The sequence below is a fragment of the Sapajus apella genome, unplaced genomic scaffold (genome assembly GCF_009761245.1).
Source record: "Sapajus apella isolate SASKATOON/1434 unplaced genomic scaffold, GSC_monkey_1.0 scaffold3, whole genome shotgun sequence".
Classification (NCBI taxonomy): Eukaryota; Metazoa; Chordata; class Mammalia; order Primates; family Cebidae; genus Sapajus; species Sapajus apella.
This window is the reverse complement of record NW_022436943.1, coordinates 46993014-47137192: the sequence shown is the minus strand read 5'-3', so window position 1 is coordinate 47137192 and position 144179 is coordinate 46993014. Positions and strand designations below refer to the sequence as shown.

The window sequence follows — 144179 nt, the reverse complement described above, 5'->3', positions numbered from 1 at the left end:
ACATATCAGCATCAGAGTGGCAAAAAACTGGAAATAATCTAAATAACCAGCAATACAAAATGGCTTAATAAATTGATACATCCATAAAGTGCAGCACAAAACAAGGCTCTGAATATTGGTTTACTCGGAGAAGAGGGTAAAAGAGGAAGGGAAAAGGAAATAGACAAAAGACCACAGAAACATGAAAAAATAATGCACCAGTATGTTAAGTGAAATGAGAACATACAATTGTATGGTATTGCCGAATACTACACACTGAACAAGGATTAAAAGGCAACACAAATGTATAAAAATATTGATTTGATTTGGGATTGTTAGAATTTTACCTTGGGTTGCTATCATTTTAATATACTGTGTACACCAAATACAAAACTGAGAATAAGGAATTTAAGTAAAACCATTGTACTGTGTTAAAATGTAAAGAAGAAAAATGTTTTTCTTGAAATATCCTAACATCTAAGATCCTAGAATGGATGATACACAGTGCTTAGCACCTGATACCCATTCAAAAAATAGTGAAAAATATTAGCACAGTCTTACCTGCTATACAACTGTCATCAGATATTGGTACATCCAGATATATAAATCCTTTGTTATATAAACCTAAAGAAGCAAAAGTACCTTGTTTTAGATGGAACACTACACAACAGTAATTTTAAAAAAAAAAAACTGATTCCTGGCTTTCTCTAAAGATTCTTACAAATGAATGCTATGTGACGAAAGAAAAAGTAAAATAGAAGAGAAAAAGAATTATAAATAAGTTTTTAAATCTCGGTTTCCTGCATATGTTCAGAAGTACAAAATTTTTCTTACCATTCAGTTGCATAAATTTCTAGGGTATGTGACTAATTATAGCCACACAGAAAAGCAAAAGACTAAGGTCACATTTGAAACAATAACATGCCTTAGAAAATAGCACTATTTGTACCTACTTGATAAGTAATTGCTAGTCATTACTGATGGTTTAAAACAAGTTTTTATGTTGACAAAAGATCATTTCTACTAACCACTTACTATGTACTACATTGTAATCTAGTGATCCAGAGAGCTGAGGGCCTGAATCGATGATCTTATCAATAGCGCATTTCTCAGGCAAAGTGCATATCTAAGAAAAGCAAAATATTTTTAATTAAGTTCTGTCCAAATTAACTAATTCATAAGTCTCCTGAAATTTGTTTATGTTGAAACCAGTGATTACATGTCATTAGCTCAATGAACTACATATTTATCACTCTAGAATTCAAACAAAACACTATGCACATAGCCATCAATTAAGGTTCCAAAATATGCAACATACCAACAGAACATAAAGAACAAACTTACTGTTAAGTACCAATGTTTGCTGATTAGTATATTTGTTGCTTGTCATTGAATTGGAATTAGATACATTTACTAATTCAGAGTCTCTCTAATCAGAAGTTTAGTCAAACTCCACATGAATATTGTCAGTAACAGGAAAGTTCATTAGCTTATTATAACACAGTTTGAGAGCTCCACTAGGAGGTACTTTAGACTGAAGTAAAATTTCTAAGCCTTCCACTCATCATATTTAATGTGTCCTCTGGAGAAAATTAAACGCAAACTAAAAAGAAGGCCACACACTCACACTGCTTCAGCTGCACATAAATACAACCTGGTCTCCAGGTCCCTTCATTACTCCACTCCTTTCCTCTAAATCAACATTCCTTCCAAGGTGTGGTCTGACCACTAGGAATATCAACTCTCTTGATCTTAACACTGTCGCCCATAAAAGCACCTATCATTTCAGTGCAACAGTTCTTTGCAGTGATTAAGAGTACAAGATTCCACAGCAAACTGCCAAAAAATCCTGGACCTTTACTACCGCTACGACTCGAGCTGTTACTCAATTGTTCTGTGCTAACTTTCCTCAGCTGTGAAATGGGGGTGCTAATGATACTATCTCTGGGGTTGTTATGAGAATTAAGTAAGACAAAGTAAAAAGCACTTCCAAAAGAGCATGGCACATCTAGCACACAGGTGTTTAAAAGTATTAGCCAATATTGGTGTTGTTGGCAGCTGTAGCATCATATGCTACTTTACATGAAGCTTCTATCTAATTAACACCCCCAGATAATTGAATTTGAACCAAGTCAAGTCTCCCTCACCATTACAGAGTATCTCAGAAACTCACCAATATTCTAGTCTACCAAGATCATTTTAAATTTTAAATTTAATTTTCTTCAGGAAAACAAAATGTTACCTTTTTTAAAATTATAAGCTATAATTAAAAATTATAAAATGAATTTAAAAAATAAAAATTCTATGTTTAACTTTTAAAGATTTCTACCTTGATGTCATCTTCTGTGATATAACCAGCCTGCACCACCCACCATGCCTCTATAGCAATTTCCACTGGCTTTATTGGTAGAAGATCACGGGCTGTTTTCCTTCTGAAGAATTTCTGCAATGGTACAAACACTTGAGAATTTGCAATCTAAAATTATCACTTTTTTCTTTCATCAATCATAAGATAGTTTCTAACAGATTAAATAACCTTAACCTTCATGTTTTAAAATCTTAACAATTCTAGACAATATGCTGAATGAAGACAGTCATTCTTAAATTGTCTCAAAATAAATTATTTCAAAACACTAATTGTTAAATCTAGATTTAATTCCAGAAACTCAACTGAAACCCAAACAATGGGAAATGCAATTGAAAATGTGAACTTATTTCACCTGTTAATTCTACAAGTAGAATGAGCAAATAAAAAGACCAAAACAACAAAAATAATTTTTTAAATGAATGTTTTATGCATTAAAATTTTTAAATAATCATTTAAGCTATAACCTAGAGAACACTGAGGAGTTATTTTGGTATTGTTTCTGTATTAAGTACATTTTATTTGGTCAAAGAAATACAATTCATTATTTCTACCGCTTGAAAAAACTAATCAAACTGTGTGATGAAGCCAAAACAATGAAACAGAAAGGGAAATTACTAACTTACTTTTGATGATCTACACTGATTCATAAGATCAATATACTGGTTTCTTCCTATGCCAAGAAGCCTTAGACCTGAAAAAGAGTCTTTCCTTTAAAAACATTTAATATATCTTGAAATGTCAATACGCTCACAAGTGATTTGAGGAAAAACCCTAGCTTATGTTCATCTTTTAATTACTAATCAAATATCAATAGCAAATTAAAAGGAAGTCTTCAAACAAAACATAAAAGAAAGATAAACTTTGGGAGAGTTGAATTCAAGCTGACACTTCTAACAAATAAAAACATTTTTGAAAAGCAGAAGTCCTGCCAATTTTAGGAAGTCAAAATGTAATTCTCAGTGAAAGCGTCTTAAACAACAGAATTATGACACATTCAAAATATATACTTTGTCAAAATAAGCATCATAAAACAGCAGCAAATTAAGTCAGTAAAAACTGTATGTCACAAAAATACTGTGCAGTTTTCCTCCCACATTTAATACACACACACCCCAAGTATCAGAAAGAACTTTATTCCCTGGAAATATACAGATTAGTCCTATTTTTTTGATTCTACCACTCTCAAATATTTCTCTCTTAGACATTTAATCTTACATTTGTGTCTTGTATCATCTGATAAAATTCCCACTAATGTTGCTTACTGTTCTAATTTTTACATATTTCAGGTTAAAAACATACCTTACAATATTAACAGATGACAGAATGCATGAACAAAGACACAACCTAAACATTACCTTCTTCAGCATAATTAAATACTTACAGTCAGCAGCAGTAAAGTTGGGCAATGAATCATAACTTTTCTCACTGTTCATAATGTCCTTTCAAAAAGAAAAATATTTAAAATTTGAAATCCAAAATGTCCTTAAACAAAAATGTGCATAAATATAATATTTCTATAGCCAATAAGAATAACAATAATTATTACAGGAAGCAGTGAGATCATAGCTTGGCAACTTAGAGCATGCATGCCATCCTGTGGCACTTCCCACATGTTCCTAACCTAGTAATTAAAGGGCAGATTTTCGGGTATGGGTTTCTCACAAGGCTCTCTACAACTCCCAGACAGCTGCCCTGTAACCTCTACCCTGTGGAACCAATGTAAGTAATGGCTCTATTAGAGCTCAGTGTTCCAGCCTCTCCACAATTCATACCTGATCCTAGATCCCCACCCTGAGAGAAAGCCAAATAATGTGCCACAGCTCCATCAACATGCATCCAAAGCACGTTGGATCCTACAAGTCTCAATCTGTAGAAGAGTCAAACTTCATATCCAGCTTTTTCTGCCCCCAAGCTGTTTCTCCAATAACAAACCCACTGCTTGCTGTGGGGATAAGGCCCGTTTTCAACCCAGGAGCTATACCCAATGACTTAAGAACAGGAACCAGAATGCAGCAACTATGTAGATATAACTGAAATGAAAGCTGGTAAATGAAACAAAAACTCCACCTATTTTAGCTCCCAAACTTGTGAACTACACTAGAAAAATAAACAGACAGCAGTAACTATTCTACTTCCTGATGAGCTGTCATCTTCATTATGTTACCTTGGTTCTTCATTATGCTACCTGGGCTATTAGGCCTCTTGCTTTTCTCTAGCATTGCCTCCAAAAGTGGAACATGGGAAGCATGGGACTGCAGAAGTGCCATGAAGGAGGGGCTTCTGGAGATAAGCAAAGGGAGTGAGCAGTAAGGGACACATCGTAACAGGGCAAAGCTCATGTTACCACAGGTTCCCAACTCCTTCAGTTCTAGGTTCCTCTCCGCTCTTCAAGTGGCTAGTGAGCCCCAAATAGGAGCACTCAAACACAATTAAGGAGCAAATGAACACCAAATGAATACTGCCAATCTTTCATAAAGCTCACTTGAAAATAGTATATAACTAATATTAAAGTTATCCGTACAAGTCTAAAAGCTGTCTTTGGAAAAAGGCTAACAACTAAAAGTTAATAATTATAGAAAGAGATTAACGGCCAAGACTAACAACACATTTCTCTTTTCTGGCACCCGTATTATGCAATGTTGGGTCTATGTCATTTATTCTTTAGACAGTTAGTGAATAACTACATTAAGTTTCTCAGAGCCTTATATTCAATTCTGTCACCCACATTTTCAACCTGTTTTAAAAGGCAATAAATTTTACACAGACTCTGCTAACATAAATGACTGATCGGTGCTACAACAGCACAAAGGGTCAAGAGCACCATCAACAACCAGAATAGAAATAGACACCTTCCCTATGTAAAAACATCGATAAGGATAAGTACTTGTATGGTGTGGCTCAAACAGTTAACTTGCCACCAACAGTCCCTTTTACATTGTAAGTTCAGAAGAGTGTTCACCGTAGATGAGAGCAGAATAGTCAACATCTGCAAAGTGTCCTGACTTGCAGTCCCACCCCAGTCCCAATGGCTCACCCACACTGTAAACTTACCTCCATAATCCCAGTATAATATGAAAATGGTGTTATCCTCAAGCCCTTCACCATAATATCCGATAAATGGTAAGGGTACAGCATGAGATGATCTCGGCTGTACTTTAGCAGTTCCTCATAGTATTTGCGTTCATCTTTCTTGACATGTTTAACTGCACAAAAGAGGGAAATTGTCTAGTTTTTTTTGGATTTCTTATAGTTACGTATTAACTATAAATGCAGTAAGAAATACTTCACAAACCAACAGTAATTTAAAAGAAAAGTATGTAAGTTGCAAGAGAACAAATAAAATATTCTAAGTTGGAACAAAGAAACAGTTGTATGACATGAAACAGACTTCAGAGTATATAAGTAAAATGTATAATAGGACAGATTAGTAGAGAATAATTCCTGCCAAATGAGAAAATAAGCATAGAACTACCAGCATGGCCCCAAAAAAGGTACAAAACAGAGGCTTATTACATTACTTTATAAGAGAGCCAAACTGAATGCTAGTTTTCAATGAAGTCAAATCTTTTTAATTATTTGCTGTTTTTTTAGTTTTTAAATGTAAAAAGCCCTCTGATTTCATGGAAAATGTTCATACAGAAAAACAATTATCAGAAACATTATGCTTAAAATAAGAGTAACAAACAGGAGGGAAACACTACCAGGGCATCAGCAGAACAGACTAACCAAAATAATCTAATAAAAAGCTAATTTTTTTTTTTTTTTTAGAAAGAAGAAAAATCATGGAATGAACTATGTTTAAAATGTGTCACAATTATTATAGAAAGAGTTTTTCATATTACTTGAAAAATTTATGGAGACAACCAAAGTCAAATTACTAAGAACTAATATATTTTTTCCTTTATGGCATATTTTCTAACCTCAGGCAAAAAGAGGACATTTGAATTAAGATTATTTTATAGGTAAAATGAGTCTAACAAACAGTACTCTAAAAAAATTTTTATCAGAATTAGAATGAAAAGTCTACTTGCTAATACAAATTGTTGTTAGGTGAAATGATCAGTGGTGAGTTTCTTAAAGGCTGTACATGGAATCATATCAGTACCATGAAATATGTATTGCAAAGACAGATTTATGAATATGATAAAGCAATGGTCAGTTCCATCCCAATATAAAAATGCCCCTACTTACCCAAGTTATTTCTGTATCGTAACTGATTGCGGATACTGTACAGGACAACCTGCTTTTCATATTCTCTCTGTGAATTTCCAAGACTCTAGAAGAAATTTCAAATAGAATTTAAACAACTTCCAAACTGAACAATAGTACTATTTTTTCCCAAAACATTTTAAAACCACGACTTCCAATTTTATCCTGGCATCTCTAATTTCCAGAATTAAATAAAAAATATTTTCTTAAATGTTATTATACTAACTTTCCTGCTACAGCATTCTGAGCAAAAATTTCAATGTATTTTCTGTCTACCTTTCCAAAAGAGTTTTCTAAAATTATCCAAAGTATTTAGTATCGAATAAAAGAGAAGAAGGAGAGTATAATTTCGCTTTAGTTAACAAAGAACTAAGTTCTGCTGATGTTTAGACAGATTTCCTTCCAGACTCTTATGTTAAGTGAATGGATAGATGGTTTCCTGCACCTACGTTTATTTAAATTTAAGAATGGCAACTAAGGACATACACATCCCTCTTTGATAATTATTTGTAGCTGAGGGTTATAATTATTAAAGATTAAGATTTCTGGAAATGTATACAAGACTTTCTTAAAAATGCAATCTCCTTCTGGCTTCACTGGAAAGCATTTAGACAATTTTAGAATTCTGATCTATTTTTAATAAGCTAAAATCTTTCTAGTTGTGCACTTAGTGTTTTGTTGCAGTGTCCATGAAAGTAAAGAACAAATTTGCCTGATTATGGTTAACATTATATTCACTGTAAGAACATAAACTTAATTTAATATATGACTGCTATCCCCCTTCTAATTTCTAGGGATGGTGTTTCCAATACACCATAAAGTGAAATTAGACATCTTAGGAAAGTAATGACAGAAAGATCAGAGGATTTAGTTTGTCATATTTCTTATTCGCATGTAAGCCAAAACTAAAGAAATGTCCATACATCTTTCACTTAAGGCAATCTTCACAATAAGACAGGTGAAACTCACATCTAAGTAAACTGATGCATAACTAGACCCATTGGTAGGTAATATTTTCAGAAACATGGAACATGATGTGTCCCATTTTAACTGTATAATTATGTGCGGTTGGCCCTTGACAACATGGGTTCAAACTGCATAGGTCCACTTACACTGGGATTTTCTTCCTCCTCTGCCACCCTGAACAGCAAGACCAAAAACTTCCTGTATTTCCCCCTCCTCAGCCTACTTGATGTGAAGACAAGGATGAACACCTCTAAGATGAGCCATCTCCACTTAATGACTATAAAAATACGATGAAATAGCACTTTCTTTTCTCTAGCTTATTTTATTGTAATATAGTATCTATTAATAATATACATGACATACAAAATATGCATTCATCAACTGTGTTTTGGACCAGGCTTCCAGTCAACAGTAGGCTACAAGTAGTTAAATTCTGGGGAAGTCAAAAGTTATACATGGATTTTCAACTGCACAGAGGTGCAGGCACCTCTAACCCCATGTTGTTCAAGGGTCAGCTTTCTTCCTGCATCTAGCTTAGTTTATCACAGGCCAAGCCAGAACTCACGGTACTACCAGAATGTATGTGCTTATATCATTCTCATCTGTCTTCACATTACAAGGGATTAAGAGTAGACCTCATTGTAAAGAAACTACTCTACCATCTTCTTGGTAGCATCAGTGCCAGGGTCACTGCACTGAAGAGACAATATTAGAGAATTCAAAATAGCACCCTTTTAAAGATTTTCTCTATCTTCACTGCTAAATAAGTCTTTTCCTCAGGGAATACAAATACGCCCATACTCACATAAGCACACAATTCTGTGAACATCTTAGCAACTTCCAAACTTGAGGTTTTGCTCTTCTGCTTCAAAATAAGTCTCTTCACCTACCAAATTTGTAAGCTTTGGCTCTCAGCATCAAGTAATGACTGGTCCTGAACATATTAATCAACACACATGAGTGCACACAAACTTCTAAAGCCCACGTTAAAAATTGGCTTTACTCTTCTATAGCCAAGTATGTAACATAAATTGCTTTATTCTGAGATTCTTGGGCTCCCCCCTACTCTTACCCCACCTTCTCCCATCATTCACATTTTAAAACACAGTTGCCACTAGAGAAGGTTAACTTTTTAAGAAGAAAAAGAAAAGCCGTTTTATCGGGAGACAACTCTAGCCCTGCAGAAATACTGACCAGGTCTGACAAATGAAGTTGAGTTGCATATAAAAGGAACTACATCAGATGAAACAATGACGTAATAATAAGACACTAGCTATAAAGCACCCATCACAGATTATGCTAAAAGCACAAAGATTTTCTGAAACTTTTGGTCCTACAGACTCCAATCCCGGCATATACATCCCCAAGTACATCCCTGTGCCCTGCCAAAAAACACATTTTTAAAATTGATCCTTCTTAGATGATACAGAACCTCATTATAAGATGCCCCTTAAAATAAAAGGACTATTAATTATTTTGAATAAAAAATATAAGATATTGGTAAACTACAGAAAAATCCTGAAATAATGACCCCATCCCCAATTTTTAATGTATTTTTTAAAAGTCTATCATGACCCATATCACATTTTTTAAAATGTCCTCTCATCCACATAAAAATGACTTAGCTTAAAATACATTTTGAAAAAATCTAAATCACCTGCCCCCAGCTTTCAGAACTGGAAAATGTGAGTCATTTCCGAGGAAACCCATCAAAACTTACTGGAAACAGCACCAAAGTATCTAAAAATCTATAATGCCAAAAGACAAATTCTTTCCATACAAGGAATATTCCCCACATTTAAACTGACTAAGCTTTAGGTGCTCAGCCATAAATATTTACTAAGCTAAGTCTGTGAAAGGTACTCAAGGTACAAAAGCAAAGCCAGTGTTGTAACCAGAAAATGCACCATAGTGGGGTAAGCTCTATGACAGGTGAGGAATACAATTAATGCAATGGTAAGACAGACTAGGGGCAACCACCACAGATTTAGGTCAGGGAAACCTCCCACGAGCAGTGAGTATCAGAGTGAGATTCAAAAAGAAGCTATTAAATACAAGCAATATAAAGGAGACAGGCAGTAATAAGGTTGGGTTTGCATTTCAGAAGCCTCACCCCTAGAGTAGCATGAAGAATGCAGGAGAAAGTCCTATTCTGAGAGCAAGAGACCAGACAGAACGCTGATGTAGTAATCTCAGATGGAGCTCGGCCTAGGGAAACAGTGATTAGGCTAAAGAAGGTCCTTGAAGTAAACGTGTACAGACGGGTTTTGCAACATATACAAATGGCCAACCTTATCCTAAGCTAAAATAGCCAGTTTCAAGTGATCTTAAAAGCAAAAACATACTTAATTTCACATTTAGACCTAATTTTAACTGTTCTGTGATTATTTTCAAATAGTCATGACTATGTTTTAGAAACTCTTTTGCCAGTACTAATTAAAGACAATTATTCATGTTGTATACAATCTCATCACTCATCTTTCTTTGAGTATGCTACCTTTATTCCGATGAAAAGAGTAGAGAAAAAATAGAAACAAAGAAAAGAATTGCTTCTTCCTGTGTCTTTGGATTTGCCACAAAACCCTAAAGTACAAAAGTGTCCTTTAAAGCCTTTATTCAAGATTAACAAAAGAAATTTATTCCCTTAGGTTTAGAGCTTTGTTCTCTCGGTTTAAGATAAATGTCACACGGACAGCCACTGACACCCAAGAGTTCATATCTTTTAAATTTATCTTTCCATTTTCTTGGGTTTGCTATATTAAAGTGAAAGCATTTTCTTGGCCACATGATGCATAACCAGAACCTTAATATTCACTTCCTGGCACTAAGTCCCAAGGGAGGAAGGGAGCAAAGTAAACTAAACTATTATAATCCTTATACCATCACCACTGCCATTCCAAATTCCCAAAAACACCACCGCCAAGTGCCAATAGAAAACCAAATTTCAGCCTCGACCACGTATAACGGGAGGAAGTGAACGTCAATCTATGACCAGAGCAGCAGTGCCTTATCTGTAGCCCTTATCACTACTTTCATAAGACTTAAAACCATCTGCTGTTATGTATTTATCAATTTATTTGTTTACTGTCTAACTTTCTTCAGTAAAATGGAAGCTCCATGAAGGCAATCTTTGTCTTGTTGACTGTTGCGAATTACCTGCATCTAAAACAACGCACGGCACCTAGTAAGTGCTCAATAAACATCTATTAAACAACTGAGTAAAACACACTAAAAAAATTGAGCATTAACTTTCAAAAACCTCATGTCACGCTTGTTGAAACATCTCTGATAAACTCATCTTCTCTAGAGAATAAAGTCCAACAAAACAAAGCATACAAGCTCCTTCAACATCTGGCCCTGACCACTTTTCCTGCCTCATCTGCTACCAGCCCCACACACTCAAAAAATTTCAACCCCGAACATATCAGTCCAAATTCTGGTGGCATTCAGTCACTTGCTACTCATGAGATATGTCCTTTCACTCATCCAAGCTTTGTAAAATGACTTTCCTTCCCCCTGGAAAGATCTTTATTCCCTCTTACTTAACTCTTATTCGTTCTCCAAGGCCCAATTTAAGTGCCTTCTCTACACATCCTTCCAACCAACCCTGTGCTCTCACGTATACTACAGTGGAGGTGTGTATGAGCTACCAACCTGTATTGTATTCGTTTGTTTCTCATCACTTTCCTACCATCCTGAAGTTCTGGAGGTCAAGGACCATGCTTAAAATCTCCATCGCAGGTGCCTGGCTAAAGGGAGGCTGGGGACAAAAGCGCCAGCCGGGTCCTGTGGACACCTTGTCATCCCATTTAGCAACGGCCCCGTCCTGGCCCTGTGGCCCCACTGCCGTCCCTCCCTCGCCCTGAGCTGAGGGTCTGTCGGCCACGGAGGGATAAAGGAAGGGAGTCAGCCGGGAGCAGCCCGCTCGGGCCCCGCGGGCGAAGCAAGCAGGTGACCGCCGGGCGGGCCGGACCCGTCAGGGGCCCGGTCCCAGCCAGATTCCAGCCGTACCTGTCTCACGTTGGCCGGCAACTTGCTCCAGGGGTAGTTGTGCCGGATGTGGAACTCCACGTCTATGTTCATGATGCCGTGTCCAGGGCCGGCGGCAGGGGCCGCGACCGCGACCCACACTACGCCTCCCGCCTGCCTGCCCGCGGCCTGTCAGGGAACCCCGCGGGAGGCCCCGCGTCTCACACTGCCGAAGGCCCGAGCTGCCCCATGGCCTGGGCTCCCGACAGCTCAGCGCGGCCCGGACCAACCGAGCACAGGCAGCAGCGATAGGAGGCTGGGTCGCCTTAACAGCTCCAAGTTTCTTCCTAGTTTCGACCCGCCGGAAATGGCTCTTTGCTTACGTCACTTCCGCCCGCTGGCGCGCGGCCGGAGGGGCGGGGCGCGGACTGGCCTGTGGCCACGCCCTCTACCAACTGCAGGGCGGGGCGACGATGAGGTGCCCTGAAGTACCCGGTTCAGCGCCCCTCGCCCGCGCGCCTCGTCTCCGTGTTTCTGTCTCTGAATTAATGGAAATTGTCACTTGGGTTTGTGTTGCCGTTGCTGACGACCCAGTTTCTTCAAAATGTGAAGCCAGGTGGTCCCAGAACAGGCGGTTACAGGCACTGGGGTCCGTTGTCGGAGAAAAGCGACCTGGGAGGCGGGCCGGCGGTGGCTGGCTTTGCAAGGAGTGCGGTGCGCTCGCCGGGGTTCTCCACAGGCCAGCCCCGAACCCCGGCCAGGGCGACGGGGGAACGGGTCAAGGTCCCTGGGGAAAGAAAGAGTCTCTGTCAGATCTTGCACCGGGTTGAGCGAGAAGCGAGGGCAGTGGGAGAGCAGAGGTCTGGTAAGCCCTCTCCCCATCCAAGGTATGATGCTCGCCATTGGGCTCCAGTTCCCAAGAAGATCCAAATTCTTACAATGCAAGGGATTTGGGGAGTTGAAATTTTAAACAGTGGTGCTGACAGATCGAAGCAGCCCACAGGCACCTAGGAGACAGACAGACCCTTGCCAACTTTTGGCATGTAGCCTTTCAATTTCTGCTTTCTTCTGTGCCACGTAAATGCCTCCAGTCACTTTTTAAAAGCAAAAATCCAGCATGTCTTATTTTCAGGTCGAGTGATAAGGTCCTTGGGAATAATTTCTTCCAGAATTTGTCGCACTGCCTTAGCAAACCCATGATCATTATTCCTCGAAGCAACCAGAGACAACTTCAGTGTTTTTGCAGCTTGTTGAATCACATGCACTGAATGAAGAGACCCCCCACAAACAGGCTTTGTGTGAGCAACATGGATGTTTATTCACCCTGGTGATGTTGGGCTGAATCGGAAAAGAGCCAGCCCAGGGCAGTGGGATAGGAGTTGGTTTTATAGGTTTGGGGTAGGTAGTGGAAAGTTACAGAAGTTACAGTTTAGGGTGGTTTTTGCAAGCTGGGAGGGGGTCATAGAGTCTGGAGTCACAGGTTGACTGAGGTCAGTTACAAAGTCCAATTGCCTTATCAGTTGAGGGGGGAATAAAGAACAATAGAAGAATGTCTCAAGTCATTCTTCCTTTTTATGGTTTTCCAGTTACTTCAGACTTTCTATTTCCAGGAACTCATCTGGAATATCCATACAGGTCACAGAGGTTGCCATGGCATAGTCTGTGGCACTGTCAGTCGGCCTAAAAGACCTTACACAACTGCTTTTCAGTTTTAAACAATGGTTTTAAATAATGTTTTATTATACACTGGGAGATGTAGACTTAGAACTTTTTGTAAGATGCCTAGCTCACACCTCGACAGCTGGCAAGTCTGATGCTTAGCAGAAACCCCATTATGTCTGATGAAACAAAGGTGACAAGTACACACTTCCCTTCATAGATGTTTTGGCCTCCTGTTATCCAACTATAATAGCCCAAAGCTAAGTGCCCTGAATCTTATGTTTACAGATCCTCATCAGCATAACTAAAGTTAACTCGCAGCCAGGTGCTGGGTGGCAAGCGGGGCCTGGTGGAGGAGTACGTGGAGAAGGTCCCTAACCCCAGCCTGAAGACCTTCAAGCCCATCGACCTGAGCGATCTGAAGCGTCAGAGCACTCAGGATGCCAAGAAGTCCTAGAGCACCCAGCGCCCCTCCACGGCCTCTGGAAGATCAGGGTGCCAGGATCAGGAGGGGAGAAGAATGAGCCTCTGCTGCCTCCCAGGCTGCTGAGACTGAACTGGTTTTGTCTTTGAAGTGGCCAGGACACAGGACAAGGGCAGCCCCACCTCATCCAGCTTGGGTACCCTGAAGACCCTTGCTGCTTCTGTGGCCTGGACATGCTGGGGAGCTTCTCGCCCCCACCCCCACCATCAAGCCTGGTCCCTTCCCTGACTTAGCTTCAAGATGGCACCAGCTCTCTGGGCCTAGGATGCTACTGGGCCCCCCAAAGGGGTCCCCAGCAACCAGGCCTGGCCTCCTGGTGTCTGCGGCCACAGTGGCGCCGTGGGCATGGGCACCCAGGCTGACCCTGAGGTGCTGCTGCTGGGTCTGTCCTGGCTTGGAGGTGTGCTGGGAGGGTCACCAGGGCCCCTTTTTCTTCCTGTGCCCTCTGAAAGCCAGGTGTCTGTGTGGCTGTGGAGCATGAGGGTCTGTGAATAAAGGCAGTGGCACTGGGGAAAAAAAAAAAAAAAGAGAGAGACATTTGATCAACAAATATTGCTTACCTGCCCGCCACGTATTAAGCCCTTGACTTGCAATAGATTGTTGTTCCTCACAACCCTGATATTCCTACAACAGTAACCACTGTTTCTATCCCAGTTTGACAGAGGAGGAGACTGAGGCTTGGCAGGGCTACATGACTTGCTCGCAAGATCAGATGGGTAGTAGTGCCGGAGCCAAATTGGAGCCCAAGGTGACCCTCACTCTAGAGCCATCCTTTCGGTTCCCCAACTCAGGCTTTCACTCACTGAACTACCTCCTGTTCCAATTTAGACAATGTTCATTCAAAGTCAACAACATAGTTGTCCTCTAAAATAATGTTTTACAGTTCTAAGTGTAGAGGAATCCATATTCTTCCAAAGTGTAACCTGGGTCTAATGCAGTATAAGTAACAATGAAAATTAAAGTCAACTTAGTTCAAAAATCAACTTAGCTAATGATAGCAGTTCGGCAGGTGAATACCTGATCAAAACACACTATATTGAGTTTAATGGATGCATCAAAAACTATAAAAGTGGACATGGGATAAGTGGAGGTGAACCTACATCCATTGAATCAATAAGGCAAACAGACCTTTGAAAATGTGACCCTATGGCTAAAGAGTCTCACTCGGCAAGTAGCTGACAAAAGCAGACACGTGAAGGAGGAAATGGGAATGAATCAAAGCTATGTGGACGGGAAGGATTCAAATAACAAGCTCTAAAGAATAGGAACCAGGTTTCGCTTGATACACAATCTTATTAGAGTACTGATCTGCCTCATTTCCCCCCAAGATGACCATTCTTTGAGAGGGTAGCAGTTCAAAGATGTAAGTTAACCCACAGGGCTCCATGACCCCCTCTGCGGGGAAGTTCAGGAACAGGACTTCTTCCCCAAGCTCCAGAAAGCTGAAACCAGCAGCTCATTGGACGCCACAGGTAGCACTCTTTACAGTGCCTCACCTTTTCGCTTATCAATAATGTCCTTCCTTAAGGTCCCTGACCGAGGCTCCTGCTAATTTTTACCATACTAGACCTTTGGCTTTTCAAATTCCAGAAAGTTCAGAAACTGCAGAGTATTAGAAGCTCCATCCTTGAAGCTGTCATTCAGATTAACTCTGTAGGTAACAAAAAAAAAAAAAAAAAAAGGAAAAAAAGTCTTCAAAAACGTAAACAAGTGTAGTGAAATTCGGCCTTATCTGGCTTTACCAGATCAGATTGAGGAAAACTGCCCAGCTGGGTTAGGCAATTTGCCCTTCATAAAGACTACAGAGCTATTTCATTCCCAGAATTCCAACAGAAATAACGAGCCATCTAGTGACCCCACTCAGAGACTCAAGAATGTCACACCCTGCGGTCGGAGTAATAATGGCCCCCAAAGATGTTCACATCCTAATTCCTAGAACTTGTGAGTTTGCCCCTTATATGGTAAAAGGGACTTTGCAGCTGCAGTTAAGGATCGTGACATGGTGAACTAATCCTGAATTATCCAAGTGAGTTCAAGGTAATCACCAGGTCCTTAGAGGGAGGTGGGGGGTCAGAGTTAGAGAAGGTGATGTGACAACAGAAGCAGAGGCCAGAGTGATATAGGGCCATAGGCCAAGGAATGTGGGCAGCTTCTAAGGACTGGAAGAAGAAATGGATTCTCCAAAAGGAGAATTTTGCTGAACCATTTTGAGCTTCTGATCTTCTGAAATGTAAGATAATAAATGTATGTCATTTTAAGGCACTAAATTTGTAGCAATTTGTTACATCAGCAACAGGAAATTAATATACTCCCCAACGATAAAATATTTCAGCAACCTAAATAGCTGGTGCATCAAATTTTATAATTAAAGTCATTGTGATTCAAATGTAAATGCCCTTAGGAGGAATAATTCCTTTTAAGCCTTATTATGTTTCAAGTATACATGAGCTGGCACATCCTTTTCTGAGAGTACATTTGAAAGAGAAAGAGCTCAGGGATGAAATGAGGCTGGGGAAACACCTGTAGGGGGGAAATGGTGTCCAGAAAGAAGAGAGGAAAGGAAGTCACTGTAAACATTTTTCTGTTTCACAATTTTGGCTGTCTCCCCCATCAGAGAGGAAGCTTCCAAAAGATAGAGGCTTTTGTCTGTTTTGTTCTCTGCTGTGTCCTTAGGCTTAGGTCAGCACATAGTAGGCACTCAGTAATATTGAATGAACCATGCATGTTGCATAGGAGCAGAATTTTCATAAAAGCCCAGATTTTTGAAAATGTGTAAAGTCCTACAGCATTGCCCCTCTTCATACCAGACAGACCATACTCATTACCTCTGAGTCTGATCTAAGCCTCAGGTTTCCATACCATATGTGCCTTGCTGTGTTCCATGAACCAGTTCATCTCCCCCATGCCAGACACCTTAGCCCTGCTTGTTCCCACCTCCCAGATTTTGCCCTTCCAAGCCCCTCCACCTTGAATGCTTTCCCCCAGACCTTTGCACAGCAGATTCCTTTCAGTCCACGCAGTGTCACTTAGAATGGCCTTCTCAAGCTGCCTTGGCCAACCTAGTCACTTCTCCCTTCACCCCCCTAACCTCATTACCTCTCTCATCACCTTATTCATGTCCTTGATTGCAAGGAATTAGTGTCCGACATTATCTTTTTTGGTTCCTTGTTCGTTATCTGTCTCTGCACAGAAAGAAGGACTTTGTCTTTCTTGTTCATCAGCTTATCTCTAGGACCTAAAATCATGTACCATATATAATAAGTGCTCAGTAAATACCACTGAGTGTATTGAATGAATGAACTGGTTATGTGATATCTGAGCTCTCAAGTGCTACTTCGCAGCTAAGCCTTCCCTGAACACCTTCTTCAAATGCATAACATATCCCCAACCCTCTACATCCTCTTCCCCTGCATTATTTTTCTCCATAAAGTGGAGATGGCACTTATTACCACTTCATATATTCAGTAAATGACTTAATCTTTAAAGTTGTCTGCCCATCAGAGAGGAAGCTTCCAAAAGACGGGGGCTTTTGCCTGTTTTGTTCTCTGCTGTGTCCTCAGGCTTAGGTCAGCACATAGTAGGCACTCAGTAATATTGAATGAACGATCAATGTTGCATAGGAGCAGAATTTTCACAAAAGCCCAGATTCCTGAAAATTTGGAAAGTCCTGCAGCATTGCCGCCCCTTCATACCAGACAGTGAAGCTGAGAAAAGGCTGCTTCACTTAGGACACAAGCTTTCCCGGGGGCCATATTCCCCATTACTCCCTACTGACTCCCTTTTATGGAAGCTGTCTATTATGCTTTCTTTATTTTGGAGTGAAAAAATTACTCTGTAGCCTTGTCTCTGTGGAAAGGGAAGAAAGCTTTTCAGCTAGACTGGAAAGTTCAGTTGTCCATCGTCTCTTGCTTCACACACTTCAGAAAGACCAAGACATTTGCAATCCCCCTAAACATGTCCTACTGTTAATTCCTTTATATCTCTGCATATAGAATACCAGTTTCTGGAAAGCTTATCCCTCCTTCTTTACCTGGAAAACTTTTCATCTGGACACTGCATGGAATTCCGAAGAATCAGGATGTGAGGCTGCAGAGGTGGGAAGGGGCAAGAAAATGCAGGAACATTTTTCTTTAAAGAGTTTCTAGAACTTTCTTTTGCAATTGATGGAAGACAACTGAAAAACTGCAAGCTTGTTTTAGAGAGTCCCTTGCCACAGAGCCTTTGAAAGATTAACATTCTGTATCCATGCGTACTATAGAGAATGTTACTTTTCTGCCATTTGAAGTCAGTTTGGGTTTAGGACATTTGTGATCTGAGGTGGAAGTGAGCATTCCAACATCAAGCTCCCTCAACACAAATGCCACACAATTGTAATAGTCAAGGTGACCACCAGGGGCTGATCTCACACAACAAATCTATATTTAAAACCTGCAAATTCTCCACTTTCCCATATCTAACTTATTGACTGTAACCCAAGCCATTTCCTCAGGCCCTAGGGTCCGTGAAATTCATTTTCTAATTTGTCTGCAGTTTCTAATAGCACTTGTACTTATGCCCACCAACCAGGAAGTGATCCAATTGAGGTTTGCACAATCTCAAAGTCACCATTTGTGCCTCTTGGTAGCTCAGGTAGAGAAGCTAAGTTGGTCAGCTACAGAGCATGATTTATCCTTAATTGAAAATATTGTCACAGTATCCATAGCAAGAAATAAAATCACATTTTGAGTGAATGGGAGGTATTCCACATGGGTGCTCAATTTTATTTTTTAGAAAACGTTGGACTAGCTGGAAAAACGAAGAGGCGAGAGACATCAGATGATGAAAGCCAGTGGAAGTGATGCCATCTGGAGAGTTCTTTTTTTTTTTTTTTTTTACATTTCTTCCTCAAATTAGTTAATTTAAGTATATGGGTAATCTTGAAGGGATAAGATACAGAATAAATAACTTGAATACCAGTTTTTTTTTTAAGGGTGGGAGGTAGTACTAGGAGCATAAGAATCACCTGAAAAGTTGTTTAAACTATCAACATCTAGGTCTCACACCAGATCAACTATGTCACAGATTCTGGGCTTAGAGTCTAGGTGCTGCAGAATTTTTTTTTTTTTTTTGGATTGCCGAAATTTGTTAAAATTGGGAGACATTGTTTAATTAATATTGTCTGCCATGAGACTCCTTCAGGCTGTCTACAAAGACCACTGGGAGGCTGACGAGCACTTGGGCTCAGGAGTTTGAGGCGGTAGTGAGCCTCAAAGGGCCACTGCACTCCAGTTTGGGTGACAGAGCAAAACCTTTCCAGGGGATAAGCTGGGTGCTGCATTTAAAAAAAATCCCCAGGTAATTCCAATGTACAACGAAAGCTGACCACCATTTTTCAGGCCTCTTTGGGCCTCAGGTACTCAATAAGCATTTGCTGAAATGAGGAGACTGAACAAGGATAACTTCTTTTTTTTTTTTTCTTCTGAGACAGAGTCTTAGTCTGTTGCCCAGGCTAGAGTGCAGCATCATGATCTCAGCTCACAGCAACCCCCACCTCCTGGGTTCAAATGATTCTCCTGCCTCAGCTTCCTGAGTAGCTGGGATTACAGGTGCCCACCACCGTATCCGGGTAATCTGTGTACTTTTAGTAGAGATGGGGTTTCACCATCTTGGCCAGGCAGGTCTCACACTCCTGACTTCAAGTGATCCGCCCACCTCAGCCTCCCAAAGTACTGGGATTACAAGCATGAGCCACCACACCCCACTGGATACTTCTAATGTCCAATTCTAACTCTACAACTCAATAATTCCATGATCGCATATAATAATTTTTGTATATGCAAAACAACTACCCAATCTAAGCCTTTAGTGTAAGAAATAAGCAGCCATCTATTCAACATTCATGTAGACCAAGGAAATAATTTCCCCACCCCTTGATAACAATCAGGGAAACCAGGAGATAAATAAAGAATGGCACACTATTGGGTCAATATGGAAATTATCTGATTATGTGTTACATATATGGCACTTGGCCACCTTAGGTCTTCTTAGCTTATTTGGGTATATTGTTGCAATGCCTTGGAACTTGGCAAAAGTGAAATTGTTTTTGTTTCCTTCTCCATTACATCATTCAAACTTTACACTTTTAGCAACACGTAATCTCTTAACTGTCTAACAAGAAAAACAAATTTGTCTACTAGTGTAAACTGTGATTAGGGATTAAGTTCTAGTATTGTGGGATTGTTTTGTGATCTCTATAAATGAGATGTGAATGAGACATAGGACACTTTCTTGGCGACAACTACAACTGATCCTGGAAAAATATAAATTGGCTATTTTTTGGCCAGATCTGTGTAAGGATTTGTTCTCTCTGAAGAACAGAAATGTTGAATTATCTTTCTTTTAGATTTAGTAAAGTTATTAATTACCACAGGTTTTTAGAAATGATATAGCCTTAATGCATAGTATTTTTTTTTCTTTTCTTTTTAAGTATATAGAAAGCTAGCTAAATTGTGCACCTGGTTAAAGTAGGCCCAGGGAAGCAAAAGTCAGAAAAAGATTAACCCAGAAGCTAGATACACCTATTTACTTTTGAGAAAATAAGGATTATTGCAAAGAAAGGCCAAGAGAAAGTCAAAGTTCAGCTTTTGAAATACAAACTAGGATTTTGGAGTCTGAGCGAGACAGTAGTCTTAAATGCCAGGCTTTCTTGAAAAAGGATTTTCTGAATTCTTTTAGCTTCCATGACATATCTCGGGGAGAAACAGGGGAGGAAGTTGAAATCTTCAAGAGAGAGCATCTCCCAGTAGAAACCATAGTCCTAGTGAGATGACTACATTTAAACGGAAAGAGGCCAAATAAGAGCCTTTCAATTGATAGGATTAAGCTTTCCCTCGACTCCCACCATTAGCCAGTGGAGCAAGAGTGTAAGAATGATTAGGTCCACCTTGGGAAAGAAACCAGTTGCATTTTCTTTGTGTCTGTGATTAGTCCCATATGAATATCTTCCACTCAAAACAACTACCAGCTTTAGCCTGAACCAAGACCTATTTTCTGCACGTGGGAGATAAGGAGCAAGACTGAGTTGGGGTGATAATCCCTCACTATCTGCCTGCTAAGATAGCATCAGTATCCACACATTAGCATCCCTGGCTATCACACAGCAGAGCCTGTCATGAGGTGAAGGAAAGCAGGTTTTCACAAATCACTCAGAAAGAGAAATAACCAAGAGGACCAAAACTATGACCTACTGAAGAGCCTGTCTCTGATGGGAACTGTGAATCTTTTAAAGGATCAAAGTTTTGGTGGGATTCTTTTAGGCAGATAATGCTGACCCAGACTACTAAGAGCACAGGGATCAAGATTGCTTCATGGACTCCACCACTGAAATGAATACCAAAGATTGAGATTAATTATCAAGTGTGAAAGAGACAGAAAGCAGTTAAATATTTAGGGCTAAAGAAAAATCCCAGAGGAAAATCTCTTACTCTATAAATAAGGAAAGAGGGGGAAAGGTTGACACCGAGCTCCCCCCACAACCCTGATTCTCAGAGTCCAGCAACACAAATCTTGTTTGCAACTGATTATACCTTGCTGCCAAACATCAATTTCTGATTTGAGAAATCTGAAATTAATCTGAGAAGGATTAATTTAACAAAAGGATACCTTATTTTAGGACTAAATGGTTTCTATGTGCCAGGAGCTATATTAAGCATTTGGGGACACAGAAATGAATAAGGCATGATCTTTACCTTTAAATAATTTACAGTGAATAGGGTTGAGAATCCAGGTACATAACCCAATGGAATGCAAAGTAGAAAGTAGTGACACATAAAAGATGCTAGTGGAAGGAAATGGAGCTTCTCATTAAGGATTCTGGAAGCAATCATGAAAGAGGTGGCTTTTATGCTGGGTTTTAACACTGGAATAGATTTAAAGGAATTAGAGAAGAAGGTGTTTTGGCTGCCAGAGACTATATGGAAGATGCAAGGTAAGAAAAGCGTAGATTAAAGTAAAAAGAATAAAATGACATTCTTGCTAGACTCTGGTATCAATGACCAGAAAGCCCCACCTAAGTGATAATTTGTCCTTTTTTTTGAGATGGAGTTTCCGCTCTTGTTGCCCAGGCTGGAGTGCAATTGCATGATCTCGGCTCACCACAACCTCCACCTTCCAGGTTCAAGCGATTCTCCTACCTCAGCCTCCCAAGTAGCTGCGATTACAGGCATACACCACCATGCCCAGCTAATATTTTGTATTTTTAGTAGAGATGGGGTTTCTCCATGTTGGTCAGGCTGGTCTCGAACTCTCAGCCTCAGGTGATTTGCCCGCATCGGCCTCCCAAAGTGCTGGGATTACAGGTTTGAGCCACTGCGCCCCGACCTGTCATTTTTTTTTCTTTGTAGCTCTTCAGTGGTTTATGATATATTATTATATCATGATCATTGTTTTCATTTTTATCTCTAAAATCCTGATGAACTTTGTCTTTAAAATCCTGATGAACATATTTAAATATGGAGAGTGTACCAAGTTTATAATCTGTCCTATGTTTACATAGAGCCAAAAAAAAAAAAAACTTCCCAAAATTACCAAACATAAAGTCAAGGAAAGAAATGTAGACTGGCTTAAATATTTAAAGAGATTGAGGATATTTAGAATTTCTTGCTCTGTGTGTGGCCACCTGGATTTAAGGGAAATAAAAAGCTTATTGTTCCATTTATAAGTAATCCATAAAGTTAAAGATTCACCACGCATTGCATAGAAAACCAATAGCTGGTACAAGCTGGTACCGTATGTTTATTTCTGATTTGAGAAGCTAAGAACACCTGTTATGAACAACTAATGACATGAAACTGAGAGAGAATACACAAGGAAACATACCAGAGCAACTTAGTCACACCATCGTGTCATGCTGGTGATTGTTAATGGGCTCTTCACCAAGACACTTCAGAACTCCCTAAACAGTGGTTCTCAACTGGGAGCAGTTTTGTCCCCCGGGGACATTTGGGTATGTCCAGAGATATTTTTGGTTGTTACAACTGGAGAAGATGCTACTGGCATCTAGTGGATAGGGGCCAGGGATGCTGTGCTACAGTGCATAGGACAGTCCCCCATAATCAAGAGTATTGGCCCAAAATGTCGGTAGAGTTAAGGATGAGAAGCCTGCTCTAGACAACAAACCACTTGTCGTGAAAGTGTATTGTAAAAACATTCACCTTATACTTCTGACCCCTAATCCCAACTAGTGCTGAAGATATTAGGTGCAATCATTGTACAGGAATCCATGTCCAATCTACTCATGTCATTGTCAAGTAGAAGGTAGTGGCCTGAATTCACCTCCCCATTTGTGTACTAAGCGATTTCTGGTTAATTGCTTTGCGCCTCAGGTTCCTTATCTGTAAAATGGGGATCATAATAGTAACTATCTCATAAGGTTGATGTGCTGTTTGAAAAAAGACCAAACTCATGTAAAGGGCTTTCGAGAGAGTCTGACTCACAACACTAAAAATTGGAAACTTTTGTTATCACTGTTGGCATCATCATTATTACTATTACTTGGCACACAAAGGAATTTAGAGGTTAGCATTTACCTAGACCAGTTTCCAAAGCCTCAGTCATTTGAAGAATAATATGATTTTTAAGTACCACCTAAACTCTCCTTTACTTAAGACTCTTCTTTAAATCGTCACACTGTATAAATCTTTTGTGTCATTCACAGGTTTGATATCTTAATTGTATTTTCCTAAAATACATGAAATAACGCAGTGCTATCAAAGTAAAGTTTTTTGTATGTTGCAACTAAAATCACCTCACATGTGCTTCACTGGCAGACATGCAGCAATTATTGAAGATCGGTGGCATGCAGAGCCTCAGATTTGGAAAGGAACTTAGATGTCCAACCCCTTTCTATTGTATTTTTGCCATTCATTTGGCTGAGCCCACCTCCCTATAAATGCCAAATATTCTCACTCCCAGCCACCTTTGCAACTAACACTCATGTGACCTCAGCTGCATCAGTCAGACATGCCCATGCTTGAGCCTGAATCCGAAGCTGGTGCTGAAAAGAAGCAGGGACTGTGTGAATCTTCCCAGTCCCAACAAGATGAGATCCTGGGGCTGCAGAGACATCCATCCCTGGGCAGCTGAGGTGGCAGTGATTTTTCTCACTTGTCCAATTTGGTGTACGGTTTTTGTGTTCCCGACTCTGAAGTTTCAGACCTGGTTCTATAGCCTTCCCAGAAGTTTGGTGAGAGATCCTATATTGCTTAATAAATCTTTTTCAAAAGTCCTTAATTCAGCCAGCATCAGTTCCTATTGTTTGCAAATGAAACCCCAGCAGATACACTCTTACTTTATAAATGAGGAAACTGAGATCCACAAAAGTTGTGTTCTACACAACATGCCATGGCTAGGTCAGGATTAGAACCCAGGTCAGTGCCTTTTTGACTTTAGCATACTGTATTTCTAGCTTGTTTATGCTGAATCAAACCTTGACAAAATTGAATCTGAAAAAAATTTTGGCTCTTGGAAAAAATACTTTCAATTAACACATAATAATTGTACATAATTTTAGGGTACAGCGTGTTGTTTCAATACATGTATACGTTGTGTCATGATCAATCAGGTAATAGCCATCATCTCAAACATTTGTCATTTCTTTGTGATGACAATATTCAAAATCCTTTTCTAGCTATTTTGAAATATGCATTGTTTGCCATAATCACCCTACTGTGCAATAGAACACCAGAACATATTCCTCCTATCTAGCTGTAACTTCATACCAGTCAGCCAATCTCTCCCCTCTCCCTTCTCCAGCCTCGGATAACCACCGGTCTACTCTTTACTTCTACAGGATGAACTTCTTTAGATCCCACATATAACTGAGGTCATCAGTATTTGTCCTTCTGTTCATGGCTTATTTCACTTAACATAATGTGGGTTCAGTTATGATATTGAAAATAACAGAATCTCATTCTTTTTTATGGCTGAATAGGATTCCATTGTGTATATTTTTTAAATGTATTTATCCATTGATATGGTTTGGCAGTGTCTCCACCCAAATCTTTAATTGTAGCTCCCATAATTCCCTCGTGTCATGGGAGAGACTGGGTAGGAGGTCACTGAATCATGAGGTCAGGTCTTTCCCATGCTGTCCTCATGATAGTGAACAAGTATCAAAAAATCCGACGGTTTTATAAGGAGAGTTCCCCTGAACAAGCTCTCTTGCCTGCCACCATGTACAAGGTGCCTTTCACCTGCTGCCATGATTGTGAGGCCTCCCCAGCCAAGTGGAACTGTGAGTCCATTAAATCTCTCTTTCTTTATAAATTACCCAGTCCTGGGTATGTGTTTATCAGCAGTGTGAGAACAGACTAATACATCCATTGATGGACACTTATGTTGATTTTATATCTTGCCTATTGTGAATAGTGCTGTAATAAACACAGGAGTGCAGATATCTTTTTGGCATACTGATTTCATTTCCTTTGGATATGTATCCACTAGTGGTATTGTTGAATTATATAGTAGTTTTATTTTTAACTTTTTGATGAACCTCCATACTGTTTTCCATAGTGGCTGTACTAATTGACATTCCCATCAACAGTATATAAGATTTTTCCTTTTTCCACATCCTTGCCAGCATTTAATTTTTGTCTTTTTGGTAATAGCTATTCTGACTTGGGTGAGGTTAATATCTCATTGTGGTTTTGACTTGCATTTCCCTGATGATGAATTATGTTGAGCAATTTTTCATATACCTGTTGGCCATTTCCTTTGAGATATGTCTACTCAGATCTTTTGCCCATTTTTTAATCTGATTGTTTTTTTTTGTTTTGCTATTGAGTTGAATTCATTGTGTATTCTAGATATTAACCATTCTGTAGATTGCTTCTTCACTATGTTGATTATTTCCTTTGCTGTGTGAAGCTTCTTAGCTTGATGTAATCTCATGCATCTATTTTTGCTTTTGTTCCCTGTGCTTTTGAGGTCTTATCCAAAAAATCCTTGCCCAGTCCAATGTCATAAAACTTTTCCCCTATGTTTTCTTCTAGTAGTTTATTAGTTTATCGTCTTACATTTAGTTCTTTAATCCATTTGAAGTTAATTTTTTCAGCAGTGAGAGATAGCAATCTAGTTTCATTCTCCTGCATATGGCTATTCAGTTTTCCCAGTAATGTTTATTAAAGAGACTGTCCTTTCCCCATGTGTACTCTTGGCAATGTGTGTGTTGGCTATAAAAATGTGGATTTCTTTTTTAATTTTAAATTTTTATTGATAATAATTGAACCTCTTTATAAGGCACATGTGATATTTTGTTACATGCATTTATTGTGTCATGATTGAATCAGGGTAATAAGGGATATCCATTGCCTCAAACATTTATCACTTCTTTGTGTTGGAAACATTTCAAATCTTCCCTTCTGGCTATTTTGAAGTATTATACAATGAATTATTGTTAATTACTGTCACCCTGCAGTGCTATCAAACACTAGAATTTATTCCCATTATCTAACTGTATTTTTGTACCCATTAGCCAACCTCTCTTGTATGAATTTACTTCTAGATTACCTATTCTGTTCTATTGATCCATGTGACTGTTTTTATGCCAGTGGCAGTGGCCTGTCTGTAGCAGCCGCTGAGGGGGTGCCAGCTGTCATAGGGGTGGCATGGCAGGGGCTATGCACAGAGCTTTGTGGGGCTAGCAGGGGTGGAACGGGGGGAGCCCCACCCCTTACTGAGCTAAAGGGATGGAAGTCCCATGCTCCCTGTCACAGCTGCAGCCATCCAACCAAAGCTTCAGACCTGGGCCTCCCTGTATTCTCAGGGGCCTGGGAAGACCCCCTGCCCCTGCAGGCTTGGAAGTACCTGCCCCCTTTCCCTGGCCTCCCCCAGCTCCCTATACCCACTCTGATTTCAAAGCAAAGTTATGGCCCGGCCTGGGCACTGTCACAACCTGGCTGGGTGTGCATGGACTCAGGGTGGTGCTAACACTCCGGCCTCCTGCTGCCTCAGCCCCCTCTGGACTTTGGGCACTGATGAGCACAGGACAGAGACTGAGGGGGGCTGAAGGCAGATTGGCATGGGGCTACAGGAGCCCCTCTGCATGAACAGCCTGGGTATCAGAGACAACCTGCAGATGGCAACAGGAGGCAGACAGGCTCCTAGGTGGAAAGGGGTGGGTCCCTGGTGAAGCTCCACCTTCAAGTCAGGGCCCACCTGAAGCCTGGGTGCTGGGCTATGAGTTCCAGGTGGAGTCCATGGCCTGGAGTGAGAACTTATGTGCTTTTCCAGGCCTGCCCATGGCTATCCATGGATCAATAAGCATGCACTTCCTCCCTTCTGAGCCCATAAAAACCCCAAACCCAGTCAGACTCTCACAGACAATGAGACAACCTGCCTGCAGAAAGGAGCTACCCACTGTGTGTCTCCTCTCCACCGAGAGCTAGACACTTATAGGGACAACCTGCCTGCAGAAAGGACCTACTGACTTTGGGTCTCCTGAGAGTTGTTCTGTCACTCAACAAAGCTCTTCTCTGCCTTGCTCACTCTCCAGTTGTTTGTGTACTCATTCTTCCTGGATATGGGACAATTAGGACCTGCCAAATAATGGAACTAGAAAGAGCTGTAACACAAACGGGTCTGAAACAGGCCCATGGCTTGCCATGTTGCAGTCACCAAGAAGGACAGAAGAGCTGTAACCCTTTGGGGAGCCCAGACCCAGGGGCTTCCAAGCCAGGGATGTAACACCCTCTTTGGGGCTCTGCAGTTCCTGGCATCTCCAAGCTTCTAGGCACCACATTTCCTGGTCCCCACAGTGGAACCCTTTTGCTGTACACCTGCTCCAGCCTCAGCCTAGCACAGAGACAATGCTTGTGCCAGCACATGGAGCTGCCTGCCCCACCGCAGCTAGCATACTTGCACTCACTCACAGTGGCTGGACCCTGCACTCACTCACACACCCCTTGCTGCTCCATACCTGGCCCACCCTTGAAAGGCATGGGATCCAGGCCAGTAGCAGTCCTGAGTGCAGCCTGCTGGGCCGAGTGAGTGAAACGACACCAGCAGGCCCAAGCAAAACTCAGGCAAAGGTGCACCAGCCACAGAGGTTTCCAGGTGGAAAAATGACATCCTACAGATCCTGTGACACCAATGCCATGCTATTTTGATTACTATTGCTTTGTAGTATATTTTAAAGTCTGATAGTATGAGGCCTCCCATACTTTGTTCTTTTTGTTCAGGATTGCTTTGGCTATTCAGGATCTTTTGTGGTTCCATATGAATTTCAGGATTGTTTTTTCTATTTCTGTGAAAAATGTCATTTGGTAATTTGATAGGATTTGCACTGAATCTGTAGGTCACTTTGGGTAGTATAGACATTTTAACATGTTAATTCTGTGAATTCATGAACACAGGATATCTTTCCATTTATTAGTATCCTCTTAAATTTCTTTCATCAATGTTTTATAGTTTTTATTGTAGAGAACAAATTGTCTTATTGGCCATGTAAACTGAATACAGTGGTTACTATCACTCTCATCTTTGTATTGTATATCTTTGGGATATGTAGACACATTTCTTATAGCTCTTCAAAAGTACCCAATATTGAGAAAATTCCCAAAATTGTAAACCCCAATGCTTGAGAGGCAAGGCATGTCATATAATGTGAATAAGTAACAGTAGCTAGATCAGGGAGCGTTGGGGACTGCGTGAAATTGAGCTCTCATGCTTCATCCAAGTAGGCATCTGCTGCTCAGCCCTTATCATTTGTTTTGTGTAGAAATAAAAGCCAGGTCTTATTTTTCAAGACAAACAATGTTTCTCATTTTTACATAAAAGTGATAAGCAATCAAATAAAGCAAACAAAAAGTTCCCATTGTATGGACCAACCTTAAGGGTTTTATGCCTGTGAGCTAGATTCTATACTCAGTCCTCCTGGGCACAAACTCCAGGGTATTCCTGAATCTTCTCACTTCTCATCTCCTCCTTAGTGGAAGGCTTAATGAAGAGAGAGGTTAAAGCAGCCTTTCTCTTCCCCAGCAGTAATGTAAGCAAGGCTTCAAGACACCACCTCTTCTACTAGCTTTCCAAATCGAAATCTTACTTCCATAGCTCCATGTCCTTGTATTTTTGGTCGTTTTGTTTCATCTTCTTTTATCAACCCCACTCTGCCTGACTGTATCTTACTCTTCCTTATAAACCCTTTTCCAGGATCACCTCCTTCTGGAAAGCTTTCCTGATTGCATCTCCTTCCCCAATCCTCCTCAACTCATTCACCTTAGGTTATGTGTCCCATAGCACCCAGGGATAATATTCCCAACACTTAAAAAACAGTGTCTCAGCCCCAATTCTCTAGAAAAAAAAAAAGATAAAGTCCATGCAAACATATTTACAGGGGTTAAAATCCCAGGGCAGCAAAATTGAGAGAAAGAAAATGAGGCAGGAAAGGACAAATAGCAAATACAGCTCAAGCAAATATTTTGTTACCAAGTAGGCCACAGCCTCTGGAGAAAAGTCAGCTGCTCAGTCCTGTGTAATACATCTCAAGAGGTAATATGAAATCCGTGTACCTCAAAAGAGCCACTTGGGAGAAGGAGCGAGGCATTGATTTCTTGGCTCCTTCTTGTTTTCAACCTCCCATTGGCCAAAATTTGAACTACGGTATGGTAATGCCCCCATACCGGAATAAGTACCCTGGTGCACACAGGCCTAACAGCAGGTTTGCCTACACCATAGCACCTTCCATGTTGTAGGAAATGATGCTTGTACGTCTTTTTCACCAATGATGCAATCAGTGATATCAATAATGACTTTATCATTTACATTGTTAGAATCTGCATAGTGCCCAGAACATAGTAGGCAGGTATGCAGGTAAGTTTGGTTTAATTCAGCAGACATTTACAGGACACCTGGAGGTTACCAAGTGGAATGAAATGCAGAAGAGAGTTAAAATAACTTTGAAATACCAAACCCATCTTTCAACTCAATAGTACAGCTATAGAGAACTTTGCCAATCCAAGATGCACTGACTTCTGGTCCTTACCTCTATTCCAAACACCCTCAGGCACCTTGATTATGGACCACAGGACACCCTCACCTTGGGTGGTTGTCCTATACACAATATCACCAAAGGAAAAATCCAGCAGTGGGTTGGGTGCCATGGCTCAAGCCTGTAATCCCAGCACTTTGGGAAGCTGAGACGGGTGGATCACCTGAGGTCAAGAGTTCGAGACCAGCTTGACCAATATAGAAAAACCGCATCTCTACTAAAAATACAAAATTAGCCAGGTGTGGTGGCGCATGCCTGTCATCCCAGCTGGCCAGGAGGGTGAGGCAGGAGAATTGCTTGAACCCAGAAGGTGAAGTTTGCAGTGAGCCAAGATCATGCCATTGCACTCCAGCATGACCAAAAAGAGCAAAACTCCATCTCAAAAAAAGAAAAAAAATATATATATACATATATATATATGTATATATATATATATCTCCAGCAGCGTAATGATATCTATAACTAGGCCACTGAGGCTTTAATATTTTTGGTGTTAAGCAATGTTCACATGTCTACACAATGCAGCTGAATTTTGTACAAGAAGGTTTTTGCATATCTTCTCAACCAAATAAAAATGTTCATTTTAACTTAATGATCTTTATCACACTAATTAGTTTTAAACAAACTTTGCCTTAATAGGGGTCCTTCTAGCCCCAGAATGCTCCTAATGACACTGAACCAAGAATAAATGAATATCATGAATGTATTTAGCAGAAAAGGAGTCCCTGAGGCTTATCTACATTGTCACAAATAGCAGGATCTCCTTCTTTTTTAAGGCGAACTAACGCCCCATTTTTTATGCACATACATGTATGCCACAGTCTCTTTATCCAGTCATCCATCAATGGATACTTCGTTTTTTCCATATCCTGGCTGTTGATAGTAATGCTGCAATGAACGTGCGAATGCAGATATCACAGAGTGAAATGAGCCAGACAGAGAGAGGAAAATACTGCATGATCTCACTTATGTGTGGAATCTTTTAAAAAGTCAAATACACAGAAACAGGGAGCAGAGCATGGTTACCAGAGGTGAAGGGGTGAAGGGAATGGGGAGACATAGGTCAAATTGTACAAACTTGCAATTACGTAGGATCAATAAGTCTAGAGATCTAATGTACAACAGGAGGGCCACAATTAATAACATCATATTGTATCCTGGAAATTTGCTAAGAAAGTAGATTTTAGGTGCTCTTAACACACACACACACACACACACACACACACACACACACACACAAAGGTAACTGTTAGATGAGATGATGATATGTTAATTTGCTTCACTGTAGTAATCATTTCTCTGGTACATGTAATTCAAAACATAATGTTGTGTACCTTATGTATATAGAATTAAAAAAAAAAGAAAAGGAGGCCAGGCATGGTGGCTCCTGCCTGTAATCCTAGCACTTTGGTAGGCAGAGGCAGGTGGATCACTTGAGATCAGGAGTTTGATACCAGCCTGGCTAACATGGTGAAACTCTGTCTCTACAAAAATACAAATATTAGCCAGGTATAGGGGTGCATGCTTGTAATCCCAGCTACTCGGGAGGCTGAGGCAGAATTGCTTGAACCCAGGAAGCAGAGGTTGCAGTGAGCCAAGATCATGCCACTGCACTCCACCTAGGCAACAGAGCAAGACTCCATCCCCCCGGCTCCCCCAAAAAAGAAAAAGAAGTCCTCATTTACATGGGGATTTTTATATTTGCTAGGAGGAAAAGGGTACCTTTTCAATTTTTTGTTGTGATTTACCTAGGTGTAGATACCATGCCTTTTCAATTTCTTATCCCTGTTCAGCATCCACTGAGCACGGGATTACTTTTTTTGTGTGTGTTTGTTTTCTTAGCTGTCTACTCAACACCTGCTGGGACACAGCACCCAGCTAGGTATCACTGATGGTTTAAGAGGCTTCAGGTTTTCTAACTACTTAACACACACCTCGAACGTAATATGGAAAATCTTTAACTTGCTCTTCTCAGGGAGCTGACAAGCCTATGACTGGGATAAAAAGGAGAATTTTTAAAATAAATTCAGGGAAAGAAAATAAGTCACTGGATCTAAATTATTTGGTTTGTGTGAAAGTAACTGAAATTTTCACCATTATTTTCAATGGCAAAAAGCACAATTACTTTTGTACCAAACTAATAATTTTACTTTCTAGTAATTCTTGATTCCATTTCTCACAAGAATTCCATCCCTAAAAGTAGTCTTGACTTCCAGGAAAGTTTAGGAAGTCTTAGTTATCTGTTAAAAAGTGAAGGCGGCCGGGCGCAGTGGCTCACGCCTGTAAACCCAGCACTTTGGGAGGCCAAGGCAGGCGGATCACAAGGTCAGGAGTTCAAGATCAGCCTGACCAGCACAGTGAAATCCCGTCTCTACTAAAAATACAAAACTTAGCTGGGTGTGGTGGCATCCACCTGTAATCCTAGCTACTCAGGAGGCTGAGGTAAGAGAATTGCTTGAACGGGGAGGCAGAGATTGCCCTGAGCCAAGATAGTGCCACTACGCTCCAGCCTGGTGACAGAGCAAGACTCGTCTCAAAATAAAAAGTGATGGTGACCTTTATCACTTTGCCATTCAGCAGCTACATTTCCCCAGGGCGTGTTAGTCAGCTGATTATTTATTAGCTTCCTGTACTATTAATCATTTATCTGCTATGAGTACACATGACTTAAGCTATTAATACAATTTTCTACAATTTTTACTACCTATTTAAAGATAGTTTGGAAGTATTCATGAGGGCCGAAGCAAACTGAAGAAAAGATTTTCTGGAACTGCACTTCTGGGTCTTTACCTCTGCCATGTGTAGATCATCAAAGTTTAGTCCGACTCCTGAGTGTGGCCCACATGGCCTGGTGACAAATCACTTTCAAAGTGTACCTTCTTGGTAGGAAGTTCAGATCTTGAAGTTGGCCAGTACCGTAGAGCCAAAATATGCGGAATTTCAAAAGATGAGGAAGTCTTATCGTAGGCGTCTTGGTCGTAACGTACCCTCATAAAGTAAAACTTAATTTATAACACTGAACAGGATTTAAGATGCCATTAAAACAATAGCAGTCTAAAAATAGGGATCTTGCATCTTGCTTCTGACACTGCTTTGCCTGGAATCATGAAAAGTCAGAAATGAATTTTTTTTTTTCACATTAAGGAAGGCAACATGAACCTTAAGCAAACTTTTGGAACCAAAACCAAGTTGTTGGTTTTTTTTTAATTGATGTTAGTAAATTTTAATAAGAAAAGACTAGATAAATGCTTCTAGCTAGGATCATAGAATCAGAGTAGCCTTAAGATGGAAGGGAATTTACAAGCAGTCTGGTCTACTCCCCGCTTTAGAGTTATAAAAATGGAAGCCTGTGAAAAGGAAGGGGTTTGCTCAGTCATCATCCAGCTAATTACAGAGAAGCAGAGTCATGTAGTGAGGTAGACAGGGGGACCTAGCGGTCCCTGAGTGACAGCTGTCTGTTCTCCCTCATTCCTATCAGGCTGACTCTGATTCTAATCAAATGTCTTTGCACCTTTTTTTTTTTTTTTTTTTTTACCCAGGCTGCTTTGGCCTCACAAAGTGCTGGGATTATAGGCGTGAGCCACCGCACCCGGCCAAGACCCCATTCTCTACAAAAATATTGTTTGGAAAATCAGCCAGGATTGATGCATGCCTGTAGTCCCAGCTACTTGTGACGTGGGGGACTGAGGCTGGAGGATCAATTGAGCCCAGGAGTTCAAGTCTGCAGAGAGCTACAATTGTGCCACTTCACTCCAGCCTGGGTGACAGTGAGACTGTCTTAAAAAAAAAAAAAGTCCAAAATCAAGGTGTTGGCAGGGCCATGCTCCCTCTGAAACCTGCAGGGGGAAATTCTTTCTCGCCTCTTCCAGGCTTCTTGTGGTTGCTGGCAGTCCTTGGCATCCCCTGGCTTGCAGCTGCAGCATGCCCATCTCCGCCTCCATTGCCACATGGCCTTCTCCCTCTGTGCCTCTGTCTTCATATCACATTTCCCCCTTCTTCTAAGGACGTTCATGCAACCATTCTGTTTTTCATTTTCAGTACAGTATTCAGTAAATTACATGAGATACTCAACACTTCATTATAAAATAGGCTTTGTTAGATGATTTTGCCCATCTATACACTGATATAAGTGTTCTGAGCATGTTTAAGGTAGGCTAGGCTAGGTTATGATGTTCAGTAAATTAGGTGTGTCCAGTGCATTTCCAACTTAATGGTATTTTCAATTTATGATGAGTTTAACAGATGTAGCGGCATCATATCGTAAGTTGAGGAACATCCTGTAGTATGTGATCTCATCCCACCATCCTTTCTACTAACTAGCAGGCTGATGTTGGGTGAGATATGGTAGCTTTCCAGGACTGGAGTTTCCTAATCTATAGAATGAGGAAGTTGGTCCAAGTGATTTGTCTCTTCTGGTCCCACTTGTCCATTTACATGTTCTCCATCTTTCATACCTTTCCAGTTGTCACAATTAAGCTCATAGCATTGCAACTTCAAATTTTACAGACTTCTTTTTTTTTTTTTTGAGACAGAGTCTTACTCTGTAGCCCAGGCTCAAGTGTAGTGGCGCAATCTTGGCTCACTGCAACCTCCACCTCCTGGATTCAAGTGATTCTCCTGCCTCAGCCTTCCAAGTAACTGGGATTACAGGCGCATACCACCATGCCCAGCTAATTTTTATATTTTTAGTAGAGACGGGGTTTTACCATATTGGCCAGGCTGGTCTTGAACTCCTGACCTCGTGATCTGCCCGCCTCAGCCTCCCAAAGGGCTAGGATTACAGGTATGAGCCACCTCGCCCAGCCAGATTTTACAGACTTTTAAGACCCAGGAGTACCGCAGAAGTTCATAAACTCCTGGTCTGCCAATAGAGCCCTTCGTAAAAGGAAGGTGGGAAAGACAGAAGGTCTCCCACCTTTCAAGGGGAGTGGGGCGCCATTGGCTTGAGGACTGGACAATTCTTTGTTGTGTGGGACCGTCCCATGCAGTGCAGGATGTTTATTACCCCTGGGTTGGGCTCCAATCCCCACTCAATCACGCATTCTGGCCACCCAGACACTCCCACACACATTGCCAACTGCCCTCTTAGTGGGCAACATCATGACTTTGAGAACCAAAAACCAAGAGATGTAAAAAGTAGATGTAGCCCAGTCGACTAGAGGAACTTATTACACAGCACCTGTTATAATTTATAATCGCTAAATATTTACAATAATACAAAAAACCCTCCCACCCGTCTTGTGCCCTCTCTTCACCCAGATTGGGTCTTCTCATTCTTCCCTCCCAGATGGTTTTCCTCCTTCTCCCCTCTGGGCCTCCAAGCATTACATCCTTCCAGAAATTGCCTGAGGTCATGGGAATGTCCCTTCCTTCCCCACTGCTGCTGTTGATGGTAATTATCCCAGCCACTTTCCCAATTACCCATTCACCTCGGGAAGGAGAAAAGGAGGGACACTAGGGATAGCTCCATCTGTGTCAAATCAAAATATGACTATGACCAAGTCTAAATAATCAAGAGGTGCCTATGCTGGTGGCGATGTCAAAAAGTAAAAAGACACTTCCGCTTCTCAGCTGTCTAGCTTGCATCTCCCTGGAACCATAAACTGTATCTCTTCTTTAACCAGGCATTTCTTGTGCTCAGTAACTCAGCACCCTTGAACAGCACTTATCTCTACAGTCAGCATTGCACATCAAATTGCCCTGCCCCTCTTGACCTTTGAGACGTCACTGATCAGGAGTTCCTGGCAGGTGTGGTTAGTGACACAGAGGTGTGGCAGAGAGGACATGGCCCTGAGAAGTCTGGGCTGGCAAAAGGAGACAGTGGACAATAAAACAAAAACTCAACACTAAAGAAAAAGTAAGTGAGTGTTTGAAGCAGTAGTCATTAACCTACACCTCCTTGTCTTCTCCCCCATTCTGCTGTCAATTCCTGGAGGAAGGAGTTTGTCTTGTTCACCACTGTATTTCCACACCTGCCACCCTGTGTGGCACCCAATAGTCTCCAGTCTCATTGGCATCTATTATGTTCTCCAATTCACAAAGCTCTTTCCTATTTTGAGCCTTAGCACAAGCTAAGAACATCCGATTTGGAGCACTTTCTCATTTTAAATGATGAACTCCTTCTTACCTTTTAATTCACAGCTTCAATGTGAGCTCCTTAAAGAGCCCTAACTCCATTTAAAGCAAAGTACGCACACACACACACACACACACACACACACACACGGGTCAGTTTATTCTAGCGTCCTGCTTATCCTCTCCATAGCCCATATGACAATTTATAATTACTTATTTGTTTGTTTCCTATGTAGAAATTTGACTGCAAGTTCTAGGAAAGGAAAATTCATATCCATCCTGTCCATCTTTCCAGCATTTAGCATATCCAAAGCACTCAATAATTAAAAGAAAAAAATAATAAATACATAAAATCAGAATTTAATAAACCCTATACAAAATTTTACATGGGAAATTAGCTTTATGTTATATGGGAATTTAGCTTTAAATAAAAGTGGCATCTTAGACCAATAGAGGAAAAGTATATTATCCAATATTCATCTAGGTTTCACTGAATAACAAAAACTAAGCTGACTCCTTTTGATATAGTTTGGATGCATGTCCCCGCCCTATCTCCTGCTGAAATGTAATTCTCAATACTGGATGTTGGGCCTGGCAGGAGGTGTTGGATCACGGGGGCAGATACCTCATGAATGGCTTGGTGCCATCCCTTTGGTGATAAGAGAGCTCTTACGCTGAGTTCACACAAGCTTTGGTTGTTGAGAAATGTGTGGCACCTCTGTGCTTCCTCTCTTGCTCCTGCTCTTTCCAGGTGACATACTGGTTCTCCATTGCCTTCTGCCATGATTGTAAGCTCCCTGAGACCCTCCAGAAGGAGATGCTGACACCAAGCTTCCTGTACAGTGCAGAACCATATTCCAAAATAAAACCCCTTTTCCTTATAATCTACCCAGCCTCAGGTATTTCTTTATAGCTATAGAAGAACAGCCTAACACACCCTTCCTTCCTTAATCTAAATCAAAATCAATTCCAAATGAATCAAAGATGTAAGCCTTAAAAAAATTAAGCCATTAAAAGAACTTGAAGGAACACTTGTATAAGAAATTTAAGCACCTTAATGCTGAAATGGTTTTTCTAAGCAAGTCAAAGAATAAAAGATTGATATAGTTGAATACATCAGAGCTAATACTTTCTTCACACATATACCCTCAAAACATAAACAAGGACAAAAGATAACAAGCTGTGGAAAAATAATTGTCACACTTCACAAAAGCCTAGATTTGATGACAAATAAAGTGTTTTATAAACAAATAATGAAAATACTAATAATTCAACAGAAAAATAAAGGACACAAGCAAACCACAGGAAAAAAAATCACACAAATGATTTTAAAAAATGGGAAAAATTTCAAGGATATCAAATAAAAGAAATGTAAATTTAATAAAATACCATAGTTTTATCTTTGAAATTGGCAGACGTGAAAAAGTTTGAAAATATTTAGTGTTAGCCAATATGTGGGGAAAAGTACACTGGTATATTAATAAAGTAAGAGTGAAATTTTCATCTTTTGAAAGTCAGCCTCATGGATCAGCTGGCCTTTGAGAGTGGTCCAGCATTTTATGTCGGTGTGGAGGACACCTTGGCAACATCTATTGGAATTTTCAGTGCACATAGCCTTTAGCCAGTAACTCTATTTTAAGTTTTTATTCTACAGATGAGAAAGCATAAGTGAAGATGTATATGAAAGATTCACGCAAAAGACCAAAAACAATCTAAATGACCTTTAATGGTGGACTGACGAAATAAGCTTCGGTTCATATCCATAACAGATTACTACATAGCCGCAGAAAAATAAATGTGCCAATGTCATATATCTCTTTAGTATATGAAACGTACAAGCCATGAGACCACTATATTAAGTGAAACAAGCCAGGCACAAAAAGACAAATATCACATGTTCTCCCTTATATGTGGGAGCTAAAAAAGTTGATCACATGAAAGTAGAGATGGGGTAGATGGAGAACAGACACCGGGCAGGGTGAGTTGTGGGGGTGAGGGGGAAGAAGACACATGAGTGAAAGGGTACAAACACACATTAAGATGGAAGGAATAAATTCAATGTTGGATAGTAGAGGAGGGTGGCTGTACTTAACAGAAATCTGTTGTACTCAGGTGAACCCCTCAATACCCTGACTTGATCAGTACTCATTATATACATGTAACAAAATGTCTTATGCTCCCTATAAATTTGTACAAATAAAAAAAGGAACATGTTATAATAACCTTCTCAGAAATAGAGGAAAGAAAAGAAAAGGCATGGAAGAGAATGCATTGTACAAATCCACTTGATGAGGGAAAAAAGACAAGTCAGATAAAGATAAACAGAGAGATAGGTAACTAGACAGACAGACATGGATGAATATGCATGGACCACTTCTAGAAGGACTCACAGAAAACCTCTGAGGAAGGGATAAAAGGTATGCAGATTGACTTTTCATGGGACCTTTTTGTATTATTAGAGACACATTTACCATCTGCACATATTACTTTTTAAATTAAAAACTCAGTAAAATTTTTAAAATGATCTAGCATAATGCAATGTAGCCTCCAAAAAATTCTCTGTAATAATAATAACAATGTTAGTTAAAAAAAAAATAGTAAGATTTTTCTATCTGGTTAATGCTGTCATTATTAAAAGGCATAATATTTTAAACAAACACCCAAAATATGAAAGAATAACTCTCTCAACAATTCAGAAGTGAGGCAGATTTAGTCTTTTAGGCAATAAGAAGCTATTCAACTTTAAAAGCCTAAACTTTATTTATTTAGAAGTATATTATTTTAAAAACGTGGCTACCAAGGAAACTTGGGCAGTCTAAGTTCATCTGCAGCCAGAGCCACTCCCTACCCATCCCCAACAATGTATTCAAATTCAATGCCATAAGTTACTTATTAAAGACAAGAGATATTATGCCCTGGGAAAACCATTGTAAACTTTGCCTGTAGGAGAGCTAATCTCTTAATAAAATACAGAAAAACCATCTCAGAAAAAGGAAAATGGGCAATCGTCATGTAAGTATTCATTGCCTTTGGGAATTGGCTTTAATTTTGGTTAGCATGTGGAAGAATTTAAATTATAAAATCATGACTGATACTTGTATACTTTATCATTATGATTACCCTGTAATATTGGTTTTAGAAACAGCATACCATGCTTTTAAAATGTATTGAGGCCAGGCGCAGTGGCTCACACCTGTAATCCCAGCACTTTGGGAGGCCAGCTAAAAATACATACATATATATATATATATATATATAAATAATATAAAATATATTGTATAAATATAAAATATATATATATATAAAATATAAATATATATATATATATATATATATATATATACAAAAATTAGCCAGGCTTGGTGGCACATGACTGTAGTCCCAGCTACTCAGGAGGCTGAGGCAGGAGAATCATTTTAACCTAGGAGGCGGAAGTTGCAATGAGCTGAGATTGCACCACTGCACTTCAGCATGGGCTACAAGAGTGAAACTCTGTCTCAAAAAAAAAAAAAAAAAGTGCATTGGGAATATATTTTTCCCTCATTGGCCAAAAGTCTCTTAAGAGGGCTAAAGAGAAAAAAGTATATATAATAAGGCAGTAAATAGCACCTTGCAGAGAGCAAATGGTTAATATGTACCTGTAGAATGTATAACTAAAGCTGTTAGTTGGTAGCAAATTTGTATAAAACTTCATAAACTGAGCAAAATCAGAGTTATGTGGGAAAGTTAGGTTCATGTTGCAAATATTAATAGACCAAGGTAAATACTCCTATAAATCCATACAACTTGGATTTAAAGGTGAAAATATTCCAGTATTATTTCTAAACATCCAGATATTTGCAAATATCCATGGAATGGACTTAATATGTTTAGGCTCCTGAATGGTGTGTCTATAAGTTGTTAATGACTAAAAGCTGACTAAAACACTACTTTTTGGAACCAACTACACACAAGACAGATCAGAATTGAATCCTGATTTTTTTTTTTTTGCATTGAAGTATATCTAAAGCTATTCCAATACAAATCTTTAAAAGGTTTTACACACCTGCTGTAACTTCCCACAGCAAGAATGATACATTTTGTGCACACTACGGGCAGAGAATAAAACTCTAAAATGCTCTGAAAACTGTTACTTTGTCTATACAGTTTTTCCTTTGCTATATATTAAAGCTGCACTCAGATGTTTACAACGTACAAATATAGTCTTAGAAAAGGCATTGTTTTTTAAGTTATCTACAAATAGCATTTTAATATTAGAAGAGATTATGAACCATCCATTCAGTGTATCTTTCAGAGAAACTGAAGCCTACTTTTCAAATACTTCTGATAGATGCAGAGGACCCCAGGAATAATAATTGGCCCCTACCCTCACAGCTGAGGAGGACAATTTTGTCTTTTGAAAGTCAACCCCAGGGGGCAGCTGGCCTTTAGAAAGAGACCAGCATTTTTATTTATTTATTTATTTTTAATCCTCAGAGCCAGTCGTATACCCTCTCAGAAGGCAGTCAGCAGTTGCCCAAAGGGGACACCCAACCCTCGACAGCCGTGCAGCCTCTCAGCCACCCATCAGGAAATGGAGAGCCAGAGGCCCCACAGCCTGTAAGCACTTTATTTTCCCTCCAAATCGTAGGTATGACCTCTGCTCTCTCATGGGTGCAATGTAAGTCCCCAGTGACCTGTCATGCTGGAGCCTCCAACAGCCACCAGCCATCATCAGGCATGATTTCCAAGCAGGGAAATTTTTCCCTGCAAAATGTTCATTACTGTATTTGCAGGTAATGTAAAAATGAAATCTTACCTATGGGCTTTGTTTCTGTTCCCAACAGTGTCTCATTAACAACCTCTTGAAATCGAGCACATGAGGCTAGACCAGGGCCACCATGACATTTCAGAAAATAGGAAAGGAACTTAACATGTGCCTGAGGAATGAATAAATGCTAAAAAGTAAATACAAAATATTTTCAAAGAACCAAAAATTATCCCAGTAATGGCTTCACTTATTTGCCTTAGAAAGTTACTAGTGCAACTTACTAAAGACTATGTACAGACATAAAACTAGAATGCTGGTGGTTTTGAAACAACTATACAACCAAAACAAACATATAAATTAAATGATAATAAAATACAAGTCAATGCTGTTTAAATGTAAGTTATCAACATAGTATAATAGACAATATTATTTTGTTGAGATTAAATGGCTGTGCTCAACATGAAACGGTCCCAGTCGCTATAATGCTGGGATTTTGGAGTTTTTTTGGGTTTTTGTTTTGTTTTGTTTTCTGAGTCACAGCAAATCTAAAATATGATGTGGTATGTGACCTCTGAGTTCCTCTATCATATTTCTCTTATTGAACCAACTGAGAAATTTGTTTGTAAGTCTCCCTGTAATGCTGTGGGACCTTCTTTTGGCTCACACACGTGATGTTTCTATTAAACCTCCCTCTGTTCTCTCTTCTTTCATCATTAGCTGCAATAATTGAAGTATGGCTATTTGGCATATAAACAATCATAAACACAAACAGAAATGCAGACATTGAAATCATGAGCCAAGACTTATTCATCTTGAAAATTTAGTATGCTTTATATTAATTTTTAAGTTGTTATCAGCATGAAATACACTATTTCAAAAGACTCCTAGAAAAGTTTTGATTCCCCAAGAATATGTCCACAGACCAGGGCCCATGATAACTGACAAATATTATCACAGAGCCGGTAGAATATTGGCCAGGAAATTGCATTTTTCAAGGTACTGTCATCTAAAATCGTAACCAATCCTGAAACAAAAATTACTTTTGTGCTATCCTCTAACCTTTGGTCACTATTAATGATTTTTCTGAACTGAAGACCTAGTGTTTGTGAGTAATCTATTTGGAGCAGCAGTAACCAAGATACTGGGTCATTATCATTCACCAAATCACACAATTTTCAAAGAATTTCCTTATCCTGGAGGACATGTCCTTGTGTTCAATGAGCTTTGCAGATGGAGTGTACCTAGAGAGAAAGACCAGATCAGTGGAAAAATCTGCTTAGGTTTAGCTAGATGACTCTTCCACTGTCTGAGTTGTTCTAACAAGAATCACTATCTAGAGAAAAATAGAAAAGTGAGATCAATATTAAGATTACTTTACCACGGGAGTGTGGCTATAGGATATGGGCAGAACGAAGAGGGAGCGAGACCTAGTGGAGCCACTGATAAATGTGGACATAATCACAAACTCAAATGGACTCATGATTTCTGGGAAATTACTTACAAGGCTAATGAATAGGCACTAGAAAGGACTACAGCCTTGCTACTCAAAGTATGGTCCCTGGATTCATGGCAGCATCCATATTGCCTGGGCACTTGTTAGAAATGCAGATGTTTAGCCCACTCAAATCTATGGCCTCATAGTCTGCATTTTGACAGACTCTTCAAGAGATTTTCAAGCACATTAAATCTTAGAAGCATTGGGCTAGGGAATGCTTTCTCAAACTTGCCTGCATTGAGATCACCTGAGGAGTTCTCAAAGCCACCGATGCCTGGGTGCCACCCTAGAGTCTGAATTAATTGGTCTGGTGGCTGTCCTGGGCATCAGGGTTTGTAAATGCTTCCCAGGTGGCTCTAATGTGCAGCAGAGTTTGAGAAGCACTGAAGTGGAGAATACGGCTAACCTTACAAGAAGAGCTCGGCACACCGGAGACACAGGCAGATGGTCATTGCCCATGCTCATAACTGAAAACCAATTTGTAAATGTTAGAACATCTGTTCAGCGGTCTGCCACGTTGTTTGTGAACATGCCCAGTTTATGACTTGCTTGTGCCAATATTTAGCCAACATATATATTGTCTCCAGTGGAAAATAGTTTGGGACTTGTGGCAGGTAAATACCAGGCGAGCTCAGATGAAGGTGGACCAAGAACACCGTGCATGACAGGTGGGGTTCCTGAGAAAAGAAGAGAGGCTCTGAAGGCAGGTAAAATATGGCTGGGAATTTGAAATTAAAATAAGTGTGCTCTGAACCAAGGATGTGCATTAAACTGTGATCCCAAATCCAGAAGACCCATGGTCAAGCCTTAGCAGAAAGCAGTCTAGATTATGCAGTCATACCTCTTCTTAAATAAATAAATACGATCAGGAAATATTACTTTTCTTTTTGAGACAGAGCCTTGCTCTGTTGCCCAGCTGGAGTGCAGTGGCACAATCATGGCTCATTGCAGCCTCGACCTCCCTGGCTCAAGCAATCCTTCCACCTCAGACTTCCAAGTAGGAGGGACTACAGGCATGTGCCACCATGCCCAGCTAATTTTTTGTAACAACAGGTCTTCCTGTGTTGCCCAGGCTGTTCTCAAATTCCTGGGCTCAAGTGATCCTCCCACCTTAGCCTCCCAAAGTTCTGGGATTACGGGTGTGAGCCATTGCACTTGACCTCGGGAAATCTTTTAACCCAGAAAGTTGGTCCTTCAGAACACCACTGCAAAAGTTCCGTTCAGTATTCTTTTAGAGAAACTGCCTCAAGCCAGATGCTCTTTGAGGATCTGCAAATAAGAAGAATAATTAGACAAAAGGCCATGGTTCATGCTCTCAAAATATCTCAGTCTTATGAGAGAGGCAGACACATACATAATTACAATGATGTGTAATGGATGCTCTCATAGAAACATGGCCATCATCACACAGTTCAGAAATAGGACAGTGGAGGGAGTGATTCTGCACAGGAGAAATGAGTAGAAGCAGATTCTTAAAGTGGATTGTTTGCAGAGCAGGAACACTTGCAAAGGAAGTATAGAGAAGCAAGTACATTCATAGAGCTACAAGAAGACAAGTGCTGCTGGCATGTGTATCTTTAAGCACTTAGTACATCATAGGGCAATTGCCTATGCAGCTGTTATACTCTCCTGCTAGGCCAAAAGTGTCTACAGGGCAGACACTGTGCCTTAGTCATTGCTGCATCCTTTGGACTTGATACATAACAGGGATGCCATAAATATTTTAGATAGAAAGATCTATGAACAAGGAGATAGACTAGTAGATAGATGCACAGGGGTGAGACCCAAAAACCCTTGTATGCTATGCCAAGTGTATTAGTTTCCTAGGGCTGCCACACAAAATACCATAAACTGGATAGCTTAAGCCAAAGAAACATACACTCTCAAAGTTCTGAAGTCTAGGAGTTCCAAACCAAGGTGTTGGCAGGGCCAGGCTCCTTCTGCAGGTTTTCAGGAAGTATCCTTTCTTGCCTCTTCCAGCTCCTGGTGGCTCCAGGTGTTCCTTGGCATGTGGCAGCATAACCAACCTCCGCCTCCATCTTCACATGGCCTTTTCCTCTGTGTGTGTCTCTAGGTTCTTTTCTTATAAGGATATTGATATGGTTTGGCTGTGTCCCCACCCAAATCTCATCTTGAATTGTAGCTCTCAGAATTTCCAATGTCATGGGAGGGACTCAGTGGGAGGTAATTGAGTAACAGGGGTGGGTTTTTCCCATGCTGTTCTCATGATAGTGACTATGTCTCAGGAGATCTGATGGTTTTATAAAGGGAATTTCCTCTGCACACACTCTCTTGCCTGCTGCCATGTAAGATGTGCCTTTGTTCCTCCTTCACCTTCTGCCGTGATTGTGAAGCCTCCTCAGACATGTGGAACTGTGAGTCCATTAAGCCTCTTTTTCTTTATAAATTACCCAGTCTGGGGTGTGTCTTTATTAGCAGCATAACAAGCTAATAGAGACACCAATCATTGGGTTTAGGACACACTCTAAATCCAGGATGATTTCATTTTGAAATCCTTAAGTAATTACCATCTGCTAAGACTCTCTTTCCAAATAAGGTGACTTCTGAGGCTGTGAGTAGACATGAGTTGGGATGAGTGGGTGGGATGGTACTGTTCAAACTACGATAAGGAAATAAGGTTTTATTACCTAAGGCTAGTAGTGATTTTAAACTTTAGCACATTAGATTTCCTTGGAATACTTACTTAAATAGAGAGCTGGATCCAATCCCCTAAAGTGTTGATTCAGTAAACACTCCAAGGTGGAGCCTGAAAATTTGCATTTCTGAGTTCCCTGGTGATGTTGATACTGCTAGTCTAGAAGCTACACTTTGAGAACTGCTTCCTTAGGCATAGGAAAACCCTAATCAGGATCAGACAAAGGAATAACAACTTCAGAGCTGCTTTTAGCTAGACCATGCTGGAAGCTGGTGGAGAGGGGCTTGGAGAGAAACATGACCAGAGGCAAATCAAGCATTTGGGAAGCAGTGGCCCTGGAGAGAAATGAGGACCCTCTGCCACCTCCACCCTCATCAGCTGAAGTAGCAACAGTGGCATTGGGGAGAAGGAGACAGATGAGAGTCAAATGAACATAACTTGCTAAGTGGGTGTGCAAGGTAAGGGAAAGGAAGATGACAGAGTGACTCCAGGTGTCTTGTCTAGATCGTGTGCCCAGGTGGATGGTGGCACATCCCGGGGATGTAAGGCAGTGACAGGTTCACTTTGGTTTGGGGATCTACAGAGCTTGAGATATCTTTGGGAAGTATGAGTTCACAGTTGTTTTCGTTTGTTTGTTGAACAATTAGTATGGGTTTGATCACAAGTAGCACACCACAGGACTCACTTTGGCTTAAATAACAAAGACATTTGTCAATTCTAACAGGAGCTCTGAAGGGAGCTGATTCCAGTGTTGGTTCAGCAGTTCAGTCACATCATTAAAGACCCAAGCTATGTCTCCTTTCTGTCCTGCCGTCCTGGATGTATTATCAATGTCTTCCCTCATAGGCGCAAGATAATGGTCATGTGTTCAAGTTAATGATCTCTCAAGGTAGTCACAAGCAAGAAGGAAGGAGATAGAGGAAAAAACACCTCCTTACTTATGTACCACTCCCCTATAAGGGAGGTAAATCTTTCTGCAAGGCTCCAAGCAGCAGACATCACTTTCTGTCTCACCAGCCAGAACTGATCAAAAGCCCAACCTAAGACTGGCAAAGAGGGAGAGGAGAGCCTTGAATCATAATTCATCCCTGAGGCTGAGCAAATAATCTTCTCAGTTCTCTATATATCTGTCTGTCTCTTTCTTTCCATGTGTTGGCCTCTTTCTCTCCTACTAAAAATAAGCCTTTTCTTTTCATGGTGTGAGAAGCAAAGGGTTTGGTAAGAGGGAGGCATGACCAGAGACAGTTCGGGCACCAAGAGAGCTCCATCGCCTCACATGGCTCCAGATTAGCAGCCTCAAGGAAAATCTCTTCTTTTTCTAAGTATCTATAAGACTTCAGGGAAGAATTCTGGTTGGCTTGGGTCATGTACCTACCCCATGTATAATCATAGTAATTAAGGTTGGCCTTATCTATCCTTGGGGATGGGGTATATTGCTTTATCGTCACTACTTTCTTGTAACTATTCTATTTATTAATATTACTACTGCCATCACTACTACCATGACTAATACTAATACTACTAGATGGACTGAAACAGAAAGAGAATGCAAACTTCAAGATCAGATAGAAAGGCAGAAAAATAATCCTCTTTCCAAATAATGGGGGCTTAGATGGTTATAGCATGAAAGAAAAGGAAGATAAAAATGTGAAAGAGAATTTTAAAGAAAGAATTAATAGGTTTGGATCCAATGCATATTTAAATTCTCTACCAGGGGAAAGAATAACATTCATTGTTTGGATACCGATGGAGACAGAAATTTGCTCAAAGCAAATTGAGCTTTTTCACCTTGTTTCCTTTTCAGCAAATCAGAACTTGTCCACATTCTGTTGATTGCACTTTTGATGCCATGAAGGCCCTGCTCAGCCCCCAATATTTTCACTTTTCAATTCCATCTTCCCACTTAATACTGACTCTTGAGGATTCCAGAGCACACTTGCCACTTTTTTTCCTGCAAGTAATGAATCCCAAGTTCATACTCTCATTGAATTGGCAAAAGACGACCTTTGGCAATATAAGAAGGAAATGGATAATTCTTTTCTAATGAGAAATGTGCTTCATTTTTCATAACTCCTGAAGGCATGGTTCCTTTCACGGTTGAGAAATAGCCATCATCTCCCCACAACCACTTTATCCTCCAAGTTCTCTTTTGTTGCTGCAATACAGCAGTAATTGGATATCTGGAAGTTCAGCACTCTTCAGAGGTCTCTAACTCCCCAAACAATCTGTGGACAACCTCAAAGCAGGCAGTCATTTTCCCCAGGACACAAAATCTTGTTTCCAGATAATGAATGTTATTCCACCTCTACTAGAAACTCCAAGTTCTCCAGCCCAACATAGCACTCAAGGGCCCCTAAGAATGAGTCAACAGAGAGATGTCACTTAGCCACATCGCCCTGCCAGGGTAGGCTGGGATGTTCACAACAATTTTGATGCAGACAAAGAAGCAGGAAGTGACAACAGGTTTCTCACTTTGAGCTGACCTCAGCTCACACTCTTCCTCCTAGTTACCTTATCCCGGCACTCATCTTTCAGATTTGTCATCTGGGTTACTTTGTAAAAAAATAAAATTAAAGGAAGTAAGGCATCATGGTCCACTTCTAATCTTCCCTGTTAAGTCACCATGGCAGTTTGCCCGTGGTGACTGGAGGCCTTGCTTTAGTCAGTACCTATGTGCTGTTTACCACCAGAGGCTTGGCCTTCTCCACACTTTTTAAAGAGACCCGTCAACAGAATTGTTACAACCATTCAGTCAGGGTTGCAGACCCTCGGCACATTGTCCTCGGCACTGCTGACATTTGGGCCAGGTAATTCTTTATTGTGGCGGGGAAGGGTGCTGTCTGTTCTGTGCATTATTGCAGGATGTTTAGCAGAATCCTGGCCTCTATCGCTAGATATTCCAGTAACACTCCCCTATTCGTGCCAACCGAAAATGTCTCCAGAAATTGCCAACTGTCTCCTGGGAGACAAAAATTGCTCCTGGTTGATTAAGAACCAATGCTGAAATGGGAAGACAAGGCTGGAGGGCAGATGTCCTCAGAGTGTCTTTACGTCTCTGGATCTCCACCAGCGATCACCATTCCTGCCCTTCTGGCCCAGGCACGTCCCGACACTGATTCCCTCTCTAATAGCAGGGGAAAGTCAGTTTCTCTTGAGGACTGACCCTTGTCCTCCTGTTGATAACAGCAGCAGCCAAGAGGCAGATGTTTTTCTCAAAACTGGTAGCCCACAAGTAACGTCTTTTTTAAAAAAATTTTTTATTTCCATAGGTTTTTGGGGAACCAGTGGTATTTGGTGACATGAGTAAGTTCTTCAGTGGTGATTTGTGAGCTTTTGTTGCACCCATCACCCGAACAGTAGACACTGAACCCTATTTGTAGTTTTTTATCCCTCACCCTCTCCCACTCTTTCCCCCGAGTCCCCAAAATCCATTGTGTCTTTCTTATGCCTTTGCCTCCTCATAGCTTAGCTCCCACTTAGGAGTGAAGACATGTGATGTTTGGTTTTCCATTCCTGAGTTACTCCACTTAGAACAGTCATCTCCAGTCCCATCCAGGTTGCTGCACATGCCATTAATTCATTCCTTGTTAGGACTGAGTAGTATTCTATTGTATGTATATTACATACCACAGTTTCTTCATCCACTCATTGATTGATGGGCATTTGGGTTGGTTCCATATTTTTGTAGTTGTGAATTGTGCTGCTATAAATATGCATGTGCAAGTATCTTTTTCTTACAATGACTTCTTTTCCTCTGGGTAAATACTCAGTAGTGAGATTGCTGGATCAAATGGTAGTTCTGATACCAGAATGACAAGAGTTTCACTGCAGAAACCCTCAGTAACAAGGCTGCTGGGGTGCTGGGCTACTGAATTTCCTGCCTAGATGAGCAGTACTCCCCTGGAAAGACACAGGCTGGAACCATCAGGAGCTGATTGGCTCGCCTCTCCTCTGATTGGGCATAGCCCCCAAAAGGGCTACCCCACTTGGACCAGAGCCCAGAGCATGGCAGGATGACCACATTGTTTATACTCCTGAAGATGCCATCAGTACCTTCAGGGACAATGGTGCCCACCACTTTAAGGCACAACATATTGAAGGGCCTTCAAGTAAGATCTCCCAGCTCCTACTCAGCCCTGCAGTCACCTTTGACAGGTAAATATCACATCAACGCATGTAACCCAGACAGCAAAGCCTAAGGAAGTTTGTCTTTCTGGAAAATGATCTAACTATAACAATCTTCATTGAAAGGCACTAAAATGCCAACATGGAAGCAATCCTAAATGTAAGAGAAAGGTCATGTTTTAATCTAAAGAATTATGCTCGTTTTTCAGAACGTATAGTCAACATATGTAAGCAAATCATGTTGAGCTGTGATCCATATGGATGTTTCCCTAGCTTTAGTTTTGTCAAATGATACAAATATTTCTGCCCATTTAGAGTGATAGCCAAACACTTAATCACCATGTATGTCACTATAAAACTGCATCTTGGAAAGGTGGTGTTAACAGCAACGAACAACTCTGTAACATTCCAGCACCCTACTAAAGTGGGCAGAGCTCAAGTTTTCTAACACACTTTCCCAGGAGTTCTCTGGTCGACCCCCACAGATTAAGAAACTTCTAATGTGGGAAGAGGTTCTAGGCCAGAAGGAATTAGCTTTAATTTTAGTTGGTGTGAGATCATGGAGAATTTTAATGAAAACAGCAATAACTACATGATGAAATACCAAATATTCTTATAAGATTCAAACTGTGCTTAAACACACCCAACAGAGCATACTGCAAAATATATGTCTTTTTCTGTTAAGCAGTTTTGCTTTTTGCCCTGGCAAACATTTAAGTGGATTCTGATTTTTTTTTTTTTAAAAATCAAATTTATTGTTCCAAGGAAATCGTGCCCAAGAAGGAAGCAACTTAATGAAACCAATATGTCACTAACCACCCAAGATTCACGTTTAAGATGTGAATGGCCCCTCTATTTTGTTTCGAATTGCTCATCAATGTCTGTGGAAATGTAACCATGTCTGTGGAAATGTCACCAAGATATTTTCTGGCTCTGAATTCGTGAACGTGAAAAGCACCACAATTTCCATTCATACTAACTGGCTTCAAAGTGCAAATGAGTAACCAGTTAGAGGTAAAAACAGTGTTCTGAGAGAGACAAGGGACGGGTTTTTCCATAAAGTGACCCTGGGCAGGTGACTTAACAACCAAGCTTCAGTTTCTTTCTTTGTAAATGAGGAGATTGGATACCTTCAATGTTTTCCAAACTTCAGATTTAAGTACAATCTTCATGAGTGTTGCCAAATATATGTGCCACCTCTTCTACTCATCATTCTATTAATTATTTTTAAATATCCACTTTTTAATATAAATTTATCTTAAAAGGAAATTCTATACTGGTACTATAAATGAAAAACTAATATCAGTTGACATAAATGTAGATAACTAAATGAAAGCAAAAGAATGTATTAAATTCTAACTAAATTTGGTGTTGCCAGTTGAAGACTAAGGTCCTATTCTCTGACTAAAAAGGGACCTATCTACATCATCTACATGGGATACAGTGGGAGTCCACAAAGTACATAATGAGGCTTTGTGGGCCACAGAGCAAGTAGGTAACTCTGCCATTGTAGCATAAAAGCAGCCATAGGCCAAATGTAAATGAATGAGTTGGCTATGTTCCAATAAAACTTTATTTACAAAAATAAGTAATGGGCCAGATATGGCCCTCAGTCTGTAGCTTGCCAAGTCCTGGATTAGATGAGTGTGAAAGACACACTATCACTAAGCAAAGACTTAATCAGAAGAGTTGAGAGAGAATTATAAAAGGAGTTCCTTTCCCAGTTGAAGATCCAATGGCTTTAAAGCTTTTAGCATTCCATGTCACCCATTTGGAAAAACACGGGTTGAATTTTCAATCTAAGATTTCATGCTAAACCTCGTCTCTTTATCTTTAGCATCTTGGATAAGGTCAAGGATTTCTTACTTGTGTAAACCCTCAGCATGTTTTTAAGTTGTCTTCCTCCTTTACTGGGATGTCAATGGGGAAAGGATCTAATTTTTCTCAGACTAAAGGTTCCCAACCCTGGTAGTTTGTTAAAATGGTCTGGGGAGTTTTAGAAATATTTATACCTGATATATCCCTATACCTCAGAGATTCTGATTTTGTAGAATCAGATTGGGATCCAAAATAATTTTGAGTGCAATCAGGGTTGAAAGGCTGCTAAACTATATCTTGGCCAGGTCACCTTCCTCAGAGTCCATTATTTCCTCCATTTGGTATTAAATTCTAAGAGCACCAAACTATATTTAGCTCAAACTGTTTCACACCTGAAGGTCTTAGGGCTTCACTTTCGTTTGTGATTCCTGTTATTTCTCCAGCTGAGGTCTGATTGAGCCCTCCCAGGCACCTTGGTTAAATTTACTGTTCCTCTTTTCATTCTCTCTGCTTCATCACCCTAGAAGACTTGACACTATTCTCAGCTCAAGATTTCTAGCCAAATAAGTCTCCTGTTCCATTCTTCTGTCCCTACCACTGCCAGTGACCTTGACATTAATACAGACTGGACACAAGACCAGGATGCAAAGGGAAAGGCATTCAGTGTATTCTGTAACATACCAAGAAAGAAGATTCCTCGTCCCCTGGAAGGGAAGAGAACATTTCCCAAGTACCTACAATGTGTGAGGCACTGTGCTAGATGCTGGGGATATGAGAGTGAACATGACATACGCCTAACCTCCAAAAGGCTTACAGTCTAGGGAAGGAAATAGACTAGTAAAAAAATATGCTAATGTATCTGTAAAAGCACCTGATAGAACACTCTAGAATGTAGTGTAGCACAAAAAAGAAAGTCAGTGGTGTGCTAGAAAATGTCTCACCACCAGCTCTCTAGGAGAAAACAAAAGCCTAATTTATGGTACTTGCCAATTTCCATGGTGTAAATACTTTCCCCTTGGCTGATTTCAAGTTATCAGCATGACCTCCCTGAACGGAGTTGGGAAGAGATCACACAATTGGCTCTTGCCAGCTTGCAAAGTCAGCTCTAGCTAGCGGGGCCAACCATCCTGGTTTCCCTGGAACTGTCTCAGTTTTAGCACTTAAAGATGCACATTCCAGGGAACCCCTCTGTCCTGGGCAATCAAACAGTTTAGCATCAGCACACCACTGGAAGAATTCGATTCTTCCCAAGAGGATAGGAATGGTTTCAGAAAGGGGAGGCTTCAGCTTATTTGCTTAAGTAGAAACATTCTCCACAGTTGCCAATGGAATCAATGGAAACCAAATGTTTAAAAAAATGGAGGGTCACAAGGCTCTGTGCTGTCAATCCCAAATTTCTTTGGTTCTCTGAGGACTCAGGAAGTGGCAGGGAGGAATCCACTTGGAACATTCCCCTTTTTCCTCCCCTACCTCACACTGATAGGCATCTTAGGAATAAAACAACTCAGCAATCCATTTGCATTGATTCTGTCAGGCAGGGAGAAGTGATGTTTTACCTACAAATATATTTGGCAATTTATCAGGCTGAAAAGCAGGCACCCATAAGAAGTAAGCATATTGAAGCCGGGCGCAGTGGCTCATGCCTGTAATCCCAGCACTTTGGGAAGCCGAGGCGGGTGGATAACCTGAGTCGGAAGCTCGAGACCAGCCTGACCAACATGGAGGAACCCCCATCTCTACCAAAAATACAAAAAATTAGCCTGGCGTGGTGGTGCATGCCTGTAATCCCAGCTACTCATGAGGCTGAGGCAGAAGAATCTCTTGAACGCAGGAGGCAGAGGTTGCGGTGAGCCGGGATCATGCCATTGCACTCCAGCCTGGGCAAAAAGAGTGAAACTCTATCTCAAAAAACAAAAACAGAAACAAAGAGGTAAGCATATTGGAAACTTGGCCATCCCACTGGCTCCATCTCTTTTCAGTCTTCAAAATGTGTCTGCTAAAATTCAGTCCCCTGGCACACTGTCGTCATTTAGCTATGATCCCTCCCCTACCTGAAAGGTAAGATACTTTAGGAAAGGGAGAACTGGAAGGCTTGGTGTGAAATGAGGAGGAGAGGAGAAGAAAGACGCTTCCTACGGGCCTTTGAAGGGCAGAAAGGCCGCTTCCTCCTCTGCCAGCCCTGAGTCATCATAATGAAATCTCCCTGTCCAGCATTCTGACATTGTCTTATTTAATCTTCCTGAGATGCTTCAGGGTGGGCAGGTATTAGAACCAGTTTACAAATGAGAGGCAGAAAGCATGATTCCATCAGCACTGGAAGGAATATTGTGAGCAGAATGTGACAGTAGTGCCTGTCCTGCATACACACTTTGCCCCCACGGGAGATGGTTGTCTGTTTTGCCTTGCAAATAGTGGTAACTTCGTTTTTCATTTTACTTTCTAGTTTCTCATCAATAAGAACATTTATTGATCCTACAGCTATGCAAAGGGTTCTTGGCTTTCCTGGTCATTGACAAGTCTCAGGTCCCAACTAGTGTTTCTGTAAAAGGTTATCATTCTAAGAGTTGAACTGAGCTTTTCTTTCTTTTTTTTTTTTTTTTTTTTCTTTGAGACAGGGTCTCGCTCTGTCACCCAGGCTGGAGTGCAGTAGCACAACCACAGCTCACTGCAGCCTCAACTTCCTGGCCTCAAATGATTCTCCTGCTTCAGCCTCAGCCCCCCCAAGTAGCTGGGACTACAGGCACACACCACCATGCCAAGATAAATTTTTAAAAATTTTTTGTAGAGACAGGGTCTATGTTGCCCAGGCTGATCTTGAACTCCAGGGCTCAAGCAATCCTCCCACCTTGGCCTCCCAAAGTGCTGGAATTATAGGTATGAGCCACTGTACCTGGCCCGGCTTTTCTATTATTAAATTTTAAAAAATAATTATTTAGACAAGAATCCAAAAAATCCACTAATGAGAACTCAAGAGTAGAGTTTCTGAATCCACACTGTGTGGGTTTGAATCCCTATTAGACAAGAACCCCCAAAATCCATTAATGAGAAGTCAAGAGTAGAGTTTCCGAATCCAGCCTGCGTGTGTTTGAATCCCTATCTCATCATACTTGTGTGTCTTGGTTTTTCTTATGTGCAAAATAGGAGGTAATAACACCTACCCCATAGGGTTGTCGGGAGAATTAAATGAGTTAGTCATTTGTAAACTGTCTGGACCCATGCCTGGCGCATACTCAGTGCTCTGTATTTTGCTGTCATTCTCAATTTTAAGTTTCCCTTCCATATCTCTCCCTTAGACCTTTGGCCCCCGCTACTGTTTATCTATGAGTACAAAGCTATTTCTACTTTAGGACAAGCTACGCAAACAGTCATTTTGAGCTTCCTATAGTAAACTTCCAGTTTTAGAGGCACTACACAAAGCACCATGCAAAGGACTCACTCAACACTCAACAGGAATCAGGTCAAGATGGAAGAAAGGAGTAAAAATAACACTCAGCACTCGCCACGTGTTGAATATCCTGCCAAGCGCTCTTGATACATATTCTTCTAACAACCCATACGAGGTGGGTACTATTATTACCATCTTTCAGATGGGAAAACAGTCTTGGAAAAGATAAGGAGGAAAAAATAGCATCATGCCTGGTTCAAAGGTAGATGTCTGTGAGAGAGGAGGCAGAACTTACGTGACCTCCAAGAAGTCCCTTCCCCAAACTGGCCTCAGTTTCCCTAACTCTGTGGTGTTCTTAAAATCTATACTAGGCAAGTTTACAATGGAATATTATTCAGCCTCAAAAAAGAAGGAAATTCTGCCATTTGTGACAACTTGAACAAACTGGGAGAACATTATGCTTAGTGAAATAAGCCAGAAAAATAAATACTGCATGATTCTACTTACATGAGGTACCTAAAATAGTCAAGCTCATGGAAGTAAAGGATAGAACTGTACTTACCAGGGACCAGAGGGAGGGGAAATGAGGCACTGTTCAACTGGTACAAACTTTTGGTTATGCAAGATGAATTTGTTCTACAGACCTGGGGTAAGGCACACTGTACCCATAATTATTATGCACTTAAAAAATTAAGGTCAAGTGCAGTAGCTCATGCCTGTAATCCTAACACTTTGAGAGGCCAAGGCTAAAGGATCGCATGAGGTGGCAGGATTACTTGAGGCCAGGAGTTCAAGACCAGCCTGGGCAACATAGTGAGGCCCTCTCTGTACAAAAATTTTTAAACACAAAATATTGTTTAATGAGTTGATGTCAAGTTAAGTGTTCTAAACACACACACACACACACACACACACACACACACACACACACACAGAAACTGTCATAGCTGATGAAATATTTATTACCTTGATGGTGGTGATGGTGTTATGAGTGTCCGCCTATGTTGAAATTCGTCAAATTGTATAATTAAATATACAAATGTGGCATATAGAAATTATACCTCAGTAAAGATGTTTAAAATTTTTTTCAGGAATTTTGGAAAAGAAAAATCTATACAAGGCAAGCTTAACCAGAATCGCCAATATTGGCGCAAGGTGCCATTAACCAGCAGCGGCAATGTTAACAGCTGAAACTGAGGAGAGTCAGGTGTGTCTGAGGCTCTCCCCAGCACACCCTTCACCTGCCTCCATTTTGCTCCTGCTCAACAAGCCCAGGCCACCACCTGGTTCCAATCTTGGCCCTTGTATTTTGATCTCATTTCATGCCAGCTCACATAGCACCTCTCTGTAGATCAGTGTACAGCAAACCCTCTGCCCTCTGCTCCCTGGCTCTTCCCGGGGGCCCTCCTGGCTCACAGCCCAGATACCAAGCAACCATTGTCAAATATTTACTGAGCAGAGTGCAGCCAGCCAAGGCTTCGGAGGAGCTGCACTGGAAATACTAAACAGTCCCAATGCCACTCCCACTGCATTTTGATAATACTCTCAGAGTTTACAAATGACCCTTACATCCTATGTCACTCAGCATCCCACCTCCTACGTGCCACCTCCTGAGTGCTTACTGTAATCCAGCACTGTGCTGCTACATCCCAAATACCTCACACGACCGCAAGAGCAGGTGCATCTCCACTTTAAAGATGAGACAGCTAAGGCTCAGAGATGTGGATCTTGCCCAAGGTGGAACAACCAGCAAAGGGCAAAGCAGCAATTGAACAGAGTAGGTCTGACTCCCAAGTCCACACGATGTGGACTACTATGTCATGATTAGATGCAATCATGTTAGCACATTCATAGGTCATAGTAAGCACGCACGTACACAGACTGAAAGCATCAGGCTGCCGTCTCTCCCTGGCATGGCTTCCTTCCACCTCCACCTCTCCCTTTTATTTAATTGCTTGCCTAGTTCCTACTGCCCTTCAAGAACCAGCACAAATGTCAACTCCTCCATAAAAATTCCTTTCTCCTCTCAGCTATTTGCACCTAAAAGTGCTTACTGTATCATAATGCAATTGTCATGTGTAAATGGACAGGTTTATTTCCCTGGGAACAGGGATCTGGGGTAGTGCTTAGCATACAATAGATTTTCAATACTTGTTTGTTGAAGGAAGATAAGGGAGGAAAGAAGGGAAGAAGAAAAAGAGGAGGAGACGAAGGAGGAATAATTTAGAGGAGAGTCTAATTTGCCTGCAACATATTTCTTCTTAATTAATTCACATGCCTCTCATGAGACAGTCTATTCTTATTGTCCAGACTTGAAGCTATTCGAATAGAAAATCAGGACACGAGGACTGACAAGTATGAATGTGCTTAAATGAGTGTATTTTTGGTGGTGTTCTGGAAGATGCTGGTTACTGTATAATACATAGAACAACCAATTTGCAAATCACAACCCTCAACAGACTCCTTCACACACTCCATCCCCAGAATTTGCTGCAACCTGGAAGATGTTCCTAGAATGTTCCGTTTCTATTATAAGAGTTAAGACTTCCTTGAATTGGACAGAGACAGAAGGCATGTGATCAGGGGTCTGTTTTTCCATTCTGGTTCTTCTGGCTGGGGACATCAGAATCTTGATTCAAGAGAGCTGACCTCCCTCCTGGGCAATCTGCTCTGTGGCAGCAGGCACATCCCTGAGTTATTTCTCAGCATGGGTGTTTTCTGCATTCTTTCTGCTAAGGTGACACTGCTTCCTAGGAGCAGAGCATCTCAGTTTATTTTCTATGCTTCCTCCTTTGAGAAAAATGGAAATCATTCAGGTTCTTGTTTTAGATAAGGGAACACAGGAACATAGACACACAGAGAAGGGCATGTAGATGTACTAGAAGGAAGAAAAACCAAAGTAGGAAGTCCCCCCCAGCCCCAAGGGTGCCTTATTCATGTACCAGGCAATGCCTTTCATAGAGCTGACAGCACTTGCTTCCATTCTGGACCTGAGGAACCAGCACGTCACCAGAGTGGTATCCCAGGGAGAGCCTCACACCCCATGAGGTGTGAATTATCACACTTGTCAAATGAGACAGCTAACAAGATGTGATGTTGGGACATCATGCCAGGCCACCTGGACTCCACAGCATGACTGCCCCGTGTGACATATACGTTTGGAGCTTCAGATCCAAACTGCAGGTGACCAGTGAGAAACTGATTTTTAGAGTGCCATTTACAAGGTGGAAACTCCTCAAGCAGGAAAAGAGTTTGAAATATTCTGGAAAGTTTATTGCTGATTTGCCTTCAACAAATAATCAATTGTTCACATTTACTAAACCCATGCTGTCAGCGAGGCTTCGTTTTAGATGCTTTGCATGAATAACTTTATTTAAATTCTTCCAGGAGCATTACAAGGTAGGCACTATGATTATCCCCATTTACCACTCTTAGGTTCTAACTGAAGGCCGGAAAAAGTCAGTGGGGTGGCAGGTAGCTGGAAAAACACTCCAGGAATCGCAGGGAATTTCAACGTGGCTTTATTCTCTCTGGGCTCAAGCGAGCCTGGTGCCTCAAGCCATAGGTACAGTTAGCAGGGTAATTATACCTTTTACAGACAATAGTGGCTGCCAGCCAAGCACTAGTGCATGTGAGTGGTGCATGTGAGTGGTTACTTAATGCGCCTCACATGGCGTGGTTACGTAAAGTGCAGAGTTGTGCGTCTGCACTGCAAACCCTCTAAGACATGCTGCGTCAGAAAGCCACCTCCCCTCCTCCCGACTAAAGCTCAGCCATCTCCCTTATACCCATGAAGAAAGCACATCACAGAGAGGCTCTGTAATTTGCCTGAAGTCACACAGCTAATAAGCAGTTATGCTGGGACTCAAATTCACTGACAATAAAGCCACATTCTTCAACTTTACTATTATATCTTCAATGGCCACCTATTATAAATAATGATGCTGCTTGGGGCATTATAAGATAGACGTTTGACAAGTATGGGAGACATCTACCCAACTGAGATCAAAATGTATGAATTAGAAACCTATATATCTACATGTGGTACATGTGTGTGTATATAAGTATCTTTGTATACATATCTTCCAAACCTGTTAAATCTAAATATGCAGAACTGAAATCTCCATAAATATCACTTTTGTGAAATCTTATAAATATCACAAGGCAAAAAGCCAGAAATGCAAAGAGGCAGGGAAACGACTAACGTTAATGTGCTCCCTGTGTATCTGGCATTTGAAGTTATTTCACGCAAGCCTCAAGACTTGCAATGCAGAGGCTGCCCCCATTTTACAGACGAGGAAATGGTGGCTTAGAGGTTCATGGCCCAAGTTCACACAGCTGCTAAGAGGCAGATCCACATTCAAACCAGGATTCCTGTGGGCTCAAAGCCCAGACTTCTAAAATCATTTTTACTGACATTTAATATCTTGTGCTGTTTTTATCTGTCTCCTGAGTGTCAGTGCAAGCACTGTTAAAAAATAAACAAATGGAAAGAAAACAGAACAAGGAACGTTGCCCTGCCTCTTCAGTGTCTCATAGTTGAAAACAAGTGGAACATCCGTATGGTCTCCTAAAGCCTCGCAAGCACGGCTGAGCCCATCCTGGAGCCCCTGCAGCTCGCTCTATACCTGACTTGCATTCTCGCTGTATGCAGAACTTCTGCTCAGTTGCTCCAGGTTTCAAAAACTACATCTCGTGATAAGCAAACAGGCCTGAGGCCCCATGATCAGCTGTCTATCCCATTAACAATGAACAATGGACGGGGAATGTCCGCTCCATATACATCCCGGAGAATAAGTTTAGTACCCAGCTCCTGGGGACAAGCCATTGGACACCAGTTGCATCAGCACTGAGCATCACTTCTGAATGCGGCCATTGTGGAGGCAGCCCCACCACACAGAGGGGACAGCGCCAAACGGACTGTTTTCTTTTTCTTTCTGTCTTTTAAAATCACATCACATGATTCCTTCACTTCGACATCAAATATCCTGCTGTTATAAGGAACAAGCCTGAATTATCTTCTCAAGCTGATTAGGAAAGACGACCAACGTGGTTAACAGTGGTTCCTGCAGGGAGTCAGGGGACTGGGACCTCAGTCTGCCCTGCCAATGGTGGTGCCTCTGATATAGAGTCCTACCCACATTATTTGTAAAGAAAAAATAAAAAGAAGGCTGGGCGTGGTGGCTCATACCTGTAATCCCAGCACTTTGGGAGGCCGAGGTGGGTGGATCGCTTGAGCTCAGGAGTTTGAGACCAGCCTGGGCAGCATGGTGAAACCCCGTCTCTACTAAAAATACAAAAATTAGCCAGGCATGGTGGCATGTGCTGGTAATCCCAGCCACTTGGGTGGCTGAGGCAGGAGAATAGCTTGAACCCGGGAGGCAGAGGCTGCAGTGAGCTGAAATTGTACAACTGCACTCCAGCTTGGGTGACAGAGTGAGACCCTGTCTCAAAAAAAAATTTTTTTAAAAAGGAAAAAAAGAAAAAATTAAGTCCCAATTTTATCTCCATTCATAACACATGACTCAACACTCTCCTGCTGCACCTCCCAGATATCAGAGTTATTTTGGATCAAATGACACTAATTTACTAGGTTTTTTGGTCTTGGGCATGTTAAGAGCATTCTTTTGTCTCACCCCTGAGTTCCTACAACTCTATGATATTTGTATCATGGAACGGCCTCCCTAAAACAGGAAGCGGATGAGGGATAGGCATGTCGTGTTTGATCTGGCAGAATCGGAAACTCTGGTTCTAGCACCCGCTCCCACTCAACCTGCCTGGCCAGGTGGCCTTAGACAAGTCTCCACACGGCCTCCATAAGCCCTCCCAGCTCCTTTGTGCTAATGAGGAAAAGGTGACCCTCAAGGGGAAGTGGTCCTGCCAGCACCAGTCTTGGCAAGTGTGCCCCCAGCTCGGCTCTGCCCCAGCCCCTCAGTCAGGACATAACCCGCACAGCCATTGGCAGAGCTCCGTGTCTCTGTTTCAGCGTGTTAGTTTTGGAGGGACAGATCATGTGTCCCACCAAATTCTCTGCACTGATAAGGCAAACAGGACATAGAGAACAGCTTCTGAATTAGCCTATTGATAGATTTCTGTTGCCCTGCTTCAGTTCGCCCTCACTTCCCGGGCACTCCATAATACTCTGGATGAAAAGCAAAGACACCGTTATGATTTTGAAGTTACTACTTCCACACTCAGAGGACCAGCTCCTTCAGAATTTGATCAAAAGTAGGGTGGGCTTTATAAGTGGGCAACCTGTGCAACTGCACGGGACCCCATGCTCAGAAGGGCTCTGTGCCTGGTTTAATACTCTCATGTTACCCTGTTGAAATTCTTAGTGCTTTTTGAGCAAGGAACCCTGCACTTTCATTTTGTACTAAGCCCAGCAAATTATGTAGCTAGTCCTATCAACAAGACTTCAAATGCACCAAATAGCTTTCTTATATCTCACAAAAGATTTCGATAAGGAAAACAGCAGGTGTCATTCTGCTACTCCAGAGTCATCTGACCCCTCTGTCAGATCATGGACGCTCTAATCATAGTATGCAAGGCAGTATTGAGTACTGCTCAGAGCCCAGGCTTTAGGAGGCAAATTGAGCTGGGTGCAGTCCTGCATCCTGCGAGACCTCAAACAAATGATCTAACCTGCCTGAACCCAGGTTTCCTTATTTGGCAGGTAGACTAGTAATGCCCACTCTTCCCTATGCATAATGAAGAAAGATCTATAAACTGCCTGGCACACAGCAGGTGTACAACAATGCCAGTCCCCTTCCTGGCTTGTTTCAGGGACAGATGCTTCCAGATGGGCCATGCCCTCACATTCCAAAAGGCAGGGAGGTGATAGGTGGCCCTGAAGATCCTTTCGGCTCTAGGAGTCTATGATTCTTCATTAACCAAAGCCTGAAGCCAGCTCGCCTTCAGTCCACAGATATTAGCCAGGATACTTTGGATCACAAGGATGGACACCCAACTCGTATTAACTTAGACCAAGGAAGTTTGCTAGTTAATGAAACTGGGAAGCCCAAGGACAGTGACACTGCTGTGTCTGAGGATTTGTACAGTGTTATATTCTCTCTCTCTCTGCCCCCCCCCACCCACTTTATGTAGTGGACAAAATGCCACTAAGAGCCCTAGACTCACTCACTTTCACCCTATTAGACCCAGTAGGAGAGAGGCATGTATCTCTCTCAGTATCTATATATCGGCCAAGGGAAAGACTCTAATTGACTCTAATCCTGCTTGGATTACATCTACACTGCTGAACCGATCCTGACTGCCAGAGTCACAGGGCATGTGCCCACATGGGTGACCAAGGGCAGGACAAAGGGGTTCAAGCCTCATGACTGGCAGCCCCCAATAGGCCATACAATGGGGGAAGGGGAAATAAGGAAAATAAGGATGCCGGGCAGAGAAAGGCAACATCCCCACCGAGCAGCATGCAGTTTACTGTTCACTTCCACTAGGTGCCGAAGGAAATGAGGCCGGGGAGAGTTGAACCGCGGTGGTACCGCCAGCAGCGCTTAAACCAACCTTCACGGAAGGATAGAAAACATACGGACACGCCGGGCGCGGTGGCTCATGCCTGTAATCCCAGCACTTTGGGAGGCTGAGGCGGGCAGATTGCTTGAGCTCAGGAGTTCAAGACCAGCCTGGGAAGCATGGCAAAACCCTGTCTCAACTAAAAATACAAAAAATTAGCCAGGTGTGGTGGCATGCACCTACAATCCCAACTACGGGGAGGCTGAGGCATGAGAATCACTTGAACCCAGGAGGCAGAGGTTGTAGCGAGCTGAGATCACATCATTTCACTCCAGCCTGGGCGAGAGTGAGACTCTGTCTCAAAGGAAAAAAAAAAAAAAGAAAGAAAGAAATGAAACTATATGGACACATATCACTTAGGAGAAGCTCTGTGAGGAAAGGCAAAGACAGGAAACTCAGGGTGTGTTCCTAGCTACCAGCTGCATAACCACAATTAACCTCACAGGTTAATTGCAGTTTTTAATAGTTATGTGTTTATATTTATGGTTACCTTTCATTTATGCAAGCAATACTGAGTTTCCATTTTTGTGCTCCCCAAAATTTCCTTTTTAAGAAACTTTAAGTAAAAATGAATGTCAATTGAAAGGAAAATAATAAGCAAATAATAATTTGCTTATTATTTAGACACAGGTAACTGTGGGTGCAATAGTGCATGTATTATGCCAATGACCGAAATATGGGAAACAGCTCAGCACAGTATATAAACATGACTTTATCTTCCTAAGAAGCACTAAAACCAAAACTGTGCTTTCACTGGTTCCTATAGTATCTCCAACAAACCAAAATATATGTCTCTCCTTGTATGGATGGCAAAGATCCAAGTCACCAAATGAACCTGTAGTAAGATCCTAGAACCCTCAGCTTCTGACCTATTCCTTAGACATTGCCATGTCTCGTGACAAGCGGGGAGAACCATCAATCCAGGACACTGGCCCACAGTATTATTCTCTGTATCAGAGGCAGACACACAAAGGTGAGGCTGATATGAAAATCCCTCATTGCAGAGCTGGCCAGGATGATTGTCTTTGAGAACAGAGGGGCCCATTCTCCTGGTCATCCAAGGCCAGCTGGCCCCAAGGACTACCAGTCACCTCTCTGGGGCCAGAGTCTCCCCAGCTGATTTCTACATGTGCCAGTGTGTGAAGTGATAGCTGGTCCCTCGTTAGGATGACTGCTTGGTCCTCTAGTTTGCTACCGATTTTACCCAGAGATCATTTAGGCATGTCTATATTGTCATCTCACCTTTTCAATCATTTTTCCAGGCTAAAGCAAGCAGTCCTCAGGGTTTTGATGTGGATCGAGATGCCAAAAAGCTGAACAAAGCCTGCAAAGGAATGGGTATGAGAGATATTTTGTTGCTAATTTACTTCTGAAGTTGATTAAACTTGGTCTCCTGTCCAACTTTCCCATGATGTTAGGAAGGGGACATCTCACCATCTTGTGTATTCCAAGCTAACTCAAGTCGATCACTTCCATTGACCTCTTTATTAAAGTTCTCGAAATTATAGTCAGATCCTGTTACTTTTCAGGATTCTATGTAAGAGTTAGGAGTTGGATAGTGTGACATTTAATTCGACCTTGAGGTGAGAGAACCCTCATGAGAAGTACAGTTCATACAATCCTGGTGTAGTAGTCTGTTCTCACGCTGCTAATAAAGACATATCTGAGATGGTAATTTATAAAGAAAAAGAGGTTTATAGGCTTGGTGTGGTGGCTCACACCTGTAATCCCAGCACTTTGGGAGGCCAAGGCGGGCAGATCACCTGAGGTCAGAAGTTCAAGAACAGCCTGATCAACACGGAGAAACCCTGTCTCTACTAAAAATACAAAATTAGCTGGGCATAGTGGTGCATGCCTGTAATCCCAGCTACTCGGGAGGCTAAGGCGGGAGAATTGCTTGAATCCGGGAGGCAGAGGTTGTGGTGAGCCGAGATCACACCATTGCACTCCAGCCTGGGCAACAAGAGCAAAACTGTCTCAAAAAAAATGAGTGAAAGAGAGAGAGATTTAATGGACTCACAATTCCACATGGCTGAGGAGGCCTCACAAGCATGACAGAAAATGAAGCAAGAGCAGAGGGACTTCTTACATGGCGGCAGGCAAGAGAGAATTGAGAACCAAGTGAAAGGGGTTTCCCCGTATGAAACCACCTGATCTTGTGAGACTTATTCACTACCACGCAAACAGTAGGGGGAAAACCAACCCCATGATTCAATTATCTCCCACCGGGTCCCTCTCACAACATGTGGGAATTATAGGAGCTATGATTCAAGATGAGATTTGGGTGAGGACACAGCCAAACCATCTCACCTGGTATGATCTAAACCCCTCTGATCCCTTCCTTGGGAGATGATGGGGAAATTGAGTCTGATGAGAGCTGGATTAGGGACCTTGAAGTGGCATGTACAAGTAGATCAAATAAGTGCAAAATTGGCCAAGAGCAACAATCAAGAGTTGCAAATGGAGAAGCTGTTTATATCCTAAGGGTCGGTGCATGGCCAAGAGTGGGGAACTCAGCAAGAAGTCAAAACTAAGGCAGACCAGGGGCCAGGGTGGGATGAGGGAGAGAGCATCTCGGTCTAGGGCCACGAAAAGAGGTCCTTTGATTCAAGGAAGCTGCTCATGATATAAGGTCTAGTCCCAGAAGCCTGGGAGAGGGTAAGATCCAAAGCACAGATGCAAGGATTTCCCTTGAACAGGACAGGGAGGGAAGGCGCCGAGACTGACAGCTGGAGTAGATACCTTCATGGTGTTGTTGAGGGAGAAATTGAAGGCACCCATGCCTGGTAACCTGACATTGCTCAGTGAGTGGGAGGTGAGGTTATCTGCTGAAGAGAAGGGTTTGACAATTGAGTACGGGGCTTGAGTGGTGGCTTGAAACAGCCCTTGAGTAGCAGAGAAGGGGTAGACAATCAACAGAAGACAACTGATGAACACTGAGGGGGACACTGAGTAGGGAGATCATGGCTTCTCGTGGCTCCAGCCCATGTGGTTGTGTGATTTTCCCCTGTAGCCTTGAAGGTAAAACGAGAAATTGATTGACCCAGGTTGGCTGATCAGGAGTTCCAGGACAACAAGCAAGTGAAATCACTGAAGAACACAGAGGGGTCAAAGGGCAAAGTGAATTCATTTCCCAGATTTTCTTTTTTACATTGTTGAGAAATGGTTAAGCTCTCAGGCATTGGGCTAAGCACTTGATTTACAAAATCTCAACAAGTTCTTACAAAAATCAATTTTCCAGCTGAGGAAACTAAGGCTCTGCCATGTTAAGTAAGACAGTCAAAGTCACCAAGCCAGTAAGCGGGGAACACTGGGAGTGAACCTATTCTCAACACTCACTCCAAATGCCACCAGTTTAGAGACATCCTAGCTAGGGCACCTCAGCCACATGGCTGCAGTCCTGGAGGGGATGGGGACAGACTGAGAAAACATTGCTCCGTATCATTAACAACAGGTAGGAGCCATCTCAGTCCACAGAATGTTTTATCAATTTTTCTTCTTATTGTGATATAATTTGCAAACCATGAAATTCACGCTTTCACAGCATGCAATTCAGAGTTTTAGTATATTCACAGGATTTTGCAACCATCACCACTAATTCCAGAATATTTCATCACCTCAGAAATAAACCTCACACCTATTAGCAGCCCCTCCGTCCCTTCAGCTCCAGGCAATCACTATGCAGAGGCCAGCACCTCATTGTGCATATACACGGAGCCCAGCAGAGCCTATATGAATTAATGTGTAAGTATCAAAGAATGAATGAATGAATGAATGAGGAAGTTTGTATGTCATCATGACAGAACCTTGTCTCTGAAGTGGTGTAGGCTGCATGTGATACTCAGATGGGTCTCTGTAGCAAGGACCAATAGAAATCCTCCCTACTCTGATGCCATATGCAGCCCACAACTGGATAATCAGGAAAATGAAATTCATATTTCCATCTCTACTAAAAATACAAAATTAGCCAGGCAAAGTGGCACATGCCAGTAATCCCAGCTATGGGAAGCTGAGGTAGAAGAATCGCTTGAACCTGGGAGGCAGAGGTTGCAGTGAGCTGAGATTGCACCATTGCACTCCAGCCTGGGCAAAAAAAGCAAAACTTTGTCTCAAAATAATAATAATAATAATAATAATAATAATAGTAGGACCTTTTAGACTTTCTTCCTGGGAATGCTTTAAAAAAAAAAGAGAGAGAGACCAATCCAAATGCCCATTATTGATAGACTGGATAAAGAAAATGCGGCACATATACACCACGGAATACCACCCAGCCTTAAAAAAGAATGAGTTCATGTCCATTGCAGGGACATGGATGAAGCTGGAAACCATCATTCTCAGCAACCTAACACTGGAACAGAAAGCCAAACACTGCATGTTCTCACTCATATGTGGGAGTTGAACAATGAGCCCAGCACCTCAGTGGCCCTTGTCGTATGTGGGTTGCCTCCTTTGGAACAATATTGTTCTGGGATCCAAAATCTTTGTGCTGGGATCCAAAATCTGCACAAAGCCAATGAGATTGGTATGAGCATCAAGTAGGTACACCCTTGTTCTCCATTACTGAGGGCGAACTGAGTTGAATGAGGGCTCCCCAAAAATATATCCCCCCAGAACCTGTGAACATGACTATTTGGAAAAAGAGTCCTTGCAGATATAATTAAGTTAAGGATCCTGAGATGAGATTATCCTGGATTACCTGGGTAGGCCGTAAATCTAATGACTAGTGTCCTTAGAAGAGACAGAGGAGGAGACACACAGAGAGGCCATGGAAAGATGGAGACAGAGATTAGAGAGATACGGCCACAAACCCAAGAATGCTAAGGGTTCCCGGCAGAAGCCAGGAGAGGCAAGGAACAGACTCTGCTGCAGGGCAGCTGGTGGGACTGTGGGCCTGCCAACACCAGGATTTCAGATTTCCACCTCCCAGAACTGTGTAGGAATAGGCTACTGTTGTTTTAAGCCACCAAGTTTGTGGTCATTGAATCAGCAGCCTCAGGAAACTGAGACAGGGGATGAGTGGGAAGCAATGACCTGCTCAGGCAGGCAGGACTGTGCCATTCATTACTTCCTCTTTCTCCCCTGCACTCCCACTTCCCAAGGAGAAATGAGGGACTTCGCAGCCCAGCAGTGCTAGCAGAAGAGAATGTCCCTTGAGCACCAGAGTGGGGGCTGCAGCCTCCTGGGCTCGGCAAGGCAGACTGGGCTGGCATTGGAGCCCAAGGGAAAGCTGAGCCTCTACCACGGCCCCGATCACTGCTCTGGCTCATGGGCCTGGGGGGCTTCCCACCCTGTCTGTGGCCCCCGTTCCTGCTGAAATGTGACTCGGTGTCATCCCAGAAAATTTCTGGGAAAAGCAAAACCAAGGAGGCCAGGAGGCACTTCCTGAGGCTGATTATTGTCCCGGCTATGACCTCTGCTGTGAAATTACAGTGTCCAGTGTGTGGCTCCTTCTTTTCTCATTTTAAAAAAGGCCTTTCCCAGAACCACTGGGGACTAGCCCTCATGCCTCAAACCATTGTAAGTATTTACAGGAAATCATTCAGCAGTACTGCTTATATGATACACATATTGTGAAATGTAGAGTTAGGTCACTGTTCAGTGACCGGGTATAGAAACATCCCCAACAGCCTGAGACCTGGACTTAGAGAGGACTTCGGGGAAACCCAGTGTTGTTTTCACGGCCTCCCCCACCTCAGGTTGCTGCTGGGCCACCTCAGGACTTTCGCAATCTGGTTTCTCGCTTTTTTTTTTTTTTTTTTTTTAGCTTTAAAATTTCTAGACGTTTATTAGGTTACTATTATTATTCTACTTTAAGTTCTGGGATACATGTGCTGAACATGCAGGTTTGTTAGATCGGTATGCCCGTGCCATGGTGGTTTGCTGCACCCATCAACCCGTCATCTACATTAGCTATTTCTCCTAACGCTCTCCCTCCCCTATCCCCCTACCCCCTACAGGGCCTGGTGTGTGATGTTCCCCTCCCTGTGTCCATGTGTTCTAATTGTTCAACTCCCACTTATGAGTGAGAATACGCAGTGTTTGGTTTTCTGTTACTGTGTCAGTTTGCTGAGAATGATGGTTTCCAGCTTCATCCATGTCCCTGCAAAGGACATGAACTCATTCCTTTTTATGGCTGCATAATATTCCATGGTGTATATGTGCCACATATTCTTTATCCAATCTATCATTGACAAGTATTTGGGTTGGTCTCTCTCTTTTTGTAAAGGATTCCCAGAAAGAAAGTCTAAAAAACACTATTATTTTTAATATTAATTTCATTTTCTGATTATCCAGTTTTAGGCTACATGTGGCATCAGAGTAGGGAGGATTTCTATTGGTCCTTGCTATGCAGACCCATCTGAGTATCACATGCAGCCTACACCACTACAGAGACAAGGTTCCGTCGTGATGACATGCAAACTTCCTCATTCATTCATATATGCACGTTTAAGCATCCATTCATTCAGCAAGTCATCTGATAAATACTGACAGCCTTCTGTTGGAATACGGTAGTAAACAAAACACTCTGCTCCCTTGGAACTTGGAATGTGTCCCGGTAGAGACAGGAAGAGCAGGCAGCATGAGGGACACAGAGGGAGAAAAGCCTCATCCGTCCGGAAGTGTGCAGGGAGTTGAGACCTGAAGGAGAAGTGGGAGTGGATGTGAGGATCGGCGTGTTCCAGATGGGGGAACAGCCTATGCAAAGGCCTAGAGGTGAGAGAGAAAGTGTTGTTTGTTCTAGGAGCTGCAAATCATCCACAAGGTGGGTGGAAAGTAGCTTGGGACAGAACAGGTAGAAGGATGAGACTTTGAGAGGCCAAAAGACCCCATAGGCCCCACTGGAGAGTTGAAGCCTCATTCTGCATTTGAAAGGGCCTATACTGAAAAGTTTGGAGCAGAGGGGTGAGCAGGCCAATCCGCACTTCCAAATGGTTGTTCTGGGGGCGGTGAACGCTGATTGGAAAAAGTGAGAGCAAGAGAGGAGCCCGCATGTGGGTGGCATCCGTCGTTCTGCTGAGTGATGGGGTGGAGGTGAGGATGGAGAGAAATGTGTTCATCTGAGAGGCACTAAGGAGGTAGGATGGAGAGGCCTTAGTCTGAGTGAATGTGGGTGAGGGAAAAGGGAGAGCCAGGCTTGAGCCCCAGCTTCCTGACTGGCCCAGTGCAGTGAATGGGCAAAAAGGCTCCTTCCCGGCCTGGCACCTGCCAGGATCCAGGACCGAGAGGCCAAGGCCCTTATCTGGGACAGGAGTGGCCTGAATGGAAAGAAAGGGATAGGTTCAAGACATATTTACAAGAAAAACAAATCCCTTTTAAAGTGAGATTTCTGGCACTCAGAAGTTTTTTTTTAAAAAAATCACAATAGCGTCATAGCATGAGTAATTGGATACCCATGATGGAGGCGAAGCTCCGGAAGGAAATGAAGGGGAACAACGTAAATCCTGGTGTTGGAACCAAGCCAGCACCAGGCAGACAACTCACTCCTGCTATTTTCGCAAGTGAGTTCATCCCAGAATTTTCTGTTTCTCCCGTTGGAACCAAACAGCTAAACGTTCCCAGAGCTGTAGAGGTGAAAATACTCCTTGAGGTTAAGTGAACGGTTCAAGGACCCAAAGGTTTGGAACCCAGTTCTCAAATCAGATTCCTGCTCAGAACTCTCTTTCTAAGTCCTGTCTCTGTCATTCCAAAGCTGACTCTGAGGGCTGGTGCCGGAGTGGAGGGAGGGTAAAACAGCTCACATTTTTTTTTCCAGGGCTCCCTTTTTTTCTCTTCCCCATCTCCAGCCAGGTTTCCTCCATTCATTTCCCATTTCCATGGCCTAGACTTTTCCTGCTCTCAACCTTTCCATCAAAATGCATCTGCATGATCTTGTTTCTTCAGGATCCTGATGGCTCAGCTGGGTAGCAGCCATCACCCAGGTCCATCCACCAACCAGAGCAAGACAGCAGTAAGTGGCACTGTAACAGGACAAACTGCCATTCAGTGGCCCCTCCCGCCCAGGTGCCGGGCTCAGACTGTCCGTTCTGCAGTCTTAGATACTCACTGCAGTGATCCTACAAATATACATGTACATAGTGTGCTGTGGAAGAACAGAGGAAGCAGAAACTTAAATATGGCCGAGATTAGATGAACAAGCCTTGGGCTGCCGTGCACAGAGATGGGTCCAGAAGAGTAGTATGACACCAAACTGCAGGCAGCCTCAATGTCACCGTAAGGGCTTCTGATTTCATTCTAGGAGTCAAGAGGAATCACTAAAGGTATTTGAAGTTTGGCATGAAATGAACACATGTGAGCGTCCCAAGGTGGATGGCAGAGAACAGAGCTTGATATTGGGGTGGGGACTAAAAACACTTAGGGTCTGTTAGGCAAGGACTGTAGCAGTGAAGGAGAGGAACAGGTCAAAGAGTGTCTTATAGGTGAGACAGACGGGACTTGGTAGTATTTGAGAGTAAAAGAGACAGGTGGGCCCTCAAAGGTGACTTCGGATTTTCTCTAATACAGGTCATGCCAGGTGCTAAGACAAAGGAACACAGTGGGGAGTAGATTTAAGGATAGACAAAATGAGTTCAGTTTAAGCTATGATGAAAGTTGAAATGCCTTGGGAAATTGGGAAGCTGGCTACAGGGAACTGAAAATCAGGTCTGAACTCAGAGGAGACATTAGGGCTAGAGGCACTGATCTTGGATTCATCAGTGAAAAGGCGACAGTGGCCTGGGAAAGGAGTGACTCCAACTAAAGAGGAGAACTAAAAACCGAGTTCAAAAGGCAAGTGGAAGAAGAAAGGCCAGTCAAGGATGCTGAGGGGGAGGTGATGAAGAGGAGAAAGGAAGAACCAGGAAAGGAGGTTCAAAGCCATCTAGGAAGGTGTTTCACACAAAGAATTGTCAACTGCAGGCAGGACGTGGTGGTTCACACCGGTAATCCCAGCACTTTGGGAGGCTGAGGCGGGCCGACCACCTTAGGCCAGGAGTTTGAGACCAGCCTGATCAACATGGTGAAACCCCTTCTCTACTAAAAACACAAAAATTAGCTGGGCATGGTGGTGCATGCCTGTAATCCCAGTTACCCGGGAGGCTGAGGCAGGAGAATTGTTTGAATCCAGGAGGTGGAGGTTGCAGTGATCATGCCACTACACTCTAGCCTGGGAGACATAGCCAGACCCTGTCTCAAAAAAAAAGAATTCCCAGCTGCAGAATTCAAATGCTGCAGAACGGTCAGGTATACGCAGGAACGGAGAAGAGGCGCTGCATTTTGCCTCAGCTTCCTCATCTGTAAATAATAGCTTGGACTAGACTGCCTCTGACGCTTCCTCCAGCTCCTGTGACTGCTAAGTGCTGTGCCTTGATCCCAGCGAGCTCAGTCACTGGGGCGAGCAATTCATGGAGGCTGGTCCCTGTGCAAGCCCTGCATGGATGTGAGGCAGTGCCAGGCACCTGGTCATTTACAACCCCTCGTGTCCCAGCTTTCCCAGATGTGCTCTTAGGACCACCATGGATTGGACCCATACTTGGATCCTCACATTTCATTCTCACAATAGCCTTGTATACTATTATCCCCATCTTACAGGTGGGAAAACTGAGACTTGGCAAGGCAAATCCAGTGTCATGTAGTCTGTACAGGGTGGAGCCATGATTTGAATCCAGTCTGAAGAAATCTAACGTGGGGTTTGATGTTAAAACAGTCCTTCTCCTTCCCACACTGGCAGTACCTGGGTCATCTTCCCAATCCTGGTTCCTGGTTCAAACAAGGATTTTCTCCCCATCTCTCTTATTCACTATAGCTTTCAGTACTGATGAAGTTGCTGCCACGAGCTTGCATTACTTTGAGCATCAGGGAAAAATCTTTTTAAAAATAGCATAATTCAGAGGTAATAGGAGCAAAAAGGGGCAACCCCTCTTCATGGTTTCAATCAGGACTTCTCTCCTGAAATTAACAAGTACATGGGTGGGATTAATACTGTAACAATTTGAGCCTATGTCCCAATCTTGTTCATGCAATTGTAAGCATCCAGAGGCCAAGGAACAGCCCATACTTTTCCTTGTTGTTTTTTTAAAAACATTTTTCTTGAGGTAGAATTCATGCACCATATAATTCACCCTTTAAAGTGTTTAATTCAACAGTTTTTATTAATACTCACAGACACGTGCAACCGCCACCATAGTCGATTTTAGAACATTTTCATCACTTCAAAAAGAAGCCCTGGACTCCAGCTACCATCCCCCTAGGCAGTCCACCCACCCCCAGCCACTAGTATACTGCCAGCCTCTGTATATTCTCCTATTCTGGACTTTCCTATGAATGGAATTATATAACACGTGATCTGCGATGATTGACTTCTTTCACTTAGCCTCGTGTGTCCCAGGTTCATGCGTATTATAACATCTGTCAGTAACGTATTCCTTTTTCTGGCTAAATAACATTCCATTTTATGGAGACTCCACATTTTGTTTATTCATTCTTCAGGTGATGAACGTTGGGGTTGTTTCCACTTTGCAGCTATTATGAGTAATGCTGCTATGAACATTCACGGACAAGTGTTGTATGGACATAGGTTTTCATTTCCTTAGGAATAAAATTAGGGAAACAGCCATACTTGTTTCTCTTTCCACAGCGACGCCTAGCACTGTGTGCCATGCGCTGTGAGGCCTCAATGGCTATTTGTCTAAGTGAGTGAACAGAATACAGTTTGCAGCACAAGGCATCAAAGCTAAGGGTCCATCTGGTTCCATAGACGCCTCCAACCACCTTTAAGCTGAGTCCCGACTTCCTCACCCAGGACTGAAAAAAACTTCCATCTTATTTCTTGTTCACTGTGGCTTTGTTTGATTCTCCTGTATTTCAGGAACCAATGAAGCAGCTATCATTGAAATCTTATCGGGCAGGACATCAGAGGAGAGGCAACAAATCAAGCAAAAGTACAAGGCAACGTACGGCAAGGTGATTCCAGGGGTGGTGAGCAGGCGCGCACCCGGCCGTGGCCTGGGTGGTCTCAGCTTCCCCACGTCTCCACAGCCGCACAGAGTACCTTTATAGCTTTATCGAGTCAGCCCAGGAGGAAAACTGCAATAACCACTTAACAGCGTTAATGAAGTTCAGAAAAACTGAAATTGCTCTGTTAACTTAATAGTCTGTAAAATCAACACTCTTAAATTCATCATTTCTTAAATTGACTTCATTTTTCTATTAAGACCCTAGTCTTTTTTTCGCTTAATTTGGACTAATTGTATATATGTAGATAGATCAGTAATTTGAAAATCAGTTTCCACAGGTGGGTCTTTATACAGGAATTTTTCACACGTGATTATTACAGAAAACTGATAAAAAAAAAAAAACCCTCCATTTCATTAAGCTATCGACACCTTTTTTTCCTTACATTTTCTCCTTTTCTTTCATTCTTGTTATTGTTGAAAATAATGTTATATAGAGAAGTCTTCAGTTATGCATTAGGCTTTCTTATTTCTTTATTAATACATAATGGACACAACTTTTTCTCAACATCATTAGAATTATTATTATGCAAAATGAATATCAATTATTATGCTGTATTCTCATTTATATTTATCAATCCTTTACCATTTCAATCACTATATATATATAAATAGATATCTAGAAAGATAGAGATGGGTTTTCCTATTTATTTGACATTGAGCAGGTAACAATTGCTTCAGGCCTTGGTCTTTTCAAGGATAGAATGAAGATGATAACTTAGCTCCCTTCTCAGGTTGCTGGGAGAATCAGTCAAGATAATGCCAGTATGTACCAATACTGAAAAGCTATGATAGCTATGATTGTTCCCATTTTACAGACAGGAAAAGGAAAGCTTATATGTATAAATGACTTATGGAAAATCACACACCTAACAACAAAAAAAAAAAGAACCAGGACTAACATCCAAGTCTCACACCCAAGTCTTCTGACTTCAAGTGTCCATTCCTGAAGGACCCAAATACCCATAAGTAGAGCTATTTACACACACACTAAATGGCCCCAGTGGCTGTGCTTTTGTGCTTTTTCTCCTCCTCTCCTTACTATTAGGCTCGTCAACATAATTTTTGATGAAAGTAAGTGTATCTTCAATTCAATTACATTTAATTAAATGGATGAAGCTGATTTTTTTTTCAGACAGAGCCGCGCTCTTTTGCCCAGGCTGGAGTGCAGTGGCGAGATTTTGGCTCACTGCAACCTCTGCCTCCTGAGTTCAAGTGATTCTCCTGCCTCAGCCTCCTGAGTAGCTGGCATTACAGGCACATGCCACCATGCCTGGCTAATTTTTGTATTTTTAGTAGAGACAGGGTTTCACCATTGTCGTCAGGCTGGTCTTGAACTCCTGACCTCATGATCTGCCCACCTCGGCCTTCCAAAGTGCTGGGATTACAGGTGTGAGCCATTGCACCTGGCCTGAAGCTGAACTTTTATCCCTGTCAACATCCCTAACTCCAGTAGCCTCCCAAGACACATTCACCTTACCAATATGAAAAGTCAGGCCAGGCAGGGTGGCTCACATCTGTAATCCCAACACTTGGGGAGGCCGAGGCAGGAGGATTGCTTGAGCCCAGGAGTTTGAGACCAGTTGAGACCCTCATCTCTACCAAAAATTAAAAATTAGCTGGGTGTAGTGGTATGTGCCTGTAGTCCCTGCTACTCAGGAGGCTGAGGCCAGAGGATTAAGCCCAAGAAGTCGAGGTCGCAATAAGCTGTGATTGCAACACTGCACCCAGTCTGGTGACAGAGTGAGACCCTGTGGAAGGAAGGAAAGAAAAGAAAAGAAAAAGAGAGAACGGGAGGAAGGGAGGAAGGAAAAGAAGGGAAGGAAGGAAAGGAAATGAAAGAAAGAAAGATAGAAGGAAGGAAGGAGGGGAGGGAGGGAGGGAAGGAAAGAAGAAAGAAAGAAAGAGAGAAAGAAGGAAAGAAAGAAAGAGGGAGGGAGGGAGGAAAGAAAGGAAAGAAAAAATGAAGGAAAGAAGAAAAAGAAAGAAAGAAGAAACAAAGAAGGAAGGAAGGAAGGAGAAATAGAAAGAAAGAAAGAGAGAAAGAAGGAAAGAAACAGAAAGTCAGATATAATGCTTCTAAATCTTTAGTCTAAAGAAGAGTGAATGGGTTCCAAGTGAAAGCCTAGGGGTCCTGTTAAAACTTAAATGGGGCCGGCGTGGTGGCTCATGCCTGTAATCCCGGCACTTTGGGAGGCCAGGGTGGGCAGATCACTTGAGGTCAGAAGTTCGAGACCAGCCTAACCAACATGGAGAAACCCCGTCTCTACTAAAAATACAACATTAGCCAGGCGTGGTGGCAGGCATCTGTAATCCCAGCTACTCAGGAGGCTGAGGTAGGAGCACCGCTTGAACCCAGGAGGTGGAGGTTGTGGTGAGCCAAGATCATACCACTGCACTCCAGCCTGGGCAACAAGAGTGAAACCCCATCTCAAAAAATAATAATAATAAAATTTAAATGGGCATGTTCTAGCACAAAATTTGTGATACTTCATTTGCCAATCGTTTGCTTACTTTCTAGTTCTCAGCTGTGTTTCAGAGAGCTGAGACTGCCAAAGAGATGACCTAGAATCCCAACATCGCAAAGCTAGAAAATGATATGATCCAATCTAAACCCCGTGTCAGTTGACCTCCAAAGAGAATAACCATCCCATGGTAACACAGAGTTAGCAGGAAAACCAGGACTAGAGCTGAGCTCTCCTGAGCCTTCTTCTCTGTCCAGACAGAATGTAAGCACACAGCGTGTGTTTTTATGCCTGTGGCTTGTAAGAGTGGGAAGCTGGGATTTCTCTTCTCTGCAGCTGTATAGAATGCCCACCTGGCTTGAAAATATATTTCCAGTTTTTAGATGGCTCCACATCATAGAGAACTGACCTCAGACCTGCCTTCACAAGACGGGATGTTGGCTGGAGCGGCCACTCTGGGGCGGAGGCATTGTATTACACCCTCCTTTAGGACTCCAGATCCCAGGGCTTTGGACAAAAATATTCCAGGTTTTTCTCCCAGGCCAAGAGCTCAGAGCTTCATTTGAGAAACAGTTGATTTGCCTCCTCTTAGAAAACCTTTTTTTCAGCATGGGAGATTAATAATAATAAGCATTTGTTGGCCATTTAGAATGTGTCAGGCACTATGCTCCGTATTTACAAGTATCGTCACATTTACTTCTCCCAACAACTCTGCGAGGTCAGTCTTGCACTGTCTCCATTTTTCAGAGCTGAAAACTGGCAGTTGGTGGAATTCCGTACATTTCCAAGGTCACAAAGCTACTGTGGCTGTGTTCTCTGCCATCATGCCACACTGCTGGGGAGCTGCCCACCCTATGCTATAGCTTGTGTCCTTGAAATGCCAGCTGGTCTGTGGGCCTCCAATCTGAGCCACCCTGGGCTGTCGCTCTACATGAAGGCTTTTGGTTTAAGTTGGGGCATTAACCACTCTAGGTAGGCTGATGCCCATTCTTGACCATTTCCTCTGATTTTGTTTTTGTTTTTGTTTTTTCCAAGACGGAGTCTTGCTCTGTCACCAGGCTGAAGTGCAATGGCATGATCTCAGCTCACTGCAACCTCCGCCTCCCAGGTTCAAATGATTCTCCTGCCTCAGCCTCCTAAGTAGCTGGGACTACAGGCATGCACCACAACGCCCAGCTAATTTTTGTATTTTTAGTAGAGACGGGGTTTCATCATATTGGCCAGGATGGTCTCTATCTCTTGACTTCATGATCGCCCCGCCTCAGCCTCCCAAAGTGCTGGGATTACAGGCATGAGCCACCACACCCAGCCCATTTCCCCTATTAAGCCATATTGTCAGAGGGAGATAGGGAGAAGGGAGTTAGCTCACTTGTCAGAATAGATGCCAGGCTGGGGGTCAAGGTGGCTCACACCTATAATCCCAGCACTTTGGGAGGCTGAGGTGAGAGAATCGCTTGAGCCTAGGAGTTTGAGATTAGCCTGGGCAATATGGCAAAAACCCACCTCTCCACAAAAAAATTTTAAAAATTAGCTGAGCATGGTAGTGTGCACCTGTAGTCTCAGCTACTTGAGAGGCTGAGATGGGAGGATTATCTGAGCCCAGGAGGCAGAGGCTGCAGTGAGCCATGATTGCACCATGCACTCCAGCCTGGGTGACACAGTGAGACCCTGTCTCAAAAAAAAGAATAAGCAGCTGCCAGTAAGAATTCCATGTACTTCCCCTTCTACATGCCTGCGTTCTTCCTCACTTGTGTCTCTTCCAGGATTTAGCGAGATAACTGGAGTGACGGTACAGTCTGTCAGGTTTTCCACAGCAATCCTCTTTATTCCTGTTGTCCTCTGCAATTACTCATAGTGCCCCTTTCACAGTGAAAAGCATCCCAATTTGGATGGCAAATTCTCTGGTCCTCCTAGAGATAACAGCCCTGTATTTCGGTCCTTCCTAGCTGAATATTTGGGGAAAATTCTTCAACTTCTGAGGTTCAACAGATCTTGAGGGCTTTTCAGCACTCTTGAGGATTGGCTGAAAAAGCTCTCTGAGCTCTCAAGTGTTCCACAGATACTGTTGTTATTGTGATTCATCTGTGAGGTCTCCTGAGCAGGGAGCTCCTCTCCATCTCTCTGCCAGCCCCAGGGGGAAGGTGGACGGGCAGCTGAGAGCAGATGATGTGTGCCAGATCACTGCCTACATGTCCACAGCATCTTTCTTGTCAACCATAAGCACTTGCAATAGTGCAAGCAGACACCTGCCCCTCTCCTCCTGGGCCGTTCCCAGCAGGTCTCTCACTGTCTTCCTGCAGGACCTGGAGGAGGTACTCAAGAGTGAGCTGAGTGGAAACTTCGAGAAGACAGCCTTGGCCCTTCTGGACCGCCCCAGCGAGTATGCCGCCCGGCAGCTGCAGAAGGCTATGAAAGGTCTGGGCACAGATGAGTCTGTGCTCATTGAGGTCCTGTGCACGAGGGCCAATAAGGTCAGTCCCAGCTGAGCCCGCAAGGGAACATCACACACCCAGTAGAGATGGATGCAGCCCCCAGAAGGGACCCTACTTCCCAGCGTTTTATCCAAGGAGTGAGCAGGTGTCTGGGCAGAAATGTGTGTGCTTGGTCCACGTGGGAGGACATCTCTTCCAGTCCTCCAGAGGTCAGTCTTGGGGTGGCTGCCCCTTGACAGAATAGATCTTTCCAGAAGAGCTGTGTCCAGCATCTGCTTTTCTTTTTTTTTTTTTTTTTTTTTTTTTGAGACGGAGTTTCGCTCTTGTTACCCAGGCTGGAGTACAATGGCGCGATCTTGGCTCACCGCAACCTCCGCCTCCTGGGTTCAGGCAATTCTCCTGCCTCAGCCTCCCGAGTAGCTGGGATTACAGGCACGCACCACCATGCCCAGCTAATGTTTTGTATTTTTAGTAGAGACGGGGTTTCACCGTGTTGACCAGGATGGTCTCGATCTCTTGACCTTGTGATCCACCCGCCTCGGCCTCCCAAAGTGCTGGGATTACAGGCGTGAGCCACCACACCCGGCTCAGCATCTGCTTTTCTAAACTGATGCTTTTATATGCAGGAGGCACAATTCTACTTTCCCCTACCCAGCCTGACTTTGTGGCTCTTCCGGCATGAAAAATCAACAAGCAGCCCAAGCATGCCTATGCCGCTGCCTGGGCCACGGCTGTCACCTGGCACCTAGCGTAGGGTACAAAAGAGACTATGATGAGGAAGAGAGGTGAGTGGCGCTGGGGGACGCCAGTAACACCCCAGTGGCTGCCAGTACTACCCTGAAGGGTTGCGTCCTTCTGTCGTCAGACAAAGGCATGTCCCTCGAGCACGTGCCACCCTTTCAGGGGCTGAAAAGAGCATCTGTGGAGGCCCCAGTGGAGGCCTATTTGGCTCCAGAAGCCAGGAGAACAAAGGGATTCATCAAGGGTCAAGAAGGTCCACGAATTATTCATAGGAGAGACCCCTCTTTCTTCAGCTCCCACACGTGACAGCGGAATGGGGCAGCCCAGCAAGGAAAATGCCAGAAGAGCCCAACATTCTTAAGGCATCTCAGCAGGAAGTAGAAGTAGAGGTTGGAGCAGACAGAAGGCTAAATGGAAACAGCACCCTGACGCAAAAATAGCTAGAGAAGGCCTGGACGCTGGGCCCCGCTCACGCTGCTCAGCTGCTTTTCCCAAAGGGCCGCTGGGGTCCAGGCTATAGCTGCAAACCTTTTCCAGAGCATTCCTGGACTTTTTTTCTCCCCACAAGATAATAAAAAATCCTCCATTTCAAGGAGTCTCAGGTTGGGATGGTGCTTTGGAGGAGGGTTAACACAGGCCCCCCGGGGTGTGAGTCGAGGTCAAGTGGCACCAGCTTCCCCCACTCAGCATCCACCCTCCCCAGAAGCACTGAGGTCCCAGCAGGGAGGCAGCCATTGCCAGGGTGGTCAGCACCCGCCTTTGTGTAAAGGTTAATTTCAATAATATTTTTCAGGCCAGGTGCAGTGGCTCACATCTGTAATCTCAACACTTTGGGAGGCCAAGGCAGGCAGATCACTTGAGGTCAGTCAGAGTTTGGGACCAGCCTGGCCAACATGATGAAACCCCGTCTCTACTAAAAATACAAAAATTAGCCAGGTGCGGTGGCGTGCACCTGAAATCCCAGCCACTTGGGAGGCTGAGGCAGGAGAATCACTTGAACCCGGGAGGCAGAGGTTGCAGTGAGCCAAGGTCACACCACTACACTCCAGCCTGGGCAACAGAGAGAGACTCCAACTCAAAAAACATATCCATGTATATTTTTCTTATTTGACCATAGCTTTTTCTCCCTCATCCAAGTTCTTTAAGGTCCTGACTTCAACCAATCAGTAAGGCCTCTCTTTCAATCAAATAGATCTGATGGGATGAAAAGAAAAACCCGCAGAGAGCAGGTGCCAGGTTCAGGCAGATCCTGGTCGTGGGTTGGAAAGAGAAAGGGGAGGGAGCTGCACAGGCACAAGTGATCGGCCTCTCGGGGACCTGACCTGCCCCTCCCTCCACCCAGGAGCACAGCAGCAAGGCTTCATCCCCCACCCCTTTCATTTTAACCAGCTTGGGGGTACAGGGGGTTGGGGGGCAGCAGGAAGCCTGCTCTTACATGCTGCTGATTCAAGTGCAAACTGAGGCAACTTCTGAGATGCACCCCTTGGCACCAGAAATTGAAATATAAAGCAGTTCCTCTCAGAACACGCCCTCAAGAGAAACTAGCACTCCTGCCCATAGCCAGTTGGTGACTGAATGAAGCCTTGTTTGAAGGAGAGAAAACTTGGAAACGACCTAAGCCTCCATCCATAGAAGGTTGGCTAAGCAAACCATAGCTTATTGTAGTATGGAACATTTTGTGCCCCTTTAAAAACCTCTAGGTGACTATCCATGTCCAAGCACAGCTAGATCTCCAGGATGTTATTATTGAGAGAAAAAATAAGTCAAAGAATGATAGGTACAGTATTCCACCTGCTAAACACTCGACACCTATACAATTCTGTTTTCAATAGCACATATATATGTATACAAATGCAAAAAAAATTGTGTATCTTTCTGATACATACCAAACTTCTAACATGTGTTACCTGGATGGGGATGAGAGAGGGAGACCAGGTGAGGAGGTGGTGAAAGAAGGCGTTAGTTAGCCTAGCTGTAAACGTTTCACTTTTAACAAAGGAGAACGTACGCATATGTTACTTGCGTGTTTGAGATATTTGCAGAGAGAGAGGGGCCCTTCACATCCCCAGGGACTCACTCCAGGCCTGCATCCTGGACCCATAGGAATGATCGTCTTAAGAGGAAGTCATGAAGGCACCGTGTCCAGACAGTCTCCCGCCTCTTCTCTCTGTATGTCTTGGTGTCTCTTATTGATTAATCCCTCCTTGGAGTATTGATTTTTTTAAAATTACCTTCCCTAGGAAATCATCGCCATAAAAGAGGCCTACCAAAGGCGTAAGTAACCTTTCATCCTGGCTTTGGATAAAGTATGTTTCTTTCAAAATACCTCTGGGAAACTAAATCGTCTGCTTTCTTCCCTCCTTTTTTACTTCCTTCAAAGTATTTGACAGGAGCCTCGAATCAGATGTCAAAGGTGATACGAGTGGAAACCTAAAACAAATCCTGGTGTCCCTGCTACAGGTAAGAGTAAAGAGATATTACTTGTTTAATCATCTTAGGAAAGAATCCTTGGCAACGTGGCACCATGATGAAAAGGGTAACATAGATAAACATTTCTCTCTTTTATTAAAAATGTTATCTAAGGATCGTCAACCCATCCTCCATCGGTCCAGCTCTGGTGAAATTATATCCAATTGGGATTTCTTCCCTAAAAACAATCTGCCTAATCATTTGCAGCTTGCAATTCCTTTTTGTAAACAAATCAGCTCATTAAGCATCACTTTCTCATTTTGCGTAGGAGGAAATGTTAGCCATGAGAGGGTGGGTAACCTGCCCTGGTTCATGCAGCCAGTAAGATACAACCCAAAGCAAGAACCAGACCATCTGACCCCAAGCGGGGCCGCTCCCACAACACAACTCTGCAGTTGCTCCCAGGATTCACTGGAGCCTAGGCCTGTAAGAACTACTGCAAGAAACTCAGCCAGGACATCAGGGCTTTTAGAATCGGCCCTGCTGGGACACACACCCCCCACCAGGACCTCCAGACAGACACATCTGTATTCTCATGGACACACACATCTTTAGGAGCTCTGTGCGTTTTCTCTGTTTTGTTTCTCCCAGTGGGATAGATGGACAGCAGAGAACAGAAGAGAGAGACTTCCACGGTAGCAGGAAAGGTGCCTAAGTTTTCTCTTGCTGCATAACCAGCTGCCACAAACTTAGCACCTCAAAACGACATAGATCTATCATCTCACAGTTTCCATGAGTCAGGAGTCAAAGTGATATCTTGGAGATCCCTGAGTAATATCTTGGTTTAGCTGAGTCCTTTGGTCAGGGTCTCAACAGGCTGAAATCAAGGTGTTGGCCAGGGCTGCCATTTCATCTGAGGTTTGGAGTCTTCCTTCAGTCTCACTAGTTGTGAGCAGAATTCATTTTCTTATGGCTGTGTTCCTGATGTCCCCATTTTCTTCCTGTTGACCAGAAGCTACTATCATGTCCTAGAGACTGCTGGCAGCTTCCTGCCACATGGTCCCCCAAGGCAGAGCACCACATGGCTGTCTGGTTTCATCCAGCTCGTTTCTGACTTCTTCCATCTCTGACCTTTTAAGAAGAGCTCACTCGATTGGGTCAGGCCAACCAAGGATAATCTCCCTTTTGATAAACTCGACTGATTGGAGACCTGAATTATATCTGCAAAATTCCCCTTTGCCATTGAACATAACACAATCACAGCAGTGACATCTCCTCACCTTCATAGCTCTCACCCACACTCACGGGAAGGGGATTATGCAAGAATGTGGGCCATTGGGTCATCTTAGAATTCTGCCCACCACAGAGGGCTCAAGTTAGACTTCCACGACCAACTCTCAGGGTTCTTTAGCACTGGGACCATGAGTGGAGAAATCTGATGTTTTGAAACGAAGATGACTTACTTTCCGATGGACTCACTCTAGGGAACTTAGAGATCGCATCCAGTCTGCTCAGAGGTCAGTGGGGTTTGTGGGTGACTCTGGTTTCTCCAAAATAAAAGGCAAAAAAACAAGTGTTGCCACAGAGGCTACTCTTGTTTATCCGTTGAGCCCAAAAGATGGCAGCAAAGAGCAGGTGTCGCCTCCTTGCCAGGCTGAACTGAGCTGAGCTGAGCTGAGAAAGAACTCACCTCTTTCTCCAGGACTTTGTCTTTCTGTTTTCTGTGGTCAAGCAGGAATGCAAGTTAATAACAATGTGTCAATTTTTCTAGGCTAATCGCGATGAAGGAGATGACGTGGACAAAGATCTAGCTGGCCAGGACGCCAAAGATCTGTACGATGTATGTGCGCAGACATGCCAGTCTCTGAAAATTCTTTTTTTTAATTTATTAGCATTATTTTTAACAAATGTTTATTTCATTCAAAGAGTAGTTACTTGGGAAATAAGTATGACCTTTAAGAAACAAAGATATGCTTAGATCTTTATAGAACACATATAGAGTCTCCATGAATCTAAATGAATGGTTTCTATTCTTATACTCTGGGGTTGACCACATCAGATCCGTTTTGGAGCAAAGAATGGTATAAACAATATAAATAAGTATGCGAAATATATTTGTGGGTTAGAAGCTGAAAGTGCTTAGTCCATTTGACTTCTATTCAGTGCATGGTTTATAATTTCCTGTAAGTAAGGCCTGGTCACAGCACTGTATAATCAGTCTTTTCACAAAAGCCCTTTTCAAAATGTTTGTAATTTGACCCTTGAGGCAGGGGAAGGCCGCTGGGGCACGGATGAGCTTGCCTTCAATGAAGTCCTGGCCAAGAGGAGCTACAAGCAGTTACGAGCCACCTTTCAAGCCTACCAGATTGTAAGTAATAAAGTATTGGGGCCGAAGAGTTCACTCTGAAAGTGCCTTAAGTTATTAACCAAAGAAGCCAAGATCTGCAATAAAGAATTGGGAATCCTTTGCAACAGTGGTTCTCAATTGGGGGCGATTTTCCTATGCCGGGAATATTTGATAATGTCTCAAATGATTTGAGTTGTCACAGCTGGGGGTGGTGGCCCCGGCATCTAGTGAACAGAGGCCTGGGATGCTGCTGAACAGCCTACAGTGCACAGGACAAAGAATCCCCAAAGAATTGTCTAGACCCAGATGCAGTACCCAGGCTGGACACTGGCTTCACAACAGAGGCCAGGGAAGCAAGTGTCCCATCCAGAGGCAAAGCTTTAGAGTCCAAGAGCCCAGGTGCAAATTCTGGGTCTACCACTGGCAAGTGACCAAATCTCTCCATCCTCTTTTGTAAAACAGGGACCACGAACATCATCTTCACACCCTCAGAGTGATTTTAAGGTTAAATAAGATGAAGACTCAGAACAAGCCAGGAGTGGTGGCTCATGCCTGTAATCCCAGCATTTTGGGAGGCAAAGGAGGGGGGATCACGAGGTCAGGAGTTCAGGACCAGCCTGGCCAAGCTGGTGAAACCCCGTTTCTACTAAAAATACAAAAATTAACCAGCTGTGGTGGCAGGCACCTGTAATCCCAGCTACCCGGGAAGCTGAGGCAGATAGTTGTTTGAACCCAGGAGGCAGAGGTTGCAGTGAGCTGAGATGGTACCACTGCACTCCAGCTTGGGCAACAGAGCAAGACTCCATCTTTAAAAAAAAAAAGACTCAGAACAGTAGTTGGCATGTGGCAAGCATACAAATATTTGCTATTACTACTCCAGTTTACCGTTGGCTAACGGTGCCTACCTTCGTCAAGACAGATATGATGTATCTCAAAGACAGGCTCCTAAAAAGATGCATATAAATTATTTTTTAATCCCAGGATAAATTTCAGCCCACAAGGTGAGTTAGTTATTTCAAGGTGCTTAGCACAAAGTCCTTCCCTGAAAAGCAGTCTTTAATTGCAGAAAGCCTGGAGTGGAATATCAGATTTTTTTTTTTTGGCATCCTATTTTATATGTGTAGTGCTTTTACCTATTCAAAGCACTTCTGTGTCATGTGTCTCATTCAATTTCACAACAACACCATAACTACAACGTAGGCTGAACAGCTATTGTGACCCACAACTGCTGGGCAAGGAAAGTCTGTTGAGTAAGGAACCATCTGTAACTTATCAGGACCACACAGCAAGTCGGTAGCAGAGAGTGGATGAGAACTCCAAGAATCCCCGGCCTGAGCTCCTGCCTCAGCTGAAGCTGGCTGCTCCTCACTCCAAGTTGCATTTCCTATGTGTTGCCAGCAGATAAAAAGACAGTAAAGCTCTAAAATTTTATCATGACTATATATAAGCCTTTAGGGTCCACTGCTTTCAAATCGTGCCCAGAGTCATGATCAAAGACAGCTGACCTGCACTCCCCTGGTCTCTTGTTCCTGGAGCTGTGTAGCCTCTGAGCTGGAGGACTTCTCTATGACTGAGATCCTCTTTCCACACTGTGGAGACCACAGGTGAAGTTTCTGGGTACGTGCACGTGTGTGTGTATGAACTGACCGCCTGAAAGTACACTTTCCAGGCTAATATCTCCAAGTTGATCCTGAAACAGCAGCATCAGCATCACTTGAAAATTTGTTATGAGAATTCTCAGTCCCCATCAGACCTGTTGAATCAATTCCATGGGGCTGGGGTCTTACCATCTGTGTTAGAGCAGATGCTCCAGGTGATTCTAATGTATATTACAATTTAAGAAGTCCGCTTTAGGCTATAGCTGTATGGGTCTTATGCAAGTTATTAAGGGTTCTGTGCCTCAGTTACTCAAACTGTAAAATAGGGATAATAGTACCTACTTCATAGGGTTAATAAGGATTAAATGAATTAACAGAAATAAGCACTTAGTACCTGGCAGGCAACAAGCATTCAATAAACATTAGCAATTGTCAGGAGTCTCCCTGGATGAACAAACAATGCCATAAATCAGAGCAAAAGCTTAAATGTACAATAAGGTAATCTGTGGATTTCATGATTCATTACATGAAACCAGCTCTAAAATGCTATCTATTCATCCATTTCAAAAGCCTTGCTCCAGCATCATTCATCTTGGTATTTATTGCTGATGTTTTTAGAGTTCAGTCTGCTCTCAGACCCTGGTTCTATGAGTTTTCTGATGGCTTCTGACCAAAAGCACAGAGATGCTAGTCTGAGATCAGCATCTGGAATTTCTTATGTGGCCTGAGTGGTCCTGGCTTAGGGTTGAATTTTTAATTTTTGGCAGAAAAACTCAGAGTTTTGCCATTTATTTTGCTCTAAGCCTAAGTCTTAACTTCTGACACTCCCAGCAATCCCAGGCCAAACAACAGAGTTTCCCAAACTGCTGCATCATGCAAGATTATTACAGTCCCCAGTGTTACCAAATATGAAAGACTCATACAGTTATAAAGCCAAAGTCAAGTCCCCGAACAGGGCTCAGTATAAACGGTAGGTACGCACACTCGTAGCCCACTTTGCTGCCTCCTCACCACGTGCCTCGCCCCTTGCTCCTCCCCTGTACGTGTTCCTCAGCCCATGCCAGAGGCTTCAGCCTCTAACTGCTGTAGTCAAAGCCAGAGTGCATAGGATTCTGTTGTCAGCGCGCCATCCATTTGGGGCAACCAACTTTAAGAGAAAGAAATGTCTCTCCTGCTCTTCTAATAACCCCCCAACAGGCATTGCTACCTGTCTAAATAGAGTCTTAGAGACTTGTTTGGAATCTAACCTCATAATGTGTTTTTCTACTGAGATCAGAAAACCTGCTCCTATACAAAGAGTCCCTAAGAATCATGTTCTAGAAACTAAAGTAAGAAGTATGCAAAGTACAGTCCCAAGAGCTTGGGCCAGACCATTGTTTCAGATTGTATCCCGTGGAGGTGGCTCAGCAGCTACCAGGAGTGGGGTGGTGCAGGAAGCAGACAGACAAGTACCTTCTTGTTGTAGTATATGAATAGCGCCTCCTAGAGTTGTGCAAGGAAAAAATCTGTGAGGGCAAAAACTGATATTGATGCCAAAGGCTAGGGAAACGAGCCCACCTCCCGCCTCTCACCACAGCTCTGCTTTCTGTTTTCATTTGTTTTGTAGGCTGAGATTCTACAGAAAATTTAAAATCCCTGTTCTAGCCTGGTATTAACAATAGAAATGGAAAATGGTTTAATGTGAGGATTTTTTAAAGTAAACAAGACCTGTATGAACAAAATGTTCTCTTGCAGTATGATCTCAGTCTACAGAACAAGAACCTTGTTTCTGGGAAAGGGATACCCGTCCCTTCCAAAATAATGACTCCCACATCAAACCCAAGAAAGACTGGGGGCAGCTAAGGAAGGGACAGTTCCCCCACTCTTCTAATCAGGTTTCTATTGCCACACACCAAGGCCTCCAGACATGCAAACAATGACTAGGAGATCGACCAACAGGGCTTCATTAAATCTGGATACAGGTCCTCCCCCACACATATTGCGCTTACATCACAAAGAACATTTTGTTTACCTGTGTTTTCAAAATAAACCACATAAACTCCACTGGTGCATACTCAAAGACCCCAATTATTTATAGAATCAATTGTGTCATATGCTCAAAGCATATTTTCTAAGAAATAAGTTTCAGTATTTCTGGTGCTTAATTGCATTTCCCCAAACCCAGAAAAGCATTCTCCTTTCTCTTTATGTGCCTGCCCTGAGCTTGGCCCAGGCAGTATTTGTATTAAGGATAGTCACAATTTACTCTGAGCTTCAGCTTCTGTAAATATTTAGAAAGAAACCTAATGTGTAATGCTGTGTTGAACGATATGTGAGCCAGTGGTGAATATAGCATCATTTGGAATTACCCCAGAGTGAAGACAAGTGGCATTTTGATGTGGTCAGCAACCAGCCCCGCCCCGGCTTCCAGCCCTTGCAGACCCACCCTATCAGGAACTTTAGATCAAGCTGTTATCATGAACTTCATCCTCCCTACTTATTTCACCCAAACTGGGGCTAAGTCCCTGGTTTCCAAGGCAAGGGAGAGGATGGAGGTGCAGGTCACATGATCATAACCACAGCCTCCAGGGAAACTGAAACTGGAAAAAGTGAAGAAGACATTGGAACTAAACTACACATCAGTGTAAAAAATGTCTATGATTATAGTATATTAATTGTTTCTCCACTCTCCCATTTTACAGATGAGGAAATTGAGGTTGAGGGAGTGGCACTGACTAGAGTCAAGTCCATTAGGAATCATATCTAGACTGACTTCTCAGCAATGAGAGCCCCCTCTCAAACGAGTGGCAAACACCCCCATCCTGCAAGGCAAGAGTCGGGATAGGAGCTCCCTGAAGCCACAGGACTAACTCTGGAAACAGTTAGTGCTTTTTATAGAGGAACGACCCCAAGAGTGCCAAAGTCAAAGGCAAACCTGGAATAATGGCTGATTTTGGTTTTCTCTGCAGCTCATTGGCAAAGACATAGAAGAAGCCATTGAAGAAGAAGCATCAGGAGATTTGCAGAAGGCCTATTTGACTCTTGGTAAAGTAAAGTTAGGAGAGTTCTTGTCTGAGGTTGGGCTGCCTGGAACCAGATGCAGACAGAGGTTTGTGTGTAGGAAGATTTGAGGGAATGGCATTTGGGTGTCAACACATCTAAGCAGCACTGAGCAAGAGGGAGAGTGACTGTGACGTAGTTGCAACAGGGGCTTTGCTGGTCCCACAGGAAGCCCTGAAGCTGGGATGTCCAAAGTGGAGCAAGGGGCCCAGGCTTTTGCATCCCACATTGACCAGTCATGGGACACTGGCTGTACCAGGGGAACATGTGCAACTTTGGGCAAGCCAGCTTCTCCCTTGGAGGGAGATTCCTGGGGAGGGATTCCGCTGTGAATGACTGCCTCATCCTGAATAGGGCATCTGAGTGGCACACCACAGCATCCATTGCAGTCCCGCTGTATTAGTCCGTTTTCATGCTGCTGATAAAGACATACCCAAGACGGGGTAATTTATAAAGAAAAAGAGGTTTAATGGACTCACAGTTCCATGTGACTGGGGAGACCTCACAATCGTGGCAAAAGACAGAAGGCACGTCTTACATGGTGGCAGACAAGGCAGAATAAGAACCAAGCAAAAGGGGAAACCCCTTATAAAATAATCAGATCCTGTGAGACTTATTCACTACCACAAGAATAGCATGAGGGGAGACCACCCCCATGATTGAATTATCTCCCACTGGGTCCCTCCCACAACATGTGAGAATTGTGGGAGCTATAATTTAAGATGAGATTTGGGTGGGGATGCAGCCACACCATACCACCCACTAAGACCATGGGTCCCTGAGGGCACCTGTCAACAACCTGGGACCATTATCCAGTTTCAGGCAGCCTGATGGCTCATAGGTTTCCTTTTCCATTGGGTTCCTTTCAGTGTTTTCAAAGAATGAATTCTGTTTGGAAAGAGACGGGATGGAGATCAGATCTTGATTGTGCCAACCAAACCCCAGGACCTCCTCTCCAGGTGTTGCCCAAAGGCAGGAAATAGCAGAGAGATGGGCATGGCACTATGTCCGGCAGCCTCCTTTTTTCCTTTCTGCAAGCCCTGGAATGAAGGCATTGTCCATTGTCCGTGCTCCTGTGGTGAGGAATCCAGGGCACCATCCCAAATGGCAGAAGCAATGGAGAGACCTGTCCTCAAAAGAGGAAGGACCGAATAACCAGCCCTGGAAGTTTAAAAATGTGCTCCAGTTGCCAAATTCTTTTGTTTGGTTTCTTTGGGGGGTTTTTTGAACAATGTCAGCAATTGATTTTTTTTAATCCATCCTCATTTTGCATTCAATAAGCAAGACCTCTGCTGTGATATCCCGAGGCCTAAAAATCCCTGGTGTTGCTCATGACCCATGCTGGGTATACATAGGAGCCCTGGTTCAAGCAACTGTACTTAGGGCCTTAACCCATTTATGCCAATTTTTTGAACTGCAGACATGTGTGAAAAATTAGACCCTGGCGATGACCTTGAGCAGTAGGATATAAATAACCCCCACATGCTTATCATTCCAATAATGGAACACTAGGCATAATTAAGAAGCGTCTCAGGTAAATAATAGGATCTACTCATGGCCTGGTTCTGAGGCTCTACGTCCTTGCTATGCTGTACTTGCAGTGCAGAGAATCGTGGAAACACCAGAGTACAGTCAGGAGATGGTATTACAGCCACTCAATGATTTAACATTTACCCAACACCTGCCTGGGCCCAGAGTTTGTGCTGGGTATGGGGATAAGAGGTAAATAAGATCAGTTCTTGCTCTTCAAGGAGCTTAAAGCTTATGGTGAATTGTAAGCTGGTGGGTACAAAAAAATCAACAGATTAGGCTAAAGTTAAAGATAAAAAACGAAGGGCAAAGTGGGTATGGATGAAGGAAAAGCCAAGTCCCTGGGTTTGGGGACCACACACTCTCAGAGTGGGCAGTACTCCAGCGCTAGTGAAAGCCAAAGTAATTAGAAAAGACCTTGAGAATAAGCCACACAACAGAATACGGCTTCATGACTACTCTAGACACTTCCCATCCCTCTCCCAGCTAACTTATAGCTATGCCAGTTTATGACTAACATCTAGGAGCAGGGGGCTGAGGCCAAATGACTCCCACCACATGCAGTGTCTGGAGCAGCATTTCTCAAAGTGAGGTCCAGGGACCCCCTGCCTCAGAATCACCTGTTACAATGCAGATTCCTGGGCCCCACTCCAGTTCCCTTTGAGAACCTCCAGGAAGGGAGCCCAGGAAGACACACATTTTTTTTTTTAAGAGAGAGTCTTGCTCTGACACCAGGCTGGAGTGCAGTGGCGTGATCTCGGCTCAACATAACCTCTGCCTCCCGGGTTCAAGCCATTCTCCTGCCTCAACCTCCCGAGTAGCTGGGACTATAGGCATGCACCACCATGCCCAGCTAACTTTTTGTATTTTTAGAACAGACGGGATTTCACCGTGTTTGCCAGGATGGTCCCAATCTCCCAACCTTGTGATCCACCCACCTCCACCTCCCAAAGTGCTGGGGTTATAGGTGTGAGCCACCATGCCCAACCAAAGCCACACTCTACAAGCTGTCCAAATGACTGTGTTATATACTCACAGCAAGTTCAGGAACTTGCTCTGAAGGCAAAGGGGAGCAAGATACAGAGCACAGGGCTGGCTGCCCTTCCTGCCACTCACTGTGAAGAGGGTTTTTTTTGCTTTTGTTTCTGTTTTTTAAGTCACAGTTTCACTCTGTCACCCAGGCTGGAGTGCAGTGGTGCAATCTTGGCTTACTGCAACCTCTGCCTCCCGGGTTCAAGTGATTCTCGTGCCTCAGCCTCCCGAGTAGCTGGGATTACCATGCCTGCCTAATTTTTGTGTTATTAGAGACACGGTTTCACCATGTTGGCCAGGCTGGTCTTGAACTCCTGACCTCAAGTGATCCACCTGCCTTGGCCTCCCAAAGTGCTGGGATTACAGGTGTGAGCCACCATGCCTGGAAGGTGTTTTATTCCATGTCTTCTCTGGCTATCCCTGCCCAGCCTTTTGAGGGATTCCTGCTGCTGCTAACAACAGAGGTTGTTCCCATGCATAGATTCCAGAGAGGAGAAATGTTGAGAGTTTTCTTCCCAAGATATCAGGTAGAAAAAAATGTTAAAGAAGAAGAACCCTATACAGGAGCAGAACACAGTGACTTTAGGCAGACAGTGATCCCCACATTAAGTCGTGCTACATGGAAGAGAATTTTCGGGAAAACTTTGTGGTGCTCACTAGCTCAGATTGTCTGCGGACCACAGTAAGTCTCAATATGCCACTCCCCAAAGTGGCATACAAGTTCCCCCTGAACCACCAATCCGGCAGCTTTTGGGTTGTCTCAGGAGAAAGAGGCCAGACATCTTTTCTTTTCCAGTGCGATTTTCTTTTCCATTGTAACTGTGGCAGCTGCCACATGGCCTGGAGCAGGAGACTGGCCCCCAAACTAGACTCTACTTCCCTCACCTGTCCTCTCCCCTGCTCATAGCATCAATCACACAGGCGGTCCCCTAGACGACAGCAGCTCCATTATGGGACATAGTCAGGTTGCACATTCCACATTTATGCTGAAATAATCACCTACTGTTAATCACTTACATCATCGAGTGTTCTAGAGAAATGTTAACAGCCTAAAGAGCAAATGTTTTTTTCTCTAACCTGTTGGTCAGGATGGATCCATATGAGCCTGGGAGAGGGGAAGGAATGATTTATTCCCAGGAGAAGAGAAGCACCCGATCACCTGCTTGATGAATACAGACCACACTTCATTAAGCTGTGGATAGATCAAAGCTGGAAGGCAAGGGGAGGTCAGGAAAGAGCAAATAGCAGCATCATAGGAAAGTGATCTTTAAAAAGGATCAAACATTTCATCAAGCCCACATCCTGGACTGCAAACCAAAAGATCGTGGGGAACCTGGAAAAGGCTCAGAGATGAGACTCACAAAAAAGACCCAGCAAGGAAAAACAAAGGGTGGGGAGGCTGTTGAGCAGGAGAGCAGGCAGCTGTCCAGCTGGACACACGGTCAAGATGATGTTTTATTCCAGATGGTTGCTGGCCAGTCTGTTTCCTTTCAGAACCCTACAACAGCACCAGAGATTTCACTTAGATAGGGAAAGTTATTTCTGCTGGGAAATAACGAGAATCATGGATGTGGCTGGAAAGGCCCAAGGATACCACAGCTCTCCTCTGGAGGGTCTTCAGGGGACAAGGGAGGAGCTCTGCTTGAAGATTCCAGGTGCTCTGACCAGGGAATCTTCTGAATCTCATTTCGCAACAGTGTCAAGTCAGTGCCTTTCAAATCTGCCTCACAATTCAGTCAGCTTGAAGGGGAGCCAGATGACATTCGGCAGGGTGGGTTCCCATGTCATTCCACAAAACTTGAAAGCCTCACATTCTCTTTTCCTTTATCCCGTTTAGTGAGATGTGCCCGGGACTGCGAGGGCTATTTTGCTGAACGTCTATACAAGTCGATGAAGGGTGTGGGGACAGATGAGGAGACATTGATTCGTATAATCGTGACCAGGGCCGAGGTAAGACACACTCCCACTCTAAAGAGCCTGCTGCAACTTCTGTTTTTTCCACTGCTGATGTCATCAACAAATAGTTTCTATTAAGGGCCTATTTACAGAAAAAGTAAAACAGAGACGTCCCTTGCTTTCCCAGAATTTGTAGAAGACGTTGTGCTCCACTTCAATCTGTTTCTTTTTATAAAAATACAGTAATGATCATTGCTTCTTTTTTTTCCTCTGTGGCTCCGGAGAGCTCGTGGAGGAAAGCAGAGGCGACCTTGTAGAGCATTTCTGTGGGGCTGCAGCTACACACAGCTCCATGTTAAGGAAGACAAAACAAAGACACTTGAAAGAGGTCAGCCAGCAGCAGGGACAATAAGAGAGTGATTTCCAAGTTCCTGAGCTAGGCCTTTCCTTAACAGCCACACTGCAGAAGAAAACACATCAGCATAAGGCAATGGTTCTCTCTTTGTAAAAACTATTGCTCCTCTCAGGAGCCTTTTTAGACACATGTGTTTCCTCATTACCATCCCTTCCACCCAAGAAATTTTAATGCCAGAGATAAGGCTATAAATCTGTTTATGTACCATGTGGATATCAGTGCTTTATACATAAAAATATTAAGGGTTTTTTCACCCCCTAAGAACCAATTTGTGTTTGCTCTCCGAGAATGTGTGTGTATAAGAAAGAGAAAGGAGAGGAGGAGCCAACAGCTTGGGAGCAGCCGTCAGGATCACAGCTGGCCGGGCGTGGTGGCTCATACCTATAATCCCAGCACCTTTGAGAGGCCAAGGCGGGCGGATCACCTGAGGTCAGGAGTTCAAGACCAGCCTGGCCAACATGGTGACACCCTGTTGCTACTAAAATTACAAAAATTAGCTTGGCATGATGGCACTCATCTGTAGCCCCAGCTACTCAGGAGGCTGAGGCATGAGAATTGCTTGAACCCAGAAGGCAGAGGTTGCAGTGAGCCGAGACGGCGCCACTGCACTCCAGTCTGGGTAACAGAGCAAGATTTGGTCTCAGAAAAAAAAAAAAAAAGTACTTTGGGATATGGGGCCACAGACAGAGGAGGTACAAAATAAATGAAAGCGGCATTTCATCAGCAGCAGGAGAAGCCTTAAGGAATGAAGTAGAAGTAAGAACTTGAAAACCACAGACATCTTCCCTCAAAAAAAAATGTTGTTAAATGAAGGAGGAGGTGAAGGGGGAGGGAGACCAATGCAAATTCTCATCCATGGCTTCTTAACAAATAATACTTAACATCTGACACTGTTTTTAAATATAACTTTGCAACAAGACGGTTCTTGCGTTTTTACTTCTATTCCTGGAATTTCTCCTTTCTCCCATCTCCTCCTCCACCACTTTTTCTTTGTCTTTTTCTATTGAAGGCCACATCTCTCTCTCCACCCCCTTTCCCTTTGCTGGTCTCTCTGCTCTGCTCCTGCCATGTCTCTGCCTCTCTCTCCCATTGCTGTAAACCCCTCTCCTTCCCTTTCTCTCCAGGTCTTCTGTCTTGTCCGTCTCTCTGTCTCTTAGCAACTCAACCTCCAGCCAAAGTCACTGAGAGATGAGAGATTTTGAAGGTCTCAAAAGGGGCAGGTTGAACACAATGAAGACCCAGGATTCCAAAAGACGCCCAGAGAGATTGCATCCACCCGAAGGGCTTGTGAGGGTTCCATGATCACTCCAACCACAGAGTGTTTTATTCCAAAAACCTCTGTCCCAGCTCAGAATTAACCGCACGTCCCAGGCCATCTTAACATGTGGGCAGTTCCCTCATGTTAGGTTTCAGGTCCAGCTAGACAGAGTAGTTTGGCCAGATTTCCTAATCTCCTAAAGCCACATGGCACTAGAACAGAGACCTGGTGTACCCCATCCCCACCCACCCTCCACCTTCCTGCCCCTCCCCCAGCATGAGACAAGGAGCCAAGCAGTGGGGCAGGGGGACACACAGGCTGGGGGAGAGACAGACACCACCTGCCTCCTGCAGTCTCTGCTGCCCGCTCAGCATCCACTGCAAACCCTCCCTCACTCCCCCACGTTCTCTTGTCCTGATCATTCCTCTCACTCTCTCAGCTCAGTCCTGTAACTGAAGCAGAAGAAGAAAGAATCAGATCCCTGAGCCATGCTTTTTGGGTCTGGAGTAGAAGGTAGGGTCTAAGCCAGAAAAGAAGAAAAGAAAAGAAAAAGAGAAAATTTAAAAAAAGAGAAGAGAAGAGTAGAGAAAAGAAAAGTCAAGAAGATTCCTGTTTAAAAAGAGTTCTCTGCTTCTTTTATGAGTCCCATTACGTTCTACCTGGAATTCTATCTTTTCTGGTACAAGCCTCATCTCCTTTGCCAAGCTCTAAGAGTCTTTTGGCGGAGCAATCTTTGAATATATTTCTCTCCCAAGTCCTATCAACACTTCCAGCACCTAGGTTTTTCAAGCTTTGGATGAACTAGATTCAAAATAAATCCTGCAAGTTGATAGTGATTTGAATTGTGTTGACTGGCACTAATATCCTTGCCAATGAGGGTATGAGGGGAAAACCGCTTAATTGCTTAATTTCACATCTCTGTGTTGACGATTTTCTTACTTTATGCCAGGGGTCAAGTCAGACACACTGCCAGGTTGTGTACAGTCCTGCTAGCTTGGGGCGATTCATGTTCAAATAACTGTTGAAACTCAAAAGAAAAATAATATTTTGTAACATATAAAAACCGTGTGAAATTCAAGAGTTTTAGTGGAACACACACACACATGGACACCTCTGCAAACTTTGGGGAATTGACCTCTGCCTTCCTTTCCCTGGTCCCAAAATGGAAGTAATTATAGCACTATCTCAAGGGGCTGTTTTAAGGCATGAATGAGCAAATGAGTATAACGTGTGTAGAACAATGCCCACGGTTTGTGAACACGCCATAAACATTCTTGTCCCCATTGCTGTTATTTTTCCTACAGGTGGACCTTCAGGGGATCAAAGCAAAATTCCAAGAGAAGTATCAGAAGTCTCTCTCTGACATGGTTCACTCGGACACCTCCGGAGACTTCCAGAAACTGCTGGTAGCCCTCTTGCACTGAGCCAAGCCAGGGTAACAGGAACACAGGATGGAACTGCCTTTGTCAAGAGCACATTCCAAATCAAACTTGCAAATGACACTCCTGCATGAAAAACCCTCAAGAGTCCTGGGTTACTTTCTTGGCAGCCTAAGCAGCACAGCCAGGCCAAGCTGTTTAAGTTAAGGGCAGCAATGTCAAGATGCTTGGGCAGGGTACCTTGAACGCTGGCTTAGCAAGCATCTGGGCTGCCTATTCACTTTCCTTTAGCATGGTAACTGGATGCTTTCTAAACACAAATGAAATCAGCAGTTGATGAAAAAATAATGCATTTGTAATGGCACATTTAGAAGAATATGCATCACCCAAGGCTGTGTATGCTCTGGGTTAAGATTGAATGACTGAGGTACAGGAAAGACAAAATTAAACAATTTATTAATTTTCCTTCTGTGTGTTGTGTTCAATTTCAAAGCCTCACTGTTAATTAAAGTTGTGGTGTATGCCCCTATCAAGTGCTTTTCCAAAGATTGTCTTGATTAGTTTGGGCTCTTCTCTTGGAAACATATGACTTGTGAAATTCAAACATACATTTTTTAGTGATCATTAATCAAGGCTAGTCATAAGGAAACAATTCACTTGCTTTTGTAAAATGTAGCTAGGGGTAAAATTCCCTAATCTGCTACCTGGTTTAATTGGGTGTTCTTCTCCAGACATTTGACCCACTTGAGGCTTCCATCTGATCTTCAATACAATTAGGTTGAGCAAAGTGCCAACAGGATCAAGGACAATGGTCTACCTCTGAAGTGAACTGGCTTCACACCAACAGATTCTGTGTTCCAAGACTTTAGTCTCATAGCCACGTGTTGCTAGACATACAGGGATCTGTCCGGAGAACCTGGACACCTTGGCTCAATAATCATAGCTATCATTTATGGGCTGATTATTTGTGCCTGACACTACTGAGTAGCACAATTTCATTCTTAATCTTCCCCACAGCTCTCTGGGGTTAATATTACTCCCAATTATCAGTTGAGGAAACTGACACATTAAGTAACCTATCTAAATTCATTTACAAGTGCCATTTTCACATTGCTATAAAGACATACCCGAGTTATAAAGAAAAGAGGTTTACGTGACTCACAGTTCCACAGGGCTGGAGAGGCCTCGGGAAACTTACAATCATGGTGGAAAGGGAAGAGGCACGTCTTACATGGCAGCAGGAGAGAGAGAATGGTAAGCGAAGTGAGGAAGATGCCCTTATAAAACCATCGGATCTCATAAGAACTCACTCACCGTGATGAGAACAGAATGGGGGACACTGAACCTATGATCCAGTCACCTCCCACCAGGTCTCCCCTGGGGATTACATTTGACACATGCTGATTACGATTCATGATGAGATTTGGGTGGGGACAATGAGCCAAACCATATCAATTAGCATTTGAATCCAGCACTGGGTGACACCAGAAATCATGCTACTAACTGCCTTTCTTGGAAAAATCACTTGAAGTACATGGGAATGGGTCTGTATTCATTCATCTGTCTAATTCTCTACTATCTGTCAATCACTGTGCTGTGCTCTGAGGATACAAAGATAAGTAGAACACTGAATCCCCTTGGGGCAGCTCATTCCCAGCTCAATAATGTCTCTTTTAATCAATAAAATGCTGTAAGTGCATTTATAAGAGCAGTGTATTTGTCCAATGTCACACTGTTATGAAGAACGACCTGAGACTGGAGAATTTATAAAGGAAACAGGTTTAATTGACTCACAGTTCTACCTGGCTGGGAAGGTCTCAGGAAACTTACAATCACGGCAGAAGGCAAAGGGGAAGCAAAGCCCATCTTACATGGTGGCAGGAGAGATGGGGGCGGGAGGAAGTGTCACACTTTTAAACCATCAGATTTTGTGAGAACTCACTCACTATCATAAGAACAGCATAGGGGAACTCCCCCCCGATCCAATCACCTCCCAGCAGGTCCCTTCCTCGACACATGGGAATTACAATTCAAGATGAGATTTGGATGGGAATAGAGAGCTAAACTCTATCAAACAGGTAAAGGGCTCTACCGATAAGCAAGAAGAGAGAACACACAGCTCTGCATGGGAAACTGGGGAACACTTCCCAGAGATGCATTTGTGCTGGGTTTTAAAGGATGCATAGAAGCTCTCCAGAAAAATAAAGGAAGAAGGGCACAAGCAGAGGCTGGAGAAGCATGAGTGGGCAGGATGTGTTCGGGAAGAGGTGAAATCCACTCTCCTGGTGCACGAATATGTGGAAAGAAAGGAGTGGCCCCAGCAGGCAGGCAAAGCAGCTGCTGAAAATAGGTTTGAACCACATCAGCCATGGTTCTGCCTGCCAAGCATGAGTTTGGTCCTTTGGGCAACAGCAGTCGTTGGAGATGTTTAAACAAGAAACAGGATCATAAATGGACTTTGGGAAATCACTTTAGTGGCTGCTAGACATAGAGGGCTCTGTCAAGAGGACCTGGACACCTTGGTCCAATAATCATAGTCATCATTCATCAGCTGATTATTTGTGCCCAACACTACTAAGTTGCACAATCTCATTCACTCCATTTGGTGGTGTGATTAACATATAACAAACAGCCCAATCAGTCTAAGGATAGATGTCATAATTGTCTTTTTAATGGCTACAAAACAGTGATGGATGTATTAAGTTATGTAAGCATCAGTGTCTTCAACATCCTGGTTTATCTACTTAATAGTCATTGCCATCATTATAAGCTTTAATACACACAAAATTATTTTCTAGAACCAAGCTCAGTAACAAAACATACTTGTATTTACCTATTTGTTGCCAAAGATGATCTTTGCTTTTATAACCAGAAACAAAACAACCAGTTCTTGAGATCTGAACCCATGGTAAGAACAGAAAAACAAATCAATGGACTGAAAAGAGATCTATTAAAAACAAATAATTTGAGGTTGTTGATGGCCATAATTAACACAGAGACAAGCAAGAAGGTATTTCACAGGTGGAGAAACAGAGGCTGATAAGATGGAGAAGCCAGGTCACTTACTCAAGCTCACCCAAAGAAAGTACAAGGGTCAGAATTCAACCCAAGTCCTTCTGCCTCTAATGCCTGTGCTCTTTGCTGGATGAGCTCATGGTCCATGAGTGCTTTTGTCTGAAATTTTGCTGAGCAAGACCTCAAGGTTCCTTTCTGTGGTTGCTCACTATCGCTCATCACTTGCAAGCTGGAGCCAGTTTCTAGGTACTCACCTGGGATCTGGTCTGTCCTAGATATGCCCCACCCTTCCTCTCCTATGGAGGAAGCTCAGAAATGTCTTCTTTTTTCCCTTCCACACACCCCTACCCTGCCCAGGTCACTCTGACCTCTCCCTGTGCCCCCAGCCTCAAGGGCAGCACCTGCTTGTAGAGAGAGGGAAAGGGGAGGATAAAATAGAAAGAAGGGAAAGAGGAGAGCAACACTATCTTGCCATCTCTCCACTGCATGGGCCTATTCCTCTTACTAACCCCTTCCTCCAAGGCCACTGGAGGAACACCAGCTCCTGCCACCCAGACGCTTAGGTAGGTGGGGGGCTCTGAACCCCATCTCCAGGGCTGCACAGAGGAGAGTATATCCTGTCAGGGCATGCCATTCCCCATGAAATTCTGTACCAGGCCCTGACTGGGCTCCACTCTATTGCTCACTCACGAGTCACCTGGGTTTTGTGGGTGAATAGATTCTGGGGAGCTGGCCTGGGTGAACCATAGAAGAAGCTGAAAGTCCCCCGACCCCACCCCAGGAGACAAGGGTGTTGCACGACTTACTGTGGGAGCTTCAGCCCTCCACAGATTCCTCTCAGTATCGCTGAGGCTTCCAAGTGGCTCCCCCATGCAGGCCCACCCCTAAAATGTGTGGGTTCAGCACATCTCTTCAGCTTCTGCCTCTGTCCTGAACTGGGAGGGACCTATGAGGACAACTTGGCCCACTCAGCCAACTTCTTTCCACAACCTGCTATGGACCCTGTGAAGAGACCCACAGCAACCTTGGAAGCCAACTCAGGGCTCAGGGCAGGGCCTTTTGAAGTCTCAGGTTCCTTGAGCTAGGTGAAGAAAAGGGTATCCAAACCACAAGTGCCTGCATCTCCTGGACCCCAGGGACTTCCCAGCCCAGGGGGAGGGGCCCAGCAAAGGAAGGCAAGGGGGTATTCTCCAGAGTGGGCCAGAGCAGGACCCCAGGGGCCAGGGTGGGACACTGCTCCCATGAGCCTCTTGGAGTGGCATTGGCCACTCACGTTCTTAGTCTTTTCTGGCTTCTAACTCTCCTATTTCTTCTGCTCAGGTTGCTGGGACCCTACATGGGCCTCAATCATATCAAATAGGCAAAATGCCCTCCTGCACATGTGCACATGCACAAACACACACACATTCCACTTCCTCCTGCTGCACAGGTGGCACTCCCTAACCTGGACTTCTAAGGCCTGATGGAGACTGGAGGCAACAGCCCTTTGTCATTTCTTTTCAGCCCTACCCCTCGCCAGGACTCAGGCTCTCAAGTCGAAAGGGCTAAAGGACAACTGGCCAGTTCCTATTTCCAATCATGTAATGAGCCTGGACCGAGAGCCTGCCATGAACCAGGCACGTGCTGGGTGCTCAGGGTCCCAGGGCGAGCCCCTCACGCCTCATCCTGCCTTTATGGTACTTCTTCTAGTTTGTGGGGAGACAAATAATTGTCAGGTAAACAAACCCAATCAGAAACTGAGTACGGATTATAAAGCCAGGCGTGAAAGAAAGAAACTCGAGCCTGTGGTGGGTGGTGATGGGGGTTGGGCTGGAAGGGGGGGAGCAGGGAATTTATTTACATGGGCAGCAGGGGAAGTCTCTCTCAGGAGAGACTGAGGGATGGGAAGAACCACCCATACATTAGGCAGGAAGAGTTTGGGGCACAGAGTATGTGGGGATGACATATGGAAGAACAGGGGTGGCTGAGGGACCCCTGGACAGCCACTGGTTGATGCTGTCTCATGAGGGAGGACAGAGCAAGGGGTGGTCAGTGGGGTGTTCAGGGTCTAAATGAAACAGGACCTCGCAGGCCACAGTAAGGTGTTTGGGTTTTACTCTAAACGTAGTTTTGAAGTACTACCCCGTCCTTCCCATGGGGGTATCCCACATTCAGCCTCCAAGGTTCCACTCCTTTTTTGTTCAAGTTCCACATTCCCTATGGTTCCCAGTGTGACTGGGACCCGGGACCATATGGTATTGCCCAGCCTCCCCTGAAGCCCCAAACCTTGTGCAGAGCCTGGGTCTCCATTCCAGTCTTCCCTCCCTCTCCTCATGATGAGTTCTTCTTTGAAGATTTTGATGTCATTTCCCACAAGATGACCTCAGTCAGTACCACGTGTCAGAGAGTTTCTGGAAACACTGGGTCCCACTGGGTCACAGTCAGGGCTGTGGTGTTTTGGCTGATGTTTAACAATCAGCGTTGGGTGTTGGGAAAGACTTATGCATAGCGTTTGTCTATTTCCTTGGTGTAAATACTCCACCATGCCAATTTCAAGAGCCTGCCATGACGACACAGAGCACTGGCTTAGAAAAGAAGGGCAGTAGCACATGGGTATACAGTGCTCCCACCAAACATATGCAAGAGACATAATAACGTGAAAAGCATAGTTGATAGGAAAATGAAGTCAGTAGTTAGAAAGGAATGAATTTTGAGTATTCATTACATTTGTTATCAGTATATTTTCATTGTAAGTTTATATAACTTAATTTTTTTAATGTTTAGCAACCAGCTTCTACAAGTCCTGAAAAATCAGCAATTGGCTCTTATGAACTAATTGGAACTAATGCCAGCATTCCCTTTGGTCTCCAGGGGACTTCAAAGACAATCTGCACCCTCTTTTCAGGTGAAGAGATAATTATCCTGAACACTCTTTTCCTGGAAAAATGGGCTGCTACCCACCATACATTTAGGATCACAGTGTACTGTTGTATAGGCTGTCTACTGTGCAAAGCTCCCTGGCTGAGGGGATGTCTGGGATCTGAAATTCAGCCCTATCTCTCCCCACACCAAGACTTTGCTGCAGGTCTGCAGCTGCCTAGAGAGTGTGCTTTCTCCTAATTTTCACAGAGGGACCATCTGGGCTGGTTCTGGCATTGCAAACAGTCTACTTTACCTAAGAGGGGCGGGGCCATTCAAGAGACTCCTCCCTGGACAAAACGCCTTGTTGCCAGTTTCTTATTCTAAAAATTTTAAGTTCTGACGCTCAAGGCACCCCATATAACCATATCATCAATCCTTGTAAATCTGTCCTTAGGAGAGTGTTGAAGAGGAAAATAATGAGAATAATGGTCTAGAGAAGACAGTATTAGCACGTAAAGGAGTGAGGCAGAGAAGAAACGAAGGAAGCAGACCGTGATGAAGGGCTGTCAGCCCACTCAGAGTCAGACGTGACAGCCCCCAGAGGACCCCACCATCCTCAACCACAGGCCACATGTTCCTGACCCAAGGCATGCCCCCAACTCCTTCAGCAGCAAGAGATGAATGCACAGAACTCCCCCAGATGGCAAACAATGTCACAAACCACGTTGGAGCCAATAAAAATGCCTCAGATAAGCCCCCAGAAACTAGATAAGCTGAGAAATAACGGTGCCAGAAAAACAGACATGGTCTTCAGCTCCCCATGCCAATGAGTAAGAGCCCCCACGCCTAGCACGGAGAGATGTCAAGTCTGCCTGTCGGTATTGAGGCAATTTCTCTCATGATCAGGGCATAGAGTGCAGACCAGTTTGTTGGGAGATGTAGGATCAGGAGAAAAAGAAATGGCCAGGGAGGGGTGTGGGAAAATAAACTCTTCATTTTATTTTATTTCCGTAAATTTTAGATTTACAGAGAAGTTGTAACAACATTAGCAAGAGTTCCCATATACCCACTGCCAATTTCCCATGTCACTGACATTAATACAGTACACAACTTATAAATGATGATTGATACATTATAGCTGAGTAAAGCCCAGTCTTCCTTCCCTTTTCCTTAGTTTCTATCTGATGTTGTTTTCTGTTCCAGGTTCCATCCAGAACAGCACGTTATATTTGTTCATTGTGTCTCTTTCGGTGCCACCTGGCTATGACAGTTCCTTAGATACTCCTTGTTTTTCATGACCTTGACGGTTTTGAGGAGTACTAGTCAGGAAATTCTGTAGAACGTCCTTCATTTTGGATTTTTCTGATGCTTTTCTCATGGTTAGACTGGGGTTATGGGTTTGAGGAATATCATAGAGGTAAAATACCTTTCTTATCACATCAGATCAAGCCTACGTGCTATTAACATGCTATGGATACAACATACCACTGTTGAGGTTGACTTTGAACACCTGGCTCAGATAGTGTTGGTCAGGTCTCTCCACTAAAAAGTTACCCTTCTGGTTCCCCCTTTCTGTACTGTACTCATTAAAAGGAAGTCCCCACGTGCAGCCCGTACTCAAGGGATAGAGTTAGGTCCCACCTCCTTGAGGGGGAGTATCTACATTAATTATTTGATATCCTTCTAAACAGGAGATTTGTCTGTTCTTCTCCATTTATTGATGTAGTCACCAATTATTTTAAATCAGTATAGACATGATTATTTATTATAAAATAAATATATAAAATAATATTATACATTATAACCCAAAGTAATAAATATAAAATATATAATATAAAATATAAATATATAATATAAAAATAATTAGTTATATATATTATAGTTATATATATAAATAATATAGTTATATATATTATATATTATTTATTAGTTATATATATTATAACCCAAAGTAATAAATATAAAAATAATTATTACTTTGGGTTATAATCCAATGGTACATTATTAATTTTGTTGCTCAAATGGTTCCAGCTTTGTTGGGAGCTCTTGCAGTTGGCTTTGATATACCTCTCATTTTGCTTTTTCAGTATTTGTTTAGTTTCTGAAATGGAAAACCAATACCATAAGTTCTCAGCTATAAGTAGGAGCTAAGCTATGGGTAGGCAAAGGCACATAGGGTGGTACACTTTGGTTTTCCATTCCTGAGTTACTTTATATAGAGCCCTATGAGATGCCCCAGTCTCATCTTGCATATTCCCTTTCCCAGCCCTAGAATCAGTCATTTCTTCAAGGAACCCTGTTTATTTTTTATTGGAAAACGGGGTGGATACCAAGATGTAGACCCTGGTTCTGCTCCTTGATGCTGGGGTATCATTGCTTCTGACCCAAATCAGTGGTCAGAAGTAGAAAATATAACTATGTATGATAACCCATGTGATATGGTTTGGCTATGTCCCCACCCAAATCTCATCTTGAAATCCCAAGTGTTGTGGGAGGGACCCAGTGGGAGGGACCCAGTGGGAGGTAACTGGATCATGAGGGCAGGTCTTTTCCGTGCTGTTCTCTTGATAGTGAGTAAGTCTTACAAGGTCTGATGGTTTTATAAGGGGGAGTTTCCCTACACAAGCTCTCTTTTTTTGCCTGCTGCCATCCATGTAAGATGTGACTTGCTCCTCTTTGCCTTCCATCATGATTGTGAGGCATCCCCAGCCATGTGGAACTATAAGTGCATTACTTTTTCCTGTATAAATTACCCAGTCTTGGGTATGTCTTTATCAACAGCCTGAAAATGGACTAATATACCATGTATACTCATGTATCTTTTTTTAGTTTCAATAGCTTTTGGGGTACAAGTAGTTTTTTTGGTTACACAGATGAATTGTACAGTGGTAAAGTCTGGGATTTTAGTGCACCTGTCACCTGAGTAGTGTACACTGTATAAAATATGCAGTTTTTTGTCCCTCGCCCCCTTGCCCCTCCCCATTTTTAGTCTCCACAGTCCATTATACCACCCGGTATGTTTTTGCCTACCCATAGCTTAGCTCCTACTTATAAGTGAGAACATACGGTATTTGGATTTCCATTCCTGAGTTACTTCACTTAGAATAATGGCCTCCAACTTATCTATAATTATTTATACATCTATGTAGGTAGATTATATAGACATAGACATAGATATAAATAGAGATATAGACATAGATATGGATCCATCTGGATCTATACTAAGCTAAACATGAGTTCATACAATGTCTTCAACGTTCATCCAGTACCATATGGTTCATGCTACAAGAGGAGTTTTGACATCTTGAAAATAGTACAGCTAGACAAGATAGTGGGAAGGAAGCTCCTATATAAAGGGGCCATGAGCTATGGGCATAGGTGTTCATGCCTGTAATCCCAACACTTTGGGAAGCCAAGACAGGAGGATTGCTTCAGTCCAGGAGTTTGAGGCCAGCCTGGGCAAATAGCAAGACCCTGTCTTCAAAAAAAAAAAAAAAAAAAGACAATTACCTGGGCATGGTGATATGAACCTGTAGTCCCAGCTACTTGGGAGACTAAGGTGGGAGAATCACTTGAGCCGGGGTGTTCGAGGCTGCAGTGAGCCATGATTGTGCCAGTGCCCTTCAGCCTGGGCAACACAGCAAGACTCTGTCGCTAAAAAACGTGGGGAGGCGGGGAGGCCATGAGAAGAATCAAATAAAACCACATAGCGCCCTGCATGTGTACTGCTTGTACTTCCATTTTGGATGGCAGAATTTGTGCCCAAGGCTGGCTGTCACTGAGTGGTCCTTGGATCTCCACTACCTGGTACCCAAGGAATATTCCCGAGGCTCTGAAGAGAATGCCCCATGACTTTCTTTGTGACTAAACCAGAAATACTGATGTCTTCTGTTCCTAAGGTAAACGATGCTAAACGAACTCAAAATATGTACAGCCAATGTTAACACCATGCAAGGGAAGGGAAAAGAAAGAAAATCTGAGAAATATGAGTGCAAAATGGAGAAACCAAGGAAGCCAGTATTTGACCAGTCCCTGGGGAGTCTGCAAGGCTTTTGCGATGGGATTGGGCGTCTTCCTGGAAAACAAGCCTGCAGCTGGGAGGGCCAGTCTGCTCAGTGAGCATTTGAGTGAAAGGAGTTAGTGGTTTCCACGGGGGCTGCCTATTCCATAGTGTGATGGCCGTCTTCAGCATCAGAATCAAGTGGGGTTTCATGTCAGTCTCCTTCTGTTCGTGATTTTTGTTCCCAATAAGTGTCATTTTAGGACTGCTTAGAATAGGAATGCTAGAACAAAAGAGACCTAAGGCATTTTTAGAATCTGAGCCAGAAGGAGAAGGCACTGGTTTTGAATCATTCCTCGCTGTGAGTAATGTGGACCAGGAGAACATGACTCACAAACCAAAATGGACTGCACTAATTGTCTGAACTCTGAACCTGACCCAAGCCATATTTTTTTACTGCACTGAAAACAAAATCAGCTGTTTTTAAAATCCTACTGAACCAGTTCAAATTAGAACCAGTCTTTTAGAAAAGATTGAGTCCGAAGGAAAAAAGAACCAGAAAAGCAAAATCATTTCTACACAAGTATTTTATTCATTCTTTCAAGTGTCTGGCATACACAAATGTATACTGTGCGTGTATTTCTATCGGTGGAGGCTTTTTATTTATTTATATATTTATTTATTTTTGAGATAGAGTCTCACTCTGTTCACCAGACTGGAGTAGAGTAGCATGATCTTGGCTTACTGTAACCTTCACCTCCTGGGTTCAAGCGATTCTCCTGCCTCAGCCTCCTATGTAGCTGGGACTACAGGCACATGCCACCATGCCCGGCTAATTTTTGTGTTTTTAGTAGTGACAGGGTTTTGTCATGTTGGCCAGGCTGGTCTTGAACTCCTGACCTCAGGTGAGCCACTCACCTTGGCCTCCCAAAGTGCTGGGATTACAGGCTTGAGCTACTGCACTTGGTCAGTAGGGGCTCTTTTATATAAATCTCACTTAACTTATAAACTAGATTAACCAGCACTCTCCATTCACTCTGGAAAGCCTATTGGTGCATACCTGGGGCTCTGAAGGTGGCTGGTGGGGACTGGGTAAGACCCTTCTCTCTTCTGGTGGATCCTACACTTTGCAATAGTAGATTTGACTTATTCCCAAACCCGTTCTGTCTGTACTTACTATTGCAATTACCCGATTTAATTAAATATTAAATACACCAATTAACTGTAAGTACACAAAGAAAGACTTCTTGTTTCTGTGAAAGCTAAATTGGATGCTTTGGAAAAACTAGTTAAAGCTGTGTTGAAAAAGAAGAAGAAGAGGAAGAGGCAGAAGAAAGAAGAGGAGGAGGAAGAGGAGGAGGAGCAGGAGAAGGAAGAGGAGGAAGAGGAGGAGCAGGAGGAGGAGGAGGAGCAGGAGCAGGAGGAGGAGGAGGAGGAGCAGGAGAAGGAAGAGGAGGAGGAGGAGCAGGAGAAGGATGAGGAGGAACAGGAGGAACAGGAGGAGGAGGAGGAGCAGGAGCAAGAGCAGGAGGAGGAGGAGCAGGAGGAGGAGGAGGAGGAGGAAGGGAAGAAGAAGGAAGAAGAAGAGGAAGAATGAGGAGAAGGAGGAGAAATGACACTAAATGCCCATCCATGACTCATTCACTCTTAAAGTTCTCAGTAAACCAATGTACATTGAATGTTTCCTACAAAAAATAAAATAATGTATGCTTTCTTTTAATGATTCTCAGCTTTAGGCTTAAGTATAAATCGTCAATTGTCTCTCTCAAGTGTGTTAGATCAGAGGGTTTTTACTGTATACACAACTTTTCTTCCTTCTGAAATGTTAGTCTATTACTATTCATTACACTGGCTGTTCTTCTGGTCAAAGACCCACATGGTGCTGCCGCCGTCCCTGTTTCCCTACACCTAACCCTTCTTGCAGGGAGCAAGACCAGGGACTCTACTCACAGGCTGTCACTTTGGGAAGCCACCTTGCCCTTCTGAAACTCAGCTTCCTCATCTGTAAAATAGGGGGTAATGATTTCAAAGCTCCCCTACTTAAGGATCAAAAACAAAAGAGTGTTTATAGAGAGATAAGAACAAAACTACTTTCAGGACCAACAGGGCAACTCTGCCTGCTAATGAGCAATGTCTTTAGTGGCCACTTACTGTCATTTTTAGCTTACCAAAAACAAAGCAAGAACAAATGCATCTGTGCCTAACTGGAGGAGCGGTGCCTGCCTCGTAGGATCTTTGTGTGGATGAAATGAGATAAAGGATAAGAAGCCCTTAGCACAGAGATGGAGCCTTGCCAAGAGCTCCCTCTATGTGGACTATATTGTTGTCTAAGCAAGTCACTCCATGCTCTGTGCTGGGTGGCCAATCCTGAAATGGAATCAGGAAGCAGTCTATTGAGCATGGAGGCTGCTCTGAGGTGCAGATGCCAAATGGATTCAGGTTGTCATCCTTTCCCATCTGCTGCTAACACAGCAGACCAGGGTGGTCCCCCCACCTCCAGTCACCTCCTTCCTCCAGCCTGTTCCCACCCCACACCCAGCCCTGGCTTTCCTAACTGCAGCTCTCTCCAGGGCTGTCCTCAGGCACCCTGCCTTCACAGAAGAATCTGGCACTCTTACATCTCAATCCTCTATGAAAGCTGCTTCCTCTCTACCAGGATGCTCAATTAGCATCTCATACTAAACACATCCAAAGCAAAAATCTCAATGCCCCCACAAAACAGTTCCATTCCCTGTCTACCCTATCTGAGTAACCACCTCCATCTACCCAGCTGCTCCAGCCAAATGCTTAGGAGTCATCTTGGATCCCTCCCATCCCTCCATCCTCAGGGATCAGGTATCAAAAGTCCTATCAGTTCTATTTCTCCAAATGTCTCAGAGTTTCTGTGTTTTACCACCTCCAAAGGTATCACCCCAGGCCAAGCCTCTGAGCTTCCTAGCCAGGACCTTTGCCGTGTCTTCATCACCGAGCTCCCTGCGTCCCCATCTGCTTTGTCTCCGACTCTTTCTGGAACACACGCTCTCCCCCTCACTCTCCAGGCACCAGCCACCCTGGGCTTTTCTGTTGCTGTTCCTCAAACTTGTCATGCTTCTTCCTGCCTCGGGATATCTGTGCTTGTAGCTCCTTTTACCTAGAACTCCCTTTCTCCCAAACAGCCCCATGAGCTAATATCAGCACACATGTCACCTCTCCAGAGGCTCACCCTGGCCATCCTTCAGGTTCCATCCCCATCACTGCCCTCACAACACATCCAAACTCTCCCCAACATTATCCTGCATTGATTTCACAGCAGTTGTCACCAGCCAATATTATTTGTTTACTGATTCATTGTCTACCCTGCCCCACCATTAGAAAGTTCACCACTGATGTTGCAGCACCTAGAACAATGCCTGGCACATAATAGATGCTCAATAAAAGATGATTGAAAAAATGACTGCCTAACATAACGTCCTTCCTCCCTCTCTCCAGCCAGATTTATCCCTTGACTTCCACACTTCCTTTCAGAGGTAGCTCAAGACTCACCATCTCTTAGAAGGCAAGATTCGCCTGCCCCCTCTCCCGTGCAGTTAGTCACCACCTCTGTGTGCTCCTTTTACACAATCCCATCACAGCACTTACTATATTTTTCTTTGTTGTTCTCTGAATCCATATCCTTAATGAGACCAGGATCTCTGTGAGCGCAAGAGCCATGTCTTATGCAGCCTTCCAGCCATGACACACACACCGCAATTTGAAACCAGCCCAACTGTCCCCTAGAACTGATATTTATGGTTTCTTTTAAATAAATATAAAAATTGACCCCCCAAGTCTTAAAACTTGAGAAAGTTACAGTTGTCTTATCTGAGTTCTTTTCTCAGGAACCCAACCATCACCCCCTCTCCCAAGATAGTATCAAGGAGATGAAACTTACAAGATCACCATGTCTGGGCAATAAGACACCAGACCCCTCACTCATCATGATTGCCTATCCAACCACCTGCTTCCTGTTAACCAACTCCTCTTCCTTACTCCTTCGTAATTTCTGTTTTCCTGTACATAGTTACATTTCTGCCCTGCTATACAAACCCCTAATTTTAGCTGCTCGAGTAGATAGATTTGAGATTCTATCTCCCACCTCCTCTGCTGCAGCACCCGATTAAAGCCTTCTTTCCCTGGCAGTAGTCGCCTTCGCAGTGATTGGCTTTCTGTGCGTCAAGCAACAGGACTTAGACCAAACTCCTGGTGTTTTAGTAACAAATTCTCTACGTCCCTGACCTCCTTGCCAACTAGATATAAACTAATCATTTCCTCCCACCCCTTCTCCATCACAGGCTGCCTTTTCATCTCTTGTCACCATCTCAAATCACATCATCTCCATTGATTGACTGATTTGTTCTGCTTATCCGTTGTCTGCCTCTCCCACTGTATCCCCAGAGCCTAGAACAGTGACTGAGGCATAGCAGGTACTCAGTCAAGATGTGTTTACAAATGGCTCATTCAATATGTTTGTTAAATGAGGGGATCATGAATTAATTAGCAACCACAAGCACTATAAATCTCAGAGTCCCCAAAGAGCGGGGAGATCCAATGCTATGTTTACAATAGTTACTCATGTTTGCCAAAGACAAACAAGACACAGGGCCATGCTTCAGGAAACTCACATCTGAAACAAATGTTAGGGGAGGAAGAGGCCAGGAAGAGATTTGGCCAATGAGCAAAATGCATCTTGAACGGCTCCAAGGCATCCACCACCTGAATTACAGACAGGTAGCTCCTTTAGTTTGGCATTAAGAGCCCAGCTAGGAGCAACAGGTCTCTCTGCAGTTTTACTAATACTATTCCACTTATTTCATTATAAACAGGTCCACAGATAATTACCCAGATGTTCAATTTCATCAGAGGTCATATTGCATATGCAGCCCAAGATGAACATCAATATTGGCTGCCGGGGATGACACACAGCAAAACAGGTTTCAAATGCAAATTCTAAGAGTAAAGGAGTTTCAGCAGCCGCTTTCCAAGAGGGGGCCTTAGAGTCACCTGCCTTCTTTAGGGCCCTCAAACCAGGCCAGCTGGAGAGTGGAGACACGAGGTCTGCTGGTGATGCTGGCATCTTCTGTGTGGCATGTAGTAATATCAACAACGTTAAATCACTCTAGGCCCACAGCCCTGCTGAAGACGTGATAAGTCAAAGCAGGGCAATGTGGCAGCCACAGTGTAGCGAAAGGTGAGACTGGGACTGAGCCAGTCTATGGGGCCAGCAGAACAGAAGCCAGTTCAGGGCTGCCAGCCCCTAAAATAATGTTTCATCAGGATGGCATGTAAGGCCTGGCTAAGACAGGTCAACCTCATTTCCCAGTGGACAGAAGTGTATGGCTGATTCCAAACCGGTTCTCAAATCCAGAAATGCACCAACAACTTAGCTGACTGCACTTCAACTTTGGGCAGAGTCTCTGTGAAGAAGACAAGAAGAAAAGCTTCTCCGTTTTACTTTCTCGCTTATGTGAGTAAGAGGGGCGGGTGAATCGTGCCTCTAGTCCCTAGGAGATGGGCATGGTGCCTAGCACAGCAGTTCCCACCCTTGGCTGCACAGTGAAATCCCTTGGGAAGCTCACAGAATGCCAATGCCTGGGCATCACCCCCAGAGGCTTGCCTTTTATTGAACTTGGATTGTGGCATGGCCTGGAAATTGAGAATTTTCAAATCTCTCCAGGGACCCTCATGTGAAGACAGAATGAGACCACCGCACTAACACAGCCTCAGGTTGGGGAGGCCCTGAAACCCAGGTTCCATCTTCATCCATGGATACCCCTAGTCACACTCATGACCCTCCAGACTCATTTTAAAACAAAGAGAAAAGAACCACTCACCAACTCCTTGAAAGTGCTTCTGAAACATGCAACATTCAGAAAGTCCTTCTGAAACATACAATATTCTTCTATATGAGTTTTATTGGAGCCCTTAGAATTTTCTATAAAACCTTAACTCCTTAGACTAGCCTTCTGAGACCTCCATCTACCTGTTCATATACTCATCCAACAAATATTAATTCAGCACCTACTACGGCCCACTGCTCTTGGTCTCATGGAGCTTTCATTCTATTAAGGGAGACAGAACAAACAATGAAATGTTACAAATAGAATCATTTCCAAATCTGAAAAATACAATGAAACAAAACAGGGTGATACAAAAGAGAGAGAGGTAAATGGCAGGGGTGGAGAGGGGCAACATGCTACTTTCGGTGCTCAGGGAAGGGTCTATTTGATGAAATAATAGCTGAGCTGAGTCCTGAACATTAAGGAGCCAGCCACGTGGATCCCTGAGGGAAAAGCACCCAGCAGAGGGAAGAGCCTGTAAAAAGGTCTTAGTAGCAGTGTCCTGGTAGCCCCTCCACTGCTATGCTGGGCGTCACCAGCTCTCCACTTGGGCACTTTGGATTTGCACCATCAGAGGTGCCACCTTCCCACCCAAATCTATTATTTCTTCAAGAAACGCCTCCTCCAAGAAGCTTCCTATGAGCAGCCCCTCCTCATTTTGACCACTCCTTACTTCACCTCTAAAGTCTGTGCATGACTTTAGTAAGTTGCAATGGATATACAAGTATGAGGCATGATTGCCACTATTGTTGCCTCTTTAGCCTCATGCCTGAGTTTACACTGAATCATCGCGCCCTTGATTTTATTGTCTTGTTGTTTCACCTGGGTACAATTAGTCTCCTCCTATGGGATCATTGGTCCTTCAGGGCATAGATCAGGTTTCCTGCTCCCTTGGTATCCCCAGTTCTCCTAGAACAGAGCTAGGCATTCATTCACAGCCCCTAAACGTTTATAGGAGGGGTTGACCAGGTTTTCAGTAAGTGCTTGTTTGAGTGAAAGAATTCATTAGTAAGCCTTGCCTCAACAACACACGGCCTTCATTCTATTTTGCACTCTCTATTTTATAGATGAGGAAACCAAGGCACAGAGAGATTAGGTATCTTGCCCCAGGTCACACAGATGGTAAGTGATGGAGCTGGGATTGAAACCCAGGTCTGTCTGGTATCAGATGCTGCACCATGCTGCATAGCATGGCCCCACAAAGAATGGAGGTCGGTATTCCCATCCTCGATTTTCAATAAAGAAGACAAAACTCATAAAAGAATGAATAGAGGTGACCTGGTTTGTGGATTGAGTTGATACCAGAGCCAGGGCCAGCATGTATGGCTGTGAGAGCCAAGGCCTCTGGCTCTCCACTTTGCCATGTCCTTTCAGAAAGGTCAGAATTCTGGTCGGGATTCAACCAAAGGATCTGATCACCACTGTGCCCTCTACTGATTTCAAGCGTTGCCAGAGCACTCCTGGCAATAGGTGAAAATGTCTAATGAAGTGGCAAATGGGCAGAAGGGCAGAACTTCTGTGATACCTTTAAATAATGTTGTCTTTCTCTCCCTCTTTCTCTCTTTTGACCATTTGGATGGTGGAGACATGCAAGAATAGGCGCAGGAAGCTAACATTTACCCAGCACCCTGAGCAAGTCATTTAACCTCATTTGTAGTCCGGGCTTCATAGAAGGCTGCCAGATTTTGCAAACAAAGGCACAGGATACGCACTTAAACTTGAATTTAAGATGATGAGACACCTTTAATGTAAGTATGTCCTGTGCAATATTTGAGACATACTTATACTAAAAACCTTACCTTAATATAACCTACCCCATAATAATGATGAGGGATAATAATTATCATTACCCATAAAAACCGTAAGAATAATTATGAAAACTGAACAGCACAGAGAATGTGAAGTGCTCATAGGTACCTGATGAGTAAGTGGCAATACTCTGTTCAACCTAGATTTGTTCAAAGATCACTTTTCTTCCTTTATACAATGGTTGGAAATGGATAATTCTGGACCCCCACACAGACTAGAAAAATTGGCTATCATAGAATGCTGACTCAGAGTTTAATAAGCAAATTCACCTGAAAAACACCTGGCTCCCTCAGCGTGTTGGGCTCTCTGTTCTCGCCTTGCCCCTGGAGAACTGGCTCTGTCCATAGAACGTCCTTTGTGGGATGTCTTGCCTTGGCCAGAGACAGCTACTATGCAGGAACCATAACTAGAGAAATGGCCCTTTCCATAAAGCCACCCCTTTTTGCGAGCAGTTGGATGTGCCCACGGAAAGAAGGGGAAAGGAGTGGATTTGGGAGGCCAGGCCACTGAGTCCAGAAAAGTTGATTCCTCATGAGGAAGGATGATAGAAGGGATAACAGGACAGTGGTTTTGCAAAGAACAATAACTTGAGCAAAAGGGGAAAATGAGATGGGGAGGTGGTGGGAGGTAGAGGTTAGGAAGGGAAAAGAGCCTAAGAAGAGAACACAAGAAGAATGTTTATGGGGAAATGTCAAGTGGGAAAGGTCTGTTCTGCCTGAATCAGAATAGCTAGGCACATTACATGATGCACTGGGAGGAGAAAAATGTTTTTCAAAGGTCCCTGGACAAGCTTGGGATAGCTGTGAAGCAAACGAGTTTGTCTGTCTGTGATGCCCTTTCCTCCTTCCCATTTAGAGGTAACACCAAGTCAGATCCCCCTCCCTGCCCAGCACCCCCCCAGTACTCACAAGCATTGTGCTAAGAGAAACACCGCCTTCACTCCCCAGGCCTGGCTCAGTTTCGGTACTGCCCCATTTACCTCTCCAAGGTGCCCCTTTGCAGACCCTAACCAGCTCACCTGAGAAGCTAATCACAGCACGAGAACATTCTTTCTAGAGATAATTCACGTTCTAATAACACCACCTGGAACCATCTCTTCCCCTCCTTAACCTGCACTTCCCTGCCCATTGTCACCTAACTTATTATCTGCTCTAACTGGGAGAGAGGGATTTTCAGGCAGGAGAGAGGGCTAGTGTATAGCATGGTAAAAATGGGATCTTTGTGTGTCTCTCCAAAGACACTCTGTGGGCAGGGAATATAGTGGGTGTGTAGGAGGTGTTCAATCATTTTGTGTTGGAATGAAATAACACATTGATATGAACTGGTTGCTCTCCCAATTTCAGAAAAGGTTATCCTATGATTGGATTGGATAGTGTTCTTATACAATCATTTCTGAAGGAACATCCACTGACATCTGGGACACTCAGTCATGTTATCAGCTTACCCCTACCCCACACCCCATTGTATAATGCTCTACATTGGGAGCCACAAATAAAGAAAGTTCCCCTTCAGGCACTTGTGTTGAAGAAAATTCTGAAGATGACAACTGGAATAATTTGCACGTCCCCAGGTGGGATGGTAGATTCCTGGTTCTATTATTACTACCAATATTGTGCAATGCCTTTGGGCAACTGGCAAAGCACTGGGTGGAATGAAAAGTTTAAATAGCAGACTCCCCAACCTCCAGCTCATGTCTGAAACTCCATGGCCTGCACTGGCCTGCCCATTGGAATGGAAAACACAAGAAGATACTCCCTACTTCCTTACCCAAAGCCCTGGGGACTCTGGCAAGCTTTCCTAGGAATGGAGGTTACCAAATCAACAATGTTTACCTTTGCCCACTCTTTTTTCTACCTTTTGATTATTCAGGTGTCAGCAAAAGTGAAGAGATAACAAGGGAAGCCTTTATACATCCAAGGGGCTCCTGAATCCTGGTAAGTTCTGAGGATCTAACCTCAAGAGCAAGGCATAAAGCTGGTGTTCTAATACAAAACAGTGTCTCTCGAGTTGCACGTATTTGCCAGCAAACATTATTTACAAGAAATAATGAACACTCACCACCCTCTGGAAAAGTAAGACCGATTGAAAACAAAACAAAAACAACCTTATGGGAATCATTGGAGTCGTGGGAAAGGAGATGCAGTTGGTCCAGGAGCCACAGTGCAAGACCTATTCATACTTTGCCTCGTGAAGGAGAGGAGCTCCATTCTTGGAAAGTCAGTAATGAGAGAGTTCATTTCTTCCACACTCCTGCTCCTTGACTCAGAGACCCAGAGTACAGACCAATCTTAAAAACAATCTTAAAACCGACCAGCTATTCTCTACTACACAGGTAACATCTTTTGAGACAGCCAGAGTACAGTGTTAAACACACACATACACACAAACATACACACACAGATGCACACAGACACACACACACATATACATACACACACATATGCGCACACACACATACAGATGCACACACATACACACATATAAACACATACATACACATACACACACATGCATGCCGGCGTGCACACACACACACACATACCCCATACCATATTTTTCAGAGACTGAAACTCTTAAGCACAGACAGGGCAAGATGTGGAAGACAGTGAAGTCACCATAAAAACAAACAAAAAAAGGCTACAAATCACTCAGTTCACAGACTTCTATTCTGCAGCACTTCAGCTTTTCCAGAATATGACGAGTAGTTACTAGAAATATTTGAAGAAAAAAAATTGACCCCAAACTATTATACCAAGCCAAGTTGTTGTTCATAGGTGGTAGAAAATGGAGACTCTTGAGGATTCAGAAAATACACCTCTCCCATATTGTTCCTTTAAAAAAATTGCAATTTAGGCAAAGTTGGGCAGATCACTTGAGGCCAGGAGTTTGAGACCAGCCTGGGCAACATGGTGAAACCCCATCTCTACTAAAAATACAAAAATTAGTCAGGGATGGTGGCATACACCTATAGTCCCAGTTACTCAGGAGGCTGAGGCAGAAGGATTGCTTGAGCCTGGGAGGCAGAGTTACAGTGAGCCAAGAGCGTGCCACTGCAGTCCAGCCTGGAAGATGGGAGTGAAACTCTGTCTCAAAAAAAAAAAAATTTCAGTTTAACGAACTCCTATTCAAAGATGAATCAGAATTAAGCATTGAAGAATGAGAAACTTGTAGCATAAAAAACTGGCAGCTTGGGTGTAAATCAGCCAAACACAGAGCTAAGTGTAAATAATTGTCATAAATAAATAGCAAAGTCATTCTTTAAAGATACACTACATAAAATTTGATGCCAGTAATCCAAGTCTTAAACTCCAGATTATTTTTACAAAAGCCCAGAAATGGGAAGAAATAAAAGTTGTTTTTTAACTAGAAGGGAGTCAAAAAAATATTTCTTTACTCTTGGTTTTGATCATTAGGAAAACATAGGTTAAAAATGTTTTTGGAAAAACTTAAAAGACAGATATTTATAAAAATACAAAGAAGTAAGCAAATAGTCTCCAGGGACAGACTCTGTCACCAAATTCGATTGTTTTATCTCTGCCTTTACTAATAAGGGGTAGAGGGCTAAGTTTATTTCTTCCCTCAAAGAGCCAAAACCTAAAATAGAGAAACAGATGGAAACACATGACAAAAATTCAGGTGATGCGAGAGCTTTTCAAAGATAAATGCATAAAGTTCTCCTTCTACGGGTACCAAGAATTCATGGTGGCAGGAAGATGAGGTTGCAAGGAGGGAGGTTGGGGAAGGCTGTCCTTCAGAACACTTTGGACACTTAAATAATTTATTTGTCTGTCTTCCCTACAAGAGTGTAAGTTCTATGTGGACCAAGAGCTTGTCTGATTCCCTAGAGCCTGTATGTACAGATGGATGGATGATAGATGAATGAATGATGGATGGATGGAGGATAAATATATGGATGATAAATGGCTGGATAAATGGATGGATGGAATGGAAGATGAATGGATAAATAGATGATGATGAATGGATGGATAGATGATGAATGGCTGGAGGATGGATGGATGAATGGATAGATGATTGATGGATGGATGGATAGGTGGATGGATGGATTAATGGATAGTTGATGGATGGATAGATGAATGAACAGATGGATAAATGCTGGATGGATGGATAGATGAATAGATGCTGGATGAATAGAGGATGGATGGATGGAGGATAGATGAATGAATAGATGATAGATAGATGAATGGATAAATGATGGATGGATAGATGGATGAATAGATGATAGATGGATAGATGGATGAATGGATGAATACATGATGGATGGAGGGATAAATGGATACTGGATGGATAGAGGATGGATGGATGGATGGATGATAGATAGATGGCTGAATGAATAGAGGATGGATGACTGAATTAATGGATAATGAATGGAGGATGGATGGATGGATGGCTGGATGGAAGATGAATTGATGGAGGATGGATGGATGGATGGATGGATGGACTGGTGGAAGATGGATGATGAATTAAGGATGGATGGATGATGGATGGATGGCTGAATGAATGAATGATGGAATGGACAGTAGATGGATGGATATATGGATGAATGGATGATGGATGTATGGAGAATGGATGATGAATTGATGGAGGATGGATGGATGATAGATGAATGGATATATGGATAAATGACCCTCTTGCCAGATTCCCATTTCCCATAGAGATCCTAACTAATCCCACTTTAAGGTAACAAAGTTTACCCTCCCAGTGAGCCCTCCCCCTGTAAGCCTCCTACCTTCTATCCCACAATTTGGCAGCAAATTGCCAAATCATTCCTGCATGGTCAGGGGGAGGCAATGTTTTTGTCTAAATGCCTATCTCACCAAGAGGGAACGCCTGGTCCTGGGAAGCAGAGAGGCCGCAACAGTGTATTATTCTTTGTGACTCACAGTGCTAAAACAGGAGAGTAAGAAACCTCTTTGGTCCTGTTCTTTCTCTCTTTCCAGTTTGATTGAGAGCCCAGAAAGCTGATCTGTGGCATAAATGATGGATGAGGTCAGACTTTAGTTTGCAGGAAGAAAGAGGGGGGCAGACAGCCGGGTTATACCAACAATCTGCTAGCCATCCTGACGTCATCTCTGTTGTCCTTTTTTTCCCCCTTATTCTCCCTAGGGAAAAAAAAATATGAAGATATTTTCTGGTGATGGAGCAGGGTGGAGGAAGAGTCGGGAATGCAGTCATTTGCACTACTGGCCTAGTAAGAGTAGCCTTCAAATTTTTGCTTCTGGAGAGCAGTCGTCATAGCAACCCCTGGACTCAAGGAGCAGGCCCCCTTTCAGCCTTTGCCTGGAGTACAAAGTCCTTGTTCAGGTTTCACAGGCTGCTGAGAGAACACACCTAGCCAGATAGATAGAGACACAGATAGACAGGCTCTCATGTATATTTAAAAACCTTTAAAATCTTATGTCAAGATGCAAGTTCCTTCCTACAGTTTTTGATGATTCAGTTAACTGCAACCTTACCTGTCAGCTCCTCATGCTTCTCCTCCACCTGTGGGAAAAGTAGATTCTCTGATGCTCGTAGGAGACAGCCTTCCAGGGAGACCACAGCACTGCAAGAGCCTTTATGTGCATGTTTGTCCATCTGTGAAACCCAGCACTTACCACATGTATGGTTCCTAATCAGAGTGAGGGGACTTTTCCCAGAAGGGGCAGGTGGGGAGCACAGCCCAGTGGGTTGAGAGGACCGAGGGTAGGGGTGTGGCAGAGAGTGCTTTGTGGCTTCCCAGCTGTCATTGTCAAAACTGATGCTGACAGGAACCAGCCTGCCATTTCCTTGGGGACCCAGACCCCACACGCTCAGACAGGAAAGAAACCAAGGTCTCTTAAGTCAAAGTGCCTGCCATGGCAATCCAAAACTCCAGGAGGAAAATGAAAGTTTTCCCGATTGACACACAAGGGCAAACTCATCAAGAGCACCTGCTGGCAGCTCAACTTGGGTTTCTTCTCTGCACCTGGCTCCAGGCAAGAGCCGGGAGGAAGCTCTGAAGAGCCCTCATCCCTGTCTCAGCTTCTCCCAGTCTCTGTTCTAGACCACAGATTGCAGAGAACACCTCAGAGTACAAACCACAGGAAGGTGAGTTGGAAGGGCCAGGTGAGGAAATAAGTGCAGAGAGGTTAAGTGACTCATCCAAAGATGCACAGCCAGTCCATAGCAGAGCCCAGACTGAAACCCAGGACCCCTGGAGGCTAAGTAGATCAGAGGATCACAGCAATTGCTCAAGGAAAAGGAAAATGCTAGAATGCACAGGGGACCAACTGAGACATGGAAAACCAGGCACCAAGACCCACTGGAATCTAATGAGATTAATTTTAGAGTAATAATGTAATACTGACCATACTTTATTGTGAATATACACTATGCCAGGCACTTTACTGCATACTGCACATACATTATTTTGCTGTGACAAGGATGGTTATCCTCATTTAACAGATGGAGAAACTAAGGTTGGAAGAATATAAGTAACTTACCCAAGACAACATGAATACTAAGGGGAAATGCCAAGATTATCCCCAGCCCTTCTGCCCCCAAAGTTCAGGCCTTGACTTGTTATGACACTGACTTTCTTCAAAAGGAGAACCATGGTTCATGCCTGTAATCCCGGCACTTTGGGAGGCCAAGGTGGGTGAATCTCTTGAGCCCAGCAGTTTGAAACCAGCCTGGGCAACACAGAAAAACCCCGTCTCTACAAAAAATACAAAAAATAAATGGATGTGATGGCTCATGCCCGTAGTCCCAGCTTCTCAGGAGGCTGAGGTGGTAGGGTCACTCAAGCCTCGGAGTTGGAGGCTACAGTAAGCCACGATCGTGCCACTGCACCCCAGCTTGGGCCACAGAGTGAGACCTGTCTCAGAAGAAAAAAAAAAAAGGAGGGACAATGAGGTGAATGTCCTCATTGATCTCACTTCTTTTAGGTGGCTATACATTCAGGCCCTAGACTAAGACATCTTCTGAAAGTTAAGGCAAAAAGTATAATCCTCTCTGAGATAAATCAATTCATGAATGGGCTGGTTGGGTTACATGTGGGTGGTAGAGATGTTTTTGGGGTCGGGCTTGGGCGTATATGTGTATGTTTGCCGTGTTGAACACCAAGTCTCTGTGTCATGACATTTGACATTTGATGTAGAACCAGGATCCTCCTAGAAGGCCAGGCCAACAAAACAGGGCCTATTTCTTCTAAACATTAGAAACCAAAAGATTTAGTAAAGTTGGTCAGATATTGATGCTGCACACTGAGATCCATCTGAACATTTGACAGGGCTGGACTGCAGAAGGTCTAATTAGTAAGCGGATGTAGGGGAAAATCCAAGATTCTTCCCAGGGAATAGGGCTGTGTTCATTCACTCCTAGGAGTCCCTACCTATTACCCTCAGAACAAACCCTTGGCTCGCTCACTGCCTGGACGAGAAATAATGCAGGCGTTTCAGAGCAAGAAGGAAGTTATTTCTTCCTCATGTTCACTCCGCAGTCAAGGACAAGAATGCTAGCTTTGGAGTTGGGAGGGCCTCAGTTCAGTTCCCAGCCTGAACTTAAGTCTTGCTCTGCATTATAAAACAAGTGTTTTACTTTTCACTTCATCACATGATTAAAATGAGGGACACCCAGGGCCGCTCCAGAGCACATTTGCAGGGCAGTCTACACGGCAAGCCGCACATGGCAGCTCTGCTAAACCACCACAGGCAGAGAGTGGTGTGAGGTCCACCCAGCAAAGCTCCCTTTCTTTCCCCATTCCCCATTCTGTTCCAGCTCAATGCAGGAACTGTAAATAATGCACACCCTATAAGCCAGGCCCTGTGCTGGCTGCTAGGAATACAGAGACAAGGAATAGAGAGTCAAGATTCCTGCTGCCCAGAGACTTCCCCTCTAATAAGAGACACACAGGCAAGTTAACATAATCGGAGTGAGGTATGAGGCACACCATTAGGGGTACATAGGGAATGGAAAAAGTACGGGGGGGGTGGAAATTAATTTTTTTGGGGGGGTAAAAAGACTTGCCAAGAAGTGATACACAAACCAAGATCTGGAGGATGAATAGGAACAGTGAAAATGATAGAGCGAGCGAGGAGAAGAGCACATAGAAAGGGACAGAGTTCAAACCAGAGGCTCCCTGGGCTCTTGAAGGAATTTGGCTACTCATTTGTTATGTCACCCGCACAGCTCACCAGCTTGGACATCTGTAGGAACAGCTCCTCTCACCTGCTCCTTGCGTGCACCTCCATGGGTCTCTGACCCCCTTGGCTTAGGCCTTCCACTCCTAATTCTGGCCTCCAGGCCCTTGGCCCCAGTAACATGTTTTGGATCCACTTCCCTGGCCTTGACCTTCTGGACTGTTTTGTGAATGAGAGACACTCTTCCTTCCACCCTGCCCTGTGGTGTCTCAAAGGCCAGGCCAGACCAGCTTCCCCAACAGCAACCAGTTGCATGCAAGGGTCATACAAGGATTATGTCTCATGGAGCTAGACTATCACATGAGTGGCAGTAGACGTGGTTCCAGAAGCAGACAGGACACCAATCCGGTTCCAGCTAAAAAGTCCAGCAGGCATGGGGAGCCACTGAAGGGCCTGATGCTGGGGACTGGCAAATTCTGAGGTGCCTTCCCAGGGGCTGCTCCAGAGGGAACAGAGTGGTTGTGTTGGAGAGAGAGAAGCACTATAAGCAAAGAAAAAAAAATGCATAGAAGGCCATTGTATTAGTCTCAGCAAGACTTGAGTAGGAGACAAAGTCAGGCTTCCCTGCCTTTTGTGGCTGGTACAACCACGGACCTCCCCGAAAGCAGGGGCAGGACAGACCTGAGGTCCCTCTGGCTTTCTCGTGATTCTGATTCTTATCATTGAAAGCTGCCTCCTACCACATAACTATCATCATTTCTCCCCTGATCCTCTACCTCTTCCTTCTCTTTCTCCTCTTCCTCCTTTTCCTCCGTCTCTTCTTTCTCTCTCTGCCCCCGACCCCCATCCCTGCTTCTTCCTTCTCTTCACCATCCTTCATCTTCTTTCTCTCTCTCCCTAAGAGCAATATGCCTTGCCTCCTGCCTCTAGCTCAGGCTGCCAGACAAGACAAAATGGAAAAGTAAGACAGAAAAGGAAGTCTGAACTATAAAAAGCCAGCTGAAGAGCAATCAGCACGTGTCTGGTAGAGGCAGACATGACAGGGGGAGCTTGGCCTTGCCACTGTCAATCAGAGGCTCCTGAGTAAGGAGACCCAACAAAGGTTTGGGCCTTCTTGAGTCTGGAAACCCTGGGGTGCTCAACAAAAAAGCAACTGTTGTCATGGATTTCGTCACCTAGGATCCCGGAGGAGGAAATCACAGCTCTCCCCAGCGATCCTTCCAGGCAGATGGTGGGAAATAGAGATCCATTGAGTAGCACCCACAGGCTCGTGTTCTGGCTTCCCTTGTGACCACCTGCCACCTTCAATGTGGCTAAGAACCATCTTCAGTAACTCTCCACAAGTCACAGCAACCTGTTTACAGACAGCTTGAATTCCCAGGCGCTTTTAGGACAGGGGACCCGGGATGGTTCCAAGCAGGCAGCAAAGCCTTCTCTAAGAGAAGCCACTCCTCCCAATCTATTTTTGCCGATGTAAACACTTGCCAAGGAAACAAGGCATGCAGGCATGCGCGGGACCTGCAGGCCCTCAGGTTGCTGCAAAAGGCAACTGGAAAGTCACATGTCATAACAGTGGAAAGTACATATGCAACTATTCTTAGCCCTGGAATGTATACACTGTCTCCCTGCCCAGCAGTCCTTGCACAAAGCTCTAGAAAACTATGAAAGTGCCTTCAGCATAAACAAATCCAGAAACCTCCCAGGACAAATCATTTGCCAACTGAAGGAAAGGCTTGGGGTTTATGGTTTCTCTCGGAGCTAGAGGTAGAAACTCTCTGGGGAGACAAGCCAGACCAGGCATCAGTGGATGTCACTGCAGCAAAACAAGGTAAGTATCCCTCATGCTTCTTTCTTCTGCAGGTAGACAGCCAGGTGTCATCCAATAAACCAGGGGATTGTTTGGTCTCTCTCTCTATTCATTCCATCTTTAAAACAAGACTCGATGAAGTCATAGTTAAATATATATATATATATATATCAAAGGTGCATTTTCTTCCCTCATTTCTGTCCAGTTAACAGAGGGCCACACCTCCAGAGTGTCATCCTTGGGGAATGATTGACACCGAGAAAGAGATGTTTAGACAAGCTTACTCAATAATAGATATGCTGCCAATAGGAGAAAGGATATTTTCATGGGAAAAATGCTCACAAATTTCTGCTGTTCAAATGTATGGACCGTTATCTTGCTTCAGACTAGCATTTCAGCTTCTGATAATGGAGTAACTTCCAACAACTTTAGTTTGTTTGGTTGTTTCTCTCAGATTAGCTGAAGATACTATTTGCCCATTACCTTTGAAAATAACCATGGAAAATAACCAAAAAGAGCTCAGGTATGAGATATGTGTAGCCTTCCTTTCCAGCCTTCCCTACACAATGTTCATGGTGACATTTACAAACATCATGGGGAATGGACACAGAAGCACCAGGTCTTGGAACACCTGCAGCTGAACCCTCCAGCACATGCTGCTAAGAAAGTCTTGACTCTTGCTGACTCTGGAGGCTTCCTTCTCTCTTTGTAGGATGGACAAGGAGTCACCAGATGGGCTGCTCTTCAAAGACCATGACTTCTCTTCTGACTTGTTGAGGCAACTCAACAGCTTAAGGCAAAGCAGGATTCTGACTGATGTGAGCATCTGTGCCGGTGCCTGGGAGATCCCCTGCCACCGCAACGTGCTGGCCTCCAGCAGCCCCTACTTCAGGGCTATGTTCTGCAGCAGCTTCCGGGAGAAGAATGAAGCCAAAGTGCAGCTGAAAGGCATTGACTCCCCAACCCTGGACCAAATTGTCTCCTACGTGTACACAGGGGAAGTGCGCATCACCGCGGACAATGTGCTCCCCGTGATGGAGGCTGCCTCCATGCTACAGTTCCCAAAGCTGTTTGAGGCCTGCTCCTCATACTTGCAAAGGCAGCTGGCCCCCAGCAACTGCCTGGGCATGATCAGACTCTCAGAAATCTTAAGCTGCGAGACCCTCAAGAAGAAAGCCAGGGAAGTGGCACTGACGTCCTTCCCAGAGGTGGCCACGTCAGCTGACCTGAAGGAGCTCTGTGCTTTGGAGTTGAGAGACTATCTCGGAGATGATGGGCTCTGTGGGGAGGAGGAAAAGGTGTTTGAGGCTCTCATGGTTTGGATTAAGCATGACCTCCAGGCCCGGAAGCGGTACATGCAGGAACTGTTCAAGCAGGTCAGGCTGCAGTACATCCACCCGGCCTTCTTCTACCACTTCATCGCCAATGATGCCCTCCTGCAGTCATCACCTGCATGCCAGATCATCTTGGAGACGGCCAAGAGACAGATGTTCTCTTTGTGTGGCACCAGTGCCCCAGACTGCAAACTCCTGTTGCATGTCCCTCCGAGAAGCTCTTACCAAGATTTCCTCATCCTTTTGGGTGGAAGGAAGGACAGCCAGCAGACCACCAGGGACGTCTTACTATACAGCAAACAGACCGGCCAATGGCAGAGCCTTGCTAAACTCCCGACCCGGCTGTACAAGGCCTCTGCCGTCACCTTGCACCGGAGCATCTACGTGCTGGGGGGCATGGCTGTCAGCTCAGGGAGGAGTCTGGTCAGTCACAACGTCTACATCTACTCCCTGAAACTCAATCAGTGGAGGCTGGGGGAGCCCATGCTGGTGGCCCGCTACTCCCACAGAAGTACCGCCCATAAGAACTTCATCTTCTCCATCGGGGGGACTGGAGAAGGACAGGAGCTCATGGGCTCCATGGAAAGGTATGACAGCATTTGCAATGCCTGGGAGAGTATGGCCAGCATGCCCGTGGGTGTGCTCCACCCTGCAGTTGCCGTGAAAGACCAAAGACTCTACCTCTTTGGAGGAGAGGACATCATGCAGAACCCTGTGCGCCTTATCCAGGTAAATGGCCTGTTTTTCCCATCACATAAGTGCATGAGTATGTGTGCATGGACACGCCCACATCTGCACGCACACACATGCACATGCTTACATATTCACCAACGCACATACATATGCACACACATACATATATGCATACATATACACAAATGCACATTTGCATACATGCATGCACACATACATATGTGCACAAATGTATATTCATTCATATGTATGCATAGGCGCACCTACCAACATGCATACATATGCACATGCATACACATATACAATTCATGCATGCATACACACATTTACATATATCCACACATACATGCACACATTTATACATATGCATGAACACAATATATGCATACACGAAAACATGCACACACGTGTGTACCCATGTATACACATACAAACACTTGTCATTTGCAAGGAAGAAAGAGAAAGGGAGAGAGGGAATAATAATTTTCAGAAAGATTTTTTCAATTTATAAATTATTTTTGTGCAAGAATAATACATACAAATACCACCCCTATCCACAGAGTTTATCTTCATTTGAGTAAAAACTTTTTAACTAAAAATTCAAGCTATTGTAGAACATGCTAAATGTCAGATAGTGAAGTCCTATAGGAATCTGGCAGATATTTGTAACTCAAGTCCGTAAGGCCTTAAAAGAAGATTCCCAAGCCTTGGTCCACACCTCTGTGACCAAAGCCCCTGGAACCTGACCTGAGATCACTGAATCAAAATATCTTTGTGTGAGATCCTAAATTGTATGGTTTATAAAAGTCCCCAGGAGATTCTAAGGTGCAGCCGGCTTGGGAAACCCCTACTTTTAATGATCGGCAGACATTAATTTCACTGACAAGCTCTCTGAGAAGTATGATCAATAAAGGCCACGTGTCAGAATATTAAGTGTTTTCTAACTCTGTGCAAGTTCCTGGTAATCTCTGCAGTTCATCTAATGATATGGGGAACGTGAATACTGAGTCTGCCTACAGATAATGAAGAAGCATCCACGAGATGTACTTTGCTCATTTAGGAGAGTTATGTTGAACAACAACCACTGTGAAGGGCCTGGAGACCCAGCAATTTACACGTAACCCTCAGTTGCAATTCAGATGCTGAAGAGAGGGGTGCTCTAAGAGCACAGTGGGGGTGCCCTAAACTAGCGTAGAGCAAGTTTTCCCAACACACATGCAGCCTAAGATGGATTTGAATGCGGCCCAACACAAATTCATAAGCTTTAACATTAAGAGATTTTTTTTTAGCTCATCAGCCATCGTCAGTGTTAGTGTGCTTCATGTGTGGCCCAGGGAAGACAAAAGATTGGACACTGCTGGTCTAGAGAGAATCAGAAAGAGTGCCAGGTCCAGGGAATGTTGCAGCAAACCCCGTGAAGTTGGCTGAAGCTGTCTTGAGCAGAGAGGCAGGAAAGGAGAGAAGAAGGTAAGGATGGAGAATAAAAGAGGGAGGAGGGAGTGGGGTTGGTGCTAGGAAAGAATGTAAGGGATGATCTGACTTGGAGAGAGATGCAGGAAGCTCCTGTGTCACCCGAAGCCAGAGTCAGAATTCTCTCTTGAGGGAGGAGGAGTGGTCCTGGGTAAGGGAGCAGCTCTTACAAAGGCCCTGAAGCACAAAGAGGTGCACCCCACGGCCTTGGGGAGCTGAAAGCAGGACAATGAAGCTGCAAGACAGAGCAAAGAGGAGAAGGGCAGTGTGCTGAGGGGTAGCTGGGGGCAGGCGTGAGTCCTTGTGTGATCTCCATCAGCCCCCTTCTCAGGCTACCTGGAGCAATCTCCTCCACTCACATTGCAGCCCCTGAGCCCCTCCCAGAAAAATCCTGGAACCTTCTTGAGGGATGGATATTTGTGGGGGTGAGGCTGGCCTGGCTGGGCTTTCTAGGCCTTGTCAAGAAATTGGGATTAGCCTTGTTATAAGTAAAATTTTATTGCTGAAAGAAACAGCACTTGAAGATAAAACCTCTCAGCAAGGCAGTTTACTTCTATAGAAGGGTGTGCCTCACAGATGGAGCAAAGGTGAGCACACACTTGGGCAAGGGAGGAAAAGGGGTTCTTATTCCGGACGGAGGTTTCCCCTACTGCTGTGTCATTCCCCTATTGGCTAGGGTTAGACTGCACAGTCTAGGCTAATTGTCTGTTTTAAAGAGAGCAGGGGTACAAGCCAGAAGTGGCAGGGTGGGTGGCTTGGCGGGAAGGATGGTTACGGGCAGATCAGAGCAGGTAGCCAGGGCTGACCTAGGTCAAAGCAGGTAACCAGAGCAGGTGACTGGAGCAGGTGACCAGGGCAGGTGACCAAAGAAGGTGACCTGGATGAGTCAGGACGGAGCCGGGGACCGGAGGAACAGATGTGAACTACTGATAAGAACTGGTGGAGAAGGTTGTTTACTGAAACTACAAGGAAGTTGAACTTTAAAATGGAGGACAAATGACTGAACATACTGACATACTGATTCTTTGAAGAGAAATGTAGACCTCTTTGTATTCAATAGTCTTAAAGGAATAGAACTTCATTGAAGGCTTTTAAGAAAGGTGGATGAGGCAATAAAATTCACATTTTTAGAAGTTACATCTGGATGCCTTGTAGGGAAGGGATTGGAGGGGGCCTGAGTGGATGAAGGGGAGAACTGGGGGAATCTTCTGGAGTTCCAGGCAAGAGTGGAGATGGCTTGGACCCGGTCAGTTCCAGTAAAGATATTTTCGTTGCCTTCACTTCTCCAGCCTGTATTTTCAGTTCCTCCCTGACCACCTAGGCAGATTCTGAGTCTTTCTAGAATCACTATTCCAAATCCCACTCCTCTACTTGAACTGGGAGAGACCTTCTGCTCCCCTCAAGTCTCTGACCACACCATACAGATAACAAACTGCCTCCGTGTCAAGCTGGAGCCCCGCCCTCTTTTCTATTTTTCAAAATACAGACAACAAATATGCTCATTATTTCACATTGCAAGACTGCCACCAACCTGAGAATAAAACGCGAAGCTTAAGCTTCAAGCTCACATATCAAGAAATGTATAGTACAATCAAACAGGAAGTTGCCAAGCCAAGAAAATACGAAACCTCTGAGGGATCCTTTTGCATTGCAGGATGAAGAAGAGCGAGAAGAGAAAAAGCATTCATTTGGATGCTTTTCTTATCTACTTCGCACTAGCTTTGAAATAGACAGTCTACTCATTCGAATATAGTTTAAAATGAATGCCTGGAGCTGCTTGATGGAGCAGGTTGGGTTTTCAGGCACAGGTTAAGAGTTTTCTTCATAGGCTTGTTCATCGGCATGTATGAGTTCTTTTCAGAACTATGCTGCAATGGAGTTACCATGCAAATCGTGCTGTATGTGTACATTTTTACCTGGCCTTCTCTCTACCTGTTTCTGGATGGCATTAAGCAAATCCTTTACCATAACAAAGTATTTCTTCCGTCACTGGTCAAAAAGCATCCTTTGTTGTGCTTGCCCCAGCTTCTTTGGGGAATGATGAGCATGGTGAGCAAACGTTTAATCTATTTTTAAAGCCATACCCAAAGCTGAAGAACAGAAGGGCCAGGAGGCGATTATTCATTCAAGTAAAATGCAACCAGTGTTTGCTTTCCTTCCAAGGATCCCAGAGAGTTTGTCACTTACGTATTTTCAGATAAAACAGCCATTGTGACCCTCCCTTCCTCTAGTACTTGGCCTCCCCTAGGCTTGGCTGACTTCTTGAAGGACAGACAGAGACCTCAAGAGGTCTCTAATCTCAAAAGCTTCCATCAGGAAAAGCCACAATTTCTGGCTCCAGGCAGAGCCATGAGTGTGGTGGTTAAGAGCATGGACTCTGGGCTTGACCAGACCAGCTCCCCAGCTCACTGTAGTTGTATGACCCTGGGCATGTCATTTGACCTCTCTGAGACTCAGTGGTCTAATCTGAAAGATGGAAGCAATAATAATACCTACCTCATTGGATGGTTATGAAGATCAAATTTAGTAAACTGATTTTTTTAACATTTTTAATAATACTGGTAATCTTATTTTATTTTATTTTATCTTTTGAGAAGGCGTCTCGCTCTGTCATTCAGGCTGGAGTGCAGTGGTGTGATCTCAACTCACTGCAACCTCCACTTCCAGGGCTCAAGTGATCCTCCCACCTCAGCCTCCTGAGTAGCTGTAATTACAGGCATGTGCCACCACACCCAGCAAATTTTTTTGTATTTTTAGTAGAGATGGGGTTTTACCATGTTGGCCAGACTGGTCTCAAACTCCTGACCTCCGTGATCCACCCACCTCAACCTCCCAAAGCGCTGGGTTAAAAGTGTGAGCCACTGTGCCTGCCCTGGTAATTCTATTTTATAGGAAAATACTTTCTAGCAAAGAATACTATGCCTTTTTCCTCTGTAAACAAATGTTCTTGTTCCTTCTCTTCTTATATGAAATTCATCCTATATCTCTTGAGCTAAATTTTGCCTATAATGAACTAATTTACATTTGATATTTAGATTTAAACTGAGGACACTAACAAGAGAACACGTTTCAGGAATGTTGATTTGATCCACCGTTTCAGAACATGGTAAAACAGCCTGCTTCCTTCTCTTTGGTCCTTCTCCCCTTTCTCATGCTGCATTTTTCTAGGACTGTAATGACTTTCAGGCATGAACTGTTCAAAAGCCTTCCTCACTTAGCCTCAGATTTATTCTTGGCTCTATGACCTTCTTGGATAAACCAGAACGTTTAGAAATTTAAACATGAGCTAGAAATAAAAAATGATTGGAAAATCATTGGTTTTCTGAATACCCAAGTCTCCTCATTTCTCATTAAAAGAAAAACATGTTCCAAGCAAGGTAAGTAAAACATATATTATAATGCCAAACTCTTGGTCTATTCTATAGAAATACAGCCACTGATCTCCTGGGGTCACATTAAGATCAATTTTTAATAATACACTTCTTCCTGTTTTTCAATTCTTTTTTATTAACAATAATATAGCTGCATTTTTAAAACTGGAGAAAACTAGAAAGAAAAATCTCACTCCTAGTTCACCCTCTAAATGATTACTTCTGCCTTTTTTTAAAGAATATTTAACTTTAAAATGCAGTGCCATAATTCTGTTTCTCCCTCAGGTCTATCACATTTCCAGAAACTCATGGTTCAAAATGGAGACAAGAATGATCAAGAATGTGTGTGCCCCTGCAGTGGTGCTTGGGGAGCGGATTGTCATTGTGGGAGGTGAGTCTGAACAGGGGATCACTGGGTGTGACACAAACTTGGCACCGTCTATGGAAAAAAGGCCACTCATAGACAGATGTTATTCTACAAGATTGTCTTTAAAAGTACATCCAACCAACCAGAGGAGCGTGGAGAATCTAACAAAACTCCTTCCTCATCCAGAAGTTTCTGTCTTTATCTGTAAACAATGGATGAAATAATACCTATCACACAGAGCTATTGTGATGATTAATGTACTCGCGTATCTAAAGCACTTAGCACTATCCCGGACACACAGTAAATAAAACATGTTTGCTTCCGTCAATAATACCAGCTACTAATGGTTTGTTTCTCTGTAATCATAGTATAGTGTCACGGTTAAGAGGACTGCTATTGGGGTCAGATAGACCAGGTTCAAATCCTGGCTCTGTCACTAACTGCCTATATACTGTTTAGCAAGTTAAACATCTTTCTGTGCCTCAGTTTGCTCATCCATAAAATAAGGCTCCTAAAAGTGCCTACCAGATAAGGCTGTCATAAGGAACCCACTTCTGAGTTTCCAAAGTCTTGGGATTGTCATAGTTCTTGAGTGGGCATTTGAGAGAGGAAGTTGCCAATGAGGCTGAGAAAGTTACAGGAATCAGGAAGCCGCTCCCAATCTAAGAATGGCTTATGCGCTGCCTTAACTTGGGGTGAAGGTCAGAATCAGACAGATCTGTGTGGCAGCCCCACTCTGCCACGAAGCAGGCCTTGGCAGTCTAGCTCAACTCCCCATGCTCTAGTTCAGAGCCCTGGCCTCAGCCTTTGGCAGTGGCAGGGGTCAGACGCATTCCAGGACTGCTGACCTCTGGTCGCAGATGAGCAAGGCTGAGCCTGACCATATGTCATTTGGTTTTCAGGTTACACAAGGAGGATTCTTGCTTATGACCCTCAAACCAACAAATTTGTAAAATGTGCGGACATGAAAGACCGGAGGATGCACCACGGGGCCACAGTGATGGGAAACAAGCTCTACGTGACGGGCGGGCGGCGCCTGACCACGGACTGCAACATTGAGGACTCCGCCTCCTTTGACTGCTACGACCCCGAGACGGACACCTGGACATCCCAGGGGCAGCTGCCGCACAAGCTCTTTGACCACGCCTGCCTCACTCTCCAGTGCATACCCCGCATGTCCGCCCTCCCATGAGGTCAGCAAGAAACCTTCCGTCCTACTCAAGATGCCTCCTGTTGCAAGGGACACAAACCCAGCTCCAAAGGGCTTAACCCTAAGAGACTGCAGGGAGAGCTCACAAGACTGAGGTATCACAGTCGGGAGGCCTGGAACTCGGCATAGCATTGCCAGAACCCTCTCTCTGTCCTCTCCCTCTCTCACTGTCTCTCTCCCCCACCTCCATCTCTCTCCTTTATCAGTCTCTGTCTCTCCGCATTCTCTCTCTCTCTCCCCACCCCATCTCTGTCTTTTTTTTTCGAGATGGAGTTTCACTCTGTAGCCCAGGCTGGAGGGCAGTAATGCAATCTCAGCTCACTGCAACCCCCACCTCCCAGGTTCAAGAGATTCTCACTCCTCGGCCTCCCAAGTACTGGGATTACAGGTGTGAGCCACCACACCTAGCATGTCTCCTTTCTGTCTCAGTTTCTCTGTCTCTCTTCTCTCTCTCTGAGTCTGTCTCTGTATCCCCCTCTCTGTTTCTCTCTTCTCTCTCTCTCTCTCTGCCTCTCTCTCTCTCTCAGTCTCCCCTCTCTCTTCCTTTCTCTCCTCCCTAGATTTTCTTCTCTTCCTACCTCATCTCTATTAGACTTCCTTCTCCAGCAAGCTTCTTTATTCACCCACACAGTATGGGGACAATGGCAACTGATAAACCCAGACTCATTTTCCAGCTTTACATCTTCAGGGGACAACTTTGCCATTATCCATATATTAAACCTAAAGAACAATGCTTATGGGCCTTTCTTGAATTCCATGCCTACCTCTTGAGCCAATCACTGTTGCCAGGACTGGCTAGTCCTGGACCATGTCCGCACAGACAGAGGTGGGGTTACCTGTTGTGATTGACAGTCCATCCAAACTGTATGTGATGGATTCAAAGCATTTCCCCAAAGGGAGAAATCTAGACAAAAACCACATCTGCCCAGGACACCACTGAAATCTGGAACAAGAGTGCTGAGACCCCAGAGGATTCCTGGACGTGCTTGGTCCAGGTGGCAGCGTGAGAAATTGGCCCTGACCTTGTTTTTCTGCATTCTATGGATGTAGTACATTGAAATTCCAGAGACGTCTGCACAATTCAGTATCTAATGTTTGTAAAATTATCCTGCACTGCCAGAATAAAGTTTGTTTCTGGTGCCAAATGATGTTTTTCTGCAGCCTCTGGGGAGCTATAAACCTGCATAATTAATCAGGGTGTTCATTTCGGTCAGTGTTATAAGGATTGTTCTGGGGAAAGTCAACAAATTCTCTCAGTGCTTACAGCAGTCATTGCCCTCGGATGCCAGGGCTGACTATCTCTATAGCCCTTGTTATCTCAAGGTGCCTCCCACACTGGCTCGGTCCCAAACTCAGGAATAAGCTGAAGTGGAGAACAGCGGTTCTCAGCATTGCCTGCACAACACCGTCATCTGAAAACGGGACCAGCCCCATTCGAGAAAAATGAACAGGGATGCTTTGGGGGAGGGGGGCCAGACACTGTATTTTTTGAAAAGCTTCCCAGATGACTGAAATGTGCAGTCAGGGTCGAGAACCACTGCCCTGCTCAGCTGTGGGCATGGAAGACCTCTATGGCTTGTTCCATTCCCCTCCTGTTCTGGCCAGCCCATCCGAACCCAGTGATGTAGGCTAAGTCCTCTCCCCACCAACTCTGTAATCAGTCTTACTGCCCTGAGCCTGACACCAGAGTTTACTCCAAACTGTGGCTTTCCTCCCCATCTGGCTCTCCAGGTTGATGTTCTAGACTTTTCCTCATTCTAAGTTGTATTTTTTATACTTCGGATTCTCCTGCTGGGGTCTGAAGTTCTGCTGTGCTCCCCAAATCGCTTGGCTGTGGACAGAGAGAGAGACCCTGCCTGGATTGCCAGCCCTGCTCCTCAGCCTGGACACTGTCCCCGTAGCTGCTGGCTGGCATCTTGCTCTAACCTAGTCTCTTTGAACTTCCTCTATTCAGGCTTTCAGTCCCACCTCTTAATTCACAGGAGAGCTAAGGGCATGGCACCCCTCCCCTCTCTCTTGCTCCCTCTCATGTGAAATCTGGCTCTCTAATACAGTTTGGCTGTGCCCCCACCCAAATCTCATCTTGAATTGTAGCTCCCATAATTATCATGTGTTGTGAGAGGAAACTGGTAGGAGATAATTGGATCAGGGGTTGGTTTCCCTCATACTGTTCTCATGATAGTAAGTCTCACGAGATCTGATAGCTTTATAAAGCGTTTCCCTTTGCACTTGGCTCTCACTCTTTCTTATCTGTCACCATGTAAGACATGCCTGTCAGTCTTCCACCCTGATTGTGAGACCTCCCCAGGCCCCACATGGAACTGTGAGTCCACTAAACCTCTTTTTCTTTATAAATTACCAAGTCTTGGGTGTGTCTTTAACAGCAGCATGAAAAACTCTCCTTCCCCTTCCACCATGAGTGGAAGCAGCCTGATGCCCTCACCAAAAGCAGATGCTGGTGCCATGCTTCTTGGACAGCCTTCAGAACCATGAAACAAACAGATCTGTTTTCTTTGTAAGTTACCCAGCCTCAGGTATTCCTTCATAGAAGCACAAAATGGACTAACACATCTCCCCTTTCTGTTTTCACACTTGCTGTGCGCTCCCCTGAAAGCATTTGCCCCACACATCATACCCACATGGTTCACTCCCTCAATCCCCCCAGGTCTCTGCTTAAAGGTGCCTTCCTTCCCTGACCACCCACCCTTCACACAATCCATCAACAGGTCCTGTCTGCAACACCCCTGGGAAATAGATCACAAACACCTCCAGCTCCTCCATCTTCACTGGTACTTCTCCAAGTCAAGCCATCCTCATCTGATCAGCCTTCAAAATGTGCCCCCTGCTTCCACTCCTGCCCCATGAGCCTTCCTTGAACAATAGCCAGAGTGATCTTTTAAAACACGGACCTGATCATGTTACACTCCTGCTTAAAATGATTCCATGGCTTCGCAGAGACCTTTGCATAAAGCCCCCAGTCCTTTATGTAGCTTCTAGTGCATTCCCGAATCCAGCCCCCACCTATCTCTCTGGCCGCACCTTTTGCCACCCTCATTCCTTGAAGTTCTCTCAGTTCCAACCATCCTTCTTTTTTTTTTTTTTTCTTTGAGACCGTCTAGCCCTGTCACTCAGACTGGAGTGCAATGGCACGATCTCAGCTCACTGCAAACTCCGCCTCCCGGGTTCAAGCAATTATCTGTCTCATCCTCCCAAGTAGCTGGGATTACAGGTGTGTGCCACCATGCCTGGCTAACTTTTTGTATCTTTATTAGAAACAGGGTTTCACCATGTTGGCCAGGCTGGCCTCAAACTCCTGACCTCATGATCCACCAGCCTCGGCCTCCCAAAGTGCTGGGATTGCAGGTGTGAGCCACTGCTCCTGGCCCCGCCATCCTTCTTTACTTTACATCCTCCTCTCTTGCCTCAGGGCAGGTTGCCACTGAGTTTGCACGTCCAGTTGCCACTACCTGAAACACACCTCTCTTATCTCTTCACCCTACATACTTTCGACATAGACCTTACACACCAGATTAAAAGTCACTGCATCGACATACATCTTACACACCAGATTAAAAGTCCCTGCGTCGACATACACCTTACACACCAGATTAAAAGTCCCTGCATCGACATACACCTTACACACCAGATTAAAAGTCCCTGCATCGACGTACACCTTACACACCAGATTAAAAGTCACTGCATCAAGGGTGCCTTCCATGCTTCCCCCACTCTAGCTTGTGTTAGCTCTCCTATTAAATGCCCCTATTATTCCCTATTCTTTTTTTTTTTTTTCAGATGGAGTTTTGCTCTTGTTGCCCAGGTTGGAGTGCAATGGTGCGACCTCGGCTTACTGCAACCTTCACCTCCTGGGTTCAAGCAATTCTCCTGCCTCAGCCTCCCAAGTAGCTGGGATTAGAGGCATGCACTACAACGCCCGGCTAATTGTTTATTTTTAGTAAAGATGACCCGCCTCAGCCTCACAAAGTGCTGGGTTTACAGACATGAGCCGCTGCGCCCGGCCCCCTATTCTTCTCCTGTGAGACTCTCGTGCGATTCGTAATAATTTGATCACTGTCTTCCCCTCTAGACTTATTACTCTGTCCTGTTCTGCTCTGCATTCCCAGGGCTGGCCTCAGTGTCTGCCACATATATTACAGATCTTCCATAAACGCATGATAAATGAATTAACAAATTAGTAAATGAATGAAGAGACCATATCTACATCGTCTTTGAGATATCCATCACAAATTCAGAGGTAAACATCTTGAGGCACTAGTTCACATGCCCCAGATCCTCTGCTCGGAGTCATTCTGTCCTCCCCTCTTTCTTACCCGGACCCACCATGAACTGGTCGTGGCAAGTCTGGGTGGGGAATGAAGTCACATGGCCTACCTGGATCAAGCCTGGTGGGTGAAGGGTTTTGTCCAGAGCACCCTATCTGCCTGGAATTCGAGGTGGGAGTCTTGTCTATAAACGCCTTCTGTGGCCTCCAAAAATCCTTCTGTTGGAGGCTTGCTAATGCCTTGACTGTCTTTTCCTTTGCTCTCAGTCCAATATTTAATAAGCCGTCAGAGTCTGTGTCTACTCAAAGCTTGTCCAAGTCACTCTGGGGTACAAAAGAACTACATAAATTGCCTTCTGGGAGTTATAAAGAAAGATGGCACCAGAGCCAGACACATCACAGGCCAGCTTTGTGTGTCAAGGAAGACGCCTGTATGGCCGACGAATCCACACACCTGGGCATCCCAGCAGCCAAACCCATTATCTGAATTAGGTTGCAAAACAATCCGCAGAATATGAGGGCTCCTCTCCAACCTGCCAAGGACAATCTGAGCCCCAAAGAAAGAGAGAGATGGTTTTGGCACGAGGCTTTCTTGGCCTCCCTGGCTGGGTAGAAAGTCACAGTCCATGGCTGAGGTCAAAATATATTTAGCCAACAGCAGTTAAACTAAAACGTTCTAAGTGAAAATGTCAAACAGCCTGGCTAATCATCTCAACAGGCCAGGGGGGAAGAGAGAGAAATTGAAGGAGAGCAAGGGATCAGCAAGAAAACACGAAGATCAAACACCCCGTGCCAACAGAAAGTAGTGAGCAGAGAAGGAGCCAGCAGAAAACACAGTAACAGCAGGAAGGAACCGAAGCAGGGCGAGGGGACAGTGGGGGGCAGGACCTGGGGAGACTGTGGCGTTCAGTACTGCACAACCCACACGACTCCTAGCCAGCATCTTCAAAGAAGGCCTGACCAGGCGCGGTGGCTCACGCCTGTAATCCCAGCACTTTGGGAGGCCGAAGCAGGCAGATCACCGGAGCTCAGGAGTTTGAGACCAGCCTGGCCAACAGGGTGAAACCTGTTGGTTTCACTAAAAAAAAACTACAAAAATTAGCCAGGCATGGTGGCATGTGCCTCTAGTCCCAGCTACTCGGGAGGCTGAGGCAGGAGAATCTCTTGAACCTAGGAGGCAGAGGTTGCAGTGAGCCAAGATCATGTCAGTGCACTCAAGCCTGGGTGAGAGCAAGACTCCATCTCAAAACAAAAAGAAGGCCTGGCTGTCCTGAGTTCTCTAGCAGACCACTCGCTGGCCAGGACAAGGCCAGCGATTTACTGCATCAGGCCATCTGGCAGAGGCACATGGCCCCAGCAGGACAGTCACTGGAATCCTGGCTCCACCTTTTAAGACACTTCCTGATACTCTGCCCATAAGCAGTGGTGGCTCCAAGAGTGAACCTCCCCAGCCCGGAACCTCCACTGCCCCTCCAGCTGGCCCCCTCCTATGATCCTGCCTCAGCCTCTTCAGCATCCACTTTCTGATAACAACAGAAAGGCCCAAGTATCTATTTCTAAACCAAAGTTCCAGCATAGGCTGACTTTACCTTTGCCACCTATAACAGAAGTCTGTCATGTCCCGGGGACAAGGACTGTGACTGGCTTTACTCAAACATCCTCCCTGGGATGTCTGGGTCCTCCCCTAGCCCCAACAGGCCATGTGCATGATGCCTCTGTGCTTTTGCACATGTTAGTCCCTGTGCTATGATGCCTATCCCCACCCTTCCCAGTGAACTCCTACTTGACCTTCACCTCCTCTGTGGAGCCTTCTCCAACCTTTCTACCCAGGATCCCTGCCTTGATTCTAGCCCCTGTCACACTGTAGCACAGTAGGGATTTCCTGAATCAGTCTGGAGTGGGAGCTCTCGCAGGAGGCAAGGACAGAGGTTTGGTGCCCTTTGAACCCCCAGGCCAAGCTCAGTCAGTGCTTGGCAGACGGTGCTCACATGCTTGTGGGATAAATGAATGGATGGATGAGCAAGTGGGCCCCAAACATCATCGGGGTGTCCAGGCTGCTAAGGGGTGAAAACAAAGGCTAAACTGTCAAACAAACTGGGGGTTTAAATCAGGTAGAAACCTGGATGGTATCTAACCTTTAACAATGATTGCAAGGCCAGGCACAGTGGTTCACACCTGTAATCCTAGAATTTTGGGAGGCCAAGGTGGGCAAATCACTTGAGCCCAGGAGTTTGAGACCAGACCATGCAATGCGGCGAAACCCTGTCTCTACAAAAAAGATACAAAAATTAGCCAGGTGTGGTGGTGCACACCTGTAGTCCCAGCTACTCTGGAGACTGAGATGGAAGGATCACCCCAGCTCAGGAGGTCGAGGGTGCTGTGATTGCACCACTGCACTTTAGCCTGGTCAACACAGTGAGACCCTGCCTCAAAAAAAAAAAAAAAAAAAAATGATTGCAGTTCTGAGAATGACGAAAAACATAACCTAGAGTAGTGACATATGATAGGAAGAAAATGACATGAAGTTTTACTCAGATGTTGAGATTCACTCAGGGTGGCTGGCAAAATATTAAGGGAAATATTAGGGAAGATATAAAATATAGTCTCAAACCTTTTGGAAGGCCGAAAGGTTTTAATGAGACTGGCTGAAGGCAGCCAATTCTTATCTCAGAGCATTAGATCATAGGGTGAAGATTAGGGATAATAGAAACTTCCCCAGTTAAGTCTGTTTACCCCACATTCCTTTGTCTCTACCCTGTTGACTCCTGTAAACTTTGTGCTGGATGTCCCTCTCAGAGGGAGGTCGAAGGGGAATTACCCGTCAGTGTTTACTTTGGGCCCTGGAACCAAAACCTTTTATTATTCATAAAGCCACTCTTTTAACCATGCTAATTATCCACAAGCGTATCGACTTAGAACCTCTGGTGCTCCCTTGGGCAGCACATATACTAAAATTAGAACCTCTGTTATTAAATTTATACTGAATAAATGCAAGGAGGAACAGGGAGTAGTGGTCAGTTAGCTGCAATCGCCCTCAGAGCAGCTGACAACAATCCCTAGCCCACTCAAGTCTCTGTGCTGGGTGTGTGGGTATATTTCATTCATCTGTCACTGAGTCAGGGTCTGCAGGACACACCTCTGCAGGTGGTGATCAATGTCTCGCCCAGAGAACCTTATTCAAGACCAGCTGAAAGCGTAGAGCAGATGGCCTTCAGACGACCGGGATCCCTGGAACCCCACCCAGGTGCTATCTTCTTGGATCATTTTTCAGATAATTTCTCCTCCAGCCCTCTGGACTTGGGAGACATTAAAGCCTTTTTCAGCTGAGGTGCCCTAACTTCCCTTCCCAGCAATCACTTACTGGCAGAAGCAGCATGTTGTACTGCAGTGAACACAAACTTGGGAGCAAAAGAGACCTGGGCTCAGGCCAGGTGCTGTGGCTTAAGCCTGTAATCCCAGCATTTTGGGAGGCCAAGGTGTGCAGATCACAAGGTCAGGAGAAAACCCGTCTCTACTAAAAATACAAACAAAAATTAGCCAGGCATGGCTACTTGGGAGGCTGAGGCAGGAGAATCACTTGAACCCAGGAGGCAGAGGTTGCAGTGATCCAAGATCGCACCATTGCACTCCAGCCTGGGCAACAGAGTGAGACTCTGTCTCAGGAGGAAAAAAAAAAAAAAAAAAAGAAAGAGAGAGACCTGAGCTCAATTCGAGTTTGGCAGACCTGCCACTTACTGGCAGTATTGATTTTGACAGGTTTTACCCCTCTGCACCTCGGCTTCCACATCTGTAAAGTGAAGGAATTTTTACCTCCCTGAGAAACTGTTTCAAGGACATACAGATCACGGACATTAATGGACACAGTGCAGTATCTACCATCGAGCGGGCAATGAACACAGCTCAGTTCTTCCTCCTCCTTTCTATTTGGCCCGTCTCCTTGTCTTGATTGCTGCCTAATCTGCCCATCCCTAGTGCAAAACGTCCCTAAATATCCACTTTTACCAAGGATCAGCCATTGAAGCAGATGACTCAGAACGGCTCCCCCACGGCTGCAGCCATGGCTTTTCATACTGGAGGACGCGCGTCGTGCAGCTTGGTCCACCTTACAGCCCCTTTCAGAAGGTTTTGATTTTGCAATTACCCCGACTCTGAGGGTGGCCCTTTTATCTCCACCAGCTTACTGGTCCACCCTCATTAGTACTACTCTTCTGCTTATTCATTCATTCACACGCTCAGTTATTCATGCATTCAACAAATATTGGCCATAGATGCCTATGTGTCAGGCATCACGTTAAATGTGGGAGTGGTGGAGTGAACAGGAAGAGGGTGAGGCTCCTACTACCCCAGAGCTCACAGAGCAGTGGAGGTCTCCCAGCCTGATGTGCCAGAGCAAGGAAAGGGACAGGAGAGCAATGGCAAGACTCTAGTGGCTTTCCTTCACAGCTCATGTCTGGTGCTTCCATACTGGATTCACTTCCTGGGGCTGCTGTTTCAAAGCACCACAACCTGGGTGGCTTGAAACAACAGCAACTGATTTTTTCACAGTCCTGGAGCCCAGGCATTCAAAATCAGGGTGTCAGCAGGGCCGAGCTCCCTCTGAAGCCTCTAGAAAGAAATCCTTCCTTGCCTCTTCCTGGCTTCTGCTGGTTGCTAGCAATCCGTGACGTCCCTCGGCTTACTGCTGCTTTACTCCCATCTGCCTGAGTCCTCCCACAGCCCTCTCTTTCTGTGCCATTTTCTTTATGAGGACATTCTCATTGGATTTAGGGCCCCTTTCCCAGTGTGGTCTCACCTTGATTCTTACCTTCATTACATCTGCAAAGATTCTATTTCCAAGTAAGGTCACATTCTAAGGTTCTGAGTGGACATGAATTTGGAGGCAGGCACCAGTTGACCCACTTCAGATGCTATCTGCCCCCAAGAAGCCATTCTTGGGGAGCCCTCATTCCACTTTGCCCCAGGCTGGCCCACCATGACACTGGCGCACCCCATGTCCCACATTTCATCAAGTAATCTCATGGATGAGGACTGTGTCTTTCATCCCTCTATCCCACCACATCTAGCATGGGACGTGGCACTGAGAAGATGCTATGCAAATGTGTATTGAATGGAAATAAACCATTTCACAGGGACTAGCGATTTTTTAATGGACTCCAAGGACTACAGGCCAATATATACAAAACATAACTTCCAAGTACCTTCCCAAAAGTCCAAGGTGAGCAACATTCACCAAATACCACTGGAGATGGAATTAGGGTCCACGAAGAGAAGCCCAGGGCCAGGCATTAGAAATTACATAAGAGGACTAATCTGTTGGCACAATGTCACCCACAAGGTCCTATTCTCAGTCTTGCCAACATAAGCCTTTGGGGTGACGTCATGGGAGGCTGCACGTTAAAGCAGAAGCCGGTGTGGAGGGTGCTGGGATGCGGGTGGAGTCTGGCTGCAAAATGTCAGCTCTCACGCAGTCTTATAGGAATTCTAGGCTCCCATTCAAATACCACGTCATTCTCTTCATGTGGGGAATTTGGGTTTTGTTTTTCCTAAAGATATCCATGGGTCTCTTTTCCTCTTCATTTCACTCATTTGATTTAATTAGAATGCCAGGGCCTGCGATCCAGAATTCCCCAGTAACCCTCACATAACAAGTCGGTGGTCCAGAAAATGGTGCTTTGAGGACACAGACAGGGATTCAAGAATCTGAGGTGTTGTAAGTGAGGAAGACGCAGGCACAGAGGTCTGTCCTATTCAAAATCAGCGGCTGTCTATGCAGTTTCCCCAAAAGACCTGTCAGCCCTGTCCACAGTCACAGGCAAGAAGGCCACCCCAGGGCAACAACAAAATCAAAACTTTCTGAAAGAGGCTTTAAGGAAAGCAATGTGGTGACATCTATGCTGAAGATAAGACCAAGGAGAAAAGCAGTGGAATTCATTAGCAGGGCCTCTGAGACGTTTATCTTTCATGGAGTGTTGGAGAAGAAAACAGAATTAATTCCCACTTTTTGCGTATGGATTTATTTGGCTTACTTATCTGAAAAGCAAAACTAAGAATGCTAATGGGATTGAGGGAACCGTGATCATTCTCCACCTGGGACTGAGATCACTGGCATTTATGCACATGAATTTTAACAATGAGCCCTCAAAAGATTTTTGTTGAATGAATGAATCTGTGAGTGACAATGGCTCATGTTCATTGCTTACTTATTCCTCATTAGACAGGATGCTAAGGGCTTCCCTACATGACCTCATTCAATCATTGCAAGACCCTGCCCGCACCTCCTCAGCACCCTTCCTGACACCCTATCAAAAGTAGTCCCCACCCCACCCACCACATTATTCTCTCTCACCCCTTGTTTCTTCCCTTCATCCATTTGGTCATCATTATTTATTGTTTATTTACTGTCTGAGTTTTCTTAGTTGACGTCCCAAACCAAATGGAAGATCCACAAAGACAGAACGTGTCTGCCGTGTTCAACATTCACATCTGTTTCCCTGGTACCTGACACGAAGTAGGCAATCAACAATACATGTTAAGTGCATGGATGCATGAATGAATGATGGCAGTCCAGGCATTTAGGATGCAACACACATGAAAGAGAAGATGCGTTTGCAGGATGGCATGGGGGGTGCATATGGGGAAGGGGCGGAATGGCCATGGGGACAGTCTTTGTCCCGGTGAGTGCTGCAAGCGGATATGGGAAGGATAGAGATGCCTAGACAGCGTGGTCCCGGCCATTCCCAACCCTGGGAGGGATGACGAGCTTTGGACACTTACAGCAACAATGGGAAGCAAGGGGAGGAGAGGGGACCTGAAACAGGGAGGCAGAATTCACAGAGAACGGATCACAAAGTGGATCCAGTTGACTGATTGGATGTCACTGAAGGGGTGGAGGAAAACAAGGAAGTGAGAGGGCAGCTCCTAGCTTGGCTGACCCCAGGATGCCCACACCATCTGCAGAAGGAAGGGGAAGTTTGCCCCAGGACCACCAGCCAGGAGGTGAAAGAACCTAGAGAGGCACTAAAGAGTGAGTCATAGGAAAGTGTCTCCTGAGTCACAGCAAAGTGTCCCTTCCTGCAAGTGTTTCCCAGATTTCTCCCATCTTGCCTACAGTCCACCTGTAAAAGAAGACTATGAGATGGGATGAAGATGTCCAAGCTTTTGCTGCCTTGTGCCAGCTCCTTCACCACTCAGCCCCTTCACATGGTGGGCTGGGACCATGTAATTCTCCATCCCCCTTCCTCTCCCTCCTCTTCCTCACTCCAGGGATCCTTGGGAAAGAATGTACCAAGACCTCACATCTCTGCATCCACCACAGAAGCTGTTGGCACTTGTCCTTGTCCCCAGCTCCTCATTAGAGGTGATGATCACACAATACTCAACTCCTTCGTAAGGTAGGCTGGGGCCTCACCCAACCTAAAGCAGTTGCCCTCGAGATCTTCCAACCTGAACGGAGACTCCAGGCAAGTCATCCAGCGCCACAGAGACATGGTTGCCCAAATTACGCTTCTGAAATTATTGTATTCTCCTCCGTCACAAGGTTGGAGGAGGAGGACACACCTAAGATGATCATACAAATGTTCAGAGAAATAATAAAACGATGAATGGCAAGAGGAATAACATATAGAGGTAACACGTGTAACAATGACAGCAGAAAGGATGGGAAGAAGGAGATGGCCCAGCCTCATGGACACATTGGTTGGAGATGCAATCATCTCTCACTGCTCTCCCTGGCTCCATCCTCTCCTCTTCCAGTGCACTCTCCCCCTGCCACCACCGGGGTGGTGGGAGCAGAGGTGGGGGAGGAATAAACCCACTCATTTTTCTAAAAGATAGATCTAGCCAAATGACTTTTTTCTTTAAATCCCTTCAGTGGTTTCCCACCTCAAAGAATTCTGACTCCACTTCCTGATCCCTGAGTTCCTTTATGTGTGGGGTTATAAACGGCCTCCACTTGATCAGACAACAAATAAAATGAAGGCAGAGGGCCCGCCCAGTAGGCACTCAGTGGGAATGCAATTTTCCTTGCTGTCCCCATGCTCCCTGTTCTCTTCAAAGGGCAAAAAGAACTCTCATATGTGTCTGTTAACAAGCCATGGCTGTAGATAGATAGAACCAGAGACTAAATAAACCTTGGATGCTTGGCCACCAGCTTCTTATCCCATGGGAAAACTGCGACTTTCTCTTCCATGCCTAAGACACTGCACACTTACCCATAAGGTCTCAGTCCCCATGAATGTGGCCAAGTCCTTTGTTTCTCAATAAGTTTTCAAGGAAATACTTTTGCCTTCAAAACTGCCCCCTTCTTTTTGTCTGCAATGATGATATATTTCATTATTCAGTGACTGAAAATTCGTGAAATTTTGTGGTTAAAGCAAAAATGTGTCACACAGAATGCCATATGCCCATGCAGTTGAGCTGAGAAAATCTAACAATGAAAACCATCGTTTTTCCTCCAGAGTTTAATGGGGCCCCAACCTGCGTGGCTTTTTTTTCCAACTTATAATATCTTTGTCTCCTCAATCATAAGCATTGTTTTTTTAAAAAGGTAATTCAAGATAAAGCTATATAAACAAAGATAGTGATCAAAACTCTGGAGTTTCTTGGATTCGTTTCAAGACTCAAATGCAAATGTAGCATTTCGTAGTCATGAAGCTACACGGAGGCCAGGAGACCAGTTGGTCCAGTCTAAGGAGGCAATGCGGAGAAACAAAAACACCAGCAGGCCTCATGAAGAACATCCAAGGACCTGGGCTTTGCAGTCTGACTCACTGTGTGAGGCACGGCCCCTTGGGCAGGTCACTAAGCTCTGATGCCCTTGCCTACAAAATGGGTAAATTTCACTTACCCAACACTTCTGAGAAAACTGTGAGAGTAAACGTGAAAGCAGATCGTGGCCTACAAAGGCCAAGGAGAAATATTCTCCTATATTCCTCACTTCATCTTTCTAGGCTCAAGGCCCATTTGGCCTGGGG

At 43.9% G+C, this 144179-nt stretch overlaps 3 protein-coding genes and 1 long non-coding RNA gene across 9 annotated transcripts in view; 3 read left to right on the top strand and 1 right to left on the bottom strand.

Moving 5' to 3' along the window:
• The window catches only part of FAM91A1 (family with sequence similarity 91 member A1), a 59179-nt gene extending 47313 nt beyond the window's left edge, over positions 1 to 11866 (bottom strand). Inside the window, exons 1-8 of one of the 3 annotated variants that reach the window (XM_032253127.1) lie at positions 11534 to 11866; positions 6539 to 6623; positions 5399 to 5550; positions 3729 to 3786; positions 2971 to 3038; positions 2309 to 2422; positions 1015 to 1105; positions 541 to 603 (exon numbers count right to left, since the gene is read on the bottom strand). In XM_032253127.1, coding sequence (XP_032109018.1) covers positions 541 to 603; positions 1015 to 1105; positions 2309 to 2422; positions 2971 to 3038; positions 3729 to 3786; positions 5399 to 5550; positions 6539 to 6623; positions 11534 to 11605 — 703 coding nt within the window. In that variant the 5' untranslated portion in view covers positions 11606 to 11866. Of the gene's footprint in view, positions 1 to 540; positions 604 to 1007; positions 1106 to 2308; positions 2423 to 2970; positions 3039 to 3728; positions 3787 to 5398; positions 5551 to 6538; positions 6624 to 11533 lie in introns of all 3 variants that reach the window. The other 2 variants (XM_032253144.1, XM_032253135.1) reach the window with 2 other exon arrangements.
• A 26772-nt stretch (positions 11867 to 38638) lies between these two features.
• ANXA13 (annexin A13) lies at positions 38639 to 95498 on the top strand. 2 transcript variants are annotated; one of them, XM_032253117.1, is made up of 12 exons: positions 38639 to 38745; positions 40210 to 40332; positions 62764 to 62839; positions 72348 to 72442; positions 77258 to 77428; positions 80371 to 80404; positions 80511 to 80590; positions 82311 to 82379; positions 82806 to 82907; positions 87433 to 87508; positions 91923 to 92035; positions 94959 to 95498. In XM_032253117.1, the coding sequence occupies exons 1-12, from the start codon at positions 38731 to 38733 to the stop codon at positions 95076 to 95078; spliced, it is 1074 nt and encodes a 357-aa protein (XP_032109008.1). In that variant the 5' UTR covers positions 38639 to 38730; the 3' UTR covers positions 95079 to 95498. The 2 variants fall into 2 exon arrangements, with proteins under 2 accessions (XP_032109008.1, XP_032109011.1); XM_032253120.1 differs by lacking the exon at positions 40210 to 40332 and having other exon boundaries at positions 38645 to 38745.
• Positions 95499 to 122271: 26773 nt separating this feature from the next.
• On the top strand, positions 122272 to 131155 carry KLHL38 (kelch like family member 38). Of its 3 annotated transcripts, none has more exons than XM_032253100.1 (4): positions 122272 to 122501; positions 123193 to 124543; positions 129634 to 129739; positions 130618 to 131155. In XM_032253100.1, the coding sequence occupies exons 1-4, from the start codon at positions 122416 to 122418 to the stop codon at positions 130905 to 130907; spliced, it is 1833 nt and encodes a 610-aa protein (XP_032108991.1). In that variant the 5' UTR covers positions 122272 to 122415; the 3' UTR covers positions 130908 to 131155. The 3 variants fall into 3 exon arrangements, with proteins under 3 accessions (XP_032108991.1, XP_032108993.1, XP_032108992.1); XM_032253102.1 differs by having other exon boundaries at positions 122412 to 122501; positions 123034 to 124543; positions 130618 to 130971; XM_032253101.1 differs by having other exon boundaries at positions 122412 to 122501; positions 122935 to 124543; positions 130618 to 130971.
• On the top strand, positions 125793 to 128030 carry LOC116533383. Its single transcript, XR_004261264.1, has 2 exons — positions 125793 to 126810; positions 126850 to 128030. It is a non-coding gene; the product is annotated as an uncharacterized LOC116533383 (long non-coding RNA).
• Positions 131156 to 144179: the final 13024 nt, after the last annotated feature.

Bases quoted from the DNA above. Each gene is read 5' to 3' on its own strand.
- ANXA13 (XM_032253117.1), top strand. The intron at 40,333-62,763 runs GTAAGCACTTTA...TCATTTTTCCAG, and splicing joins AGCCAGAGGCCCCACAGCCT to GCTAAAGCAAGCAGTCCTCA. The intron at 92,036-94,958 runs GTAAGACACACT...TTTTTCCTACAG, and splicing joins TAATCGTGACCAGGGCCGAG to GTGGACCTTCAGGGGATCAA.
- KLHL38 (XM_032253100.1), top strand. From the start codon at position 122,416: ATGGTTTCTCTCGGAGCTAGAGGTAGAAACTCTCTGGGGAGACAAGCC. The intron at 124,544-129,633 runs GTAAATGGCCTG...TTTCTCCCTCAG, and splicing joins ACCCTGTGCGCCTTATCCAG to GTCTATCACATTTCCAGAAA. The intron at 129,740-130,617 runs GTGAGTCTGAAC...TTTGGTTTTCAG, and splicing joins GCGGATTGTCATTGTGGGAG to GTTACACAAGGAGGATTCTT.